This window comes from Acomys russatus, chromosome 31, assembly GCF_903995435.1.
Source record: "Acomys russatus chromosome 31, mAcoRus1.1, whole genome shotgun sequence".
Taxonomy (NCBI): Eukaryota; Metazoa; Chordata; class Mammalia; order Rodentia; family Muridae; genus Acomys; species Acomys russatus.
In genome coordinates, this window is record NC_067167.1 from 39,603,573 (window position 1) to 39,706,987 (window position 103,415).

Below are 103,415 nucleotides of genomic sequence, written 5' to 3' on the forward strand. Positions count from 1 at the left end.
TACAGCTAGGCATGGTGGGGCACGCCTTTAATCCTAGCACTTTGGGAGGCAGAGACAGGCAGATCTCTGAGTTTGAGGCCAGCCTAGTCTACAAAGTGAGTCCAGGTCAGCCAGATCTACACAGAGAAACTCTGTCTCAAAACAACAACCAACCAACCAAACCCAACAACAAAAATGCCTTACATCCAGATCTTATGGAGGCATTGGCTCAGTTGTGGTTCATTTCCTTTCAGATGACTAGCTTGTGTCAAGCTGACATGAAACTAGCCAGCACAATACTTCTAGCAGTATCAGCATAATTGAATCTATAATTTTTACATATTGGTTAAAATAGGAATCCTTCATAATGAAACATTACAGAACAGGTGAATAAATTTCTTTAAGCTGTTTATCATTGGTCAGCCAATGAATTACATTATGCAGGTATAACCTAGTTGTTATTGAAAATAGAAAACTGCCTTTATTACCCGGGGCCTGGAAGGGCACGTTATAATTTAAAGTACTTAGTTTTCATGATTGTTGTACTTCTGATGAACTCAACTAATTTGATGTTAGAATCTTTTACCATGAGTAAATATTTGGATTATTTAAGTCTAGAGATATGTAGTTCTTCCCAGGAAAATTAAGAGATGGGAAGTGTAGATAGACATTTTAAGTTATTGAAACTATGTATTTTAAATCTTAACAGATTGAGCTATTTTTCATAGCCTTTTTAGTTTAAATTGTGGTATATTGTTGATGTATATTGTTTCCAGATGTTTTATATGGTTTGAAAACTGTCTTTTGAGATTGAAAAAATTCATCAGAGTACATATTTTGACCTAAGAAATTTATATCAGTATTGAATTTGGCTCGTATTCCAGTATATGAGTTACTATTTTAAAATAAAGCAAACTGTGTACATTTACCCCCCTTCTCTTTCCTTTTCTGTGCTGCACGTGCTGCTTTAGCATAGCTGCTGATGCAGATTTCAAAGAGCTGAGCTCTCTGCCCTTCACTCTTCCCTAGACTGGTTGAAACACAGGAACGCCACCCGGGAGGCCTCCCACACAACACCCACAGTGCTGCAGGGGCAGCCTCACAGTCAGGGCAGTGGACTTGGAACCACCGAGACCCGCTCAGAACCAAAGCTTAATCTTTACCAGCTCACCTAAGTTAATCAGCTGCGAGGTTGCCAGGCAAAAGGAAACGTAGTTTTGTGACAGGCTATTTTAGCATTTCTACCATAACCTTGGTCAAAAGGCTGACCGAGCTTATTGGGATTGCTGTGCACCCCCATCCACTACCAGGGCCCGTATCTGCGCTCTTTTCCCTCTTTGCACTATTCTGAGCTCCTCTCCTGAGTCTGTTTCTGAGTTCTTCTTGGACACTCTCTGGAAATCCTGTAAGTAGGCCAGCACTTCCCTGTCTTAGTGGTACCCTCGGACAACAAAGGGGAAAACACCACAGTTAAGTAAGGACCTGGTGTCTCAATACACCGCTCACCCAAGGAAGCCGTCAGCAGGTCGCTCCAGGACTAGAGTAGTTCCTCAGCTGACGCTCTCCAACTCTGTCCTGCAAGTCAGGTGACCCTTTACAGGTGTCATGGCTTTTGATATTCTTGGGGCAAATAGCCCAAATAGCACTTTTCCTCTAAAGCCAAGTGAGCGCTGGTGACTTCATGATGAAAAGCCATAGTTTAAGGGACAAAGGCTGCTTTTCATCACAAGGTTTTTACCTAACAATCTGTCGTCACTGCCCAGTGGCCATCCCTGTTTATTTACCAGATGCTTTTTATGAAAGAGTGAAAGATTCATTTCTCAGGCAGTTTTATTTTAGAAACTAGTATCTTAAGGGAAGACCTCAAGTACAGTTGGGAAGTCATTCTGAAATCCTAATGTTGGCAACAGAGCTCAAGAGGCACGTGCAGCACAGAGCAAGGGTCATGCTAGCCAGATGATAGGCATGCTTCTTCCAGAACCCTGGATGGCAAACCTCAAGACTGTAGCATTTAGCACCGTAAAGGCACCCTGAGGAAACGAGTCAGCAGGAAGGCTCATAGCAGCCACTTGCTTAGCACTTACTATTTAGCTTTATTTGGTAAATATTTTAGAGATCAGGAAGAGGTCAGAAGATTGGGTACCTTGCTTAATGGCTTTAACACAGGTCTGTCATGCTGTGGACACAATACTTCCTAAAACGCACACTACAGTCCTGCTTCCTAAGGAGAAACAGGAACCAAGAGCAAGTGGAAGCTCACAGTATGGCAGGATTCCATCCCAGGCTTCCTGAAGTTCAGCTTTGTACAACTGGCCTCCATTGTGACACTCAGATCCTCTGCATGGAGCTCTGGTTACCTGCGTCCACTCTAACGGATTCCGATTCTTAAGATGCTTCCTAGGTGGAAAGCCCAGTTTTCTGTTACTGTTCACCTTGTGTGATGGACCCCCGAGCCTTGTGCATGGCAGACGAGCTCCAGCACCGAGCTGTATCCTACACCCAGGAATGCTCAGCACACAAGGCCCCGGGGCAGAAGAGTCGGTCCTCTGGGTGCGAGTTATGCCCAAGTAATGCAGACCCATGATGGGACAGTGTTGTGCTGAGAGAAGCACACGTGAGGATGAGCTGGAGGCTAGCAAGTCCGCAGAGCGGGGAGGAGGCCTCCCCTGGAGATGCGCTTCCAGCCAGCGAGCTGCCCTGTGTTACACAGCACCTGAAGTAAACCAACAGGTAGACAGATTTCCTTCAAAACTTTATAATTTTTAGAAATTTTAGACAAGATTAAAAAAACTGGTACCATTACAGTTTCCTGAAATTTTTTTACAAGACATGTCTAAACAATGAAGAAATACTTTGTTTTGCGCACTTGCGCGCGCGCACACATATACACAGCTTAAAGACAAGCACAAGATGTGTACCAGAGACTACTGAATCAACTGAAAGCCACAAGCCACCAAGGCAACAGGTTTCAATGTTAAGTTAATAGCCAACAAGAAGCTAAATACTGAAAATAATGGTGTTTCACTTTCCCCTTCCATCCTACCAGACTCGAAAGATGGATTCTAGGATTAAAAACCTTAGACATAAAAGTTTAAAATGTAATTGATAAAGTTAGTGTCTTACTTATAATCAAATTTGAACGCTAAGCGACTTCAGCATTAAGAGATAATGATTAATTAGTTCCATTTTAAGCCAGTCTTTCAAACAATGCCCTAGCATTGCCCTGCCTATACAATTCTGAAAACTACAAGCACTTAGCACACATTTTTCTTTCACTAAGACAATTTGAACAGAGACCAACTTGTAATTTAACAGCCAGTGCCATGTTCTGCATACAACAGGAACTAAACATTTACTATACGACTTCAACATTGAACCACTTCTGGGAAATTTCTTATCGATAATCTGAGAGCTAAAGGGCACATAGCAATTCCACAGTAATTTGTTTGCTGACAGCCCAAATTACATCCACCGTACACAGTGCACACTGAAGACCATAAGACCTTTTATGTTCCTGTTAGCTCATCCCCATGTTGCCCTGAAGTAGTGGTTACTCCTGAAGACCGTGTGTCATGAAGGCTTTTATAGGGGACGACTGTAGACCAAGCCTCACATGTAAGTTATGTGTCAAATACACAGCGAAGGTGTAGTTTTCACATTTCTTTAAAAGCAGTATGAATTACCTTAGTTACTGGTCTCAATCAGCAACTATTGACTAAGACAGAAGCTTGTGACAATTTTTAAGTCTTAAAGGAAACAAACATCAAGAAAACATTGTGTAGAAGACCATTTTCAGAGCTTTGACAGGATTGTTAGCACCTCTAACCTATACCTTAGGTACAGGATATTTTTTCCAGGTTTGTAAAAGAACAACAACAACAACAAAAAAACCATATATATATATATTTTTTTATACAAAGTGGCTCATTACAAACCATTATGTTTAGAGTACAATGTTAATGAGGACCCAGATTTGTTGTTAAGGTAGGACTTGATAAATTTTTTTCTCACCTCTAAAGCAGAGACTCTCTCACCGACCCACCCCCCCCTTCAGGGCTGGGCCCAGACTCCCAAATAGGAGTCACTTCTTTGAAGTGTCCAATTTATCTTGAAATGCCATGGATTTTGCACTACTCTGTATTTATTTGCTTACTTAAAAATAAAATGTGACCTAAATGTTTCCTCATTCTTCTAAAGAAAGAAATTGTTCAAGGAAACAGGTCAAAGAAACAGGGGCTACTGGTAACCCCCACATTAGCTGTGAGAAAACAAACTCCTGATGGGTTTGGGAGCGCCACCAAGGTGTCCCTTTGAGTACCTGAACCAGGAAAGCCAAACGTACGAGTTACTTAAACTTGAAGACAAGTGTAATCAGGGCAAAAGGAGACAGACAACCACAGGACCAAGGGCAGCTGCCTACGCAAGCTCGGCAGGAAAAAGGGCTGAAAGAAGGAAGAGCTCTAACGGAGTTGCCAATCAAGCCAGTGTGGAGAAGCAGCTAGTGGCAGTGGACGCTAGCATCCGGGGGAGGAAGGTACCCAATCCACAGCTATGTATCAGCAGGCATCCCCACAGGGAGGTGGATGCATGAGGAGACTTGCCTCCCTTGTCAGAATCCTTGCTCCTAATTTGGCTTCTCAAGGAGATTTGCCTAAAGAGAGAGAATGATTGGTAGTTATATTTCTCATTGCAAATTAAAGTGCCAAGATTGTTCTTTACAGTCTCAGTTACTATGAACTTGTTTAAGGCGACATAAGCTTGCAGGAATTTTCATCAGACCCTGGACAAGTCAAATACGCCTACATGCAGCCACTTTAGGAGTGGACAGTTGGCTTTCTTCAGGTAACGACTACTGTCCTATACCTCCTATACCTATGCTGTCTAATGGGAGAGCCAAATGTTGAGCATGGACCACTTGAAATGAGGCTAGTCTAAACCGTGATGTGCTTTAAGTTTAACACATTCACTGGATTTGAAAGACTTAGCATCCCACTTCAAAAATAGGGGGGTGGGGAACTATCTTTAAAAATTATTATATGCTAAAATAAAATGTCTTGGATAATTACAATTACTGAAGTTCCATGTTTTGTAAAAACTGGGAAACCACTTGTATTTTCTATAAAGTAATGGCAAATGTGTCTGACCTTAAAATTTTAAACTCTGTCCCTCTAATGAATTAGGCCTGGGTGAGTAGAAAGGCCACTCTTAACTGGCACTGTTCGAATGGTGGCACACACCTTTATTCCCAGTACCAGAAGCAGGGAGATCTCTGAGTTCAGGGAAGCCTGTCTACACCGTTACCAGGCTACCTGAGACTAGGGAGACCCTGTCTCAAGAAAGAATTAAGTGGCTATTTCTTACATTGCTTTAAAAAGGCTTATAAGACAAACACAACTGGTACTTTTAGCCCTTTCAAGGGTGTGATTTCTTAGGTAGTTCCCAACTGTGGAACAAAATAATAGGAAGTCAAGTACCATCCACACCAGGCAAAGTGGAGCAAAGTGAAGCAGACCATGCCACACTTGAAAGTGCAGAAGTCAGGCTCACATAAGCCCAGAGGTCAGGGTCTGCGCGCAGCTTACACTGCAAAATTCCCATGAGTGAATGGAGCCAACAGATGACTGACCGCCTAGTATTGAGAATGTGATTCCAAAGGACTGAGAGATGAGGTAAAATGCAATGATAAAAAAACGAGAAAAGACCAGTTTTTATTCATTAAAAGTTAACAGCAACAGGCACATGTTTAGATGGGTATGGCAAAGCCTTTTACAAATGGCTTTACACTCAAGCTTTCTCCCAAGATGGCTGTTGCAACAAACTGTAAACATAATTAATAAACAGTCTTTTACAGTAACAAGGGAAATACAAATTAACTAAAAGAAAGCACCATTTCTCTTAAACTAGATTACAGTTGTGCTTGCTATACATAAAACCATTGAAAACAAATTACAAAAGTGGAATGTTTTAAGTCTAAAATTAGTCCTTAAATTTTATCCTAGAAAACATCTATTCACATCAAAAGGCCCACCAAAAGGTAACGTTTCATCGAAGGGAGGGACGAGAAAACAATGCACTTTTCAAATCAAAACGAGAAGTTTGGTCACTTAGCTTTGTGCATAGTTTAAGGCATCTGGAGCAATCTTACAGCTTCACCTACCTTTCCCTCCCCCAGTGTGGCTGCTCACTACGTCACATTCTAAAACAATAAATAAAAGCTTACATTTCCAATCCTTTTCCACATGGACGGACAGAACATGCACAGCCATACATGCACAAACATGCACGCAAACACACATCCGTATAGTCACACACAACATACCTCTCACGCACTGCAGCGAAAGGGACGTCAGTACCCTTGATCTGAAGGACACACTTCCCTATCCCGCTTTATTTCAGATTGGCAAATACCCTGAGCTGACTGTAGTGTGTTAGACATTCCACCTTTTTCTTGCATGTGCAGGTCAAGTGTACAGTAGTGAAAACAACATGCAGTGTCTTCACTGCAGAGTCAGACACAGCTAGGACACTGGTGTTCCTGCCCTCCCACCCCAAGTTAAAACTAAAAGTTAAAAAAAAAAAAATCTGCATTGCCAAACAGCACTGGAGTGAAAAGCTTGGTGGTGCTGTGATTAATGCTCAGTCTCCAGCGCACAGGACAAAACAGCAAACAGGAGGCTTTGATGACATCCAGAGAAGAAAAAGGCAAACCCCGGGAAGGAGCTCCCGTCTCCAGCTCAGCTGTGAATGGCCCGTGGGTCCTTCACCATCACGCTCCAAGGCAATTGAGAACCAGTATTTCAGAGTTGATTTGTAAACATTGAGTCTTGCCAGAGGCAGCAGAGGCTGGGCACTTCACATTTCCATGTTCTCAGAGACGATGCAGTGGAGGGACAGACGCACTGTGGTACTGGACTGGTTGGACCAAGATTGCTGCTGAGATTCAAGTTTCAGCACTTGAAGGACACACACTTCGAAAGCACACGGCACACCTACAGCCACCTTCCTTTGTTAATCCTTTCTAGCACTTCTGCTGGGCTTTGCATACTCAGGGCTTCACACAGAAGTCAGTGTCTGCAGAGCATATTGCTTGTATAATCAGGTCTTACATGAAAAACCAGGCATAAATGACCCAACAGAAGAAACCTTGATAAATAATGCTGGCCCCACGTCCTCAGAAACCTCAGCAGTCAAGAGTCAGCTCTTCGCCTCCGTCAAGACCCATTTCACATTTCCACAGTCTTGCAGGAGGGAGTCTGACCCACTGGTTCAGGGCTATGACAGCCGATTTTCCTGAGTTAGTAACTGTGAGCTCAACTCAAATGCAGCACTGGTGTCCTCGCTGCGGGGCTGTTGCCGTTGCAGTCCCTTCCAGCTGGCTTTATTCAGCCCCACATGTCCGAGCATTGTCTGTGACAACCTTGTGTCTGAAAACCTGGCCCACTCTGTAAACAGAGGCTCCACGAGGTAAGTCATGAAACCTTGAGAAACAAAGCGGAAAAGCCATTAGTATGTCTTGAATTGACCTTTAGAACAGTTAGAGCGTTAGTGTTCTTCAGTTCCAGTTTTTAAAATGTCTGAGGGCGTGTGTATACCTCATTTGCAAACCTGGGTTTCTTAAGTACCCAGCGGTGCTCACACTGGCCAGTGCCATCCAGGCTTTCCTACTTCTATCAGCAGAACGACCCATCCTACTTAAGTTAGCACCGGGGGGGGGGGGGGGGGCGGTGGGGGTGGGAGTGGTGCTGTGTCAACTTTAAGGGCACTAGCACAGAGCACAGATTGAGTGACATTCTCAGTGAGACAACTGCTGGCCAAGAGGGCTTCACCTCCGCAGGGATGGACTACCTCACCTGGACTGGCTATGTAACCCAGAATTTGCAATGTCAAAACTGCTGAGAAGAAATGGTCTAAAAATAATGAGGAGTTAAGTTTTAAAAAATATTAAAGTGAGGACAGCACAGCACACATGTGGAGGTCAGAGGACAAGCTCCTTCCACCACGGGGGTCCCAAGGTCCAACTCAGATTTCCAGGCTTGGTGTCAGTGCATTTACCCAGTGAGCCATCTCATACCCTACTATAGACAAGGGTGACCCTGAACTCCCTCCTCCACTTTTAAAACAGATTGCAGGCATGTATTGTCATGCTCGGTTAAAAATCACCCATGTGTGCTTGAGTGTCCTCAGAGGCAGAGGCCAGAAGAGGGTGTCAGAGTCCCTAGACCCACAGTTACGTACAATCTTACCTGATGTGGATTCTGCGAACAAAGCTCAGAAGTCACTGAGCCAGCCATCTCCCCAGCACAAACTGCAACATTTTTAAGTCACTTGAAAGTTCTTTCTTTAAACTACAGAGGAACTTCCTTAGGCACAGAGACATTTAAGGGAGCTCCATGTCCTCGCCACTCACCTGCCTTTCATTGCCCTTTTGCCTACATTTCACCTAGACTCTGAACTTGAGTAGCTCTCTTTGAGAATCAAGACAGCAAATCTATTAGCTAAATCTTAACCTGACCAAGAGAAAAACACCTCTCAGACTTTGGCCACAGGAGCCACCACTGATTTCCACAGGCTCAGCCCCGTGCACTGTGCAAACTGTGCCCATCGTCTGCATCTCTGACGCATATTCTGCTGTCTCTCAGGAGGATGCTCTGTAACCCAACAGAGGTGTCACTGTGCTGCCGCTGCGTCCCTCCACTGCTTAAGCCTGTGCTGGGCCTGAACTTCTAGAAACTACCTTCCTGATGTTTGTCAACACACTTCGCTACGTTCAGTCTAAATTCTAAGGCCCTTCCCACCCCAGATGCTGAAAATGTATCCAACCGCCACCTGGAGCTTCATCCTGCCATCTGTCTCTACTTCAACCTCTGGCGGTCCTTCCCGTGGGCTTCTGGAAGCGGAGGTACCACACAGCCCTGTGCTGGCCAGGACACAGCTCCCTCCACACTTCCACTGTGCACGCCACACCTCTAGGTACTGTGCTGGCAGGCTGTGGGAACGATGTGACCATGCACATTCTGGAAGCCTGGAGAGAGTGGATGGTGGCTTGTACCTAAGTGACATTTGAGCCTTCAAGGAAAGAGTCCATGAGGCAGGCAGGAGGGGCTGGCAGAGCGGAGAGCGAGCACATGCTGTGACAAGGGTTAGGGTTTCCTCTGTTGTCCTACAAACTGGAATCAGCATAAGCCAAATACTTTGTTTTGAATGATTTTCTAGTCTAGTCTTAAGAAAATCAAAGTAAGTGGCATTTAAAAAAAATCAGATGCAACTAAATGTGCATAGTTACCAATTTGGATGTTGGCAATAGACTCAGTATGACGGTCACAAAGTGGACTCACACCCAAATGGTACTTTTTTTCTATATCTCCTATAAATTAAAAAGAGAGAGAGAAATGTTAAACTGGTATACATCTTCTGGTTAAATATATAATGAATACTTTTATTGTATCTGTAAATTTACTGGAAGAGCATTACACAGTCCTCATGAGAGGAGTAAACTTTAAGTTAGTGACACACATAAAGCTTGCCAAACTTATAGCACTATTTAAAGTAGACAAATAGAACACTTTTTTTTTTTACTAGGTGTTCCTTCCAAGACTAACTCTCAGCTCTTTCAAACTCTCCCCATGTGCTCACACGGTCCTGGTCTCTACACAGGTGAAAGGGTGGAGTCAGTTCAGAGCGATCTTCCTGCGGTGACGCTTCTGTCCTACTTTCTAAGCAGTCATAAATACACAGGGTCACTCAGTTTCAAACTACATTCCATGTACTGGATAGGCACACATGAACTATGAATGGTTAAAAATATAACGCATGTACTGTGAGGCTCTTATGAGTGGCTGGGCTCTGGCTTTATTCACATGTAACTATAACCTGCCTTGGTGGAAGAACTCCTCGGTTACTTTTTCACTCCACTGCTTGCTTAATTCCCAGTTCCGACATGGGTTACAAATATCAGCACATTTCAAGGCCATCTAGCAAACAAAACATTGAAACCGTGTTAAGAAAGAGAAGACCTCAGTTGCCCTAAGTTTACAAAGACTCCAACAACAGGGGAGAACACTGAAAAGAGAAAGGACCAGGGCTCGTAGCTCAGGGGTGGGACATATATTTAGTGTGCATGGGATCCAGAGCCAAACAAAATGAAAAAGGCAGCACAGAGGAGTAAAGTACTCTGAGAGGACAGTCACTGCTACCTTAACTTTATGCTGCTACCGACCTACAAAGTATTTGTGCACAAATGCTAATGAGGATGCTAAGCCTGTTAAACTAGATGACCACTGGGAATCCCAAGGAGACACAAGGACTGGATCAGTCCTAAAATATAAAACCCGGAGAAACTGTCTACTCTCTGCCTCCCTTTCATGTGAGAATTCATCAGAAAAAAACAGTCACTGCTGACTGGGTGCTCTTCTCTGCTCCTCATCCGAAGTCTTGAGTATGAAAAGTACCAAATACTTCTCCAGTATTCTCCTGGAAGGGACTGTGCTAGCTGAGGTACTTTTGTTTCCCTCCCGTTACCCTGAAAAAAAATATGTGCTACAGCACTTGATTTTTTTTTCTCTACCTGTCATATGATTTACCCTGGACACAATCTTTGCAGCTTGACTTTACCTGTAGTACCAAATGCCTATGTCTGCCATCGTCAAGGTGTAAGTCACCTCTGTCCAAGTGAGATCTGAACAGTGACAGGTACTCGTTCTGCCGACTGATGTCCGTAGCTAGTATCAAAGCGCCTATCTGAGTCTCCATCTTCTGCCTGAAATTAGGAACATAGTACAGAAGACATTTAGGACTTTCAGTTTATTTCCTCTCTTAAACATGTATTTAGAAAGCTTTACAAAACCCTGATACTCTGCAAGTTGCTTTAAATTTAATATATAAGAAAGTATTGTGAGCGGGCATGGTGGCTTACTCTGTGATCCCAGCATTCGGGGAGGCAGAGGCAGGCAGCTCTCTTTGAATTTGAGTCTGCCTGGTGTACAAAGCAAATCTAGGACAACCAGAGCCACAGAGAAACTTCGTCTTGAAAAAAATCAAGAAGTATTGTGAAGAATGCTTAAAATAATCAAAAGCAAAACTAAGAGTTTTCAGGGAAATACCACTAAGTGAGGACTTCAAAGAAAGTGTCTTTATTCTGTCAGCCAAAATGGAACAGTCAATGTGACACTGTTATGCTGTTTAAGGATGTTCTAGTTTTCTTTGAAATTCCTGTGTGTACAGCAAACAACTTTGTCTTATCTTTTGGTACCTAGGACCTAAAGGTCAGAAGATTCAGGCAGAGAAATTACTAGACCGTTCAGTTATCCACTGAGACATTTTTAAAAAGATGCCCAATGAAATGTTAATAAAATTCTACTCAGCAGTTTAGTCAAGGGGCCAGAGAAGGTTCGGCAGAGCACAGGGTCTTCTTCCCGAGGACCCGGTGGGCTTCCCACTCACAGTGCAGCCCAGCCTCACAGCAGCACCAGCTTCCGGGAATCCCTCACTCTATCCTGGCTCTGGGACACCAGGCACACACGTGCTGTATGGTATATATTCAGGAAAAATACCCAAGCACATAAAAAAATTAAAAGTCAGTTATCTGTGTAAGAATATCCAAATTAGGCTGGGTGTGGTGGCGCACACTTTTAGTCCCAGCACTCAGGAAACAGGCAGGTGGATTGTTGTGAGTTTAAGGCCAGCCTGGTTCACAAAGCGAATCAAGGACAGCCAAAGGTAACACAGAGAAACCCTGTCTCGAAAAACCAAAAACCAAACAAAAAGAATATCCAAATTATCTGGAGGGGAAACCTAGGATGTTAATACAGACAGCAGATATACCATGTCATCTTAAAAACTTCCTCAGGTAAGATTTAAGATGTCTATCCATAACAGGGCCACAGTAAGCTTATCTTTGTGTTATCCACAACAAAGACCTGTCAACAGGGGTCAGTGAGATGGCACCCGAGGAAGAGACAAATGAGAAATGAAGGCAATCCAGAGACATGTGCACACAATGCACTTGTACCTGAACACGAACACACACACACACACACACACACACACACACACACACACTTTTAACACTTAGGAAAACCAGCTTAGTAGGTTAAAACAAACACAATACTGGATATTTCACACCAAGTGAAAGAAGGTATGTAAGACAACACTGCCAGGGTGTGAGTTGTTTTTCCACTACAGTCATGTTTGATGTGTTTACGTTAGTTGTTTTTTTTTTTTTTTTAATTTTTTTTATTTATTTAATTAGGCCACCAAAATGGCCCAGTTAGTATTTAACTATTTTTTAAAGCTATTTTCTGTTGTTCTTTTTATTATTTGGCTGACAGCTCCATAGCTGTGTCAGTGAGGGCATGGGACTATTACACTTGCTTTCCTGGCTTGGCCATCGTTGAGGTCTGAACAGGTCTTGTTATCCTGGATCGTTTTCTGTACAATCTTTCAGGTATAGATCGGAAACCTTTATCAGCAATGTATGAAAAGTTAAAAACAACCACTGAGCCACTATGTGTGAGGTGAGTTTTATAGTACTTAAAAAGATAGAATATCTTTCATAAAGAAAAACAGCCAATGAAATACTAGTACACAATAGCTTAGGAATTTTGATGTGCCTTTCTTTGGATTTTCAGTGACTGGGTGTTTGGCTCACTTTATGTATGTGCACCATGCATGTGGACGTGTGTGAGCTACCACGTGGGAGCTGGGGACTGAACCCAGGTCCTCTCTAAAAGAAGAAAATGCTTTTAGCTGCTGAGCCCTTTCTCCAGCCCCATAATTTTGATAATTTTTAAAAGATACATTCAGTTTAACAAAACTGGAAACTATGGAACACATGACTTTATACAGCTTAATTACAAACTTTAATTTTGTAGGCAATACATTTTTGTCTTAATCCAATTTACCTGCTTTCCAATGGCAAGTGTGAGAACAACCCGGACTCTCTCAGCAGGCCCACTGCAGATCTCCAGTGGTGGTTCTCCAGGACTGAGGTATTCTATAAAAAGGGTTTCTTTGTTACCTAATAGTCATTTCTGAACATAAAGAACCATTAGTCAGTCATATTAACTTTGTTAAGCATTAAAATTCATTGGCAATTTAATTATACTACTTCTGTTTCCTCAAAACAGTAAATAGCGGAGATACCAAATATTAAATTATTATTAATTAATGTGTGTGCTTATTTGTGAGTAGGTGAGTGCATCTGTGGTGTGAGCAGCGTACACATATGTGTGTATGTAGAGGCCAGTGGTCAACCTTGGATGTGGGTCCTCAGGAGCCATCCACACTGCTTTGAGAGAGGGTCTCTCACTGGTTGGGCCTCATGATTAGGTGAGGCTGGTCAGCTAGTGAGCTCAGGGGATCCTCGTCTTAATCCTCAGTATTGGTTTTAAGGACATATTAAAAAAAAACCCACAAAACCAAATTCATTCCCAATGAAACTGTACTAACCTTGTATAAGGCTGCCAAATAATGGTTGGTTTTAATAAGGAACGGCTGATTAACACCTGGGTGGTCCAGATCATGAGTGGCAGCTGCAATTAAGCTCAGCAAGACATCCCAAGGAGTTACAGAATTGGCAAGCTGAAGTGTAACAAAAGGACAGTTAATCACAAACACATCTGCAACTTAGTCTCCACCCTAGGGGCCGGGAGGGAGGGAGGGAGGGTCTTCTGCCCTACCTGCTGACTGCTCAGCTAGACTGCACCCAGCCAGCACCTTGGCGGTGGTCAGGGGGACAGAGCTGCTGCTGCCTGAGTTACAGGGCTTACCTGATACGGCTTTACTTTCACTACACAAGTAAAAACAGCTAAGGTAGGAAAGACTGTTCCTCAGAAACAAAGACACTAAAAGGACAAACGGGTTGGTGTATTTTCATTATACTGATGGATGGCCACTGTTCACAATGCAGTCATGCCAGGAAAGAAACTGAGCAATGTAATTTTACTCAGTACTTGTCACCAAATGTAAACAGCAGAATGACCATAATCAAAGTTTATGATTAGCTGACTAAAATGTTCAGCAATAAGAAACAGCCACCTTGAGTCCACCACAAGCTTTCATGAGGCACCTTCTGGAAAATTTGTACACACTCACCTCCTTGCTCTCCCCTTCAGGCCCGGCCATGGCAAAGGACGCATCTGTGTCCCCAGCTCTTTACAAGTCCTGTCCTCATCTGACTGGGTCTTTATTTAGGTTTTACTTTAAAATAATGTGTTCCTTGAGCCTTACAACCGTGTAAGCTATCCAGGAAACTTTCTAAGCATAAGTTATTGACAATGCTAACATATAAAAGAGACAAGAGAAGTACAAAAGTTTCAAAGAGATAAGAAATATATCTAGATTCAAATTTGGCTATTTCCTTTCCATGCCAGAATAAATATTTTTCTACCTCATGTGTTAAAATTTATCCTAGTCACACATCACTGAGTACTTAGATCTCAGGAGCTACAAAGTGTCTTTAAAAGGGATGAAGCACATGTCACGTTATGTGTATGAAGGCCAGAGAAAGCCTTGCAGAAGTTGTTTTTTCCTTCTGCTGTCTGGAGACTGGTTTGTGATGCAGCACTTTTACCCACTGAGCATCTCACCAGCCCTGTTAGGTATCTTCAGGTAAAGAATATATATGATTACACAAGTTGGTACACGGAGGAGGCCTGTAAAAAACTTAGTGTGAAAATAAGTTTCTCTTCAGACTATGCAAAATGTTTAAAACTTTAAAAGTATACTTTAAAAAATGTATTTATTTTATGTATATGAGTGCTCTGTTTGCATCTACACCTGCAGGCCAGAAGATGGCATCAAATCCCAGTACAGATGGTTGTGAGCCACCATGTGGTTGCTGGGAATTGAACTCAGGACCTCTGGAAGAGCAGACAGTGCTCTTAACCACTGAGCCATCTCTCCAGGCTCTAGTATATTTGTATTAATTCTTTGAGAATTTCATAGCTGTATACAATGTGTGTTGATCACCTTCATCCACAATTCCTGCCCTTACCTCCTCCCAGATCCATCTCTCACTTCTCCTACAAACTTCTCTTTAAAAAAAAGAAAAAAAAATCCACCGAAGTCCAATTTGTGTTGCTCTCTGCTCATGGGTGTGAGGCCGGCCACTGCAGTATATACACCACCTACTAGTGCCTAGACCCTCAGAGAAACTGGGTTCTCTGCCCCAAGAGCCATGCCCTGCCAGCAGCTCTGGTGCTAGGGAGAGCTATCTGCTGACGTCATGCTAGACTGCTGACTGTACCTTCTGTAGGTCCTGTGGAGGAGCCATGGCTGCCGTGAGCTGAGGAGTGGAGCAGTCCTGTCACATCCACTAGATATTTTTGCCCAGCTCTCTCTGACCTTTGGCTCCTAAGTCTTTCTGTCCCTCCCACCCCTTTCTCAGTGGTCCCTGAGTCTTGCACAGAGGGATACGGTACAAATGTCCTACTTATGTTTGAGTAGGCCACGGCACTTCTCTGCACTGTGACCAGCTGTGAACCACATGTCAGTCTCACGTGTAACCCAGGCTGGTCTTGAACTCACCATGTACCTAACGATGAACTTCTGACCCTCCTCTCCTCCCCCTTCAGAATGTTAGCATTACACATGTGCACCATCATGGCCAGTTGTATAAGGTGCTTAAGACTGAACCAGGGCTTCTCACCACGCTAAGCAACCTTTCTATCAACTGACCAAGGGCCTGAACCCTAAAAGCAAACTTTTAAAAGCACTACTTACTAATAAAGATGAGCAGAAGGTAGACTGTAAATTAAGTAATCTCTCTTGTGACACCAAGTGAGTGAACACAGGAGCATATATCTAATGAACACTTAATTTATGAACGGGCATGGGGTTATAAATGTAATGACATGTCTCTTCTTAAGCAACATGATAAAGTACTCCATTCTAATGACGAGCGCAGGGTTGTAAGGTAACAGATAAGTACCTTCCTGGAAGAAAATGGTAACTTAGATTTACTGCAAAATTAAAACGTGACTACACGTATTACACTTTATAACCTCAGCTAAAAAAAATGAAACACAGAAAGAAGCAAGTGAATTTTAAAAAATTCTGTGGGAGGGTTGAAGGCAGCCTGGTGGTAAGAGCACTTGTCTCAAGCCTGACAACTTGAGTTCAATCCCTAGAAACATGCAGGAGGAAACCCTGATTCCTGAAAGTTTTCCTTTCACTCAAACTGTGGCATGTTCTTGCCCCTCACCCCAGTGCACAAAAATAATGTCTCTGTGGAAAATATAAAAGCAAAATACATACTTAAAGTAGAAAAGTGATTAAAATGTAACATTTCTTAGATTTTTTACTAGAAATAGAACTTTAAAACAAATATAAGCAATTCAGTGACATTAACACTGTTTAGTGTGTGTGTACAACGCATGCGCACATTTGTGTGTGTGAACGCGTGTGCGTGCTTGCTGCAGCATGCTGTGGCAGTCTGAGGGCAGCTTTGCGTGTGCGTCGCTCACCTCGCTCCCTTTGACCCTTGGATTTCTGCTGTGTCTCCCACAGCATGTGGCAGGACAGCTGCGTGCTCAGGCTGCAGGGCCTTTCCTGACCCCCACCTGGGATGCAGTGCTGCGACAAGGCACTCTCGGGTGCACCTCACTCCTATAGCTCCTAGGGACTGAACCCAGGCCCTCACACTTGTTCTGTCCAGTGAGCTCCCTCTCCCAGCCTCTCCTACTTCGTCTACACTACCACTGCTGAAACCAGCCACCTGAACAGGAGAGTCTATTCCGTCTACACCTCCAGGCTCCAGTGCACCATCAATGGAAGCTACAGCAGCAACTCAGGGTAGGAGCTTGAGGTGGGGGTGGGGGCGGGGGCGATGCTGCTTCCTGGTTTGCTCAGGTACTTTTCTAATACAGCACTGGCCCACCAGCCTAAGGATGGCTGAATCATCCTACACCAACTAGTAATTAAATGCATCACACACATGGCCTCAGGCCAATCTGATTTTGGACAATTTTCAGTTGAGGTTCTCTCACTCTGGGTGACTCTAGGCTTGTTTTAAGTTGACAACTGAAGCTAACTAGGACTGCAGCCCTTAACACGACTTTTCAGAGCGTTTGCGTGCAGCCCTTGAACTAGCTGCCCTTTTGATCCAGCCTCCCAAGTACCTACAGGCATGAGCCACCGCTATCCAGAACAGATTCTTAGAAAGACAAATGTTTCTAATAATATCTAAATTCCATGAATAAGAAAGTGCCAATCTTTTAGGGAATCTCTCTGTAAAACTATCTTCAGGCTCCTTTTCAATTAATCAGGAAACCATTCAGAGGTGGCATTCCTTCAGGGAAATTATGCTGTTTTGCTTCTGTAATGGTTATCACAAGGGCCAGTATGTTATGGCAAGGTGTCAGTGCCCCGCCCCGCAGCTGAGTATGCCTCATTTTCCACATTGGTAACAACATGATCCATAACTAAAATTTTAGGTCAAATTTCTTCTCTCTCTAATCAGACTTTCTATTTCGCTGACCCCTGTCATAAGGAGGTGGCTTGTTGCTAGGACATCAATAAACATACACTAGTAAGAAAAGCAACCTCGCAGTCACCAGCTTCTGATGAGTGAGGGAGACGCGAAGCTACTGCTCCATCTGGCTTCAGAGTCCTGGCAATCTTGCTGTCTAGCTTCCCAAGTGCTGTGATTTACTGGCTTAAAGGCAGCTTTTTCATGAACTGCCAGGGACGAGAAAATATTTAAGTGCTCTGTTTTCACATGGGCTTGCATATCCCCCAGAACAGGTGGCAAGTATAGCTTTTTATGCCCGACGGTCCCAGGCTCTGCATCCACACACCTAGGAACTCACCTGGGGACCCTTGAAAACAAAGCTGCATCTGTATGAACACAGACCCCAGGATCTAAGAGTTCTGGGTCGAATTCTCTAGCTCGTCCACTCCCAGCCGCACCTGGGAAATCAATTAGGCCTGACCTCACTCTCCTCCCAGAAGCAGCTTCTGGTTCTGAGCTGGGCCACTACCTTATGAAAATGTATGTGCACAAAACTGTCTTGCAACTTTCAACTGAATCCATCGTCAACGGGTTACCTTGGGTTCCTTTAAGTAACAGTGCATGGCCTGAGTGACATCTGCAGCGTGGACTGCATTGTGGTAAGGGTTTTGACTGTGGTAATCTTCTTGAATCATAACTGCATAAAAAAAAAAAAGATTCAGTTTTCACTACACAAGAGGAACATTCAAGGATAGAAAGTGGGAATTATGAGTGATCCACATGTATTTTCTATGGGACTATCAACTCAAATTGATTGTTCACATTCTAAGATATTCATCTCAATTCAGCCGAACCCCAGACATTTCAGTTATCACACCACAGCAGAGGCCATGCCACAAAAATAATTCATATCTATCTATCTATCTAAATGCAAGGCCAGCTGATACATGGCCTGTTACACATGCTGTCTGTCACTAAACAAAAATGTTGCCATGTCGTGTACAGCGACAAGCACGTTTTCAGCTGTGATCCTAAACAGTCTGTTAGAGCTGAGTGACAATTACACAAATTCTTGTACAATTAGAATCACTTACCTAAAAATCGACGGAGTTTCACCATATCTAAATGGAAGTACTCAATCAATCCATGAAGACTAAATAAATGGAAGGTTAAGCTTACTAGACTATTGCCTAGAAAAGAAAGAGGAGAGGCCATGTTAGACACGCAAGGCTACAAGGCAACTGTCCGCAGTCAGACCGTGGCCATGACCGCGGAGGCGGCATCCACGCCCACGCTGCACTACTAAGGCTGCAGCCTCTACTTCAATAGTTATTTACACACATTCAATGTTAACATCTTCATTCCATTCTAAGGAAAAAAAAAAAATAATAAAAGCTTTTAAGGATTTTCAGGTTAATTTTTTTTTTAAGGCATCAAAATAATGCTCAATCGTAGAATACAGGGACACTGACCCACAGTGAACAAGCCAATCTCACTTTATGAGCATTTCACAGAAGTGAGTACAGACCCACAGCAGACAGCTTCGGCAGCAACCTTCTGAGGTGACAACTGTGCTTGCTTTTACTGGGAAAGCGCTAGAAGGGGGCAATCACCTCCAGGTCCCCAGGGCCAAAGATCCGAGCTGAGCCCCTCACCTTTTCTGTGCTAGAGCAGAAAATCTGAGAGCTCGTGGGCACAGGCAGCCTCACGGATGTTACCACTGTGCAGTGCTGATGGGCACTGCCATCCAAACTCATTGCTTTACCAGTGATCTCTCTCACTTTACAAAGCACCTGTTTACAGACCTTGCCATTCCTCTTAAATTTTAACATGCTTATTTCCCATTTCTTCCTTCATGTTCCACAGCCTCAGACTTCACAGAAAGACAAACAAACAAACAAACCACCCCCAAAGGCCTCTAAGTTTCCCTTTCCTTAAACACTAAGTTATCCATATTTCTTCAAAGACAGAACTGGTCCCTTGGACACATTTCACCTCATCAACCCATGTGCTCCTGTCTCTTTTTCCTATGATGCCCCAGCAACATTCAGCATGCTGCAGGTCCCTTACAGCTCCCTACTCCCCATCACATGCTGTCAGCATGCTGCACATCCCTCAGGGTCCCCCACTTCCCAGCACATGCTGTCAGCATGCTGCAGGTCCCTCACGGCTCCCCACTCCCCAGCACATGCTGCCAGTGCTCATCCCTGTTCTCTGCATCACCGTCTTTGCTAGGTTTATTGCTCCCTTCGCTGACAAAAGCTCTCCAGGTTGTATATATTCTATTCTATTCCTCAGGATTTTACGGACTTTGCATATAGAACAAACATGCTATGTTAACATTTAAACTGACTACTTTAAATGGCTTTAATCTCATAGGTTACTGCATCACGGATAATAGTAACACACGTGATTCTAGTGTCTTCTGAAGTCTATGATTCTTGCGAAAATATATAAAAATCCCACACTAAGAATTTATTTATGAGAATTAACTAAAAACTCATTAAATCACTATCAACAGAACCTATAGTTGAGTACACGTAAACATTTTCAGAGTATTAGCAAGACTGGGCAAGGCCATAAAGAGGTTTTCTAAAACACAGCATTGTTTATCATTGTGTGCTGGCACAACCATGCATGATGGGAGCACATGTGTGCATGCGTGTCAGAGAACGGCTTCGAGGAACCAGTTCTCCCATCTTTGCTGGGGACTAAATCCCGGTCAGCAGGCTTTTAAAGCAAGTGTCTTCATTTGCTCCACCATCTTGCTGGCCCACACAGATCTTTTACAGACACAGACACGGTCACACAGAGACGTGTGGGCACACATGCCATGCTGTGGATGTTGGAGGACAACTTGTAGAAGTCACTCTTGCTTTCTGCCATGTGGGCCCAGAGCAGAAGACTCATGTGTGCGCTGGCTTGGTTGCAAAGCCATTTTGCCAGACCCAAGATTCTTTTTAAAGATAAAATATCATTTCCGTATGGAAAAAAAAATCCTGAAATTGAATGCCAATGAGCCAGGTACGGTAGCGCAGATCTTTAATGCCATCCCCTGGGAGGGGAGGCAGGAAGAGCTCTGTGAGCATGAGGCCAGCCTAGATCAGGACTACAGAAAAAGACTGTGTCTCAGGATCTAAAAAAAAAAAAAAAAAGCACCTAAGATGTCATGACACTCACTAGTTTTTAGAAATTAATTTCCCACGAGACCTTGGGCTGCAACACAGGCTGCCCCTTCTCCCTGCAGCAAGCCAGAGGCTGTCAGGAGCAACAGGCACACCCCGTCCACTCCCTGTAAGAGGATGTCAGACAGCAACGGCTCTCCTCCTGGAGCAGGTAAGGAGGTGAGGTGCACCTGTCCTGGGGCAGCCACTTTCTCTGCCCGTCCTCTCCCCTATCTCACTGAGAGCACCAGAGTCAGAAACACAACACACCAGTGAGTGAGTAAGGGAAGAGAGCGGCTGAAGCTGGGTCCGGTGAACACCAGTCCTACAGGATTCGAGCTCTGAAAGGAAACCATTCCAACTACACAACGCAAGCTGAAGAACATTTTTCCCCCCTGGCCATTTGTTCAACTACATTTCTTCAAGTAGAGAATCTCTGTAGCTTCCCGGGGCCTCTAGTCAGCATCCTATAAAAGCCAAGGTGGGGGCCTAACAACAGGCAGTTTTTAATCTGGGACCAAGTCATTCAGCCCCCTTCTCCATAAAGCCAGTTCAAACGGGCGGTCTAAGGAAAGGAGTGAAAATCAGCAGCAGGTGTGGCCGACACAGAATGCAGTCAAGCTCACTAGCTTTCACCCTAAGCCCCTGACTGGGACATTGTGTGCTTTTTAAAAAAAAAAAAAAAAAAAAATCAAATTTAGAAAAGAACAGCTGACTATGTCACTGAATGGCAGGCATCCCAGCAGCCTAAGAACAGGCTATGAGCTCTCAGCCTTTCAAAGTGTCATGGCTGCTACTGCTCCACCTGTGATTATCTTGTGATAATAGCTGAAGCCATGTTTATGTTGTCAGGAAATGGAGGTGGCCCATCTAATATTTCATTGCCTGTATTAAAGAAAGAAAGAAAGAAAGAAAGAAAGAAAGAAAGAAAGAAAGAAAGACAGACAGACAGACCCACAAAGCCTAGAGGAAGGCCAACTGTCTTTCCAGCAGGGCAGCCAGTTAGGAGGCAGGGAGAGCAAGGGGGCAAGAAGAAAGCTTGTGGGCTGGCACGAGAATATTGTTTCAGAAAACTCCCCGTAAACAGTCACAAGGTAAAGAAACTGAAAAGGGAAAAAGCAAGGCTGCAATGAGACGCGGGCTGAGTCACTAAAGGTGGTGGTGGTACCTGCCATATGGCCACGTCATGATGGAGGTGATTTTGGTTGCTGACAAGACTTAAAAAAAAAAAAAAAAAGGTGAAATGATTTTGGTTGGCTTTTTGAAAAGTCGCTATCAAGGACCAAATGCTGGCACTGAGTTCACAGCCCGTTAAACGCAGGAAGGACACAGCACACTGAGCTTCAGCAGGAGTCCAGTGTGCACAGAAACTCACGGACGGCAATCGCTCCACTTACCATTTGTTAGTCTATCAAACAGAAAGATATCAAAATTCCAATTTCCAACTTTTTCCAGCATACACTGAAATGAAAAGCAAAGATTTCTACTGTAAGTGAATCTCGGTAGCGGCCACTTTCTGCACACAGTCCATAGCAAAGTTAACATTTGCTTTACGAAACACCAAGGACCATTGATCTTCATTCGTTTTACGCTCTAGGTTTTGAGGCAGGGTCCCACTGTGCAGGCTGGGCTGGGCTACGACTCACGGAAATTCTCCTGTCTCAGCCTCCCAAGCACTGGGGTTACAGGACTGCCCTAGTACACTTTCCTTCTCTTTTTAGTCATGACTTTTCCCGGTGGCTCAAAAACTGTCTACAGGAATAAATGCCATTAGAAACACATTATGTTGTTTTTCAGTTAACTATACATAGGTCAGGACAGTCTTTTAGCCTGTCCCGACGGTCTACCTCTGAAATAATTCACCATCATATAACCCATGTGCTATTTATTGTCAAGCCAGATTTTAAAAGTCTGGCAAGGAGTTATAATGGAGTTATAATGGCCACAGCACTCACTATGTGCTGACTAGGTGTGGTTCCCAATCTTTATTTGCACCCGAGAAACAGGCAAAAAATAACCAACTCGCTCAGCTAGAGTGGAAGCTGTGATGCTCACTGAGGCGTCCAACGTCTGGGACCTGGCTACCCACAGCGAACCCGCACCAAACTGCAGTCCAGTCACCACTGCCCAGGCTTTGTTTGGTTGTTCTGAGACAGGGTCTCTCTGTACATCTCTGGCTGTGCCGGAACTCAGTATGCAGGCCTTGACCTGACAGAGATCTGTGTCTCGTTGCCTCTTTAGTGCTGTGATTAAAGGCGTGCATGACCACACGTGGATGGTTAACCACTTTTCCTGACCTATGGGGTATTTATTGCCAATTTTTAAATATCGTTCAATATTTTCAATAGAATCAATCAATTTGCTCTTAGGATAATATGTACTAGCTGGGCACACCGTTAATCCCAATACTCAAGGGGACAGAGGCAAATGGATCTCTGTGAATTCGAGGCCAGCCTGGTCTACAAAGGGAGTCCAGGACAGCAAAGGCTACACAGAGAAACATTGTCTTAAAAAAACCAAAATAAATAAATAAATAATTTTAAAAAAATAAAAGCTTTTTTTGTATCTCAAAGTTCACCGCAGTGTAAAGTAATGAATAAAACAGTACAAGCAATACTAGTATGACACTTGTGGAGATTTAAAACACAGTATCAGTAACTAGCAATAACACACAGGTTACTATTCTAACCTAAACAGCAGGGTTTGTGGGCTCTTTAAACTTCAGAGAGAAGATCAACAGTTTCCCACTGACTTATCAAGAAGAGAAAGATTCTTTTCTTTAGCTTTAAAGTAACTTCAAAGAAGACACCCTGGGGTCTAGCCTATAAAATTTAAGCAACAAATAACTTCAAATATATTAAAATTCAAGATTATATACAATCCCATTTGATCAAAACCAAACCCATTTCACTTAAAATTCCTGTAATGCCTTTAAGAACGAAGTAAGTAATTCTTACAAATACTGCTTTACTTAAGACTAACCCAACCTTCTCCCTGGTCTGTTTCTCTGGAGCCCTGGGTGAACGCATCCTTAGCGATGCACAGACCCAGCCTCCTCATCAACAGCATCAGATCGGGTCAAGGCTCGTCCTCTTCCCAGCATGCACCTCGGTGGCAGCTCACAGTTGACTGTTCTGTTGATCCACTCATTACTTAATGTTATAACACATGCGAACGCACTCGCTGCTTTATCTCGGAAAAATTCCCTGCTCTGTTGTCACACCTACTTACAAGCAAACAGCCCCAAAATATGAAGAGGGGCTCAGTTCAGACGGGAATAAAGTGGCCAAATCAGTTTTTTTTGGAGGTGGCTCCAGTAAATTTATCAAGCAACTCAAATCTTTTTGAAGAAGTTGTACAAACCTTGGCTTGTCCATTATAATCGTCATCTAAAATGTTTAGAGAACTAGAAACTGTGGCACCCCGAAAAAATCGCGAGGATCTGAGATACCGCTGGAAAACTCAGTAACCTTCTGATGTTCCTGGCGGAGACGGAGGCTTCAATTTCAGATTGAGCTGAAAGAAAGGGAGCAACCATGAAAAAACTGGGAAAACCTGCACTAGTTGCTTCTGTAACACCGTCCCCCCTCCTCCTCCCCACCCCACCCCCGTCAAGTTCCACGCTGGCACTTAAGAGGTGCTATGTTCAAGCACTTACAGTTTCCCCTTCATTTTCTGAGTATGGGTGCTCTGCACACATGTATGCATGTGCTTCCGGTGTGTGCACCGATGGGTGCTCTGCACGCATGTATGCATGTGCTTCCGGTGTGTGCACCGATGGGTGCTCTGCACGCATGTATGCATGTGCTTCCGGTGTGTGCACCGATGGGTGCTCTGCACGCATGTATGCATGTGCTTCTGGTGTATGCACTGATGGGTGCTCTGCAGGCATGCATGCATGTGCTTCCGGTGTGTGCACCAATGGGTGCTCTGCAGGCATACATGCATGTGCTTCCGGTGTGTGCACCGATGGGTGCTCTGCACGCATGTATGCATGTGCCTCCGGTGTGTGCATCGATGGGTGCTCTGCACACATGTATGCATGTGCTTCTGGTGTGTGCACCGATGGGTGCTCTGCACGCATGCATGTGCTTCTGGTGTATGCACTGATGGGTGCTCTGCAGGCATGCATGCATGTGCTTCTGGTGTGTGCACTGATGGGTGCTCTGCACGCATGCATGCATGTGCTTCCGGTGTGTGCACTGATGGGGGACCAAGAAGAACACTGGACTTTCCGGGACTGGGGTGAAGGATGGCTGTGAGCCATCATGTAGATGCTGGGAATCAAACCCAGGTCTTGCTGAAGGGTAGCCAGTGCTCCTAACCACTGAGGCATTTCTCTAGCCTCACATACAAGTACTTTAAATTTTCATTAATTTCCATGAAAAGTTCTTTGTGGGAGAGGTACTTTATTTCTATTTCTAATTGAAGAATTAAAGGGTCAGTTCTGGAAAGCTTGGGACAACTACAGAAGCATCTGGATTCAGAGTCAGCGTTAAATTTTAATTCCATTAACTGCTGACTTCTCATTCTGTGCTTCAATGCTCTGTGTGAGTGTGAACACTGGGAGCCAGCACTCCCCACTAATCCTAGTCTCACCACGGAAAAGCCAAATCCCCGGCACACAGGTCACATTAACAACTACAGTAATGACACACCTTAAATCCTAATGAAAGTTTTAAATGTTTTAAAGATAATCCTAACTAGAAGAAAAAGAATAGGCAATATATTTGTTTATATCCTAGAAAGGTTCTAAAGGATAGAAATAAAAAATGCTCTGAAGAGAAAAACTCTGGGCTCTGTGGCTCTTCACTGGAAACGGTGTGTCCTCTCACCGACTCTAACAACCTTTCCTTGCCTCTGTCAGAATAACCCAGTCTTTGGCATCAAAGGAAACAACTGGCTTGAGTTATTTAACTCTGTACCTCAGCTCCTTAGTCCATTTCTTCCACAATTTTAACTTCAGACCTCTGCTTAACCCTCTGCATGCCTTCACCACAGCAGCTTTCTTTGTGTGCTTGGCCCCACTAATTTGGATTTTTCAATTCCTCTATTTTCTTATTCACCTTCGGATTGTCCTTTTTACAGGCATTTATTCAGCACCACAATTAGACTATGACACTTAGCAACCAACAGCATCCTCTGCTACTAGAAATGTGCTAGGAAAGTCTCTCTTATAGAAACTGTGGACAGTCCGAAGACCAGGAGTTAGCTGTGTGAGCTATGGCATGGAGTCATGTTTTCCTGTCAGTAAACAGTGTTCTTCTTTGGCCACCATAAGCCATGAGTCTGACAGGACACAGCCACTCTTGACTTTCATGGCTGCTTTCTATGTGGTATGTATCCTCTCAAGATTTTTTTTCCCACCTTCAAGTCTATTAGGAAAAAAATCTACAATTCTCGGGGAGGGAGCCTACGTACGCCTTTATGTACACCCGTGGGAGGGTGGCTTATCCTGACTACGTTAATCAAGGGAGGACCCACAGGAAGCCGGACACTTGCCTACACTTACTACTCTCTGCTTCTTGACTCAGGAGAGGAAATGTGGCCATCTTCCTGAAACCTACTGCATCTCTGCCACGATGGGCCCTGCCAAGCTGGAATAAGCCTTTTCTCCCTGCAGCTGCTCTTGTCAGGGTGTTTTATTAAAATAAACAAAACAAAACAAAAAACTAGGGCAAACCAGTCACAGCCACCTGTAAGTCCTTCCTGGGCGCTGGCACTAGTGCACGTGCCCACACACAAACACAAAACACTGAGGAGATATGTTCTTTACTTTGTATATTTCTTATTTTTAAAAGCACATTCTTCTATCACACAATACACCCTTATTATGATTTCCCCTCCCTTTACTCCTCCCATCCAGATCTACTCCCTTTCTTTCTTTCTATCTTTCTTTCTTTTTACTCATTTTCTTTCTGTCTCTCATTAAAAAAGAACAGGTTTCTAAGGGATACTATTAAAATATAACAAAGTAACATATAAATAAAACAAAAACTATCACAGAGAAGTTGGACAAGAAAAAAACAAAAACAAAAACAAAAACAAAAAACAGGGGGAAGAAAAAGAGCCCAAGAGAACGTGCAGGAACCAGACACCCACTCATTTGCACACAAATGAAAAACACTGAACTGGAAGCCAGGATACACGTGCAGAGGGCTGGTGCCGCCCTGTGCACGTCCTGCGTACACTGCCTCTGTGCACGTCCTGTGAACACTGCCTCAGTCTCTGTGAGTTCCTATGGACTTGGCTCAGCTGTTCTCCTGGTATCCTGCATCCCTTCTGGCTCTTACACTCTTTGTAAGTCCTCTTTCAAGGGGATCTTTGAGCCCTACAGGGAGGGATGTGATGCAGACATCCCAGTTAGGCTGAGCATCCTAAGGTCTCTCGGGCTGCATTACGGCTGGCTGTGGGCTTCTGCATGCCCACCTGCTGGAGGAAGCCAGAAGGCCATAAACATTTCTGTGCATGTGAAAGCCACTGTGCATGTGCATGGAAGGTGGTGGCTACTAGCCTTTTTCTGATTTCTACTTTTCTCATAAAGAATCCCAAGATGTGTGTGTGTAAATCCCTGTACACGCCGGGCTTCCTTACAACAGGTCCTCAGAAGTAGGGCCAGTGAAACGGTAAAACAGCCTCTGTCACTAGTCTACACAGCCCAGCTGAAGAGTAAGATTCCATAAGTAAATTAAAGACAGTAAATTAAAGAACTGTCCTGGAAGACCTGCACAGAGCTTTTCTTTCAATCTAGTCAAATCTGATGCCGCTGTACATGGGGGGAGCAGGCAGGATGAAAAACAGTCGTCAGGGATACGTACAAGAGGAGGCGTTAGGGAATGGGAAAGAAGCCAGTATCCTTCATTTGGATAATTACTAAAAAGCTCACCCTCTGGTCAAATTACACAAAAATCCAACCCTGTTACCAATACTCAGATGAGCTCACTCTGTTACACGAAGAGTCATTATTCATTTCACAACACGACAGACAGCAGACTAAACTGTCTCATTAAAGCTCAGCCACACCGAGCTTGGACTACTTACTTCCCGGTTTATTCTGGCTTTCACAGTTGGCAACATTCTGATACAGCTTAGGGAGCTATTACCAGAGGGCCTCCGAACACAGACCAGCACCCGCTGCAGTAATCCACAAGGGGGCGCCCTGCAACCACTAAGAGAAATGACTGTGTAGAACGTCTTCATTTTTATAACTAGATGCTTTAAAGTTTTCACTCTAGTTTAGGGCGATACTGTGCTGAACAAAGACTGAATAAAACATTCCAAATACTTCCTGCAACTTTTCCTTTCCTTCCCTTAGTTTCTCTCAAAAAAAAAAAAAAAAAGGGGGGGGGGGGGAGAGTAAAAAACAGTATCTAAAAGTGAATCATTTTTTAAAAAATGAGTAATTGTATTTATCTACGGGACACTTAGCATGTATGGGCGGGTGGAGAAACACTGTTCTCGGTTGCTGTGTGCAATGCTACTCTGTGCTGAAGAGCGAGCCAACAGGGCGGATGAAGATGGCGTTGGAGTAAAGCCTCATCTGAGGTTGAACCCTTGCACTATCACCACTCTCTGAACGATCCTTAGCTCTGTATCTGTAAAACAGTCCTGAGGACTGATGGCAGAGAGCAAGTGAGGTAACACACAGGATGTCTTGGCACAGCTTCTGGGAAAGAAGCAAGCACTCAAAAAATATAAAGTATAAATTATATGTGTATTACAAATGATAATTATAAACAGTAAATACTTTAAACACATTACCTTATACTTTTTATGTTTTGAACCAGATTTCTTTTTCATGATTACATATTTAATAGTGAAAATCACTGTATATGTAAATACTTCAGAACTACATTGACAAGGTTTCAAAAAAGTCTCGCAGGACGTTAACCTGACTATGTAGCACAAGCTTTATTATGAGTAACACGTGAGCCACGCACCACCTCAGGTTAGAGCAACTCTAGTGAGAGTGAGGTGCATCAGCAAGATCTCCCCTCAGCAATCTTACAGCTGTGGTTTGCAGTCAGCGATGGTCCTGCCGGTCTAATAACTAAGGAAGAGATACAAAGCTCCTGGAAACAGGGTTGCCCTGTGGAGTAGGCATTTCTCAGGCTTAAGGCTTGGGCTTAGCTATGGACACACGAAACTCGCTTGCTTGGTTCCTTCCTTCCTTTCTGGTTTTCCATAGAGGGGTCTCTGTGTAGCTTTGGCTGTCCTGGAACTTGCTCTGTAACCCAGGCTGGTCTCGAACCCACGCAGACTGGTCTGCTTTATACCCATCGCATGGATTTCTTAGTTCCCCATTAATGGTCTGGAAGAGAAAGAGAAGGAAGTGCAGAGCTTCAGCGCATACTCCCTTCGAAGAGCAGCTGCAAAACTGTATCAGGGTGAACTTCAACTTTGCTAGTTCTGCAAAGCACAAAAGAGCAACCACCGCTACACTGGGTTAAGATTAAGGTCCAATCCACTCCAGTTGGCCTGGAATGAAATTGTCAAAGATATCTACAATATTCGCTTTTTCCAAGTCTGGGTCAAAGCAATGAAAACCACCGGTTCTTTATTTACTTTAGTTTTATGTGCACTGGTGTTTTCTCTGCATGTGCCTTTGTGAGGGGGTTGGATCTCCTGGAACTGGAGTTACAGATAGTTGAGAGCTGCCATGTGGGTGCTGGGGATCTGAGCCCGGATCCTCTGGAAGAGTAGCCAGTGCTCTTAACCCCTAAGCCATCTCCCTAGCCCCAACCAATGGTTCTTAAATACAGGTGTCTGAGAACATTCTGGAAACTAGTATAACATTTCCCAATGCATAAACATGGCAGTGTTCAACTCCACAAGAACCAGTTGTTAAGGGACCTGTCACCAACAGGAGTAGGAACACAGGTCACTAGCATGGAAACTGTGTGTGTGTGTGTGTGTGTGTGTGTGTGTGTGTGTGTCTGTGTGTGTGTGTGTGTCTGTGTGTGTGTGTTTGTGTCCTGGGTATTAAACTCAGCTTGGTGACAAGTACCTTTACCAACTGTGCCATCTTGCCAGCCCTGTTTCTAGTGATAGCTCCGCGAATTCAAGGAATGCTGTCTTTGAAGGAAGCAGGTGTGATTTCAAGACAAATATGTGAGAGTCAACTAATTCAACAGAAACTGTAGACAAAATATGGTCTTAGTCTATAATGGCACAGCTACAAGTGCATGCTAGATGGTCGTGCCTGAGTAAAAAACTAAATTACAGAACAGAAAGAGACTTTAGCAAATCATCAAAATAAGCTTGTGAAGAAGGTGACAAGAAAATGAAGAAGAAAGCAAAGATAGATACAGTGAAGGAAGTGCCAAGCAAACACCGATGCTCACGAGACAGAACATGCCAGCAGGCCCTAAGTACAGCAGACACCCTCGTGGCACTGTTACACATAGAAGCCAGTTGACTCAAGACAGTCCACCCAGCCTGATCTGTACTGGACATCTCAAGTACACACAGACTCAGATGTGTTTATGTCATGTCAGTATGAGGCAAACAATCAAAGCTTAGTGCAGCCTTGTTAAGGTGAAAGGAAATAGCCCCAAACCAGTGCACCGAGGGACCACGGGAACATCTATGAGAGTTCTGTATGTTTTAACAGTCAGTTGCTGTAAAGAAGACAATGTAAAAGTCTTGGCTCAAGAGAAAAGCAGCAAGTAGCCTGAACTTGGCTGACAGCTAATAAGATTACCTTGGGGAAATGCAAATAAGACCCTGTACCTCTAACTAGCTGAAGGCACATTCAATGTGATATAAATATTTATAGAGCTGCTGGAGAGGAGAAATAAAACGACAATAATGGACGAGCCAAGATGGCGCGCCTAACACACCCTGTGTTTGATCAGCAGGACAGCAGTGACTGTTCAACAACCTAAGGGCCAATCTGGGAGCCACAAAACAACATCAACAACCAAAGGCCCCAAACAAAACGAAACAAAAAAGCCAAACCATACAATTGAAAGCTGAAAGCTGAGAGCTCTGAGGCTGCAGTGTAAATGCCCTGGTTCTCCTGCTACTCCTGCCATTGTGGGAGGAAAATGAATAAAATCAGAGATAGTGGGCAAAACACATCTGCACGGGCTGGAACGTTACTGTGAGGCAAGAGAAAGAAATGGAAATAACGGCATTTCTGTAGACAGGAAAACCTGTAAAGAAGTATTCCATGTGTTACATCTTCCAGACACTGCAGAAAACCACATTCCCTGTCTGGTGACGTCAATGGGCTTTGGCAAATCCCATCGAGAAAACAGTCAAGCTGACAACTTTGATTATGATTTAACAAGCATGCCAGAATCTATGTACAATAGGATTATAATTGTATTACCTGAGGTACTAGGAAACAAAACCAGGGCTTTACACATGCTAGCAACAGTTCTACCAATGAGCTATATCCTCACCTATAACTATTAAAGATAAAGAAATAGATGGCTGAATTTCAGGCAAAGGGTTAGCTGAAATGTGTGTACACACCCTTCTCATGTGTGCGCGCGCGTGCGAACGTGCGTGCGTGCGTGTGTGTGTACACGTCGGGGTGGATGTCAAATGCCATCCTCCACTTTTTTGTTTTATTTTTGGTTGTCTTGGTATTGAACATAGGGCCTCATATATGTGAGGCACACACTACCAGTCCACTACAGCCCTAGCCTTTCCAACCTTGTTTTTGAGATGAGATCTCTTTCTGAGCCTAGACATTACCGACTTACTCAAATGGCTGACCAGCAAGCTCCAGGGTTCTCCCATCTCCACTTCCTTAGATCTTGGATCTGAGGCTTGCTCTCCCACACCTTGCTTTTCATGAGGGTGCTAAGGATCTAAACTCATGTTTACATGGCAAGCACTTTAGTGAGACACCTCCTTAAGACACAAACACAAACCAAAAGAGAATTGACATATATTATCATGTCCAATTAATTTAGGAGACCAGCCATACGTGGCCAGTAGAATACAAAAAAATAACCCCTCTGTAGGTTATTTGAAGCAAAGCTTCAGCCTACTGAATTCAAAAGAAACAGAAATGAGCTTTCCTTTTGGTTATCTCTCTGTTTTTTTGCTTTTTGTTTTTAAAGCAGAAACCTAGCAACACCTTTGAGGCAGAAGCTGTCGCAATTTAGAACAAGCAAGCTAAGGAGCCAGCAACGTACCCACATTAGAGAGGCACAAGTTCCAGGCCACCTGTCGGCACACACACACACACACACACACACACACACACACACACACACACACACACACTGAGTAAGAAAATGCTCTACGATTGAACTACACTCCCAAACTCCCTACATCAGATTTAAAAACAAAACAAAACACAGGAAACACCTTTTTCATTAATTAATTAATTAACTTTACATTCCAATCAGAGCTTTCCTTTCAATTCCTCCCTGCATGGCCCACTGTGTTCCCCTCCCTTTCTCCTCAGAGAAGGGGAGGGGGGCCTCCTATGGATATCAACCTGCCTGGGCATAGTACAGTAGGACTGGGCACATCTTCTATTGCGGCTAGACAAGGCATCCAGAGGGAAAAGAGACCCAAAGGCCAGCACTGTAGGCAGAGGAGCCCCTGCACCTGCTGTTAGAGGTCCCGCAGAGGGCCACGCTGTTACATGGTGTAGGGGTTTAGGTTGGTCCCGTGGACGCTCTCTGGTTGGTGGTTCCGTCAACAGAAAACATTTTGGAGCCTGTAATGGTGCCCCAGTTGGTAGCTGTCTGGCTTGAACTGGCGACAGGAGAATAGGCCTTCCGAATGTGAGCTGACGGAGTGTTAAGAATAAAGCCACATATGCAAGAAAAGCTCGGCTCTGCAGCATCCGAATGCCTTGCTGCTAGGAAAATCTAGTACAGAATTTACTCAACACAGAGGGAAAAAAATCTACTACTTAAAAATAATTGCAGCACATGAAAAACAATCATTAGAAGGAGGCACAGCAGAGAAGAGTATACAATTAGAGTAGCCAAAGTGTGCAGGTTCCAGTGCACAGCGTGTCTCTAACTACAGCGTGCAGGCTCTAGTGCACAGCTGGTCTCTAACTAAAGCATGCAGGCTCCAGTGCACAGCTGGTCTCTAACTACAGCGTGCAGGCTCCAGTGCACAGCTGGTCTCTAACTACAGCGTGCAGGCTCCAGTGCACAGCTGGTCTCTAACTACAGCGTGCAGGCTCCAGTGCACAGCTGGTCTCTAACTACAGCGTGCAGGCTCCAGTGCACAGCTGGTCTCTTAACTAAAGCATGCAGGCTCCAGTGCACAGCTGGTCTTTAACTACAGCGTGCAGGCTCTAGTGCACAGCTGGTCTCTAACTACAGCGTGCAGGCTCCAGTGCACAGCTTGTCTCTAACTACAGCGTGCAGGCTCCAGTGCACAGCTGGTCTCTAACTACAGCGTGCAGGCTCTAGTACACAGCTCATTTCCAACTACAGTGTGCAGGCTCCAGTGCACAGCTGGTCTCTAACTACAGCGTGCAGGCTCCAGTGCACAGCTGGTCTCTAACTACAGCGTGCAGGCTCTAGTGCACAGCTCATTTCTAACTACAGCGTGCAGGCTCCAGTACACAGCTGGTCTCTAACTACAGCGTGCAGGCTCTAGTGCACAGCTGGTCTCTAACTACAGCGTGCAGGCTCCAGTGCACAGCTTGTCTCTAACTACAGCGTGCAGGCTCCAGTGCACAGCTTGTCTCTAACTACAGCGTGCAGGCTCCAGTGCACAGCTGGTCTCTAACTACAGCGTGCAGGCTCCAGTGCACAGCTGGTCTCTAACTAAAGTGTGCAGGCTCCTGTGCACAGCTGGTCTCTAACTAAAGTGTGCAGGCTCCTGTGCACAGCTGGTCTCTAACTAAAGTGTGCAGGCTCTAGTACACAGCTCGTCTCTAACTGTTCATGACTCGTTCCTGTATCTCACCTGCTCCCATTGAGAAGACCTGATCCCAGGAGCTAAGTAGAGAAACAAGAGAGAAAAAGCCTAACAGGGGAGTAAGAAAACTACCAGAGGAGTCAGGGACAGTGGGGGTTAGTGAAGGCCCAGAGACGACAGAGGGGAGACAAACACCACTGCTACTGAAGAACACAAAACCATATAGGGCCTAACAATGGGCTAAATTTGAGTAGAAAGGGACAATAACAGCCAAGAATTTTACAGCAGGGAAATTAACAAGCTGAAGGCAAAAGTCAGGAGGTGCATAGCAAAGAGGGTTGAGGAGCTGCAGACAGAGAAGATTCCGGGTGCAATTAATATAATATGTCCACATCCAGAATTTGAATACTCCAGCTAATTTTATTTCAGTGTGCATGTTTTTTGGTCACTGTAAAAGTACTATTATTTTAAAATATAGATGTAAGAGAAAAAGCATATTATAGAGGTTTTGTTTTTGCTTGTTTGTTTTTAAGGTCCAGGTATTCCTGAAGGGTTAAATTTACCCTGCAAACCCAACTACATGCAGGTAGGTGTCTTTGCAGGTCCAGGATCCCCAGAAGTGAGTGAGCATGCCGCTGTGGCTGCCCATCAGAAGGCACCTCATGGGGAGCGGAGGTGAAGAACAACTTTGCTTCCACAGGAATAAGCCCAGCTATCTCTACCTCTTAGGAGGAGGTGGGACATTCTACAAGGAAGGAGTCTGGAGAGTTATGGCAGCCGTGAAGGCTGCAGCAGGCCAGGCTTCAGGAGCATGCATGCAGGCCTTAGGCTACACTTTCCACTTTTCATCCAATCTGATAATATTCGACTCCTAAAAGGAGTGTGCAAGGATCTGCATGCTTGTCACCAGCACTGGCACACTTGACTTATGTCTCCCTGTAACGTTCTGGGTTACGTCTCGCTAGCTTCCTAATGATACAAGAACGTTCTACTATTCCTTTCCATTAGAGACACTCTGAGTAGTTTTATCAAGCCTACTATCCCCTCCCCACCAAAATTTACCATTTTGTCCCCTATTTAAAACTTCCAACTTCCTTTATAGCAATGTTATTTCCCAAATCCTCTTTTATTAAATTTAGTGAAACTCTTAGGGCATATGAGAGAGCAGAACCCATAAATGTAAACATCAGAGACGGGTTCTCCATCACCCTGAGTACCAGAAGATTTTATAGCATTTCCTCAAAAGCTTTAAAAGACTGATAGTTTTAAAGCTGTTCCACAAAAATGGAACCAAGCAAAGTAATTTTATAAAGCAAAAAACCTTTTAAAAAGCAAACACGTTGTTACTGGAGTGTCATTCAGTAATGAAATCTTTAATACCATCAACAAAAGGAATACCACCAACGTACATGAATGTGCTCAGTGAAGGGGTCAACAGTCACTAACCAGCAAGCTGTTTTCTGCAGCAACTGGCCAGCCTGCTCCGTTCCAGGAAGGAGCAGAGAAGCCTGGTTCTATAGTAACTTTTTCTTGTAGAGCTATAGAATTTAATCTTTATATTGGCCATCCCATTCTTACTAACATAATGAATCACATGATTTTCTTCAACTTAAAGCAATCTTACACTCCTAGAAAACGTTATTGGTCTTCCCATTTAGCCTGGTGAGCTCTTTGGAATGCTCCGTCTTTCTCGGGTGTGATCCAGCTGTGGTTTTTCATGTGCAGTGTGGTCCGTTTGCTCTGCTTTTGACTTTTTTCTAGCATGTCACAGCTGTCTTTCTTTTCTAGCTTATTGGCTCCTTTGGAAGTGCAGTGTGCCTGTGCTTAGCTGGCCCTCACCTCACAGTCCCTCCTGTCAGCCTCTCCTCCAAATTGTCCTGTTCCCCTAGCCTCAGGACACTCAGAAGCCAACGAGGCTGCCTTGGGCCAGCGCTCCCACACAGCTGCTGCTCCCGTTGGGGAGCACATATACAAAAAGAAAACGAAAGGATTATTACTGACAAGCTATTAATTGTCCCTTCCCAGGTGTATGCTTTGCCTCTTTCACTATTTTTCTTATTGTGTCTTTGACTTTGGTTTTCAGGTACATGAGGACCCACCTAAGCATGCTTTCCTTTCAGAGTTACTCTGCTAAAGGCTTAAAATACTTCTTCATCTACATTTTAAAAGGTAGCATTCTATGCCAAGTAGGTCTGAGTCACTTGTTACTAAGGGAGCAGCGATGATTCAAGGCAGCCCCAGGGTCCCTGTACAATCTTACTGTGCGTGCCAAGATTGGAAAGCCCAACTTTCCTGTCACTAGCAGCTGTTCTTGGGATAGTCTTTATAGCCTGCAACCACTTGGACATAATCAGTGCTTGAGGTATTTCAGGGTTTGGATTCATTTCTACCTTATGAAGCACTCTGGGGTTTCACCTAAACACAGATGTTTTATTAGCAGCGCCTATGCCCGCACTCCAAGCAAACCTGGTAGGTTGTGAAGGCCTGTTTCTGTTTCTCTGATGGTGAGTGTCCAGCAGAGACCCTGCTCACCGTCACTGTCCTACCTCCTGACTCCTCAGAATCAGCACATGACAACTCACAATGCCAGGCTCACCTCTGTACCTCATTTATAGCCTGAATTATTTAGGATGCATTCTATAGTCTGTCAAGTTGGTCTCATTTTTTAGTGTTAATGAAAAACCAGATTTAACAATGCAGTATTTAAGAGCTTTAAAACTTGTTTTCCCTTTCTCTCCACTATGATCTAGACACACACAAAATGTTTGTTTTTAAAATACAGAACATTCTACCAGTATTTTTAAATAAACCTGTAATCCAGTGCTCAGGAGGGAGAGAGAAGCAGAAAGAGCAGAAGTTCAAGGTCATCCTTGGTGAGTATGAAGATAGCCTGGGATCTAGGAGACTCTGAGTCAACAACAATGTTCTAATTACTCTCTGCTAGTTATCTCTATTTATCAGTGTTATCTAGGAATATAGTATAATTTATGACCTAATGTTTTAAAAAAGGTCAAAACATAATACAGCATTTTTTCCTCCCTTGTATTCTTTCTCCCTAAAAATTAAATGCTGTAGAGACTATAAGACTTTTTATGTTATATTTAAGATTGTGTTATAAATATATTTATGTTATAAAATTATAAAAAATTTTAGTTTTGAAAATATGAAGTAAATACATACAGTGAAAAATACGAAAGTCAATGTACGGATGGGAACCTCTTCTTTCTGTTTCAAATCCTGCTCGACTTCTTACGCGAACATCTCCTGGACAAAATAAAAAATAAATGTAAGTTTAGGAAGTTGTTGCTGGTGAGGAGATCCCATGTGCAGTCAGGCCCATGTGGGGTCCTGCTGCTCTGGTATGGCCAGCCAGGGGAGGTCAGTGGGGAAGGGGAGGGGTCAATACAGTGATACATATGTGAGAACGCCACAGCAAAACCCATGGCTGTGTGATAAAACATAAAATCAACAAAATAAAAAACTGAGTGATTAAGAACTGATCTATTTGGAGGAGGTAATAAAATTTCATTCCTTAATAATTATCTATATTTTAGAAGTCATTTAATTACTCTGATGAACTTGAAACAATAACCATAAACAGCCAGTGGGAAATGAAATGTTTCGCAGAGGAAAATCCCAGGAACGAAAATTTTAAAAAGCCACAGCAAGAAGCAGGGCATTTACCAAGCGTCTACTCTCCTGGGCTGCATACAAAGACTATGGAGACAGGAAACACATTGTGATTTTATAACGCAGTGAACTCATGTTGGATTCTGTTTTGTAATCTCTCTTCTCACTCAAGGCTTTTAGCAAGTTCTTAAACTTTTCTTTTTATCCCTTCAATACTGATCTTGCATAAACACACATGCTTTTCAGATAGATTAGCAACCAATTACCAGGGAATCTGCATCACAGGTGTTGCTGAATTCTGTAATCACACCCCAATAAGAAGAGCCCTAGGGGCTAGAGAGATGGCTCAGCGGTTTAGAGCACTGCCTGCTCTTCCAGAGGTCCTGAGTTCAATTCCCCGCATCCACATGGTGGCTCACAGCCATCTGTACTGGGATCTGATGTGCAAGCATACATGCAGGTGAGAGTACTCAGATGTGTAAACAAATAAATCTTAAAAAACAAAGAAAGAAAAACAAAATAAAACAAAACAACAACAGAACAACAAAAGAAGCGCCCGAGCTCCCACGCTGCAGATGCAGAAGTTGGGCTTTGGTAGGTTAGATCGCATGTCCATGCCTGTGTTGCTACAGGTGACAAGCCAGCACCCAAAACCATGGCTTCCAAATGCAGCCCTTTCCTGTTCATGTTGTCAGAGCACCCAAGTTCATAACAACGAGGAGAGGCTCCTAGGCGCCTCAGTCCGTTTCTGTGCTCGCTAAGGAAGGCTCCCTCATCTACCGTGACTCCATCTTTATCTCCCAAGGCCTCTTTTTATGTGGTGATTCCTCATTATGACAAAGGTTGTGGAGGACATGTCAGACCCAGGACATACCCGTGCACAAAGTTTGCCTTCCCATGGGATGGACAAATAATCAAATACACAACTCCTTTCTACAGAGGGTTAGAAGCTATAAAGCAAGTTAAAAGAACTGGGAAGGGAGGGATGGGTTGGGATACCGTCATCAGGGGAGTCCTCAATTGAAAGAGTTGTCTTCCTAGCAGCCACATGGTGGCTCACAACCATCTATAATGTGATCTAATGCCCTCTTCTGGTGTGCAGGTGTACATGCAGGCAGAGCACCGTATCCATAATAAATAAATAAATCTTAAAAAAGAAAAGAAAAGAAAAGGAAGAAAGAGTTGTCTAAACAGACTGTGGTGAGTAAGACAGTGAGCCTTTTGGCTATCAGAAAAGAGAGGTTTCCAAGCACGAGGGAGAGCAAGTGTGAGCACCCTAAACCAGCAGCACACCTGTCATGTTCACAGACAGGTAAAAAGGCCAGTGTGGCAGGAGTGCTGGGAAAGAAAACTTTAAAAGTGCGGTCCAAGAGGCTTGATCAAGGTTGGATCACACTGGACCTTGGTAACTAACATGCTAGCCTTGGCTGTTACTGTGAGGTTGAAAGCCATCAGAGTACTCTGAGCATACAGTTAAGATGACTTCACTATGTATAAAAAGGTTCACCTTGGCTGTGTAGACCAGAGTTCAGGAAGACCAAGTTAGCATCAAGTACAAGAAGCAAGGAAATAACCATGCTTTAACTGGGTGGTAACGCGATGAGGACGGTGCAATGCTAGCCTTTTAACGTACCCACAAACAGGACTTGCCAATGAATTAGACAGAGTACGTAAGAAACGGGAGTTGAGAATGACTGCATTTTGGGAGAACTAAGTTATAGCTACGGAGATGGCAAGACAAATCTTCTCAGGCCTGTTAAAAGTTTGAGGTATCTGTACTAGGCCGATCAAAAAAATCTCTCATAGAAACAGAGTAAATGTGTCTAAAGCTTTGTATTAAGTGTAAAAGAATCATAAACACATATTTTTAAGTGACGGGGCAACGGGAAAGGACAGAACCTGGTAAAAACACACGAGATACAAAGTTAATTTGAGAAGGGTAAGCACAAGAGGGAAGAATGGGGGAGGTAAACTTTAAGGACTGGCTCAGGATCACAGAGCTGAACAAACAATTCTAAGCAGGAGGGGAAAGGTCAGGAGCAACCCCTCAAGGTCAGCAAGCATGACTCCCGGGGTGCAACTGCACAGTCAGTAGTGTAAAGTGAAGAGGAAAGGATGGGTCTGAGCGAAGAAGGCGGCCGGCAGAAGACACACACACTCACACACACACACACACACACACACACTCACTCACACACACACACTCACTCACACACACACACTCACATTTACAGCTGAAGAAGGCCAGCAGAAGACACACACACACACACACACACACTCACATGTACAGCTGAAGAAGGCCAGCAGAAGACACACACACACACACACACTCACACACACACTCACATGTACAGCTGAAGAAGGCCAGCAGAAGACACACACACACACACACACTCACACACACACACACACACACACACACTCACATGTACAGCTGAAGAAGGCCAGCAGAAGACACACACACACACACACACACACACTCATACACACACACACACACACACACACACACACACACACACACACACTCACATGTACAGCTGAAGAAGGCCAGCAGAAGACACACACACACACACACACACGAACAGCTGGCTACACTGGCCAGGACATGGATGGGATGCTTACGTATCAGGTCCCCTCTGTGAGCCACCTGAGAACAGAGTGGGGCCTGGCAGACCCGTCAGCTACCTCCTATCATGTTAGCATGAACTTACTTATTCAGCAGCTGGCTGCTCTTCAGCAGCTCCAGAAACTCATTTTCCACCAAGAATGCTCTAAAACAAAAGCTGTACACTAAACATACTGTCCTATTAAAGCAGACTTCTAAACTGTCTTTAACTCTAAAATGCGTGTCTCCTTATTAATCATACTCAGTATTAGTTTTCAGACGCTAAGCTTCTATTTCTGCTTCAAAAACTAACGAAAAGGTTACCTAACCAAAGACTTCTCCTCTCAAACAATATGACAACAAAATTAACTGGCGCTGACACAAAGCTCTGCTTACCCAGCATACGAATATATAACGCAGTCTGGTCGGAACTGTCATAGGATATAGCTCCACGTCTCTGGAAGAAAAAAAAAGATACATTTTAGTCTATGATAATGAAAGGTGATCTAAAATTTAATTCAGTGAACATACATTTATTATTTATTACATATTATTTGCAAAGCACTGTGCAAAACAATGTTGAACATGTAAAATGCATCTGCTCTGGAAATCTCTAGCTCGGGGAAAGACGAGTACAACTCAGCGTAGCTACGAACTACCAGAAGAAATGAATGCAAGAGTGAAAGGTTTGAGACTACCACACAAGTTGGTTTCTTTTGGGGGTGTGGGATGCTGAGGGTGGAACCCACGGCCTTGACATGCCAGGCAAACACTTTTTATCACTGAGCTGTACCTCCAGTCCCATAGAAGCTGGCTTCTAAAACAGTCACAAGAGCTACTCAGTGGGAAGAAGAGGGCAAAGGTCAATTTGATGGGGGTCCAGGTATAGCCTCCCCAACCCCAGGCCTCCATGTATTAAAAGAGTGAATATTTCGAGTCCCACTCACAAGTCCTCCGGTGGCTCCTCACTGCACTGGAAATGAGTCCGAACCCCATGGTCTATGATCTGCTGTCAATATTCTTGCTCCCCTGCCTGCTTAAAGCATTGCTGCCTGCGTTTCTCATCTCTTACACCTGGATAAAACATTCTTGGGCATATCCTGACTAACTATGCTCTCTTGCGATGCTGCATGGCACTAGCTCTATTTGTTACTACCTTCAAAGCAACACATTTTATTAACTGTGCAAACAAACAAAAAAAATCAGCCAGGCACACCCCTTAACCCCAGCACTTGGGAATCAGAGGCAGCACAGCATACATACATACATACATAGCATTTGGCTAGCATTATCCTATTTGTTTTGTAGTCAAATAGAAATTCTACAAGAGCTGGAACCTTATCTGTCTCATTCACCACAGTCACTTGGAAAGCTCTAAATAAATAAATGTACTTGTTTCAAATAAAACTTATGAACTAAGGAATAAGTAAACAGTTAACTGACAGAATTGACACCAATGAACACACTTCAAAAGCTGGATGATAAAACTGACCAAACCTCTGATTAGCATCTAAGTTCTGTGCCAGCAAACACCTGAATCATCTCCGGGTACCGCAGACCCAGCCCAAATCCCAACATTCGGAACATGTGAGAAACAGAGATGGAACTGCTGAGACGGCTCAGCAGACAGAGGGGCTCCCTGCGAAGCCTAGTGGCCCAAGTTCAATCCCCGAGAAGTGATGGCTGGCCTGGAACTTGCAATGAGACCTAACTGCCTCTGCCTTCTGAATGCTGGGATTAAAGGTGTGTGCTACGATGCCTGGCTGGTTTTTTTTAAGCAGTCGATATAATTAGTTTCTTTAATGGCAGGAGTAATCAGAGTTGGTGCCACAAGGTACTAATCTGTACGGTGATGTGACACCACAAAGACCTGAAAGGAGTTTTGGGGGGTATTAATATATTTAAGACAGACAGACAAAATAAGCACACTAAAGCTACGTGATCAAAGTTCTACTCATCAGATTAATGGTTTTCTACCCCACAAATGTGTGGCTGAGATTTACAGCCACTAAACAGGTATGTAACTACAAATCCTCCAGGGAGGTAAGAAGGCCAACCTAGAAAACTAGTTATAAACAGAGTTTAAGTGATCACATAGTATTGCATGCAAAACTAGCGCACGCGCGCGTGCGCGCGCGCGCGTGTGTGTGTGTGTGTGTGTGTAAAGGCTATACCTCAGGCATCATCCACCTTGTTCTGTGAAACAGTCTCTCACTTGGCCTAGAACTCAGCAAGCAGGCTTGGCTGAGAGCCCTAAGGATGTGCCCGCCAGATCCCTCAGGGCTGGAGTGACAAGCACAGGGCACCCCAGCACTCCTGGTGATTCCCTGGGGTCCTGAGGACTGAATGCAGGCCCTCAGCCTTGTATCTACCTCAAGCACTTTCCTGGTTTGGCTGTCACTTCAGCCAAGTTATATTCTTAATGCTTACTTATCATTTAAGAAAAACAAACGACAAACAAACATGCACCAGGCTGACCCATGTGTGACTTAATCCTTTTAAAAAGTTCATGAAATGTAGAGCAAAACTTTTGACTGAAACTAAATTCTGTATTCACTGCTTTCGGGATCCCAAGAGACAGGGGTAGGACGAACTTTTTTAATGTGCAGCTGTGTCCCTTTCAAACTTTGTAGAATGTACAGCGATATTTCACAAAGTAAATAAAATAAAAAGTGGAAATCATATAAAAAATCTACAAAGAAAGTGTGATCTGAAATAGCTAGAAAGTAATTCATGCAGAATACATCCCTGTGCTCAGCTTAGTGTGCAGCGTAGCAACAGTGTTGGAACTGCTGCTGTTTCACGCTGAAAGATGCCACTCAGAGTGGGACGGCCATCATCTACAAAACGCTCCGTTTATTAGGTTCCAGCCCTTACTGGCAGGCTAAAGGTACATCAAATAGTCTGGAAAGAATGTAAGAGGCAGTATTATTTCTACTGGCTAAGGCCTATTAATAAAACCACAGATATCATCAATATGTAATAGCTTATCACAGCCCAATAACCTGACAGTGCCCAATAACAATTTGGTGAAACAAGACACTTAAAATAAAATTGGAAATGCAATTCTCTACTAGGGGTGCTTGGCATTATTACTGTTTTTTTTTTTTAGAAAGGCTATCTATCCAAACAGCCACTTTTTAAAAGCAAAACTCTCACTGCTTACTTCATGTAAACAGCTGAAGATGCATGTTAACTCTGTATAATACATGTTAAAGTAAGGTAAATACCTTAGACTTGTCTAAGGAAGCACTACACACTAAAATGGCAGGGCCTCTACTAATATTTATTAAAATTTGGACACAAGAGTATAATTTAATGTGCCTTAATTAAGGATATATAGTGATAAGTAAATATTCAATTTGTTGTTAAAGTACTTAATTAAGGCTAGTCTATAAATACGTAGTCTAAGAACTATCTGAATCCCAAGGGACAGCACCTACTAAATAAATCCAAATAAAATTAATTTTTAAAAACAGAATAGACTTTTAAAATAAGCACCTGAACTTACCAATGAATATAAAACACACATCAACTTCCTTGTAAATTACATTTAATATGAGTGTCATATCAAGTTCGCTCTGTAAGCAATCTAGGTCACTTTGGAAAATGAGTTACACCATACATTATAAATTAGAATAAAATTTCATTCCACATAATAGTGTTAATTTAAAAATATGTGCTGTAACCAATGCTGCTTACAAGAGCATAATTTTTAAAGCCACGTACTGGTAGAATTTTACTTTTAACAAAAATAATAAAACAAATTTCATCAAAATCCTATGTGTACATCAGTCCTGATGCCCCTGGGGTGCTATCTGCATTTCCACTGCACCTCTATCTGCATTTCCACTGCACCTCTATCTGCATTTCCACTGCACCTCTTCCAGTGAATGAAAACAAGCAAGGCTTCTGCTCCTGACTCTTCTAACTCAGCCATCCTGGGAACAGCTTGCAAAGCAACTAGTATAGGTCAAAACATGGGCGAGGCTGAGCTAATCAGCAACCAGCGCAGCATAAACAAGTTAAACCGCAGGCTCCTGTCTGAGAGCCGCAGCTCTCGCAGGGCCTGTCTGAGACACCATGAGGCCTGGGATGGAGTGAGTGATTCTTCCATAAAGACTTCACTTGGAGGTAAATAACAAACAAGAGGTGTAGAAATTGTTTCCAGTATTAGTTAATACATAACTTTTCAAAGCAGGCATGATTAACCCACACAAGAACTCTGTAAAGTAGCCTTAATCTCCACTTTGCAGACTGGTAAACTGAGTTAATGGATTTAAACACAGTAGCTCTAAAAAGCTTCTAGGAACAACACTGGAAAATTACACCGGATATGTATGTAACAGATGGAACATGGCCAAAGTTCCAAAACTCCCTTTCCCAACACAGCAAAATAAGTTTTTTAGAATACATGTCTTTTTTTTTTTTTTTTTTTTTGAGTACACGTCTCTTACACACACTGAAACTGCAGCTTTTGTTTGACTGTCTCAACTACTCAAATACTGTCTTCATCTTTCTAGCCTTCTGTCCAAATTTTGCTTTTTAAAAACGAGGTATCAGCAATTAAAAAAAAAATTAAGTAATGGTGGTCACTGAAAAAACTGGGGCTTCGCAAACCATCTGCGACTCAACTGATACATTGTAACACTGGCTTGACCCTTCATCCCACAGCTTGGTAAAGCAGTCCTTTAAAGAGGAGCAAACAGCCCTCAGCAAAACAAAATAATCCTTAACTTGTGAAACAGCAGGAGCTGTCCTGGTGTACTTTATTTCTTGAGGAAATTTCTTTAATCAAATTCTCTGAGAGAACCAATTCAAATAAGAGACAAGCATGCTTAAAACGTTGTGCTTTGGTGTAAATAATTAAATTGCAGGGTTGCAATGTTGCTTGAAAAAGAACAAACTTTATAGGTATTTTCTGTTGCTTAGCAAACAGTGCCAGCCTAATAATGGGTTTTAAATTAATATTTGCCACCTTCTTAATACAGAAAGAAAAGAAACTGCATGGCAGACGAAATATAGAACTGTTTCTATGAATGTGGAGAAGTTAATTTCAGTGTTGACTTCACTGTTTGCACTTTAGCTTTAGACTCTGATCCAGACGGCAAGTTGGCTAGCTCACATCCTCCACTAAGTATTTCTCAACTGAATTCAACTTCAAGACAACACATCCTAATTTTATTTTTGTGAATGATTGTTAGCTAAGGTCCAAGACTTAAGAAGGATCATACACCAGGATGGGTTTTGGTTTATAGAGCTTCTCACTATTTAGAATATCCTCAACAATTATAATTTACACATAGAAACATCAGTCGCTCCTTTTTCTCCAGAAGAAAATATTTAAAATATGTATACTCAGAAGTCTGGCTGGCTTACTTGTATAACCCTCAGAGTCAAGCTTCTTTATAGAGGAAGGGCAGAAGCGATATGAGGTAAAGAAGAAAGAAAAACAAAAACAAAAACAAAATCCCACAAATAGCAACTTTAAGACTTTTCACTGACAGAACTCACAGCTCTTTGAAATCAGAAAGGTTAAAATCAACACAAAAGTGTAGATATTTCATGCCAATCAAATATGCAAAATTAATGATTAATGTCACAAAGCTAAGAGCAAAGATGCCCTACCTTAGAGGTGATCCACTTGATCAGAACCAGAGCCAGACACCAGATCAATGTCAGTCCCATTTATGGGACCAACCAAAAGCCCACCGCATACTCTCTCCCTGCAAGCAGTGAGCGACCGCAAGGTAGACTTAAGGCGTCTGGTGAACAGCAGCTGTCCCAAGGCAGAGGAGAGGGGACACTGCTGGCCTTGCACCTCAAGCCTTAGGACAGCGATCACCTGACTCCTCTCTGAGCATGCACGGCCTGGCCAGCCTTTCTGGCCAGCGCATGCTTAAGGCCACAATCCCACTGCTGAGATAGAGCAGAGGAAATAATGTTAGAGAGCAGGAAAACACACCTGGCCGAACAAGCTCACAGGAGGTCTCAGGCTAGCCCAAACCTGTCGGCAATCTGCACTCTACGGAGCATTTTGAAACAATTTTCAAAACTACTTGGCAAGGCTAAAATTTTCCTCCTTTTCCTGCAGGTCAGCTTTGCATTATTACTGTCAAATTTGAAAACATCAGTGCGTTTTGCACTTTACCTCTGGGTACTGAATTTCTTCAAACATTTGTTTCCTTCAAAGCTGGGATCACTTCATAGGCAACCTTTGCTGCTGTAAATGTGATCTGTGCCTTTTAACATCACAGTCCACCCGTTTTGGATTTACTGACAAGGTCACGTATTTTCACGTAACAAACGATACCTGTTCTCAAGCCCTAAGGCAACCTAGTTCCTGTAACAGTCAGGTCGCATGTCCTGCTCTTATGACTGCAAGTGAGCTGTTCAGGAGCAAGCCTGCCCCTCTTCACCCACCTTCCCATAGCACCCGGCCTCCCACAGCACCCACCTTTCCACAGCACCCGGCCTCCCACAGCACCCGGCCTTCCGCAGCATCCACCTTCCCGCAGCACCCGGCCTCCCACAGCACCCACCTTTCCACAGCACCCAGCCTCCCACAGCGCCCACCTTTCCACAGCACCCAGCCTCCCACAGCACTCGGCCTCCCACAGCACCCACCTTCCCACAGCACCGGCCTCCCGCAGCACCCACCTTCCCACAGCACCGGCCTCCTGCAGCATCCACCTTCCCACAGCACCCGGCCTCCCTCAGCACCCACCTTCCCGCAGCACCCGGCGTCCCACAGCACCCACCTTTCCACAGCACCCGGCCTCCCACAGCACTCGGCCTCCCGCAGCACCCACCTTCCCGCAGCACCCGGCGTCCCACAGCACCCACCTTTCCACAGCACCCAGCCTCCCACAGCACTCGGCCTCCCACAGCACCCACCTTCCCGCAGCACCCGGCGTCCCACAGCACCCACCTTTCCACAGCACCCGGCGTCCCACAGCACCCACCTTTCCACAGCACCCAGCCTCCCACAGCACTCGGCCTCCCACAGCACCCACCTTCCCATAGCACCCAGCCTCCCGTAGCACCCACCTTCCCATAGCACCCGGCCTCCTGCAGCACCCACCTTCCCGCAGCACCCGGCCTCCCGCAGCACCCAGCAGGTTAGTTCTGATGAAAGGCCTCTCATGAAACTCATTCAATAACTCTGCAAATATTAAGCCTCTATAAAGTACCAGGCTCCATATGTCTAAATTCTGAGGGATCAGAACATGGCTCCAGCCCTTTCGACAACTCCAGAGTCCATATTAACTGAACAGCTGCAAACAACACAAAACTGCTAGAGACAGAAAACAGACTGAGTAACACGAGGGCAGAGAGGTGCGTCAGAGGAGGCTGCAGGTGGGGAGCCCTTGGGTGGCGCCTTGTGCTAAAGAAGTTTAACACTTTAGCTAGTATAGTTCAGAGGGATAGGGGCTGGCTTGGCAGTTGGGACACCAAGGCAGAAGCTCTGGAGAGAGCTGACGATAGCTAGACAGACAGAAATAAACACTCGAGATGAAAGATTGTGTTATAGACTTCAGTTCTAAAGGAAACAGAATCTTTTATATCTCCCCACCTTACAAAAGATGGTGTTAACATATTTGACAGAACCAAGCAGTAATGTAATTTTTGTTATCCATTCCTCAGTACAAGAGGCTTATTTGGCTTAAGGTATCTGTGCGCGTGTGTGCGAGTGTGCGCGTGCAGGTCAGGCAATATCACTCAGGTACCAGTGCCCTTCTAACTTACAGAATCGAGAATGAACTTAGGTCAGTAGGCCTGCACACAAGTGCCTCTACCCAAAGCCATCTCACCAGTATTTAAAAGACCTTGATTCTACACCTATGCAAAGTGAAATCAATATCAATACATCTGTCTAAATTACAGTTTTTCTAAATTGAAATTATCCATCACAACACAGACCATAAACTTTACACATCTTGCTATAGCCAGACCCCAAAACAAGATGTAACATGCACATTCTTAGCTTGAGCTGTACAATGATTATTTGTCATGAAACTAGGTCTGACTATTGAGGTCTTGAATACTCTGCTCCACTAAGGCTCCACAATCAAACCAAAGGACTGTCATGCAGGAGACAGGGGTGCAGCAGAGAGCGCCTTGGCTTAGTACAGTTTATGCATAGGAGACCATGTAGAGCCAGGGCGCCTCTATGATGCCGGAGAATGTGTCTCCCTCTCACCTTCACACTTGTTGCCAGTCAGCTGCTGATATGGCTCATTTTAAGAAGTCAAATATAAAATTGCTAATTAAAAAAAAAAGATTTATTTATTTATTATTTGTACAGTATTCTGCCCGCATGTGTGCCTGTGGCCAGAAGAGGGCACCAGATCTCATTATAGATGGTTGTGAGCCACCATGTGATTGCTGGGAATTGAACTCAGGACCTTTGGAAGAACATACAGTGCTCTTAACCTGTGAGCCATCTCTCCAGCCCCAAAATTGCTAATTTTTGTACACTATTTAATGTTTAACATGTCTTTGTTTATGGTGAACACATGGATTTGCATTTTCTTTTAGACTAAAAGGGCTGAAAAGAGGAGAGAATTAGGATTCAGAAACACTGTAAGAGAGAATGTTAAGAAAGGTAAGCTCTAGCTGGGTGTGGTGGCGCACGCCTTTAATCCCAGCACTCAGGAGGCAGAGGCAGGGGATCTCTGTGAGTTCGAGTCCACCATGGTGCACAAAGCTAGTCCAGGACAGCCAAGGCTACACAGAGAAACCCTGTCTTGAAGAAAGAAAGGAAGGAAGAAAGAAAGAAAGAAAGAAAAGAAAAGAAAAGAAAGAAAGGTAGGTAGGTAAGCTCAAAGTTCTCTTGTTTAAATGAATTTCTGTTGGAATGATTTTTTACCTTTTCAAAACTACTGGGCTTGGCCAGGAGAGCTGGCTTACCCCCATCCTCACCCCAGCCCCAACCCCACACAACAGCCATATGTGGTAGCGCACACTTGTAATCCTAGCACGCAGGAGGGTAAAGAATCACCGAGCTCCAGGCTAAGTAACACGATTTGCATAAAACAACCACAAAGGCCTGAGTGTGGGACATGTAGGTCTGTGGCAGGATGCCTTCGTGGCATGCCCGTGGGTTTCAACCCACCACAGCAAAGCCCAGTTCATAGTGGGTTACCAGTGTTATGCCCTAACCACACTGGCTCCACCTGAACTCTGGATCTCAATCTCAGTGTCCACAAGGGCAGCTTGCACCATGCTAGTCATGTGGCAAAGGCATCCCTGGAACAGGACCAGAAACTAGTTTCCCATTTCTAACATCAGCTAAGAGTTTGGCAATGGTCCCCCATCCCAGCACTCACTTCTTACATGTCTCCTGTATGTCTGATACTAAGAGGCAGAGACATTCAAGATACATGCCCTCTACCAGAAAATTTCCTATTAGACTAGAAATAGCGGCTAAATTTACAACTAAGATCACAAAGTCTTCATTGTTGATACTATGTTTACAGTTTGAAAATTTTGTCCAAATCTCAAGTTATTACCTAATTTCTCTGTAAAATATGCTTAACTATCTCAATGTCAGGAACCTAATTATGGATTTCTAACCTTGTATTATTTTGAGACACACTTACTTAGTACTAATTTATCTTGGTGAATTGCAAGGCCTGGCATAAAGACAGTATTTTTAATAAGGCTAAAGGTATTGTCAAGTTAGTTCCCTGTTTTACTAATACCAGATACATTCCTTCACACTAACTTTCCTTAGCATCTCAAGTCTTCAGTGAAACATAGCAGTTTAACAAGAAATTGGTTGACAATCACAGAAAACTTAGGGCATTAAAACACACACAGCTAAGCCTCCAAAAACAATCTCAGACTATAATCAGAAAGTGTGACTTTTAAAAATCTTTCTGGGGTTTGTAAGATTAGTATCTGAAAAATTCAATTGCAAGCAGACCTTATTATTTTAAGACTGTGATCAACAAAAAACAAAGTGTGACTTTGATCACTGTTTCCTGGAGGAGTAATCCAAGAGCAGGGTTTATGCGGGGCTCTCTGCCACCCTGAGGACACCTGTCAATCTCCTGACCAAATTAGGTAAACCTCATCTGCATTGACATCCGTGCCTGTAATTTTGGAATCTTGAAGACAGAAATAGTGTACCACAGAGTTCTTTATATAAATGTGGTGTAGTGTCTTTGAAAAGAAATGTAACTAAATTTATGACAGAAAAATACAGACACGATCACAGCGAAACTCCAACTGTGCTTTACCACTTCTGCAGCGCATGGCAGTAACTAGTCAATAAAAAAGCGCTTTTTTTGCAGGGGTGGGGGGACTCTTTTATTAAAAGCCACAAGTTAACATTTTTCAAATGGTATGAATTTCAAAAAGTAAAAAATTGGCGGGCTGATGAGAGGCACAGGGGGCAAAGGTGCTCGCCGTGCAAACCTGAGCCCTGAGTTCACTTGCTCGAGGCGGAAGGGAGAACAAGGCCCAGCACTGTCCTCTCCCTTCCACACGTTGTCCACCACAATGTGGCCTCCGCAGACAGGCCTCCCATGGTCTTAGGGGCCCCCAACCATAAACGTATTTTTCATTGCTACTTCATAGTTACAATGTTGCTACTAAGTCAGTCGTATCTCAATTCCCAAGAGCATCAGGAATATGTGTTTTCTGGTGGTCAAGACCCACAGGCTGGGAACAAATTCATTTTATGTCAAAACAGCATACTAAATAAGTACGCCTTGTGTTTCATACGCAACTTGTTTCTGATGTCCATGCCTATACATGAACTGTGGGACAAGACAGAGCCAAGCGAAGGCTCTACGACTTGGATATGGAGTGCTTTTTCTGTGGTACCATGTGCTTGACCATTGAGCAGTCTTCCTAACCGGGGTGGGTGGGACTCACGTTGCTCTCATTAGTTCGTACAGATGCCCTCAGAGACCGTGAGGCCTCGGTGAAGTCCAGGTGTGCTATCAGCTTGCGTTCTCTTGGTCTAACATGCTAGCTGCTTAAAGCTTACAGCATCCCAGGTGTGTGGTCCCTCTCGGTGTCCACACTCTGTAGTTGTGACATCTAATCTGCAGTTTTTATGCTTCTCAGGATTCTGACAGTTTTTGGAACAACTTCCTACTTTTAAATAATTTTAAAGTGATTACAAGCACAAGTTCAATAAGGCAATCTATAAGCTGTGGCCCCACAGGACCACACTGCACTGGTCTGCTGCACTGAAGACTTGGACACTTGTCCTTACTCCTCCTCCTACCTGAGGAGGAGTTCCATCTCATTTCCACCGACTATCGGGTTACAATGTGCCCACAGTGTAACTCAGACTGACCAAATGGTCTCACTGACCGGTGATAGAATGTGCCCACAGAGTAACTCAGACTGACTGAGTGGTCTCACTTACCAGTGATACAGTGTGCCCACAGTGTAACTCAGACTGACCAAGTGGTCTCATTGATTGGTGATACAATGTGCCCACAGCATAACTCAGACTGACCAAATGGTCTCACTGACCGGTGATAGAATGTGCCCACAGAGTAACTCAGACTGACCAGTGATAGAATGTGCCCAGTGTAACTCAGACTGACCAGTGTAACTCAGACTGACCAGTGTAACTCAGACTGACCACAGTGATAGGATGTGCCCGGTGTAACTCAGACTGACCGAGTGGTCTCACTGACCCATGAAGCGCCACATGACAATGCTTACGCACTGCTGCTGTTGCCCTATAGAAGCTTAGCTTTTTATTTCTCAGCTTTGCAATTGTTCTTTTAATCAGAAGGTTGTAATTACATCTGCTCACACTCATTCACTGTGTGTGCATGGGCTCTGTTCCTTGTTTTTAAAGAATGGTCAGGCCTTCAAGTTCCAGGCTCAAATCCTCAGCTTCCCAGGGAGCTCAGACTACAGGAAGTCACCCCCCCACACACATGGCCGAGCTAAACTCTAGGTCAGTAGAGAATGGTGAAGCAACCTCAGGAGATGCCAAGAGTCTGCTAACTATCCAAGTCAAGGCATACAGCCCTTGGTCTGATCCTCACGAATCCACTTCAGTCTAGTAACCAGAAACTCCTTCTAACAAAAATCTCTGAAGGCTCCCCAAGAGAGACTTCAATGAGACCTACCTACTTGTAGATTAAGAATTAAACAACACTGCATCCATAAATACTGTGACGAACAAAACACTATGGAATGGACATATGACAACAGATGCTATACTCTCCAAACTAATCAAGGCACGGAACCAGTTTTGAAAGTATATCTGAGGCACTTTGATTAAATAGTATCTTTAAGCTTTAATAGTATTACTGTGAAGGATCGGGGAAAAAGGGAGGGCTGAGGATGGAAGAGACTTTCAATCTTTCACTCCGTTGGGCCTCAGTGACTCATAGAACGCACAAATGCATATCACCACAAGCAAATGCAAGATGCCCTTAGTATGACAAATGTGATGTTTAACCCAAGATTTGGTACCGTGAAGGAAGACACCAGGGTAATGTGACATGGCCAGTTTTTCAGGTAAAAAGGGTAAGAGAAGGCAGGAGAGACTCAATCTGTTTAACAATCAGAAAAATACTGCCGAAAACCACAAGATACTATTACTACTCCAATAACATACCCACAAAGATTGGTTAAAACAAAATAAAAAGGATACGCAATATCCAGTGTGGACAAAGAGACAGCTTGAACACAAATACTCACACTGGTTTCCTTCATCACAACCAAGACTGGTGACAACTCTAACACCCATCAGCTGATGAACAGATAAATTATGGTGCACAGGAACAGCACGTGCCTCAGTAATACAATGGAAGGGAGTATGGAAGCAACCGACAGGTAACAAAGGCCACATACACACAATGAACAAACAAACAAACAAATGTGATTATAAACTTCTAACTGAAGGGGAAAAAATTACAAAACTGAGAAATAAAAAGCTAAGCTTGCACAGGACAGCAGCAATGCATGAATGTAGTAATGCAGGAGCCTCACCAGTCTGCTAAGATCATTCCGCCAGTCTGAGTTACACTGTTCGCTACATTGTAACCCAGTATGTGAAGGCAGCAGTAATCTCAAAAGCACGTGAAAGGCCAGAAAGAACACAGCCGGCAGGAAACATCTTAACCAGAGTTCAGGAGTCACAACTGAGCAGCAGTGACACAAACCTGATCAGTGGCCGTATGAGGCAGGGGCTGGGGACACTGAGGAATACAGTGTCTTGACTGGGATGTTAGTTGTACAGGTGAACACACTTGTTAGAAGCCCTAAAACTGTGTGCAAATTATGCCCAAAAAAATTCAACACAATGTGTAAAGTTAAAGTTGAAGTGATGAAGTGACTGAATACAGAAAAGTAATGAAACATTTTTGTCAACCATATAAAAAGATCTAAATTGTATACAAAGACAAGCCAGAGTCATGTACAAATTCCTTTTAGAAATAAATACTTGGGGTTCTCCTATACGAGAGGAAGACTTTGGTCTGCAAGGGAGCCTGTAAGAAATCTACTGCCACAGCTAGGAAGGACGATGGCCACAAGAGCAGTCAGGGTTGATGTGCTTGTGTCTGCGCTGGTCACGGAAGTCTCAAGGCCTGGGAAGACCTGGTCTGGAAAGGGGGACTTAGGGGTTACCGTACACTAACCAGAGCTGTACGAAATCCAGGGTTATAAATAAAAACCTTTACCCTCACCAACAGATGAGCAGGGGAGGATGGCAGTCCAAAAGCTACGTGTGGTCATTATAAAAACTAAACAGCCACTCCCTGCCTCTGCCACCCAGCTTCTCCCACAGAAACGTATGTAGACAATACTCCTGCCCCTCTCATCCCTCAGTAGCACTGAAGCCAGAAAAGAAACTTGAAATACAATCCACAAGGCAAGTGATGAGAAGGTTCAACAAATATCAAACTGAGGACTGGAGATGTGGCACAGTTGGCTCAATGCTCACCAAACCTACACAGAGCCTTAGTTGGATCCCCAGGACACATAAAGCAGGCAGGGTGGCCTATAATCCTAGCACCCTGGACCGAGAAGCACAAGGGACAATACAGGAAATGTAAGGACAGTCTGTTCCTGAAAACAAACACCTAAACCAAGCTAAATGCCCAAACAGCAAACCAACTCCCCACTTAGATCCAGCACAGACGAAACACTTGTTCCAATATTCTTCATGACCCTTTCATGAGATAAAAACAAATTATACCAGCTAATATTAAAAAAGTTTCAGTTCTGACATGGACCCTGATTTGCATAATGCCTAACTAAGACAAAGCCTTTGTTCTTATCATTATTATTATTATTATTCTTTACTAGCAAGGGGAATGGATATTTTACAGAGACTCTGGCTCCACCAACGAGAACTGAAAAATGCGGGAAACTACAGAAGACATTTTCTGAAACGAATCTAAGAACTGGTATGAAGATTGAGGATACTCAGCAGAAATGAAGCCAAGGCTGGAATGCAAGGAGATCACAGGCACTAACTTTCCTTCAAGTAAAGGTACACTGTGTGAGCCAGTCTTAGGCTCCCCACAATCTCCTGGCTAAGTAAAAATTAACTAACAAAGTCCAGGATCTGACCAAAGTTCAGAGCAAGCTGGTAGCTTGGACTAATACAGTGAACAGTAGTCAGCACAGATCAACTCCTGTAACTAGTACTAAAGGAAAACACTACACAGCAGTCACCACGGTCTGCACTCACCTAGGGAGCCCTGGCCAAATACTGTGCACTCTGCAAACCTATGGAGAATGGCACAAAGTTATGAAAACTGGCAAACAGACAAAAAGCCACAGTCCACTCTTGGGTTCACTACATTTTAGAGAAATTGCTCTCAAAAGCAATTTAGATAATCAGTAAATCAAGTTAAAGAATTCTAACTAGAACAACACATGAAAAACCATTCAAATCAAGAACAATTTTCTCAACACCATTTGTTTACATTAGAGCATGAAGCACAGAATTATAATAGTTTCACTTGGAATAGACAAAAATTTAGAAGACAAAAATAACTTGATTTGCATTAAAGTACACAGTGCTTTGTGTTTTTAAAAGACCCTTGTAATTAATACTCCAGAAAGAAATTTAAAAGTTAGCCTTTCTTTGTGGCAGTCTGAGTAAGAATGGCTCCTATGCTTGAACGCTTAGTCATCAGGGAGTGGCACAGGTGGAGGAGGATCAGGAGCTGAGGCCTTGCTGGAAGAAGTGTGTGATTCGGGTGCACTTTGAGGTATCAGAAGGCCCAGCCGGGCCCAGGGTCCCTGTCTTCCAGCTACCTGTGGATCCAGAGGTACAGCTCTCAGCCACCTCTCCAGCACCATGTCTGCCTGCACACTGCCACGCTCTCTGCCATGATGAGAGCGAGCTAAACCTCTGCACTGTAAGCCAGCCCCAGTTAAATTTTTTCTCTTATAAGAGTTGCCTTGTGGGAGGCAGAGGCAGGAGGATCGCTGTGAGTTTGAGGCCAGCCTGGTTCACAAAGTGAGTCCAGGACAGCCAAGGCTAACATGGAGAAACCCTATCTCAAAAAACAAAACAAACAAACAACAACAAAAAGAGCTGCCTTGGTCATGGCGTCTTCACAGCAATAGACAATCTGTGCCATCTAATAAGAACAAAACTTTCTCATTAAACGGTTCTTTTCTTGGGCTGGGGATTGCTGGTCTGGCACCCACAAGGTGTGTGTGTGTGTGTGTGTGTGTGTGTGTGTGTGTGTGTGTGTGTGTGCGCGCGCGCGCGTGCGCGCGTGTGTTTACCTGCACCAAAACCATTCATCCTAGAGACAGAAAACGGGAAGAGATTTACTAGTGGTTGAGGGGTGACGTAAGTTTCTGCTTATGGGGTACAGTTTCTGTTTGGAATATGAAAAAGTTAAGAAATGGAGAGTTGTGATGGTTATACAACACTCTGGATGCACTTAATGACATGGAATTTGCTCCTAGAAGCGGCAGCATAGTAAAGACTTTTATTAGGTTTAACACAATAAAATGTATATAAAACATTCTTATGTGTTCCCTAAAGTTAGGAATCTCTTTCCCAACTCTGGAATTAATGCAGACAATACACTTTAAAGCAGGAGCAAGAGGCACCACTCGCGGCATCTGATCAACAGTTTCAGTGCAAGGCTTTAAAGCAGGAGCAGGAAGCACCACTCACGGCATCTGATCAACAGTTTCCGTGCAAGGCTTTAAAGCAGGAGCGAGAGGCACCACTCACGGCATCTGATCAACAGTTTCCGTGCAAGGCTTTAAGGCAGGAGCAGGAAGCACCACTCGCGGCATCTGATCAACAGTTTCCGAGCAAGGCTTTAAAGCAGGAGCGAGAGGCACCACTCACGGCATCTGATCAACAGTTTCAGTGCAAGGCTTTAAAGCAGGAGCAGGAAGCACCACTCACGGCATCTGATCAACAGTTTCCGTGCAAGGCTTTAAAGCAGGAGCGAGAGGCACCACTCGCGGCATCTGATCAACAGTTTCCGTGCAAGGCTTTAAAGCAGGAGCGAGAGGCACCACTCGCGGCATCTGATCAACAGTTTCCGTGCAAGGCTTTAAAGCAGGAGCAGGAAGCACCACTCGCGGCATCTGATCAACAGTTTCCGTGCAAGGCTTTAAAGCAGGAGCGAGAGGCACCACTCGCGGCATCTGATCAACAGTTTCAGTGCAAGGCTTTAAAGCAGGAGCAGGAAGCACCACTCACGGCATCTGATCAACAGTTTCCGTGCAAGGCTTTAAAGCAGGAGCGAGAGGCACACTCGCGGCATCTGATCAACAGTTTCCGTGCAAGGCTTTAAAGCAGGAGCGAGAGGCACCACTCACGGCATCTGATCAACAGTTTCCGTGCAAGGCTTTAAAGCAGGAGCGAGAGGCACCACTCGCGGCATCTGATCAACAGTTTCCGTGCAAGGCTTTAAAGCAGGAGCGAGAGGCACTACTCACGGCATCTGATCAACAGTTTCCGTGCAAGGCTTTAAAGCAGGAGCAGGAAGCACCATTCACGGCATCTGATCAACAGTTTCCGTGCAAGGCTTTTAAAGCAGGAGCGAGAGGCACCATTCAGGGCATCTGATCAACAGTTTCCGTGCAAGGCTTTAAAGCAGGAGCGAGAGGCACCATTCAGGGCATCTGATCAACAGTTTCCGTGCAAGGCTTTAAAGCAGGAGCGAGAGGCACCACTCACGGCATCTGATCAACAGTTTCCATGCAAGGCTTTAAAGCAGGAGCGAGAGGCACCACTCACGGCATCTGATCAACAGTTTCCGTGCAAGGCTCACGCTTCCTAGACATGCAGCCTCTTGGCACTTTAAAAAAATCTTTAAAATATTTGTGTACGTATGTGTGCATAACGTGTGTGCAAGATGTGCCTATGCTTGTGCATTTGTGTGGAAGAGAACATATGTATGCCACAGTAAATGTGTGGACAACCTCGCGAGCCTGGGGCTCAGTCGTTAGCCTCTCTGTCATGTGAACATGTGTGTGCAGGTGCACAGTTTTTCACTAGGTAGCTCTGGATGGCTTGGAACTGGCTACACAGACCAGACTGACCTCAGAACACTACCCCCAAATAATTACTCACAGCTTCCTGGATACAGCCTGAATATTATTACTGACAATCTTTTTTCCAGTTTACTCTTAATTTAGAATAAATACGTACCCTGACTTGAAAGGTGTATTAATTTAAAAAAACCCAACATAGGCGTACATAAAAAAGTAAAATTTTGTCATTTTTTTGATTATGAGAATACTTAACAACTTAACCAGAGAAGCTAACTAAAAAACTGAAGTAGTTTGATAAAAGTGAAAGATTTTATTCACTTTATGGATAATTAAGAACCCATTGTATGAGTAGAATGAGGAATTTACAACTGATAAATAGTGTCTATACAAAGACTCCGCCCCAGCAAACAAACATCTGGGATGAGTGACATCTCAGAGCAAACAGACTGACAAGCACATACACAGCATCCCATCCAAACATTACAGACCACACTGTCTTCTCGGCAGCCATGGGTCATTTTCAAAATAGACCATATACTGGACACAAAAGATGAAGAAATATAAAAATATTAAAATAACTCTATCTAGCCACCTGGGGAAATCAACCTCAAGAGTCGCTGTGGAACATACAGACTCATGGGACTGCACAAACACTGTTGCTGATCAGGGTACTCTTGAAGACATAAAAAGAAAGTTACAAATGCACAGAGTTGAACGAAAATGAAGACACAATATACCGGAGTCTATGGGGTGTGATGAAAGCAGTCCAGAAGTGGAAGGCCCTAACTACCTGCACTAAAGACACCAGAGAGAGTTCAGTAGGCAACTTAAAGATGAACTAAGCTTAGGGCTTGGAAAAACATGCTCAAATCAACCCAGAGTGAGTAGATGGAAAAGAACTGAGACCAGAGCGGAGTGATGAGATGGTGTCAGGACACGAGGTCCTGGTGAGACCAGAGCGGAGTGATGAGATAGTGTCAGGACACGAGGTCCTGGTGAGACCAGAGCGGAGTGATGAGATGGTGTCAGGACACGAGGTCCCGGTGCTCACAGGTAAGCACTGGGGAGACAGAAAGGTTGAGCACACACAGTTGCCTCTTCAAAGGAGCAGGTGCTTAACCTGTTTTCCTTCCAGAAGGCTGGGAGTGGATGTGGCTAACGGCTGGTGACTTCTGCACTCTCTGTGCAGCCGGGCTACACCTGGCTTCCTGACTCTTAGGTTTATCTCAGGCATTCTCCCCAGGCCCTGATCTTGAGCACCAGTTCTCAGTAACTCTGCACAACTCATCTTTACAGGAAATGGCACATGTACTTACTACACGGGAGCAGAGGTCAGGTGACCTTCGCACTGATTATATGACCAAAACCCCATCAGATCTTCCCCTAAACCCTTAAGATGTCACATGCAGTCAATCTATAGAACCCATGTTTATGGAAGAGGTCAGATGTAATTTACAAAGAATTTTGTTTCAATATAGTCATGTCTGAAGTTTTGTTGATTTTGAGTAAGTACCCCCAGGAAGTTGTGCTATACTTAAACATTCCTAAAACAGACTGCCCAGGGTCGATTACTGGCCACTGTGTCGGGTCAACCTGGGTATCCTTCTTGCCTCACAGTTAGATACTCTGCCAGCTCTGTGTTTGCAGAGACCCCAAAATTGAAGCTAAAAAATCACTAAGAATCAGTGAAAGTTGTTACTTTGAAAAAAAAATTAACAAGATCAATAAATTCTTAGCTAAACTAACAAAAGAGAAGTTATGGGAATGACCCAAATTAATAAAATCAGAAGTAAAAATGGAGACATTACAACAGATAGCAATTAACTCAGGAAATTAAGAGATACCTAAAATGTAGAAGAAACAGGTAAGTTTCCTGATACATATGACCTACCAGAATTACCTTGAGATAAACAATTTATACAGATCTACAAGACTGAAACAATATTTACCAACTAAGAAAAGTCCAGGCCCAGATGGAGTGTAGTGAATTCTACTAGCCCACTAAAGAACTGACGCCACGGGCCCCAAGCTAGTCCATGAAATAGAAAAGGAAGGAATGTTTTAACCTTCTTTGTATTGAACCACTATTACTAATACCAAAACCAGATAAAGAAAAAGAGAAAATTATAAAATCAATCCTCCCTGCTGACTGTAGATGTAAAAATTTTCAATAACACACTGAGTCAGCTCACTGGCCCTTTGTATATCTCATGTTTAAGGAATCCAGAGTATGTTTTCTGCTACTTGCAACTAACACCCTTCTTGCTGACAGAGAGTGGTATGCTAGAACTGCTCACACCAGCTCAGGGAAATCAGCTCTGCACCTCTCTTCCCAACTCCATTTTCAGCAACATGACAATGCTACCTAAATCAGCTATAACAAGAGTGTGTGCCTTACAGAACCTGTCGGTACAAATTATGGCTGCTTTCAGCTCTCAAACACCTCTACTTCAGATTTCCATTTTCTTTAAATATACTTAATTCCCAATACATAATTACAAACTAAAATTTTACCAATAAGCCTGGCATGATGGTGTATACATTTAATCCCAGCACTCAGGGAGGCAGAGCCAGACAGTTGGCTGTTCAAAGCCAGCCTGGTCTACAAAGTGAGTCCAGGACAGTCAAGGCCACACAAAGAAACCCTGTCTCAAAAGTGCTGAAAACAAAACAACAACAAAAAATCCACTAAAAAAAAAAACAAAACAAAAAACCCAAAAACCAAAATTTTACCAATAAAATAGTTATGGATTTGGGTTACTCATGACTTCAGAAAAAAGTATTCAGTATTCATTGCTAAGAGCATTTTATAACAATGGAAAATTGCTGTGCTATAAATGAAATAAAAACCCTGAGCATAAAAGCTGCATAGTAAGAGGAGAGAATATAAGTTGGACATATTAGGATTATTGAATTGGACAGCTCTGCGGGTCAGGCTCTGAACAGAAACCCACAACAACTCAAGAGAAATCCATTTGCAAAATCTATTTAGTAAAGTCCAAGAGATCTGAAGCGCCCACGAAGCGCCATGGCAACTGGGAGAAGACGTGAGCCTGGGACACTGGGACCAGTGCAGCCTTAGGGACGTGGGCGAGAGGCTGGAAAATACATCCCAACTCTTCTTCTCTTCCAGTAGCCGCAACCTCCCACTGCATCACCCAAACGCAGAGGTCAGCACCGTAACAACAGGAGGTCTCTTTGGCCGAGCGAGATGGGCAGAGCAGAGAGGATGCCATGAAGGATAGAGAGAGTGGCCCAGAGCATCAGCGAGACCCTCACCGAGTACCAGGCACTCTTGTAAATTTTATATGGATAGTTCTTTTTAAATCCTCACATAGTCTCATAACGCCAATTTACCCCAGGCTACAAATACGAACAGTACCTGTGAAAACAACAACCTGATGTTTTGAATTAAGAGAGGGGAACTTCTGACAAGGCACTCTCCCAATAGTAGAATAAACGTGTGTAAGATCGAGTGACATCAGACAGAGAATAGTCCTAACAACTACTAAAATGATTAAACCACAGAAATTAAGAGTTTGATCCGGGCATATAATTTGCTTGCTGACATAGAGCGTGAAGGCCAGGAATAGAGCAAAGTAAGGTGACATTTCAGATAAAGAGGAAAAAGGAGCATTATTTAAGACATGATTTGGAGGGAAGTGGGCGGCAGGGAAAAGGGAGAAGCTTCTCAGCTCTTTGTTCTTTATTCCTCCATAAGTTCCAGGTAAGAGAGAAAAACCCAAACAAGCTGTGTGAGAAGGAAAGAGCTGTGGTGAACAGGGCAATGGATTTGGACAATGTCCCTCCCTTACTGCTTGAATTCACTGGGAAATTCAAGAAAAAGTCTGAGCAAAGGAGGCACTGTGTGGAGAACGCTCACGGCTCCTGCACGCTGCTCACGTGCAGCAGTCACTGAAGCTCTGGCTGGTTCAGTAAATAAGACAAGGATTGACTTTTTGAGATTCAAGTTTAAACAGTTCAGTCATAATTTCTCCTCTGCACAAATTCTTAGAAAAAAAAAAAAAAAAAAAAAAAAGAATTGAGTCCTTCATGAGTTTCTGCCCTGACACAACCACAACTAAAGGATGTCTGGCAGAAATGCTGAACAGCTGCATCTCTTTTGTCCCCAAGACCTTCTCAAATCACCTGTGCCACAGTCAAATTCTTTAGAGCATTCAGTGGGCAATAGTCCTTGGTACTTCTCAATTGTCACTCTAGAAATAGCTTTTGAGTTCTGTATCATTTTTGCCTATGATCTCGTCAGAAAACCCAACCCACTCTGCGTGATGTGAAATTACATCTGCAGCTGACTTTACTATCTTACTGCCTCTTATTTGAGTGAGAATTAATGTCAGCAGCAGTTACTTTCATCACAGCCAACTTCACAGCAGACACTAAGCCGCTGTTAAATAAGAGTATGCTGTTACAGTGATGTTATGATGGCCTCGCAGGACAATGCTGTGATGGCCACCCTTGTTTAAAGTACTGTATGGTACAACGTACACATGGTGATGCACACCAACATGTTTTGTGCTGTTGAGGCTGTTTTGTTTTTTCAAGGCAGGGTGTCTCTGTGCAGCCCTGGTTGTCCTGCAATTCACTCTGTAGACCAGACTGGCCTTGAACTCAGAGATCCACCTGCTTCTGACTCCTGAGTGCTGGAATTAAAGGCGTGGGCCACCCTGTCCTGCTCCTGTTTTATATCAGCGTTTTAAACTTGTGTGTGTGCCTGCGCATACAGGCAAGTGAGCAGGAGAGACAGGAAGTGAGAACACATGAGTGACTGTGAGGTCAGAGAGTAACTGCCAGGAATCCAGTTTCTCCTTTTTCATTATGTGGTTTCAGGATTTGAGTAGCAAGAGTTTTTCACCTACTGAGTGATCTCACCAGATTAATTCTGTCATTAAAATGACCATAGCAAATACACGACAATAACGGAAAAAGCCCGATTCTAGTATCCAATGATTTAAGCTCTTTACTTAAGCTGTAACTTTAGAAATCTAAGTTTATTTAAAAGATCTTACAAAAGGGCTTTCTTAGACGACACTCAATTGTCCTGCATTTTCTTCCAAATATACCTCGAACAGAAAACTTTTATTACTTCATTTGGAAAGAAGAAGTTTCTTTATTTTCATTTTATGTGTGAGTGCTGGACCTATGTGTACGTCTGTGCATGGAGGCCAGAGAGAGTCAGATTCCCCTGGAACAGGAGCTACAGACAGTTGTTAGCCACCATGTAGGTGCTGGATACCAAACCAGGGTTCTGCGCAAGTACTTTAACTCCTGAGCAGTCACTTGGCCTCTGTTTGCTTCATTTTTTAAAGTATCTGAGCTTTGATTACTAAAAAGAAGAAAAATTGGTATTTAACAGGCAAACATAAGTAACACAATTTTAAAGCAAACAAAATACCTGTACAGACTGAAGCAAAGTTATTCTACAATTCTTTTATTTTGAAAAACATATATTTATTTCATATTAAAACAGTTCACAATTTTAGGTATGTACTGGGATGCAACACTGGACTCAAGGGATAAAACTATGTATTATTTAAAAATTCATTTAAAGAATAACTAACATAGAATGAAAGACTTTAATGTAAAAAAGAAATAAAAAAGCCAGACAGTGGTGGCTCTTGCTTTTAATCCCAGCACCTGTGAGGCAGAGGCAGGTGCTGGATACCAAACCAGGGCTCTGTGCAAGAGCCTCCAGTACTCTTAACTCCTGAGCAGTCACTTGGCTGTGAGTTCACACTCACTCTGTGAGTTCAAGGCCAGCCTGGTCTATAGAGAAAATTCCAGGTAAGCCAAGACTACATAGAGGGACCCTGTCTTGAAAAACAAACCAAACCAAAAAACCAAACAAACAACAAAACAAAACAAAAACAAAATAAAAAGTCATGATTTGGTTTTGGAACCCACACTGCAACCTCCTTTTATAATACAACCACTTGAATTCTGGTCTCCTATCAAAGTTTGTTCAGTTAATTCAAGGCCTCTAAGAGGCCTGTCCTTTATCCAACCACAACTGACTACAGACTCAGTTTTGTTCATATACTTGTGGCCAAAGCAACCTTTCTCATGTTCAGTTTGAGAAATCTCACACAAACCTTGCAGCCTATGAAGGCAGACACTAGTCAAAGTTGAAAATGTAAAATGTCAGCCAGGCATGGTGGCGCACGCCTTTAATCCCAGCACTTGGGAGGCAGAGGCAGGTGGATCTGCGTGAGTTCGAGGCCAGCCTGGTCTACAGCATGAGTACAGGACAGCCAAGGTTACATACACAGAGAAACCTTGTCTTGAAAAACCAAACCAACCAAACAAACAGCTTTCTTGGGGATAATTCATTTGTATGTTTCTGTGCTGTCACTGCGTGTATGCGTTCCCAATGCCTTCCACTGTGATATCAAGCAACAGCAATGCTCTTTTGGAATTTCATTTTCCTCTCCTGCTATTTACAATATAACACAGACCCTCTGGTGCTCTAAGGCAGGGTGTTAATTATCCTGTTTCCCACTTCACCACACCTCCTTCTATTTTCTCAAAAAATGAAACAACAATAAAAAAAGAAAATGTAAAATGCCACCGCTTTCTTGATTTTGCTTTGGAAAATTACAAACTTTCATTTTGTTTAAAACAAAAACATGTCTCACATCATATATAACTCAAATTATTATTGTAAAATGAATATTGCTTAAAATTTTTGTTCTGGCTTCTGGTAATGCATAAAACCTAGATAAAGTAAAAGCTCTTTGGAATCATCAGTAAAGAAGCAGGGCTGAAGATGGCTCAGTGGTTAGGAGCGTGTTCTGTTTCGCAGAAGACGTGAGTTCAGTGCTCAACTGAGCACCATCATAATAACTTAAAGCAGGAATTAAGTGGATGAGAACTGGCAGGAAAACTAGGAAGGAACACTGGGAAGGCAGTCAAAGACTGCTAACACTGAATTTCCTGAAAGAAGAAATGAGAAAACACTTGTTTCTGGTCTTTTATATTAACTTTCATATTGACATTTCTGATTTTAAAACTTCTTGCAAAGCAGGTGTGTTGGCTGCAAATTATCACTGCATTTGTTTGTAGGGTGCATTTATTTCATCTTTTTCTAGTTTAGTTTTGCTAAATACAGAATTCTCCACGGGTGGATTCTCTTTCAGCACTCTGATGTCGCTGGGCTGCCTCTGGTCTGTACCACTGAACAAGGAATCACCCACTCATCAACCCACTGCAACTCAGCTCTTCATGCAGAGTTGGCTCTTGTCTGGCTTGCAGAAAGCCATCTCCCTACACAGTCTAACTGCTCTGAGTTGGGTGTGTGTCCTCATTAAGCCTCAGATGCTCACTGCGCTTCCAGGGTTCTCAGCAGGCCGTGTTCCGCACATCTTCTCAACAGGGCGTGTTCTATACATCTTCTCAACAGGCCGTGTTCCGCACATCTTCTGAGTTCTGCACATCTGTTTTTGGGGCTCTCTCGTTACATGTAACATATGTCTGTACCACAGATCTCTGGGATAATTTTTCTTCTATCATTTTCCTGTTCCATTTTCTACTAGTGTGTCCACAGCCTCAGAGGATGGCATACATAGGACCCTGAGAGTAGTAAAAGGATGTGTGGGAGGACTTGAACCAGCCCAAGTCCTGATCTGAGGAACAACAGGTGAGTGGCCAGATGCTCTGGGGAGGTGGGGGGGGGGGTAGGCGGGGAGGGGGTTCCTGTTCACAAGCCAGACTTTTTGGCCATGTGCCTTACAACTGAAGAAAGAGCCTGATCTCAGCCCTTCAAGAAGCAAGAGAATCGCTAGAAAGTTTATCTATGTATTACTGAGGTCATTGGTCTCCCAAAGTAGACATCTGACCACAATACAGGAACTGGCAGCCATCTAGGAGACAGAGACTGGTTTTGGATCCGGGGCTGTCTGCAGGCTGTGTGGGTTGCAGACTGCTAACTCCCTCAATCTGACCCTGCCCCTTTGTCTGCAGAACAGGCCCAGTGGCTGGTGTCTCTTGGGATTTCCGTGAGGATGAACGTGGAGATGAGACCACAAGGGTCTGCAATGGCTGTGCTCCTCACTCAGCACACTGGCCACCCAGGTCCTTGCTGCAGGGAACTTTCATTTCAGGTGTGCACGCTTCAGTTTTGGATTTCCACTTGAATATTCAACAGTTTTACTTTAGAACATACTGTATACAGAAAAGACACAAAGCTAGCACAGACAGTCCATAAACATACTTCCTGATGGAAACTTCTTATTTTAACATGTACACAACCATACGTGGGCATAGGCATTATCAATTAAATTACTCACTACTTAGATCTCACTTAGCTCTCCAGCATTTTCTGTTTCAGGATCCAATACGGGGTACCATTTGCATCCTGCTACCAGATCTCTTTGGTCCACAACAATGTACTTTTCCTTGCTTTGCACAATCTTGACAGCGTCAAGGTGCTCTCGTGGAAGGATTCTAACCATTTTATTTTTCTTTTTAGGTTTTGGAGGTCAGGAATACTCATCACATTACATCAAACGTGTTTTTTGTGTTTTTCTTTTTCTTTTAATAATTTCTACATTCTTAATGTTCCATTCTTCTTTTAACATGCTGTTTGGGGACACAGACAGTTTCTACTGATGCTGGTTAGCCTAGTAATTTCGTCATTGCTGTTAAGCCTAGGCCAGCCCTGAATTCACTCCAAACTTCTGAATAACTAGATTTAATGTTTGAAGTGATAGTAATGTGCCAACCCCTTAGCACAAATGTATCTAACTAGAGAAAACAAACAGTAAATGTCATAAAACTTTCTTTCTAGATCTGTGCTACCCTAAAAGAATCATTAACCTCCATGGCTACAGTCACTTTATATCAAAGAATTAGTATCCAAAACTGTAAAATAAAATACATCAATATCTTTATAACAGGCTTACCAATCAAATTAATAATGCTTTGGGTGTAGTAAGCTACAGCAGGTTTCTCTTGTTTTGTTTTACATCATAAAATTTGTAAGAAAATTTCACCTTACATATGTGGCTCGCATTACATTTCTACTGGACACTGATTATTTTACGCCTAAATCAGTCCCTAACACGCAAAAGTGTGAGCATGTCTGCTGCTTTGGTGTTCTCTGGCTCTGCACTCACGCTAATAACGACAGAGCCCACGTGCGACCCTGGGTCACGGAGGCGCTGAAGGGAAGAGCTGCCTGTAGCCAGGCGATGATGTAACCATGAGACCCTGAGGCCCCTTGGCTGGTTTAATTTTATTTTCCTGTTTCCCGTGGGCCTTCTTGCCTAGTCTACTTGACTCACACTCTAAGGTATTTTGACATTAAAATTAAAAATTAAAAAACCCCACTGCTGATGAGAAAAAGAAGATGAAAAATCTTTACAGTATATTAAAACTACATCACAAATGGCAGTGCGCTCATGCCTGCTGGGGAAATGGACCCCACAACTCAAGGTCTTTCCAGAAAGTTTTTCTCTGAAATAAACTGGGATATTTCATTGTGATAAACAGGGAAAAAAAGCAAGTATAAGATGTGTGCTCACAGGGAAAGGTCCCTGCTCTGCTTTTATAGGAAGTCCCACTTAAACATCCAAAGCTGCAAACATCCTCAGGAATATCCATAGCGCAAAACTACAGAAGCAGAGGTATCACAAAACTACAAAGGCTGCTGGCAACGAGCCCTGTCATAGCCACTCACAGGACACCTAGCCCTCAAGACTTTCGTTTTCAAGTATAAATTTTCCTTTCAATTACATATCCTCATTCAAAGAAAAAAAAAAGTCAGCTTCCCTTTAATTATACAACACGGAGATAATAAGCCCAGAGTCTGTTGTAGCTACTAAGGAGTCACTGTCAAACTCAGGGTGAAGCCAAGTTTATATGTGGAAGACTTCAAAACACTAAAACTTTTATTAATAATAAACTTGCTCCTGTTATTACATCACTACAGAGACTTAAGACTTAGTAGATAAACTTATCTATAGAAGTAGAATGCCCTTATATTAAAATTAAGATATAAAAAATTGAAGTTTATTACAACCATGACAAAATGGCCCTTCTCAACATAAAAGCATTCAATAATTCATTTAATGGCTATGCTAAAACTCCAACAAATGCAGGCAATAAATAAACAAGTAACAGAAGATACACAGTAATTAGTATAAAGCATCTATTACAAGTTTAACACCAACAAAATCTAAGAAACAGAAACTAGAAATACTGGCAAAGCATTAAAAAAAATCCCACACACTGCTGGGAAACAGATGAGTAGGATTTTAGCACAGGAGCTAACAGTGGTTATCTCTGGGTGGTAGAACTGTGGGTGATGTTCTTCTTTTTCAATTTTTTATAGCCTTGAGTTTTATAATAAGCACACACTAACCCTAGCCCCTGAAATCTGAGTTACTTTATAAAGTTCCATTTAAATATCACCCAATTCTTCTTATAGAAACCAATAACAAGCATTGCTATTTACATCTCAGAGGGGCAGCTTCCTATCCTCACTCCAGGTTTACACTTACTACTCACCCAGAGAAGCAGCTCTGCAGCATCCAGCCTCCTGCAGCCCCCACCAGGCCCACAGTCCCACCGCAGCCCCACCATAGCCACCTGCAGCCCCCACTGCAGCCCCACCACAGCCACCTGCAGCCCCCACTGCAGCCCCACCACAGCCTCCCTGCAGCCCCCACCAGACCCACAGTCCCACCTGCAGCCCCACCATAGCCACCTGCAGCCCCCACTGCAGCCCCACCATAGCCACCTGCAGCCCCCACTGCAGCCCCACCACAGCCTCCTGCAGCTCCCACCAGACCCACACCCCACCATAGCCTCCCGCAGCCCCCGTCACAGCCTCCTGCAGCCCCACCACAGCAGCCCACCACACCAGCACAGCATAGAAAACTCAGCTGGAAAGAGCTCAGTTCAAATCCTAGACACTCCATTTGCAGCTCTGCAACTACCGGACAACTGACTTTCCTAAATCTCACTATATATTTTTTCTTCTTTAGGATCCTGGTTTCTTAAATTTTATGTGTGTGTGTGTTTCGTATGGATGTCCATATAGCACCTACATGCTGGCACCCACAGAGTTCAGAGCGTGCTGGTTCCTCTGAAACTGGAGCTACAGATGATGTGGGTGCTGGACATTAAAGCCAGGTACTCTGGAAGAGCTTGCTTAAAATGACAACCACTCTCTCTCCCTCCCCCCCCCACCCCCCCCGCCACAAACACCCTTATGCATATATGTTGTTTAATTGAAGATACTCCAATTAAGATTGACAATGCTCCTGCAAAACACCATAAGCTAGCAATGCTTCAGGCCCAGGCATAGGAAACGTCTTGAGTTGTTGCTCAGGAGAGTTCCAGAGACCTCAAAACAATGTAGACATTGCTGTTGCCCTTGATACTTTCCAGAAAACGCCATTTTTCAGTCTTTGCTGAAGACACTACACACTTTGGACACAGGATCTAGAGAAATCTATCTGGATATGGCCTGGAAGTCTCCACACTAAGGACAGGCTCACACTGCACTGGAGGAGCCACACAACCTGCCCTCACTAAGGACAGGCTCACACTGCATTGGAGGAGCCACACAACCTGCCAAGGGAGAGAAGCCATCAATAGGACTATGCTGTAGCATCAGCAAGCCACAACAACCAGCCTGGCAACAGAATCTAAAAGGTGCAACAGTAGCATTAACATCCTGGGGGTACTGAAACCTAACTGGACTCAAGGCCTGCTCAACAGGAGGGAATTCCTATCTGACACTGGAAGTTTAGCCAACTACCAGTGGCTGGTTAGGTCAGGAAACCGAGGAGAACCTGGAGCATCCAGTTCTCCTGAAAAGTTAGCTGTATTCTAAGAACTTCTCCTTACGCCCACAGGAAGTGAAACTCTCACTCCCCACCAAAGAATTGCTTTTTGCAGAGGACAGAGATCATTACAGAAAGCCACAGCTGGCCACCATGAGGAAAACAACTGACTGTGTGCTGCCCAGCCAACTAATACATTACAAGACATGCCTACACTGACTGCTTAGGGAACACCATGGGGACTGGAGAGCAAGAGTTTACAGGCCGGAGCATGAGGAGGTAAACTTAAAACAAAACAAACCCCACAACCCACAAAGGGCATGGGGGGAGGGGAAAGTGTTCTCGGGAGGAGTGGGTGAATATAATCAAGATATATTATATGGGATTCTCTAAGAATAAAAACCATGGTAAAAAATTAATTATGGTAAAACTTCTAAACGTGAAGAGACTGAAGAACATTTGTCCACTTGAATAAAATTCACGTATATTTACAGTTAAAACCAGGCTCAGGAATACAGAGACTTTGCTTTGTCTCTGATAATATTTTAATTTAAAGTAACTGAGCTATTTTTAGAATTGGGTGTTTACATTCTAACTTTTTCTAATCATTGCTCTCTAACCATATGCTTGATCTATGTATTAAAGACTTGTCACTCCTTTTTCTTTTTTAAGTACTTATTTATTATTTATTTTGTGTGTGTTTGTGTCTGTGCATACTTGCGCATGTGACAATCAAAGGGAGTTTGCAGGAGTTTGCTCTCTCTTTCCACCATGTGGGTTGTGGGCAATCACCCTCAGGCTGTCAGGCTTGGTAGCCAGTGCCCTTCCCCACCACCTGCATAACGTTCTAGAACCATTCTGATGACACAGCACACTGCTTCTCCTTTGCTTGCACTTCCTGCCCCCTTTTCACTACTTCCTCTTTTCAGGCTATTCAGAAGATATTTTTTTAATGAAGTTACTCGTGTGCACATGTGTGTACAAATACCCACAGGTCAGAAGGGGGCACACGGTCACTTGGAGCTACAGTGAAAAGGAGCTAGGATCCAACCCACATTCCTCAGGACTAAGCACAGCAGGCATTCTTAACTACTGAGCCATCTCCTGCCCCCAAAAGAGAAAGCCTTAACACCTGCTGGTTTTGAAATTTCCTGTGGAGAAAGCTGTTGTGGAAGTTTTGGTTTATATGTACACATGTTTTTGTTTTAATCTTGAGTGTGGGATATGGGGGATGCTCCAGTTTGTCCACAACTGATAACTGCCTCTTGAAAAGGCAAGTGATGCTTGTCAGTGGGGAACTACCTCGTGCAGGGGCGTGGTCTTTTGTCAGTGGGCATAAAAGCCAGACCCAAAAAGAGACTGCGGCGGGGGGTGGGGGAGGGAGTATGTGGGGGGGGGGGCGGGCTGGGATCAGAGAAAGAAGGCTGCTTGCTGGTGCTTCCCCTGCTGCTCCTGGTTGCTGTTGACGCAGTCTGAGGAGAAGGTGAAGCAGCTGAGGAAAACTACACGCCCCTCAACCTTAGCCTTTTCTTCCCTACTTGGTGCTGGGGTGTTGGAAGGGACTGGGATGAAGTAAGGAGAAAGAGATTTAAGGAACCCAAAATTAAAATAATTTTTAAAAGTATGTCAACAGTAAGTATTGTCTTCGGTTTTGTCTAACAGCACTCTGGGAACCAGAAGAGTATTTCAAAATATTCAAGGCAGAAAACAGTAAGACCAAACACAAGGCGTCACGACTTTTTCTAAGTCATTAATTGCATGAAAATCTAATTGCTAGCTGACAAAGAATCAAAATGGTTGGTAAAAGGGACACTATTACATATAACTCAGAACAGTAAGTACTATTACTAAAATACAGCATACTTATGATCTACCAATTTTTAAAAAAGATGTTGTCTCAGTTAGGGTTTTATTTCTATGAAGGGATACCACAACCAAGGCAACGCGCATAAGGAAAAACGTTTAACTGGGGCTGCCTTACAGTTTCAGAGGTTTAGTTCATTACCATCATGGCGGGAAGCATGGCTGTGCGCGGGCACACATGGTGCTGGAGAAGGGGCTGAGAGTTCTCCCTCTTCATCTGCAGGCAGCAGGAGACTGTGACACACTGGGTGCACAGTATGTAAGTCTGTCAGTATGTAAAGCCCACCCCCACAGAGACACACTTCTTCCAACAAGGCCACACCTCATTAGAGTGCCATATGGGCCAAGCATTCAAACACCTGAGTCTATTCAAACGACCAGATTCTACTCCCCGGCCTTATACATATATATATATATAGCTTGTAGACTTATACATAAGTGCATTTAGTCCAATTTCAAAAGTTCCCATAGTCTATCCTGGTCTCAACAATGTTTAAAAATCCAAAGTTCAAAGTCTCTTATGAGATTCATGTAATCTCTTAACTGCAAAAACCTATAAAATAAAAATAAAAGAGCAGACCACATACTTCGAAGATACCATGGCACAGGATATGCATTACCAATCTCAAAATCAGAGCAAGACCAAAAACCAGCTGCGCAAACTCCAAGCTCTGCATCTCCATGTCCGATGTCAAAGCGCTCCTCAGATCTCCAACTGCTTTCAGCTTTGTTAACTGCAACGCACTTCTCTCTCTTTGGCTGGTTCCACTTCCTGTTAGCAGCTTTCTTTGGCAGGTATCCCATGGCCCTGGCATCCCTAACCTCTTGGAGTCTCCAAGGCAATCAGGATTCATTCACCCTCACAGGTTCACACAATGGCCTCTCTGGGCTTCCATGCAGGGACACCCCAGACACACACCTGGCCTCAGTGGCTTTCCTTAGTCGTGAAGGGAGATCCCATAACCCCTTTCACGGAGACCTTGACTCTGAACACAGAACCACACAGCAGAAGATGCCAAGCTCTGCTGCTTGCCGGGGCTGGAACATGGCCCCTTGCTCAATTACATCTTCATCAGCTTTCTGTTTTTTATGGTTTCCTTCACTGCCTAAACTTGGCTGTCATGGAACTTGCTCTGTAGACCAGAGATCTGCATGCCTCTGTCTCCTGAGTGCTGGGATTGAAGGTGTTTGCTACCACACCTGGTCCTAAGCTTTCCTTAACTCCTATTCACAAAATGGAAGCTTAGCTGGGTGGGATTGTGTCCAAAGTCACCATTCCTTTAATGTCTCTGGTCTGTTTATTTCCCTGAACATAGGATTTACCTCCATTCCACTTCCTGGTGCCACTTTAATACTTGAACCATACATTTTGTATTTTTCTTTGCTCCATTTTATCAAAATGCTCTTCACAGGAGGGAACTACCATCAGAGTCTACACTAGGCAGTTTTGAGATTTCTTTGCCAATGCAAGTTATTTAAATCTCTTCACTCACCTCAGGCAGACTCTACAAGCCAGATTCTTCACCAAAATATACAAGCACGATCTCCAGGCAACATACTAAAGTTCTCCTCTTTCGAAACCACTTGAGTCAGGGCCCCACTATTCAAAAAAAAAATCACCCTCAGCACCAATGTCATTGATGCTTCTACTAGGATGGCCCACTAAGCTCTACTTAAAACATTGCACTGCTTTCCTAATCCAAAGTCTCCAAATCCACATTCCTCCAAACAAAAGCATGGCCAGGCCCATTGCAGCAATACGCTACTCCTGGTGCCAGCTTTTGTTAAGGCTGTATTGCTGTGAGGAGACACCGTGGCAGAGGTAACTCTTAGGAAGGAGAACACTTAGCTTGGGCCGGTTTACAGGTTCAGAGGTCTAACCCATTACCATCACGGTGGGAAGCACGGCAGACACGGTGCGGGAGGATCTCAGAGTTCTACATCCAGGCCCCCAGGCAGCACATGGGCACGGTGCTCTATGCTGGATGCAGCCTGCGCACAGGAGATGTCAGAGCCCACCCTCACAGTGACAGACTTCCTCCACTAAGGCCACACCTAATAAGAGTGCCACTCCCCATGGGCCAAACATTCAAACACACGAGTCTATAGGGCCGCTCCTGGTCAAACCACCAGACATATTTACTTTTCTTTTGTGTGCATGAGTATTTTGACACGTGTGTGTGTGTGTGTGTGTGTGTGTGTGTGTGTGCATGCGCACACCCTTATGTTTGCACCCCGCGCATGACAGCTATCCATGGAGGCCATCAGAGTTCCTAGAACTGCAGTTAAGACAGTTGAGAGCTGCCATATGGGTGCTGGGAACTGAAACTGAGTGGTCACTTGCAAAATTAGCAAGTAGTCTTAACCACTGAGCCATCTCTTTAGCCTCAATCTACTAAATTTAAAAATCAGGTTTCAGAGCTGGGTGCGGTGGCACAGGCCTTTAATTCCAGCATTCGGGAGTGGAGACAGGTGGATCTCTGAGTTTGAGTTCCAGGACAGCCAGGACTACACAGAGAAACCTTGTCTTTAAAAAAAAAAAAAAAAAAAAAAAAAAAAAAAAAATCGGTCACAGTTGGATCTGACAGTCTTCTAAGTTCTAGGCAGTAAAGGATGGATTCACAGGCTGGAGCTGTCCCAGCCAGAACCTTTAAGTGGTGTTCAAGTCAGTGGCAGTGTACTCTTAAAAAGGAAACAGTGGGGTCACCAGCGTCTTCCTCTATTAACCTTCTGGCTAAGACATGGGCTGTCTCACCACAGGCTCAAAGGCAACAGAGCCAACTGACCATGAATTGAAATATGCAAAATGTGAACCAAACCTTTTCTCTTTATAAGTTGCTTATGATATTTTGTTATAGCAATGAAAAGCTAACGAACTTTCAATATTAAGGTAAACAGGGAATAGAATCAATGCACGGCTACATATATTTTCTAGTGAATATAAATGGATAGTTGAAATAACTGAATGAAATTGGAACCTTCTGTACCACTGAAAACGCATCTGACAAAAATTTACTTTATTAATTTAAAATTTTGTGATTCACTTTCTTCTTCTCCTCCTCCTCCTTCTTTTTAAGCTACGATTTCTCTGTATAGTCCTGGTGTGTCTTGGACTTTGTAGCCTAGGCTGTCCTCGAACTCACAGCCTCATTTTCTCTGCCTCCCTAAGTGCTGGGATTAAAGATGTGCATCACCACACTTTTTTTTTTTTAAGATTTATTTTATTATGTATTTTATGTACATGAGTGCTTTGTCTTCATGCACACCAGCAGAGGGCATCAGATCCCATTACAGATGGTTGTGAGCCACCATGTGGTAGCTGGGAATAGAACTCAGACCTCTGTAAGAGCAGCCAGTGCTTTTTTTTTTTTTTAACCACTGACACATCTCTCCAGCCCGTGATTCATGGTTTCTAAATCTTCTACTACTAGCCAGGAGTGAAGTAATAACTCAGATCAAAATAAATCTGCAGTTGTCACAGCCCTGTGGACTCAGGGAGTCTAGGTTGTATTCCATGGTTTTTTACTGCGAGACAGTCCTGACTCAGGCTAGCCTCACACTCACTATGCAGCTGAGACTGACCATAAGCCCCTGATCCTCTCGCCTCTACCTCAGGATACAGGGATTACAGCTAATTTAACATTTTTATGTGATAACTGTGTTCTCGAATTCAGAACTAGGTGGAACTCAAGCACTTTTTATTACTATCATTTACTAAGTTCATGGGGGAAGTTTACTCACTTTATTTGCAGAAAAAATGATTGAATGATTAATAAAAATGTTTTGAAGTCTAAACGGATACACTGGGATAATAACACCTACAGACAGTTAAGAGTTCAGGGAGAAAGGGAAATACAAAGTTGACAAAGTCATGAATTGCTCATGTGCTTTTAATGGATGAAGAATGTTCAACTGTTATACACTTAAAATTTAACAATACACATTTTAAGTTGTGAAGTAAGTGAGAGACAGAACATTTTATCACTGACAGATACTGAAACCTGGATGGCACTCTCTGGAGTCTGTGCGCAGTGAGGGTCTAAATCTACCACGAGGCCTGACCTGTCTCCCTCCACTGCCTCCCCTGGACCGACTCCCAAATGCTGAGTGGAGCAGCCACCCTGGAGGATGCAGGCCACGTGCAGCTCTTGTCTGGCATGTGTGAGGCCCTGGCTTCAACTGCCAGAACTGCAAAGAACAAAAGAGTAAGCAGAAGACAGGGGAGGGAGGAAGGGAGGGAAGGAGGGAGGGAGGGAGGAGGGAGGGAAAGCTTGTTGTCTACTTCTTCCCACAGGATTCTTGCTCTTGCAGATCCACAGGCTCTGACCACTCCTCCTCTTCTGCTGGTGGCCATCTTACCAGCTGTGATGGCACAGCTCTTATTCCCAACAAGAATTTCATGTTATTTCTCAGCCTCTCCCACACAGGGTGGAAACTACTGTATAGCGACCAAAGGTATACAAGCAACCAAAGGCTACACAAGCAGAGAACTATAAAACAGTGAACTGGAAGGAAGCAGAGGAGTCCATTCTCCTGATAACACTGTGATGCTCAAGCATCTGGGAAGGCACTGTCCCCATCATCATCACTGTGATGCTCAAGCATCTGGGAAGGGACTGTCCCCATCATCATCACTGTAATGCTCAAGCATCTGGGAAGGCACTGTCCCCATCATCATCACTGTGATGCTCAAGCATCTGGGAAGGCACTATCCCCATCATCACTCACTGTGATGCTCAAGCATCTGGGAAGGCACTATCCCCATCATCATCACTGTGATGCTCAAGCATCTGGGAAGGCACTGTCCCCATCATCATCACTGTGATGCTCAAGCATCTGGGAAGGCACTATCCCCATCATCACTCACTGTGATGCTCATCTGACCTCACTCATCAAGGCTCCCTGCCCTCTCATGCTCAAGCATCTGGGAAGGCACTGTCCCCATCATCACTCACTGTGATGCTCAAGCATCTGGGAAGGCACTGTCCCCATCATCACTCACTGTGATGCTCAAGCATCTGGGAAGGCACTGTCCCCATCATCATCACTGTAATGCTCAAGCATCTGGGAAGGCACTGTCCCCATCATCATCACTGTGATGCTCAAGCATCTGGGAAGGCACTGTCCCCATCATCACTCACTGTGATGCTCAAGCATCTGGGAAGGCACTATCCCCATCATCATCACTGTGATGCTCACTCTACCTGCCAGCAATCTCACCCGAAAGCAACTGGCATCACTTTTTTTCACTCCTAAATACTGAACAGAAAAGAAGATTCTATTAACTGACACGCTGATAAAACATAAATTGATTATGTAAACTTCTAAATAAAAAATAGAAATTATTTAAATTTCATCATCTTGAGACAGTTAACATTTGGAGCTATAGCTAGCTTTTTCTTTCTTACAAGCACGTGTCTTTGTGTGATTCTTTTTTTTTTTTTTTTTTTTTTTTTTAAGGTTAATTGGGAAATTCTAGGACAACTCAAGTTTTCTTCATTTAATTATGTTTTAAAGCATTTTACCCACAAAAATATTCTTCAATGCATTTTAGTAGTTACACATTAGAAAAAGTAAGAAAAATATTAAATGTATTTCACTGTATGTGATCCAAGTTATTATGCCTTCAGTTCTACAAAGCAGAAAGGACTTAATCACTGTATTCCATAACAAGAAAACTGTACTTAGCCATTTAGAAATTATCTGTTGCTCCTAATTTTTCATAATGACAAATAATGGGATAAATATCCTTGACAATTAATCTTTATCAGCATTTCTAATTCTAATAACTCCAGATAGAGTCCTAAAAGTAAATTCTTAAGTAAAAGCATTAACTTAGTAAGCATTTTATTTAATTCAACTGTCACTCTGGAGAGACACACAATAGATCACAACTAATACTATTCCATAAATACAACCTTCAATTTATTTCTAAAAATTGTAAATTTAAAAGCTAAAACAAGCCAGACTAATAATGAGAAAGTTATTAAAACTTTAAAAGGGACAGTACCTTTTAAAGTTCAGCGAGATGCTCCAGATAGGCTAGACTTCCGAGCTCAGCAGACACTCTCGTATCTTACAGTTTGTAAGAATTAGAAGCTCCAGTTAAAGTCAGTATTAAAGTAGTAAAGTGCTGTATCAAGACCCCCCCGCCCCGACAGCCCTCCAGTGTCTTAACGCCATCTACACTCAGCAACACCCTGTGCTGGTTTCAATGAAGATGCCCCTTCTCCCCCATAGGCTTAGATATTAAAGCTGGTGAGTTGTTTAGGGGGGATTAAGGGGTGTGGCCTTTTGGAGGAAGTGTGTCAGAGGGGTAGGCCAGGCGGTCTCTGCTCTCAGCCACTGCTCCGGGGCCATGTCTGCCAGCCTGCCTGCTGCCAACTTCCAGCACGGTGGTCATAGACTCGTTCTCCCAAACTGTAGGCAAGACCCCAATTAAATGCTTTCTTTTATAAGTTGCTGTGGTCATAGTGTCTCTTCACAGCAACAGAAAAGTAACTAAGACACATGCTATCACGTGTGGTAAAATGAAGCAGAGACGAACACACAGACTTAAGTCACCCAGACCTGGAGTTTCAAGTCACTCCCAAACCCAGCTTGAACAACTTGAAGCTTACGTTTTCTCTACATTAGAGACATGTGACACAAAGTGCAAAGAGGGAGCAACAACTGGGGAATACAGATCCAGGTCTGTCTTTCTCCTCCTCTCACTCACAAGACAGCCTTGCAGATGCTAGAAGGCTCTACTATCCCCTACCACCCCGCACAGCCATGTCCACCCGCGACAGCTCCTGCTGGGTGAAAGTAGTGTCCTTTCCCCTCCAAATACAGTTGCCTCTGACTTCTTTAGTCACCCGTCAAACAGAGTGGTTTTCGGTCTCCTGCTACCCTGGGTCACTAAGAGCATAACTTAAGTTATACCTTTCTTAGGACATGGTCCCCAGAATGAAGCCCTTCCCACACACTTGGAGAAGCCAGAGTGACCAAACCGCGCAAATCCATCTTCTTTACTCATATTCATAGGCCACCAAAACTCATAATCCATGAACCTAAACTCCTGACAACAGTCTGCTTACCTTCTTCATAGCTGAGGCGGGTGAGTCAGTACGGAGTAAGGCAGCTGGGACAGAGACGCCTCTATCAGGGCACTTAACAGCCCTATACTACTGGGCACAACGGGAGTAACGCCACTTACTTTACAGAGAACAGTTAAAAAGATTAAAAGCATCAGCTAAAGACTCAAACATGGAGGTTTTACCCAAAATGAATTATATAATGAGCAGTAATTATTATTTTATTATTGAAGCAAGGACAATGTCTCTTTATTAAACACCATTTTCCAAGTACCCTTAATGGCCCAAAGCTGTATTTTAGCCTATTCAAAACTTTGAGTAGTGTAGGCTTTGCTTGAACTCAGGTTACCAAGTTAAGCCACTAGGTTTTAAAAGACTAAGACCCGTCTCTACCAGAAGGTGGAGCCATGGAGCAGCAATCAAAACCTTCTGCTCAAAGGCTTTAAAGCAGAATCCTTGTATCAACCGCAAAAGCAGCAGTGCAGGGCAGTGCAGGTCGCTTACCAACTGAGCGTCGTCCATCGCCTATCAGCGCTCATGGGTAGCTTTGTGAAGAGTCAGTGTTAGCGATAATTTCCCATAATGCACACTTACAAACTGATGTGGGGTCAGGAGTAGGTACAAAGGATTACAAGACATACAAAGGGAATTTCACTAGGAAAATGCAACAGTGCAAACAACACCCGAGAAAACCACGCACTCTCACTCTACTATAATCAGAACAAACCCAGGTGCAGCCCATCTACAACAGGAGCAAATATTTACGATGTCCGGCGGCACAGGAGTGGCGAGGAGAATGACGATGAAAGAGCAGAGTCTGTACAGGAAGCCAAAGCCATGTTCTCACCTTTTGACAGGATCTAGTGATTCAAAGACTCACTCTAGCATGCACGAGGGCATCTATTAAAGGGAGTTCAGGTACAAAAAAACCCCAAAAGCTTGACAGAAAATGTTCAACATTTGAAGAATGTGCTGCTGACCCATCAACCTGACGCCCGCTTACCGTCAGTAAGCAACGACCTGTACGCTTGCTTTGCGGTTGTTTCATTAAAACTCAGATGTCACGCCCACATTTCGACTGCGCACCACGCACCACTACCTCTGCAGTTAGTGACAATCATATAGTGACACCACACTGGAGAGTTTGGGGTACAGATCTCTCTACACAGTGCACCCTCTTACCACTTCCCCCTACATTTACTAACTGGTCTAGAAACTTCTCCTTAATCTTCAACTCCTGGCCTAAAGGTTAACAGCAGCTACTCTGGGTTACCCCAGTTTATTCCAGGGTCCTAGGTGTTCCATCACATCTGACAACTCCAATATGCTAACTACTCAACAGATATTTTTTCTCCCCTCAATCTGTGTAAAGAGGGTAAAAAGGAAAAAGAAAGAAAAAAAAAAGGTTTAGGACAGCAAGATCAAAGTAGCTTTCTTTTTAAACTATGAGTCTTTAATATTTTCTAGCATCTAACACAAGGAGGCTGGTAAGTGTTCTGTATCTTTAAGAGTTTGTTGGTTTTTTTTTTTTTTTTTTTTTTTTTTTTTTTGTATAAAACAGTATCTTTAAAAAAAAAGATTTTTCACAGTGTAGCACACCTGTAATTCCAGAACGTCAGAAGTTCAAAATCCTCACCTATATAATGAGTTCAAGACTAGCCTGGCTACCTGAGACCTTGTCTCAAACAACTAAAACGGGGGCGGGTGTGTGTGTGGTGTGTTGTAGGTTGAGGGGAGATGACACAAGAATTCTAAATGAGACATCAAAGTTGACTCATTGTGGTATTGATCCAACCATTTTGAGCGCAAAGGCAGGAAGCCTACAGGTTTGAGGTCAACCTGAAGTACACTGTGAGTCCTTGACTAGCTGTGACACACAGTAAGGCAACATACAATAGCTTATAATCATATTCTGTAACCTAATACTTTGTTGGGTTAAAACACACTTCTATTATATTTTAAAAGTTAAACCTCAAATTGCTGACCCAAATAAAACTTGTTCCTATGCCTCTACCTTAGTTATATTTTTATTGTTATGATAAAACACTAGGACCAAAGCAATTGGATTGGCAGTCTATCATCTGGGGAGGCTGGGCCAGAGCAGGAGGCAGGAGCAGATGAAGGCAGGCCAGGCTTACTCTGATAGCTTGCTCAGCCTGCTTCACTTACACCACCAGCCCAACGGTGGCACAACCTAGAGTGAGCTAGACCAAAGGGGGAAAAATGCACTGCAAGGTGCCCACAGGCTAATCTGGTGGGGGCATTTTCTCAGCTGAGGTTCTCTCCTCCCAAGTAACTCTTGCTTGTGTGAGCTGATGTAAAACTAGCCAGCACAACCTCCCAATCTGACTAAGCCCCCTGTACCCCGAGTGCAGTGCTCTAGCACCCCCACAAACACACTACCTTAACTTTCACATTTATTGGACCACAAGTACGTAAAACATCAATGGTGAAGAGAGCACAAGTCATGCCTTCTTTCTTCTCAGATACGAACTTTGTTCTGAAAGACTAATGTTTAAACTCCTCTATGCAACAGGATCCAAAATGGCAACGCGTAGAATACATGTATTATGCTCACTCTTCAAATAATTCAAGAATCTTGATTTGGCTGTTTGAAAAAGTAACCTATGACAACATACAATGTCAATGTCTCTGCCTAAAAAAGCACAGTGCCTGCAGAGCTGAGTCCTCCAGGTAAGCTTTAGCATTCGACTACAAAACATTAACTGGCACACAGATCTTTACAGCATAAATCTTTCAACTTGGAAAATCTGATGCTGTGCAGCTTTTTTTTTTTTTTTTTTTTTTTGGCTAATCACTTTGTTATACAACACTCAAGTCCCTAAGCTGAGCATCGCCACAGTGCCTTTAAAAATCTGGCTAGCTTGGGAGAATTTTTCATATGCCTGACTTGTGGTATGACAGCTGTCAACTTGTGCTTCTAGCGGGGTTAACGGCCTGTAGCTGCTTGTAATTCCATTTTAAATTTCCTGCTACTTAGAGAAGTCTGCTCAACCTCACAGTCTTTGAGATGATGCCCAAACCTGAGTTGGTTGCTCGGTCTTGTTTTAAGTTTTAACTACAAGTGTGTGTGTATGTATATGTATGTGTGTGTATATGTGTGTGTGTGTGCGCGCGCGCACGCGCATGTGTGCATCTCCATGCTACAGCTCAGTGTGTAAGTCTGAGGACCACTACGGAGGCAAGTCTCTCCTATGATCCGGCATCAAGTGCCTTTGCTACCTGGTCAGAATTTTTTTCTGCTCGTTGTCTGGATCATTTTTTAAGTCTTTAATTACATATTTGAACCTAAATTTTGGATAAATGACCCATTATTGTACATTGATCTCCTCACAGTTTCATATTTAAAAGTGATGCTCAGCTTGGCCTGAGGTAGATTCATCTATTCATTCATTAAAATATTAATAATTTCCTACAATGAGCTGGGCTTCAGTACTGTATTGAAAATAAAGAACTGAAATGATAGCTAGTTTTGAACATATTTTAAAATAAAAGAATTGTAATTAAAATTCTACTTAGTAACTAAGAAAAAAAGTAAGTCTCTTAAATAAAATTACAAAGCCACCTGAGCTTCTGCCAAGTTCTGTAACCATAAGCTTAGAAACTGCAGATTCAAGGGACTGAAGCTGGTAAGTCACCCAAACGCTTCTTTTAAAGAGCTGGGACTTCAGGGATATCTCCCTCCCTCCCTCCCCTATGACACAGTCCTACCTATGCCCAGAGCACTCAGTACCAATACGTGCCTTCCTCTCAAGCGATTCGTTAAGCCTTGATAATCGTAACATACTCACCTCAGCCTCTGGATGAGGCCATAACCCCTTAGCACTGAGCTACGCTGACAAGAGAACAGTATTCACTAAGGAAAGTCTTCCACCTCAATCCTGAAGCATTCCAACATACTCTTAGAGATCTGAAAACTGTTTAGAACTTTTAAGAGCAAGTAAAATACGTGTAGTTGTGTAGTGTTTGCTTCATTTGCCACAGTTATAGATTTAGAATTCCATCACCCATTTGAACCATGGTCTAGGGATAAGGAAAGAAAAAAAAGGAGCTTAAATTGGTCTTTGTGGGTTAATTAAGATGCTAGGTAAAACCCTTAGGATCAAGCTGGCTTTCCATCCTTGGAATCTTCCCTCTCCTTCCTCCTCAGGAATCAGGAACGCATAAGACATATTATATCTTTATATGAAGTGGTTGCCTTTACTATTTATATGTAACTGAAAGTGGGTGTTTGTCATGTCTGCTGAAATTAAAAAAGTTACTTTTAGAAATTAAAAAGTTACTTCCATCAAAGTCTTTTAATTACTATTATTAAAAACTTCCTCACCAGTGCTTTAATATCTTTCAAATTCTGGAACTTTAAAATGTGTTAAGCAATAGTAAAAATACAATTCACAAACTACCCTTCAAAGTAACAAAAACAGTAACTGAAATTCCACTTAGTATTTCACACTGAATTCATTAGCATACCACCTTGTTTCAAGAGTCTGATCTTTAGCAAATACGAATTCCTCAAAGAGAAATTCACATGGACCCTCTTGCTCTACCTTGCAGGCCAAAACAAAACAAAGCAAAAACAAACAAACAAAAGACAAAGTAGGATTTAGTGGAGAGCTGGTAAAAGCAAATTTTTAAAAGATACTGTCCATACTGCCTGTTATCAAAAACACCTTTCTTGTGATACAATATAATTGAGGAGAGAAAAAAAGCTACTGTAAAAGGTAATACTAAGTAACAGCAAAAATGGGAAAACTCTATTTTACAAAATGATCCTGGGAGCCAGTGTGATGGCTCAGGCCTGCTACTTGAAGTCTGAAGTAGGGGGGCCATGAGTCAAAGGCAAGACTGGAGAATTTAGAAAGGCCCTGTCATAAACTAACACACTAACGAATTACTGTTTGGGAGTCTAGCAAGTGAGAGACCCTAAGGGCACTCCCCCAGTACCCACCCCAAGAGTAATCTAATAAACTGAGAACTTAAGGGGACAGGCACCGAGGGCACCGAGTTCATACGTAAACAAAGTAAAATTCGTGTGTCTCTTTATTCTAAATCTGGCAACCAAAATTAGCCTAACTGTGGAGTTGAGGCAAGGACTTCACAGAAAAAAAAAAAAATCTTCAGGACCAAATGGTGTGGACCATCAGAAACAAAGTCTTTTGTGAACACTCATCCGTGGTTTCTCTCCTAAAAACTCCCTTTATCGAGTGGGAAAACTGATTCACAACCATCAACTTTGCACACCAGTTCCAGACACCTAGGCCCATCCGCTAAAAGGAAGCAGCTCGGGCGAGGACCACCATGGGACATCTAGGCCTCGTTGTTCTGAGGACTTCAGGACCAGCACAGCACTGCGAGGCAGCAACCCCACCACCACGCACAGGTGTGGGGGAGGAAGGGGGAACGGGGGAAGGACGGAGGGGCGGGGGCGAGAACAGGTGTGCTCCGGGTCACCGCCAAGGGACAGGAGGCCCCACTTGCAGGAGGGACGGAGAAAGGAGGGAGGACAAAGTCACGGCTTGCAAGGGCTAGGGGCGGGCGTGATGGGCTAGCACCGGGCGGGGGGGGGGGCGTCGCAGAGGCTGGGGGGGCATGGCGCACAGCCGAGGGTGAACGGACCTCGGATGGGCAGAGCAGCCGACAAAGAGCCAGGGACAAAGGTCCGGGTTCCTCCAAGGGGAAGACAAAAGCGCGGAGCCGCCGGTGCGGGCCCCCCGAGGCTACGGTTACCTGCGAGAGCTGCCGGGGATGCGGGCAGCCGAAGAGCGCGGAGCTGGAGCTGAAGCTGATGGCTCCTCGGCGGCTGAGGACGTGTTGGGGAACCGGCCTGTCCAGGGGCAGCACCGGCAGCTGGTAGCATACTTCCATTGAACACGCCCGCTTTGCCAACCGCTCGGCGCCCGCCACTCCGCGGCCGCCCGCCCGCCCGGCCCCCGTGAACTGCGAGGGGGCCGCGCCGCGGGGACCCGGGGCCGAGGCGCGCGCGGGGCGGACGGGAGGGCGAGCGCTCGGCGGCCGCAGACACCTCCCAGCCCTCCGCGCTGCTGGCGGCGGGAACGGCTGCAGTCGGAGGCCGCCGCCGGGGGAGGGGGAGAACGGCGCTGATGGGGGAACCCGCAGCCCCGGTGCTCCGCGGCGCGCACCGGCGCGGGGAGCAGCGAACAGCGAGCAGCTCGGCCCACGGAGCCCTGCCCCTCCTCTCCTCTCCCCTCCCCCGAGCCTCACTCCACTCCGCCGCCGCCGCCGGCGCGAGCCGGGCGTAATTTCACACTTCGCAGCGGCAGACCCCTGCGCCAACCACGGCCGCCGCCGCCACCGTGACGTCACGACGCCGCGCCGCCGCAGCGCCCCGGGAGCCCGCCGGTGTGGCCGGGGCCGGGGCCGGGGCCGGGGCTGCCTGCCTGCGTCCGGCCGGTGCCGCGCCCCGCGCAGCTCCGGCTCCTCCCGCCTCCCCGCAACCCGCGGCGCGTGCGCAGCAGTGTTGAAACGGGAGAAGGAGCGAGCGCATCCTCGGGCGCACGCACCAGGAGTTTGTTCGGTCTACGCCGCAGGTCCGGCAGACCCCCGAAAAAGCCCAGGGCACCGGGCGCCTTCGCTGCGCGCGCTTTCCCTTCTGGAATTCCCGGGCTAGGGCCCCGCGGGAGACCGCGGCGGCGGTGACGTCAGCAGACCCCCGGCGGGGCACGGTCCTCCCTTGCGTCACCGCCCTGGCCCTAGCAAGGCGTGGCTCCACTGGCTTGCCTTAGCAGGTGAGGCCCCAGGCCATCGGGGCTTCCAGGACGGAGTGAGGGTCCAACAACTCTTTGAGTAAGCAGGAGGGTCTTTGGATGGAGAAAAGTAAAATTCTACAGCCCAAGGTTAAGAGATGAGAAGCGACAATATTGAGAAGACAAAGGGGGACAAGAATCCCGGAGCTCCTCTAGCTCCTCCTTAGTTAGCTTTTGCTGTTTAGGATGTTGGAAATAGCTCTTCACCTATTTCGGTGAAATGAGGGCATAGTTTGCTTGGTCTTTGAAGTTCCTGCCCCAGATCGCCAAAGCCTTTTCCACGGGAGCTGTTTCTGATGCTTTCGGCATCAGATACTTCAACTTGAACAATCTCTTCCCCTGCTTGCAAAATTAATTTGGATCATTGCTCAGGGGCATCTAGTCTCCCAGCTATTTGAGCCGATCATTGGCAAGGTGTCAGGCCTTTGGAAGCTCAGTGCTGAGCCTGGGCATGATCAGATAAACGGACAAAGGTATTTTCTTATTATTTAAACTGCGTGCCCTGTGTACTTTCTACTTGCCTGGTCTTCGTCATGTTGCATGGCCCCCTCTGGACTGTGGAACCTGTCTTCACCAGATGATGACGCGCTAACATAGCTCGGCAGCAACCGATCTCACTATCTTTGAAATCCTAATTACTCCCTTACCATGGAGTAGATGTATTTAGCATCTCATTTGGAATCATGCTGAGCACCTCTGCCCGTTTACTCTTCAGAAAAATTCTTATCAGACAGTTGGTTAAATCGGAGGCAGACTCACAGAAACAAACTTGCCCTACACCTGTATAGATAAGTCCCAAGACCTAACCTCCACATCTACTGTGCATGCCGGTGGTGGCACACACCTGTAATCACAGCTCCTAGAAAGCTAGGGCAGCAGGATGAGGAGTTCAAGGTCAGCTCAGGCACCGTAGTGAGCTCAAAACCAGGCAGACTACATAGTGAAATGCTCTCTTAACAACAAAAAACCCATTTGAGTACCTCTACACAAAGCTAATACTGGTAAGATTTGTGTTGAACAAAATATACCACATTTAATAACATTAAAGTGTTTAGTTAATAATAATAAGAGTTACCAATAAACAACAGTACATCTCCAGTGAGGTATATTAATGTACCTGTTTGAGTCAAGAACCCTGGTAGGCATTCTGTATGCAGTCGGTGTTTTCCTAAGATTAGCAGTCAGCTTGCAATCCTAGTCACTTGGCCATAGTAAACTCTGGTCTGACTTCAGAGCCACATGTTTTCCACCATACCATGCAGTATATCAGGGCAAGACATTTATTTGTTTGCAGTGTTCTTGGGAAGGCATTAGGGTTCATCAGAGAAATACCAGGAAAGGGGAGAGGGTGGTGGTAATGATTTCAAGGGATTGGCTCAAGGTTGCCTGGACTGAGATCTGGACAGTAGACAGACAGACAGTAAGAGTTGATTTTGCATTCTGGGATCCGAAAGGTTTAAGAGACAGCCACTGGGCCGAGAAGGCAGGCAGGATTTCTATATTAGAGTCTTCAGACAGAATTGCTGCTTGTAAGAAAGCCTGAATCTTTGCTCCTAAACCTTTCAGCTGAATAGATGGGGCCTGGCCACGTTAATGAGGATAATCTGTTTAAGATCTACAGATTACAGGTATTGGCAACATCTTGACCTGTGTTGGGCCAAACAACTAGATGTTATAGCCTCACCAACTTGCTGGATAAAATGAACCATCACAGAGAGAAACATTAAGCTTAAACACTGAAAGACATCCCAGTACCTAAAGCAACAAAAAGTTAATTTCCGAAACATGAACTGAAAGAAACTCAAGGTTCATACAAAGAATGCTTTTATCTGAGTAGAACACAGTAGCCTCGGATATTTAAAAAGAACACTTTCTGAATATGAAGACAACCTACTAAAAACTGCCAGCCACCAAGCTGAACAGTTTTACATACACGATCGAGGAACATAGCCCGGTGTGTTTTAACTAGACAAGCCGATTCTAAAACTGCCAAAACAAGATGTTAGGTTAGCCACTACACTATTATGAGAGAAAAAAAATCCAATAAAGTGAAAATGAATGTGGATCAAAGAGTCAGCGTCACTGAAAGTGGCACAAAGGCTTTATTATAGTGATTTGCTATTATGATCCAAGCTTTCTTATGGTGAAGCTGGGGTGGTAAGGTCAGGGAGGAGTGGTTGCAGGCTCACAGAGAAGCCGCTAAACGGAGGGCAGGATGGGGAGCTGGTAACGAGGTTTATGACAGGCTCGTGCCTCAGTGTCCGGTGGTGACTATGAAGTCACTATAAGCAAACTGCAAAGAAGTAAGAGGCTTGGACAGCTTGTGACCTATGGAGAAAAAAACTGGAACCCATGTCTTTTCCTCTCTGTGTTTCACCCCGGTGATGCAGAAGACGCTGGTGCCATTGGCCAAGGAGCAAGCCCTGGATTCAGAGGAGCTAGAGATACTGCAGGCCTGGCTGCCACTCCTTACCATGAGGCAAGTTGACAGCATCAGGACACTTGCAAGAGTTACAATGGTACCTAGGATGTTGTATAGACCTTCCATGTATAATGACTTACCTACTTTTCAAAAATCTTACAAGTTTCTGCTGCAGGTAGCTGAAACCAGAACCATAAAATGTTGGGTGATGGTTGGGGCTGGGGGTGGCGGGGCAAGTTCTGGGAAATGCAGTCCTAATTAGCAAAATTGACTGGCAATGCAAAATTACTCCAGCCCTATGCTTGTTACCCTGATATTCATGCTTACTTACGCATTTATTTTCCAGCAGAGTCATACTTCTTCCTGTAACATGAAGCTTTCCCTCACACAACCCAAGCCAGATCATTCCCTTTCCCAAAGAGATGACAAACTCTTCTTTGAGTTGCATCCATTCCTCCAGTTGGTAAGCCATAGTACTACTCCTACTGTTTTGAAACTTAAATACTGATGTGTAAGTCCACCTCGCTTTAACCAGTATTAGAAGAATGAGATGGAGACAGATGGAAAGTAATTGTTTAAGATGTGCAGATCTATGCCAAAAACGCTCACAACCACTGTCCTTGTATCTGCGTCAGGAAACATTCTTACAACTGCTTATGAGTACTGCTCATAACTTCTCTCTCTCTGCCATGACTATTTCACGTTCCCTTTGCCTTCAGGAAATGTCTTAGCTGCTAGTGGTTCCTTGCCTTGTGGGCTGACCAAGCCTTCCTCCTGAGCAGTCTTACTTACAGGGATTGTTACAGTTTACCCACAGGGTCTATGAACACTCAGCACCAGGAACAGCCCCAACGTCTCCTGCGTTCCTTCTTCTCTTCAGCTGTGTAGCTTCTTAGTTGAGTCAGTCACTTCAGGTAGTATACTCGTCCCTTCGTGGTTCTAATTGTAGCAGTCCAGAATGGCCAAGTGTCAGTCTCAACTTCCGATATAACCGCCCTCTCACTATCGGCCCCTGTGGAGACACCCTCGTGTGGAACGTGCAGAGGGAGCAATAACTCAATTTCGGATTTATAGTTTTCATAACAATGAAGAATTAAAAACTCCCGCTGGTTTCGGCGCCCAGTTCCTAGCCATTTGTTCTAGCAGCCCTGGGAAACATAACTAATGATACTCACTTCTGTTCTCGGTCAGAGCAGACTTTATGGCGGTCCTTCTAGAACTATTTCTCTGAGTCGGGTTGTAAAAGCGTCCTCCTGCTCATGACAGAGGATCTGAGGTTGTCTAAGAACAACACAAGATCCAGCCAATCAACATTCCAGCATGGGTGGGGGAGGGGCTCGCAACCTCCCCCTCGCCAGCTGAGAGTTATTGGTAGTTAATGGCTGCTTGAGAAAGCAGAGTATGTTTTTTTTTTTCTTAAGAGGCGTGGCTTCTCCGCTCAAACATGACCCATGCCCTGCTGCCTGGCCCTATATTCATGTACTAACTGGTCTCAGAAGTTTGTAAAGAGAGAGAGAAAGAAAGAAAAAAGAGCGGCTGGGGGGCGACGAGGGGGGAGGTGGCGCAGGGATAGAAAGTTGGAGAGAAGACATGGGGGAGCTGGGAGAAATTGGAGAGGGGACACTGTATAAAGAGCCAAAGGAAAAACACCGGGATCCTGACTTGATTCCAAGACCAGGGACAAGAAGCAGAGTCCCGCCAGTCCTTGTGCTTGCCACAGAAACCCACCAATCCTCACACTGGAAGGCTCCATCCTCGCCCCAAAGAAAAAACCAACCAACCAACCAACCTATATAACTTGGTCTTCTACTCAGTTCTTCTTTGATGCCTTCTCTCCCAAGCAGAGGCAGCCACCCTTCTGGGGTTTCCCCTTTCAATAGTCTCGTGTGTGAGGTTTGTTGTATAGTGTGACTTCCTGGTATTCCTTGGCTCCTGGTTGCCAGGATTCCTCTCTGAACAGAGCTGCAACACTTACACGGTGCGGGGAGGGGGGTTGATGTGATTAAATTACATCGTAGACATATATGAAATTCTCAAAGAATAGCAGTTAAAAGTACCTCATCCAGAGGACCCGAATTTAGTTCCCAGCACCCACATTGAGTAGCTCACAACCATCTGTAATGACTGCTCTCAGAAAGCTGACACTTTTTTCTGGCCAGAATACATGCGGGGACACACACACACACACACACACACACACACACACACACACACGCATCTTAATAAACAGTAACATTTAGAGAAATCACTTGTTAAATGTCTTAGGCTCTTGATTTCAGTGGCTTATCTTACTATAAGATATCGGCTTTAAGTATTTCAAATCATGAAATAATATAAATTCTCTCAAAATTAAATTTTATTTTTATGTATTAGAGTTCGGCTGCATGTATGTCTGAGCACCACTTGTGTGCTAGAAGGCTGCAGAAGCCACAAGGGGATTTTAGGTCCCCTGGAACTAGAGTTACAAATAAGATGTGAGCCACTCTGTGGGTCCTGGGAATCAACCTGGATTCAAAGGAGAAGCCAATTCCCTTAACTTCTGAGCTATCTCTCTAGTCCCATACATAGGTCAATGCTTAAGGCAATTGTTGTGAATTCAATTACATCGGCTGCTCTATTCCACAGCATACATGCTGTACCCTCAGTTTATTAAAATGTGACATTATTTGCAAATAGCCTTGCTGCACATGAGGTTAATTAAACTAAGATCAAACCATAGTGGATCAGGATGGGTCCCAAAGTCAATAACATTACTAGGCATCGCCAGAATATAGAAGGCCTAAAGGAACGGGGCTTTCCCTTCAGAGCTGTCAGAGGCAACCAGCCATGGTCACAGGCTAATACTGGACTTCATGCCACCCAAACTATGAAAGAATAAATTTCTTTTGGATTAAGTGCCAGGTCTTGGTCCTTTGTCCCAGAAGTGCTACAGAACTAGTACAGAAAGTAGTATAATCTGAATCTGAGATGCTCCCCAAGAAGCTCATGGTTTGAGTTGTTGTTCCCCAGCAGGCGGCACTTTTTGGGAAGGCTATAGAACTTTTAAGGCGCGGGGCCAGGCTAGCAGGGGCGGGGCCAGGCTAGCAGGGCGGGGCCAGGCTAGCAGGGCGGGGCCAGGCTAGCAGGGCGGGGCCAGGCTGGCGGAAATAGGTCATTAAGTGCCGACCTTTAAAGGGTATGCTTTCTCTCCAGTCTCCTCCTCATTTCTCTGCCTCCCAGCCTACATGAGGTGAACAACATGTTTGTGCCACATACTTCCACAGCCATGATGTCTTTCTTTGTGAAGCCATGAAATGTTCTGTGCTCAGAAACATGGAGGTAAGTGAACAGATTTGAAAACTATGGGGCAAAATAAATCCTAACCTGCTTTTAATTTGCTTATGTCAATTATTTTAATAAATAAATATAACTATACATACAAATAAATTATATATATATATAATTTATAATATATATGTAATTTATAATATATATAATTTATTTGTATATATTATATAAAACCACAGAAACCTGGCACAAGAGAAGGGAGATTGGGATGTGAGCTACAGGTATTGTATTTCTCAGGGCTTTGGAACAGGTTTTCAGGGTGAATTGCAAAGAGTCCAGAGATGCAAGCTAGGGATACACTAGACTGAAGTGATTAGAGCCTAGTGAGCAGTTCTCTTGGGAACTAGAAGACCAGGATGCAGCAGTAACGTCCAGGCTTGTGAAGTTTCAGATGGGAAGAAGGATCCGATTGTGAAATGGACTAAAAGTCAGCCGTGTTGCATTCTATAAAAGCATTTCTCTGCATTTTGTCCATAGTCTGATGTTCTGGGTGAGGCTAGATTTAAGTGTAATTGGCTAATAAAGTTGGCAGATGAAATTTCAAAAGCAGCATTGATATCAAACTATAACATGGTTAAAATTGGCTGCTTTTAGCCAGGATTATGATGAAAATCAGGAGGGAAAAAAAAAGAAAAGGAAAGACTTGATAATGGTGAAGTCTGGGAGTAACAGCATCATGGAGAACCCAGGTGCTTTGCATTAGAAAAGTAGCAAAGGTCATCTCAAGCATCAGCCAAGCCCCACATTGCCCGGTCCCAGGGTTTAAAATTGAGAAGTCATTTGAAGCGCGTTTCCTTGGGAACATGTTTATTATACATGGCCACCTAGGGAAGTGCTTTATGAAGCTCAGCCTCCCGAGCACACAGACCTCCTGCAGCCATGGCTTTAGGGCCTGGGCACTTCTTTGATGGCCATTGATGGCCAAGGGCACAGAGTGCTATGGTTTGAATCTGAAATGCACCCTACAGGCTCATGTTGTGAGTGCTTATTCCTCAGCTGATGGTGGTATCTGGGAGGCTCTAAAGCCTTTGGGAGTAGGGCCTACTTTAATGGTTATTCCTGGCCATATTTGCTGCCTCACTCTAAAGTTCCTAGTATACCATATATGATGCCAAAAGCTCCTAATGCTAATGAACGAAGAAGCTCTGCTGTGGCTTCCCTGCCATGGAAAACTGAAATAATTAGAAACTATTGGCCAAAGTAAACTGATTCTAGTTTGACTTTTATATTGCTGTAATAAAATACCATGACCAAAAGCAACTTGAGGAAGAAAGCTTTTATTTGGCTTATAGATTATGGTCCAGCCAAAGAAAGCCAGCACAGGAACTCAAGGCCACAAGCAGAAATCACAGGAGTGGCATCCAAGGCTCGTGCTCAGCTATACCTTTCTTATAGAGCCCAGTACCTCCTGCATAGGGACAGTATTGTCCGTAGTAGGCTGGGCCCTTCTCCATCAATTAGCAATCAAGAAAACACTAATATATATCCATCCCCACTGGCCAATCTGATGGAGACAATTTCTCAGCTGAGGGTCCTTCCTCCCAGGTACATCAAGTTGATAACCAAGGCTAACACATAATTTTTCCTCTTTTGAATTTTTTTTTTCTGCCACAGCAGTGTGGAAGTAACTAAAGACAGATTTTATTATTAAATTATAGCACAATTATAACAGCAAGAGAGGGAAGAAAATACCTTAAAACACCTTTTCAATCCCCAGATTTTCTATTCAGTTGTTTATTCACAAATAGCCACACATTATTGGACATTCTACTAGGGTTCTAAAGTAAATCAGAGAGTGGACCCTGCCTCGATGGAGTCACATATTAATGGAGGCATGTGTAAGTAAGTAAATGTATAGCCACGTAACTTAGCATGGGGTGTTGCTAGGGGCTTTATTAGTCGGCTTTCTGTCATTAGCACATACCCATGATGAAAATAAAACAGTACAGAATTATTCTGGCTTACAGTTTCGGTGTTTTCATCCCGTGGTTGTTTGGCCTGTGGCAAAGGAGCATGCACAGTGTGAAGCTGATCTACCCATTCTGGTTAGAAACGGAAAAAGGACCAAGACCAACAGGCCTTCTGGGACATGTTTCCAAATGACCTCCTAAGTGGTCTGCCTCCTTTCAATACCATCACGGGCTGAAAACCGAGCCCTTCACACTTGGGCCTGTGGAAGATGCTCATTTGAGCCATGGCTGGTACCATGACTGAGAGAAAGCAGTGCACATAGGCCAAAGAAGCCTTCCTTGAAACTGTGACATGTTACCTCAGACCTCTGTGAAATGAGGAAGTGAGTTAGACAAGGACTGAAGGTTAGGAAGAGAATGTTCTGGAATGAGAGAACCAGTGCAGATACCTAGTGCATAAGGAACTCCAAGTAGGGAGGGCTGAGTGGTCCAGAAGCAGGAAGTGGGGACAAGATGAGGCCACTGAAGGCCCTTCGGCACCTGGGGAAGGATCGGGGTTTTATTCTTAACTGTGATGGAAAGCCACCGGGGTAGTTATTGTTTTGTTTTTCTGCAAACTGGCATTCATATATGACTTTTATATATGTTTTTAAAAATCTCTGTGGCTTTAGCAATATAGACAGTGGTTTCAAAATGGAAATTTGTGGCAAGGAAAATTATTCTAGTAGCTTCAAATAGCCTGAAAGAGAGATGGTGGTGTCTTCAGATTTTTTTAGGTTTCATTATGCAAATTTACATAGCACACATGTACAGATAAAGGTCTGACCTTCTAAAAGCCATTCTCCTTTCAAGTTAAAATCGTTAACAGTCACGTAGTTCTTCAGTATCTGCTGGCATTATTCAGGTTAGAGACCTGTAAGAGTTTCTGAATAGCCCACTTATGTCCATTCCAGCATTGTTCAGGTTAGAGACCTGTAAGAGTTTCTGAATAGCCCACTTATGTCCATTCCAGCATCTTACTCTTAGCTCAAAAAATTAAAACCACTCAAGTTGATGGATAAAAATGAAATACATATTTAAAAAAATCTCAAAATAATTTCATTTCTAGGGAAATAACTTAATATAAAAAGTTTATAAGACACAGTGAAATAAATTTTATGTTAGCAGGACCAAATATATTTTTTAACTGATAAAACTTACATTAAAATTGATCTTAGTTACAAGGATAAGAATTTTGTTAAGTGGTACTAAAGCAAATCTTACAAAATATATAAATCAATATAATCCAGGAATTACTAATATTCACAATTCTTAGAATAAAATTGATATGAACAATTCATCTAGCTTTAAGGTGAATTTTTCAATTGAAAAAAGTGATTAATTAGTAATTCTGGTTATTGCTTTTAGAAAATGGGATGATGAAATATTCAAGGTCATAGCTTTTAACAGGCAGGTGTGGTACTACATGCTTACAGTCCCAATACTGGGAAGACTGAGATGGGAGGGTCATGAGTTTGAGGCCAGCCTGGGCTATATAGCAAGACACTATCTCTTGTTTCAAAAATAAACAAATACTTTACTATGTTTTCCTAAGACAAATAGCTCAATTAAAAAATAGGGAAAGGAAGCCGGGCATGGTGGCACACAGTTTTAATCCCAGCACTTGAGGGACAGAAGCAGGCAGATCGCTGTGAGTTCAAGGCCAGCCTGATCTACAAAGTGAGTCCAGAACAGCCAAGGCTACATAGAGAAATCCTGTCTTGAAAAACCAACCCCCCCCCAAAAAAAACCAAAAAAAAAAAAAAAAAGAAAAAAGAAAAGAAAGAAAGAAAAGAAAAAAAAAGGGGGGGGGGTTGGGAGGGGGAAACAAAGGAATGGGCTTGGTATGGCATATCTATGAGCCTAACACTTGGAAAGCTAAGGCAGGAGGATTGTGGGAGTGAGGCCAGGCTGGGGCAAATAGCTAGAGTCGTGAAAGAAGCAAGCAAGCCTATGGACAATTACAACAAAAAAGGCCAAGGACTAAGCGGACATTGCAATCAGGTATCACCATGCACTTGAGAAGGCGCTGAATGTCACTTGCAGTTAGGATGATGCAAATGACAACCGCAGTGAGGTGTCACTTCCTCCACAGGGGGGTTGGTTATCAGATATATTAATGTCTATCTACACAACAGGAAATAACAGATGTTGATAAGGATGTGAAGATACCAGAAACCTTACACACTACTGGTAGACATGTAGAGTGGTGTTTGCTGGAACAGATAACGGTTTGGCAGTTTTTCAAAATATTACACATCAAATATGACGATGTAATTCCGCTCTGTAACCTGCAAAGGCACAGAAGCAGGCAGTGAAACATACACTTGTCTGCCATTTTCACAGTGCTCAGAGCCTGGCTACAACCTAAGTGTGCATCAGCAGATGAATGCATTTAACCAAACGGTGCACCTGTGTACAGTGGAATATCATTCAGACTTAGAGAGAAGTTGTGATGTATCCTATACTGTAGAGGAGCCAAAAGGACATTTGGGTAAATGAAGTAAGCCACAAAAAGAAGGAAGAATCCTTTATGACTCCATTTATATGATAGGATGTACATAGGTATATATATATATATATATATATATATATATATATATATATATATATATAACCACATATAACCCAGGGCAGGGAGGAGTGAGGAGGTAGTAGTTACTGGGGACAGAGTTTCAGTATGAAACAATATAAAAAGCACCTGGGAACAGATAGTGGTTCGGGTTGTGCAGCACATTGTAATTTGTACTGGACACCACTAAATTATCTATTTATGAGTCATCGAAATGGTCACTTTTAATTTAGGCTCCCCTCCTCCAACAAAATCCCCCGAGTCAGAAGCTATGAGAGTTTCCTTAGCCACTGTCTCTGGAGCCCGGTGGAGGCAGGTGACCATGTTTGCAGGGTCACTGTGATCAACATGACAAAAGCTCCCCTCACCACAGTGGCCAAAGTCTGTGACGGTAGCTCATCGGAACTTATGTTACATATCCATTTCCTTAGACAACTTTGAAAACCTTTTCCAAAACATCGGTGACACTTTCTCTTTCATTTCAAAGATTCTGAATTGACCAAAAATGGTAAAGTTGTTTACTGTGTAGAACTCTATACAAGCATGACTTTCCTCAATACTTTGTCTATTGATTCTTCTGTTCAGACTGGCCCTAGGCCAAGCATGACTTTCCTCAATACTTTGTCTATTGATTCTTCTGTTCAGACTGGCCCTAGGCCAGGTGACACGGACTTTGTTTGCTGTATCACACATGTTGGAAACAATATGCCATAATATCTTGGCTGTTGTTATGTTTCCTTTGTGTGAACAATTTATGCAGTCTGGGCAGGCAATGGGCTATAGTGTAGTTGACAGTTACTAGCTGACACATGGGAAGAACCACTGAAACTGTAGTTCACATGAGAATGGGCAGAGAGAAATGACCATTTAACTGCTCAGATCTGTAATAACAGAAAGTTCACAGAGAAATAGGAGCACCTTGAATGCAAGAAAAAAAAGTTACCAATGGTAAAATGATACCAATCTTTCTTCAAAAATAAATGGTCAGTGAAGGAGGCTGGCACCTCCAGCAGTTGGGTAAGCTACTGTTAGAAACATAGAGCTGAAACCATCTAAGCCTTTTTATGTGTCTTGGAGTAGAGTCCTTAGCTTGCCAATAGGCAGCTGTGACCAGAGTTAAGCCTTGATACGCTTGATGGACTGGCCCCAAGCTGCTATTGGTCTGCTAGTGAACCAGCCCCAAGCTGTGGGCCCTGACAGTGCAAAGCCCAATGAAATGACACAGAATTTGCAACTTCGGGAATGGTCTCTAGGATTGCACTGCTATCTCCAGAGATAAGGCTTCAATTGTCTCTGCTGATACTCAACAAGAGGACTTGGGACTGTGTGAGGCCCTGGCCTTCAACGATTGCTAAGTCCCCCCCCGCCCCCCCCAGCACTTGTCACTGGGCCCATGTGTACCTGCTTGTCACCACTAGCTGCTGGCCTGTGCCCTCAAGGACTTCCTGGCCCTCCATCAGCGCCCTCCTCCCCACCTGCCACAGCTGAAGGACTTCCTGGTGGACATGGTTCTAGCCTACAAACTTCCAAAACACCACCACTGGAGAAGATTTGCCATGGAACCTTGCAGCACTATTTCTGCCCAAACAGCAGTTCTTTGCTGGGTGAAATGTCTGTTTAGCTTTTGTGTTAGCATGATATGAGGAATGTTTGTGTGGATAAACTGAGAATGTTTGAAAGAGAGATCTTGTGTGGCCATCCTAACAGCCTGTAGGCAGCACTTTCCGTTGCTGCCCCTTCCTCTTATCTGTATGTGTTTGCTTGTGATGCTTCCTCTAAGCACAACAGCCACTTGAGGCTCCCCAACAGCAACTCTGCTCTTAAGTGACTAGGTTTGAACGTTGGATGTCAGTGAGCCCCTCGTAGGCCTCCTCAGCAGGAAACAATCTCTTACTCCATTTTATAAGATTGAATGTACTTTTTTAATGCACTCATGTGTAGTAGTATTTGCCTTTGTTTACACTCGTGGTTTTGATGGCCCTCTAAACACACACCCCTCCCACAAACCAGTTCTGGTTCCTCTTTTTGTCTTCTCGGTCTGCATTACATTGCTCTGCTACACGGGGCTGCACATGCCTCCCTGCCACAGCCGCTCCCCACTGCTGCTACACAGGGCTGCACACGCCTCCCTGCCACAGCCGCTCCCCACTGCTGCTACATGGGGCTGCACACGCCTCCCTGCCACAGCTGCTCCCCAATTCCCTTATGTTCTGTCCTGCATGTCTCTCTTTTCTGACTGTGGCCTAGGATTCTGCTTTGTGTGGCTCCTTTGAGCCTAGTACTTAAGTCTACAATGGAAGTGACGATCTTTCCTACCCAACTTTTCCTGCACTCCTTGGCCACATTGCCCTGTGATGATCAGTGAGTAGAAATCTGAGCCATCCTCACTGCCCACACCTGTCACAAAGCTGGCCAACTTCACCTCAAAATTATTGTCATTTCAACCTTTGCTTCTAAGCTTCTACTCCAATCCAAACTTCTGACTGCTATTGTATCTTTTCCATCACTGTATCCACTATACCAAAAACGGTACTTCATCTACAGTAAAAAAAAAAAATCAATAATACAAAAAGAAGAGTGAGTGAAAGCATGAATGAATTTCCCACCCAATGCCTTTGTGCAGCCTTAGGATGCTCCTGTGCACACTTTTCATTTACGGTGTTTACTGGTGTACAACCCAGATAGTGTACTTCCCTGTACCCGTGAAGCCAAATTCTCTATTTCCTCAACTAGTCTGGGGTTTTATTTACAAACAGCATTATCCAATTTTGGCACTTAAAATTCTTATGAGTGTTTATTAACTATTCAAAATAATTTCAATGTGATATCCTTTTTCCTCTTAGCCCACTTCTGCTCTCTCATCTTTCAAATGAGAGAAAGCATTCAATACCTGTCTTTCTGAGTAGGACTTATTTTACTTAATAAGATCATGTCTAGTTCTGTCCATTTTATTGCAAATAACATAGTTTCATTCTTCTTGATGGCTAAATACCACAGTTCCTTAACCCACTCACCTGTGCCAGGATCTCTATTTTAGCTGCCTTTTATTTCTACAGTCATTTACTCAGGTGGGATAGCAGGATCATATAGTAGTTTATTTCTAGTTTTCTGAAGAGCTTCCATACTGATTTGCATAGTAGTTAGGCTACCTGAGACTTCAAACTATAAAGGAAAGCATAGTGAAAACACTTCAAGGTAGAAGCATAGGCAATGACTTTCTGCATAGTTCTGTAATAGCTCACAAAATAAGAGAAAGGAACAACAAATCAAATTGTATCAAATTAAAAGACTTTTGTATAGCAAAGGAAAGAACAGAGTGAAGAAGCAGTCTACAGAACAGAAAAAAAAAATCTGTTCTAGTTATTCACCTGAAGGGGTAATATGTACAATATGAAAAACTGAAAAGAAAAAATTCACCAAAAGAACACATTATCTGACCAAAATGAACTGAACACTTTTCAAAGTAAGGCATATAAATGCTCAATAAGAACACACACTTTTAGCCATATAGAAACTACAAATACAAATTACATTAAGATTCTATTTTACACCTGGCAATGGTGGTGCATGCCTTTAATCCCAGCACTTGGGAGGCAGAGACAGGTGGATCACTGTGAGTTCGAGGCCAGCCTGGTCTACAAAGTGAGTCCAGCATAGTCAAGGCTACACAGAAAAACCCTGTCTTTAAAAACTTTAAAAGAGAGAGAGAGAGAGAGAGAAAGAGAGACAGACAGACAGACAGACAGACAGACAGACATTCTATTTCACTTCAGTCAATAAGTCAGTATAATTATCATCATAAAGAAAGCAAAACCGGGGCGGGAGAGTTGGCTTAGTGGTTAAGAGCTCTGTCTGCTCTTCCAAAGGTCCCAGGTTCAATTCCCAGCACCCACATGGCAGCTTACAACTGTCTGTAACTCCAAGATCTGACACCCTCACACCAATGCATATAAAATTAAAAATTAAATAAAAAAAAAAGAAAGCAAAACCCAACAAATAATAGCCAGATGCTTGGGAAGAGGCACAGTTACACGTGGCTTATGAGAATTATCTTTTTAATATATTGTTGGATTCTCTTTGCAAATGTTTTCTTGAGGATTTTTACACCTGTGTTCTACAAGGGCATTTGTGTACGATTTTTGTTCGTTCTTTTCTGCTTTTGGTATCAAGGTGACACTGGCTTCATAGAATGAGCATGGAAGCATTTCTTCCCTTGACATTTTATGGAATAGTCTGAGGAGCGCTGGTCTTAGTTATTTTTAAACATTTCATGAATGTCCACAGTGAGTTTTCTGTTCTTCACCTTTTCCTAGCTGGGGAAGTCTACTGTTCTGATCTCATTGCTCGTTATGCATCTGTTTAAGTTGCTTGTGATGGTTCAGTTTTGGCACGCCATACTCAACTAGACATGTATCCCACTTCTAGATTATCACACTTATTGGTGTGTATGTTTTAAAAATAATCACTTATGGTCCTCTAAATTGTGGTGGCACCTGTTGGGATAGCTCGTTTTCTGTCTCTGATCCTGCTAAGTTGGGTTCCCTCCGTCTCTAAGGGATAAGGGCTTCTCAATTTTATTAAAATTTTCAAAGAATCAACTCTTTGTTTCGTTGATCTTTTATATTATTTCTTTAGTCTCCATTCCATTGACTTCTTGTATTTTTATTACTTATTTTCTTCTACTAGTTTTGGGTTTGATTTGATTTATTGTTTTTTAAGACATTGAAATGTATCATTAGGTAATTTATTTGAGAACTCTTTCTTGTTTGTTTGTTTGTAGCTAGCTACTCATGGCCATAAATTTTCCTCATAGAATTGTACTTTCTGTGCATATAAAGTCTAACGTGTTCTTTTTCCATTTCATTTGATTTTAAGACTTTTTAAACTCCCTCCTAATTTCTTCATTATTTATCAGCTCCTCCTAAGTGTGCTGTTCGTTCTCCATGTGCTCATGTTGCTCTTGCTGTCTATCTTGCTGCTAAGTTATTGTTTCAGTCAATTAAGATCTAGCAAGTTGCAAGAAATTAATTTCAGTATTTTGGATTCATTAAGATTTTCTGTATGCCTTAACAATATGACCTGTTTTGGGGAAAGTTACATGAGGTGCTAGGAAAAATTTTGTATTTTGCGGTTATTGGGCAGACCATTCTATCTGTCTATCTATCTATCTATCTATCTATTCAGTATATATCTGTTTAATTCAAACTCAAACTCCTTTGTTGATTTTTGCATTTGAAGTTTGAGAGTGTAGGCTGGACTCAGCATTTGCATTGACTGCTAGAGCCCATCACTCATGTTCACTAATGCTTGCTTTATAACATTAGTGCATCAGTATTCAGTAGTGTGTCCTTGCACTTCCAATCACTGGAGCTTCTTAACTTGCCCTGTACCAATATGTGGTGACCTTTCTTTTTTCTTCTAATTTTGGAATGGTGTCTGCTCTGTCAGATCTGTCTACGGCTCCCTACGCTCGCTTCATGTCAGATCTGTCTATAGCTCCCCACGCTCGCTCCCAGACCCACACTCGCTTCCAGACTCCGCTTAGAGCGTCATTCCGTTCCTTTCATGCTCGATTTCTCCTTACACACACATAAATGCCTTTGAAGTGTATTTCCTGCAGGTAGCAAACAATTGAATCTTATTTTTACCTGATTAGGCAACCAATATCTTTTAATTAGCACATTAAAATCATTTACATCCCTGGCTATAGTGTAAAGGTGTATACTAATTCCTGACATTTTTGTAGTCTTACTAATTTTTTTCCCTGTTTCTCATTTATTCTTACACTCTTTTATTGGAATTTATTTTTTCCTGTGCCATATAGTTTTGTGTTCTTCAGATTTTGTGTAGGTGTCTTTTAAATATTGTTTGCAATTCTGACTTCTTGATCATGCATTCCTTGGGTTTAACGTAAGTTATTTATTCTTCAATAACTTTTCTCAATAGAGTAACCTAGGATTACTCTACTGTGGATATTTTCTTTCCAAGGCCTTCTTCTACAATATAAACACAGACATTTGATTTAATTGTGTTGCAGAGGTTTTGCGTGGTTTTGTTCATTATTTTTACTACTTTCTTTATTATTATTATTATCATGATCATTATTATTGTTGTTGTTGTTAATTATTCGCACTCTCCCTCCCTCTTCTGCCGTGTTCCCCTCTCCTAGACCTCTGATGGTGTTGGAGGCCCTTCTCCTCCACCATGGGAACACAGCCTACCAGGTCTCATCTGGGTAGCCTATATCCTTTTCCTCTGTGTGTGCACAGGGCCTCACCACCAAACGGGGCCCGGGAGAGGCACCAGAGTTCATGCCAGAGGGAATCCTCACTCACCCAACAGCCTTGGGGGATGAGCTGTATCTGAACAGGGGTTGTAGGTTCTCTGCATGCATTGTCCTTGGTTGGTGCACCAGTCTGTGTAGGCCTCCTTGGGTCCAGATCCACTGCCCTGATGGCCTCCCTGTGGGGCTCTTACACCCCTGGGTCCTCCCATCACCCCCACACTTCCATTCCACTCTCAGCACTCCACCCAGAGTAGGACTGCACGTCCCAGGACCTGCCCAGATCCCTTGCTGGGTGGAGTCTTTACTGCTTTCTGAGAGCTCAATCAATCTTGGTTTTGTGCTATAAAGTTCTGTGTTGCACTTAATTTGACTATTGTTAGACTTTCACCTGAGCTATTTGACTCCTGGGCTTTGTGTCTTAAAGGTTTCTAGTTTTGTAAATCTTCTAACAGCTTTTGTATTCTTTTGAGGTTTTTTTTTTTTTTTTTTTTTTTTTTTTTTAAATTCATGTCCTGTCTCAATCTTCCTTAATTTATTCAGAGACTCTTGCTTTTCTGTATTCTGTAGGAATACATCAACCCTTTTAAAAATCATTCTTTTAAATTCCTTATCAAGTACTTCAGTGTCTTTGGAGTTTGTTCCTAGTGAATTAGGAAGTTTTAGTGGAATCATTGTACTGGTTTGAATAAGAATGTCCCCCAAAGGCTTATTTATTTGAATGCTTGATCATCATGGAGTGACACTATTGAGAAGGATTAGGAGGTGTGGCTTTGATGGAGTAGGTGTGGCCTTGATGGAGTATCTGTGGCCTTGTTGGAGTAGCTGTGGCCTTGTTGGAGTAGCTGTGGCCTTGATGGAGTAGCTGTGGCCTTGTTGGAAGAAGTGTGTCACTGGGGCTGGGCTTTGAGGTTTCCAAAACTCAAGCCAGGCCCAGTGTTCCTTCTTCCAGCTGCCTGCAGATGCTGACACAGAACTCTCAGCTACTTCTCCAGCACATGTCTCATGCTCTCCCCCGTGATGACAACGGAGTCAGCTCTGAACTTGTAAGCAAACCCCAGTTAAATGCTTTCCTTTATGAGTGGCCATGGTCATGGTGTCTCTTCACAGAAATAGGACACTGACTGAAGCAGTCATGTTACCTGCGTGTCATGCTTTTCTCCCGGAGCTGTCGTGTCTGCTTACTTGTTGCAGTACATCTCTCCACTACTTTCATGTGCAAACCTTTTAGGGAACAACCTTCTCTCGACAGTGTAGGGATGTCGATTTCCAACTGGTTTTTACAGTATACTTTTTCTATTCTTTGATGTGATTAGGATGGCTGGGTACTGTCTGAAATGTATTAGAGCCTGAGGGCCCTGCATTGCTTTAGGTTTCAGAAAAGCATGATGGTTCGAACAGATTGGGCAGATGTGTTGTTGACAACCAAGTGTATGCGGTGTGCTCTCTGCAGTTGCTCCTTTAGACAGGTCAGCAGTGGACAAGGGGTGGGGGTGAATTATGCTGCAGTTTGTTGTAGGAACAGTGTTCAGAGTCTTTGCTGTTTCTCTCTGTAGGGATGAATGTCAGCCATGGGTCTTTGGGATCTCCTCTTAGCCCTCACTTGTCACTGGGTGTTGGCTTCATGTTATTTTATTCCACCCTTTTTTCGTGAAAACATTTGCTAAGGTTTGAGTGGGACTGAGCTGTGTGTACAGCAACATATCCCGACTCTTACCTGGCCTGGGGATGCGGCCCAGCTGCAGAGCAGCCACAGAGTGTCCTTGAATTGCCACCCGGATCACCAGCTCTGTGAGCAACGGAGAAGCATCAGTTTCAGTAACAGAGAGCAGTGAGCCATCTGTAGACGTGAAACACAAATGTTGACCAAGACATATACAACTCTACTAACAGAAACAAGAATGGTGGGTACAGAGATACTACACATCAACAAGGTCAAAAAAGCTGTAAAAAGAGAAAAAAAATCAATAGAGAAGAAAATAAAAAATAAAAGCGCAAAGTGATAAAACAGGGAAAGGGTGGGAAGTAGAAAGAGAACAAAACACTGTTACTACTAGAAAGAGAGGACCAAGTGAATCACAGAATGTCCTTGGGCATGAGGGCAAATAGACTGTGACTTGTGTCATCCCATTGGCCACCACACGGACATTGAGATGGCTGAGTAGGTGGGCATC

The 103,415-nt window shown here is 43.7% G+C and overlaps 1 protein-coding gene and 1 long non-coding RNA gene across 2 annotated transcripts; one reads left to right on the forward strand and one right to left on the reverse strand.

The window, feature by feature from the left end:
* Nucleotides 1–6,556: 6,556 nt before the first annotated feature.
* Pde7a (phosphodiesterase 7A) lies at nucleotides 6,557–83,847 on the reverse strand. Its single transcript, XM_051172651.1, is given in 14 exon segments — nucleotides 6,557–7,457; nucleotides 9,263–9,343; nucleotides 9,854–9,950; nucleotides 10,591–10,735; nucleotides 12,879–12,970; nucleotides 13,426–13,557; nucleotides 18,025–18,125; nucleotides 18,523–18,618; nucleotides 21,990–22,053; nucleotides 23,956–24,051; nucleotides 24,053–24,108; nucleotides 36,625–36,708; nucleotides 40,079–40,139; nucleotides 83,652–83,847. Coding segments are annotated over 14 exon segments (1,449 nt in total). The 5' UTR covers nucleotides 83,790–83,847; the 3' UTR covers nucleotides 6,557–7,251.
* A 3,521-nt stretch (nucleotides 83,848–87,368) lies between these two features.
* LOC127183703 (uncharacterized) lies at nucleotides 87,369–95,515 on the forward strand. Its single transcript, XR_007830050.1, has 3 exons — nucleotides 87,369–87,573; nucleotides 90,303–90,428; nucleotides 95,390–95,515. It is a non-coding gene; the product is annotated as an uncharacterized LOC127183703 (long non-coding RNA).
* Nucleotides 95,516–103,415: the final 7,900 nt, after the last annotated feature.